The sequence below is a fragment of the Cupressus sempervirens genome, chromosome 7 (genome assembly GCF_028749045.1).
Source record: "Cupressus sempervirens isolate cs-2001-9-10 chromosome 7, ASM2874904v1, whole genome shotgun sequence".
Lineage (NCBI taxonomy): Eukaryota > Viridiplantae > Streptophyta > Pinopsida > Cupressales > Cupressaceae > Cupressus > Cupressus sempervirens.
This window is the reverse complement of record NC_143124.1, coordinates 867425965-867570143: the sequence shown is the minus strand read 5'-3', so window position 1 is coordinate 867570143 and position 144179 is coordinate 867425965.

The window sequence follows — 144179 nt, the reverse complement described above, 5'->3', positions numbered from 1 at the left end:
CAGTTGGTTGTTGTAACTATTACCTGCTCAACAGCTTCATACTTTTCATCTGGAGTAAGGAAATGTTCCAGTGAATGAAGCTTCAATGATAATATTTCTTTGCCAAGACTATATAATGTTGCAACCATGGCCAATGGATTCTGAAGATACCGACCAAGAGCCACAACACGCCTCACAATCCCTCTCTGTGTCGGCAACTAGTCTTAAGAGATGCGAGAATTCTCATATAGTGTAGGCAATAATTCATCTGCATAAACAACATTTATTGTGTCCAATCCTTCTGCCAAATCACGTGGATGAACACAAACATAGGGAGGGATAGAGAGAGGACACAAACACACATATTTAGTGGCTAAGTCACAAGGTTCAAGTTTCAATTCGAGTTCGACAATTATGAAGTTCGGATGAACTTGACAATAAATTCAATTCGATGATAAATTTGTCTTACACAATTTTTCAAAAATATATAATATATATGATCACAATTTCCAACAATGGGACAAAAAATAACTTCGTACAAATGATTGCATGTATGATTATTTTTAACTTTTCTTTGGTAATAAATAGAATTAAAATAAAAAATAATAATCATTTTATTTATTATTGACTAACAAAATAAAACTGTGAATATTCAAGAATAAATAAATAATAATAATGTAGTCTAATTATAAATAAATTAAATCATAAATATTAATACTTTACTCATTCTAATCCTTGTGTTTCACTAATTAAATAAGATTAAAAAAATTTACATCAAATTCCAATTTCAATTAGAAAATGAACAACCAAACGCAACAAAAAGATATTCCTAGTCATATTCTGTTCCAATTCCAATTTCTAAATTGGCAACCAAACGCAGAATATGGATTTGAAAATTCATCTTCCGTGTCAACCAAACGGTCCAACTATCTTCCTAAAATACATAACCAGGTTTTCGAAAACCTGGTTATCAGATAACCTGGTTATGAGGAAAATTCATCTTCCCCAACCAAACGGGGCCTAGAAGAATGTGAGTTTCTACTTAGAAACATCTTCCATATTTCGTGGAACAAATCTATTTTTCATTTTATAGCGCGGGAGAGTAAATTGTGGCATCTCAAGAAGCTCGCTGGTAATGTTTTTAAGACCATTCAACCAATTGAGAGTAACTGTGTGGGGGTTAAGCTTCATTGAACTGTTTTATTTCAGGGTGTAGACGAGCTCTTTGTTGGAATGTTTAATTTCTCCCTCAAATGAATTATAAAAGAATAATAGAGGATTTTAGATATTTCAAGAAGATTACTAAATAGGGAAGAATAATAGAGGATTCTAGAAATTTCAAGAAGATTACCGAATAGGGTTAGGTCATATTAATATTTATGATTGAAAGTTATTTATGTTTAGATAGTTCTAAGAAAGTCTATTTGTCCTATTTCCACTAATTTAGACATTTCTGAAATATATAAGTGCCGCAGCAGATTGAGTAATTTTTCATTTTATTTTATTTTGTGGATCCACATTTCACAAGGTGTATTAGAGTTGTCCTTGATTTCTGCAAGGGTTTCTACTCCCTTGTCCCTTTCCTTTCATAGTCATGAATTTCAGTTTTTGTCCATTTTTATGTCTGTCCAAATTGTAAGAGGTGGATGAAGTGGATAAAAGACAAACACAAAGATAAACATTCAATTCAATATGTAAAATACAAAGATTTATCAAAATGTGCTACAGTATTTCATGCATAACTAAAATCTACCCCAAATCTTTAGAATATTACAACATTCTATCGACTCGTGATCCACAATAATCAGATAAACATCTGATACTTTCATCCATAGACAATACTTCTATTTATAGAAGTCTAAAAACAATCTAGAAATCTACAGTCATACCATGGACTGAAAACATGCGATGGAAGTACTGCAGTCGGCAGCTTAGACAATTAAACAGTCATAAATTGAAATGACAAAAGTCGGCCATGGATGGCTATGCGGTAACATAGGTTGTAGAAATTATTACCTACCGACAGAAATATGTGGATTATAATAAACTTTTCTTTCAGTTTCACAACTCACGTGGCTTTTGTGATCTCTACGATGCTTAGTAAATGGGGACTATTTAATTTTGAAAATGGTCAATAGTTAATCAATAGTGGTAGCTGTAAATTTTTTTTCTTTTTTATAGAAACAATGGGATTACATAGATATCGGCATCTCTGCTTTTACAAGCTGATTACAACATTATGAGGTAGCATATATCTAAAATAGAAGCCGTCCTTCGGCTAAGCCATCACATGCAGGGGGATCCAGTCCGTCAAAGTCATCCAGGGGTCGAACCTGGCCCAAACGCGTCTCAGGGGGTTGAAGTAGAAATTGAAATGATTGGTAATATAGACCAAAATATTCACAGGCAATAACAGGATGTATGATATGGTGTATGAGAGAACTTGAAGTTATCTTGTTGAATAGATTGTCTATAGAGATTGTTTTATTTTGACTAGGTTATTACTGTTAAATAGGCTGACGCGGATGCTGATATGGATGGAAGACACAGGAAACATTGGAAGTAGCAGAGTTAAAATCTGATACAATTTACAAGTGACAAGTGACGAACATTATGACGTGGATGTTGGATGGTGGCTTGAGTCACCCTTCACGTTAAATGTCATTATCAGCGAAGATGTCGTACATTTGCCTGAGAAGCTTCCCTCACTGTCTGCAGTCTTTCTTTAAATCATGGAGAGTACTGCTAATGGAAGTATCTCTAATTTATGCGTATTTGACCGTTCAAAAAAATTCATTAAGCTAGTCAATAATCATTACCCAACCGAACAACCAGTGTGAAACTTTTATTAAAAAATCAACAAGTGGCTGGAAACTCGTGATATATTATATTTCAGTACACATATGAACCACAAAAAATAAATTAAAAAATATTCTTTTTAAAAAAAAATGGTGCATTGCATGTTTTAATAAAAAAAAATTGTACACTTTATCTATTCTGCTATGATACTCGGACATACAGTAACACATATAGTAATTGTTGTATGACCTATCGAAAAAAAAAAAAAGAGGTATAATGATAATGCTATCATAGAAATGAGAAACAAATGAAAAGTGCGTGCAGAAAAGATGAGTCCTCTATATATTTTAATTACTTGTTTAGGTTGGTATCTTAGAATACTATTTAAATTATATTTTTCATAAATCAAACTAACATTCAAACATATGTGATCATTTAATACATTATTTGAAAGCATACAAACTATATGAATTCTAATTGCATTTTTTTATATATTAAAAATAGTAAAAACTGAGTGACTGAACGAAGAGGTACAAGAGCAAAATGACAAAATCACTATCATCTGAATAAAAGCCCATAGATCACAACCACAGTTAGCACACTAGCCACCCATATTCAATATAACAAACAAGATACTACTAGAGTTCAACACTTGAACTTAACAATACAATATTTTTTAAAAAAATAGAATGAGGTTGAGCCCTCATTCTTTCTTCTCCTCTAGGGGGGTTCATTTTGCCAACAACACATCCAACCAATCATCATCAAGGAACTTGTAGAACTTTTAATTCAACTTCAACCTCAAAAGTGATTTTATTCAAGTTAGGATTGGGGAGGGGGGTCTGAAAGGTGGGGGGAGGGGGGGTGAACAAGGGAGGGCATCTCGGAGGAGGGTGAAGAGGGGATCATTCTTTTGCTTCCTAGAAGTGAAAGTAAAGGGAGAATTGTCATTAGTGTTTAGGGCATCCTTGTTGGTTGTGAGATCCATTGTGTCTAGACTAAAACTAGCTAACTTTAAAGACATAACTTTCTCCTATGAGGCTTTTAGGATGGGGGTCTTTGCAGTTTCCTGCTCCTCATCTTCAATGTAAAGGTACCACCCAACTTTATATTTTTGTCTTGCACTTATACTTTTTTCTTTGTTTAGCTTAGACTCAAATTATGAATCAACCTCTTCTAGACTCTCCTATTTATCCATGCCTTTTTTCTTCTCTAGTTTTTTTGTGATTCGATGAGAGCTTCTCCACCCTAGTACAATCCATAGACATCAAATCCAACTCCACAAAAAATTCCATCTTAGCATTAATTTGAGAAAATTATAGCGTGGGGGATCCTTAATCTTTAGCCCACTTAAGGAAGGGGAATCTAGAGAGACAAAAGGAATTTTGAATGTAGGTTGATAAAACCACAAGCGAGGTTAATAATAATACATGCCAAACTTTTTTTAATAATGACATTTTCATAAATACTTTATTATGAAACATTTCCAATATCTCATTCTCCACATGGAGATAAGAGTTGAGTTGTTAATGAAAAATATTTAAAAGATTTTAATGGGATTTTGAATTTTAAATATATTGAATGATTTAATGAAAGTACTTTCATAATACTAAGGAGTTAAAAAAAATAGAAATTCCATATTCAATTCAATTTATAATTAATTTTTTATGTTCTTGATAATCAAACCAAAGAAGGTTTTAATTTTCATAAATCAAAGTAGTCTTAATATGTTTTTGATATTAATAGCAATAAAAAAGGGTAATTTTCCCAATAAAAATAACTATGTTGAAAGAAACACTATCAACAAACACACAACTCACTATCCAATAGAGAAAATAACACACTAGATACACATTAACATAAAAATAAGCACATACTATAGTTTTCCAAACTATCATTGAAAACATGATAGCCAATAGTGACATACTAGTAGCCAACAAGAGCCACATAACAAAATAAACTAGTAGAATTAAAGCCCATCAAATATCTTTTTATACGGGCCACAAAGAGCCAAATATTAACCATCATAATTTTTTTTTTTAAAAATAAACATAGAGTGAGGTCAAACCATCATTCTTTCTTCTCATCAGGAGGAGTTGATTTTCCTAGTAGAACATTCAACTAACCATCCAATAAGAACTTGTAGAGTCTCTTAGCACTCTCATCATCCTCCTTTTCCTTACCTCATGTATTCTATTTCTTAAAAAGATAGAGAATGGTTTCCACATAATGCATGATCTTTACAACAAACTCCACTAGAGTGGTGAACCTTGGGTTAAAATCTATCAATAGGTTCTTTTATTTTTCTAGTTCAATCCACATATTTTTGAATTTAGCTTCGGACTATTTGAACTTTTTAAATCCAAATTCAAGGTTGGATGGAGGTCCAACACAAAGGGTTACATAGGAGGAGTAAAAGGGATCAAGGGATGAACCTAGGGTTTCTCTAGGGGAAGGAGAATAGGGGGATCCTCCTTTGGCTTCCTCAAAGGGGGAGTAGCAGTCATGGGAGAGTTATCATTTGTACCCAAAGTAACTTCCTTGGTTATGAAATCAACCGTGCCCATACTAAAGCTAGCTAAACATGGGTGTCTATTTTCTTGAAGGTCTATGAACTATTTCCTAGGGGGATCCTCCTGTTCCTCAATGTCAAGGTTCCTCCTAGCTTTCTACTTCTACCTAGCATGGGTTCTTTTTTCTCCACTACCCTTAGACTCTGAATCTAAATCTGTCTCTTCTGCGATGTCATTTTTTTCATACTTTTTTCTTTTAGGTTTATCTAGTGGACTCTTCATATATTTATATACAATTTTATTCATTATATATAGACATATAAATGTTGTTATTTTTGGTAAGTTGTGGAGAAACTTAAGAATCCAAATTTAGAAAAGATGGCATTATTATTTCTTGAAGTATATATGTATCTTTTCATCAATCAAACTACTATTTGTATGCATGTATGTAGTGTATGCATCAATTATATGTATATATTTTTTTGTGAGTGTAATAAAATATTTTAAATAGATGAAGTGAGAGAAGGCCTAAACCCAATAGTAAAAGTAACATGATGTTTAAAAAAAGGAAGAACAAAAATGGATAGCTAACTAACTAACATGAAAGGTATGGAGCTAAAAACAAAAACTAAACAAAAGACATGAGAAGAAAACATCAAACCAATAGGTTCCATGAAGAACATGTAGACCAAAAAATTGTGAATGGATGCAACAACTAATTGGGAGGAGGATGGATCCCTTTCCAATCTTTATTGACTCCTTCGTATTAAAGGAGGGAGGAATTTTTATCACCTATCAAGGACAATAAAGATGTTTTAGGTGAGGATACAATTCGGTCTACTTATCTAAAGATAATGTGAATATGGAAAAGGTTATGCCAAACACTTTCTTTTTAAAGTTTAAGGAGTTTGGGGAGAGAACTCTAAAAGTGGAGAACACTTCTACAGGCTTGGAGAGAGTTGTAGAAAGGATTTGAATAAAAAGCCATAAATTCTAAAGGCCTCAACTGACCATTTGTATATTCTCATTAGAAACCTAGAAAAATATTGCAAAGAGAAGACTAGGATAGTCTAGGGAGGTCCTACTAGACTTTGCACCATGAAGAAGGAGAAAACTTCTAACAAGGAGATCGTTGAATTGAAGAAGGCTTCTAACACCATGTAGAAACTTGAGCTTGGAGTTACACAATTTCTTAAAATCCTTCTCTAGATTGAGTTATGTGCTCTTTTTTTTCTATTTTATGTTTTTGTGCTAAAATTTTGTTGTAGTTTCTTGTAATTTCTTTCTTTGTTGGCTTTTGTTTGTGTGTTACTATTTTTTCCTTTTTGGTTGTTTTGTCTAAGTTGGGCTTCAATGATTTTTTTCTCTATTTGATAATGTATGGGGTTTTAGCTCCCCTTTAGAATCTACTTCCACTTAATAAAAAATATCACTAGAGGATATCTCCCCTTTGGGAACCATCTACAAGTTCTCCTCTCTTTCTTAATATGCTTTTCCTTTTAGTCCTCCAACTCAATGTAGATGGAATTAATAAAATGGTTGGTTTCAGCTAGATGTTAATAATAGTCAAAGTAGTCCAAATATATAAATCATATTTCACCATTTCTTTAATCCCATCATTATTTTATTTTATCTCCACTGATACATCTACATATACATATTTATATATAATTACTTATTACAAATGACATCATTTTAAAAAAAGTTGTACCTCCACTTGAATTTAACCTTTCTATTTTTCTACAAACATTTCTTCAACTCATTCATAGTTATAGTCTGATGTATTTATGCCTCATTTCTTTATATATAATTATGGCTTAATTCATTTAATTTATTTCACCATATCATATGAAATGTAATCCATATTTATTTGATGCATTTTTCATGCTTTATCTATATGTCATGGAGGGTTTGAGTTTGATGTACTATTTTAGTTAGATATTAGTAATCATCATAGTATTACAATATTAGAAATAACATTATTCCCATTTTTAAAATCTCATTACAATTGCAATAGGAAATCATAAAGTGTAATGTGTACATATTATAGTTCAAAATTTTCAATGTTTTATTCATGAAATGTAGTGAGTTTATAATAATGTACCAATTTATGGATTGTTTTTGGGACTACTCATCAAACATGCTACCCACACATCATAAATCATACACCAAAATTTTTTCCTTTCTCTCCCTAGTCAATGATGCATTAATATAAATTCCTTGTTCACTTTAAATGAGAGTTAATTTTAAAAAAACATATCTATGTGTATTCCTTTCCCCATAGAACCCCATTTTCCTTCTCACGAAGGCTTCTAGTATATAATTTTAGGCCTTTTTATATGTTATACACACACCCATACACATAGATGAATAGATGCAAAGAAGAACATATATCCATAGTTACATACATTCACACATATGTGTATATGTGAGCACGCACACATGCATACACACACGCGCGCGCGCGCGCACATGCACGCATGGACGCACACGCACCCACACATGCACACACACACACACACACACACACACACACACACACACACACACACACACACACACACACACACACACACACACACACACACACACACACACACATGCATGCCCACACACACACACACACGCACACACACACACACGCGCGCGCGCGCACACACACACACACACACACACACACACACACACACACACACACACACACACACACACACACACACACACACACACACACACACACACACACACACACACACACACACACACACACACATGCACAGACAGACACTCACATGCACACATACGCACACACACCCACACACACATGCACATGCACATGCACGCGTGCACGCACACACACACACACACACATTCGTACACATATTATCTAAATAAACTTTACTATGCAGCCTCCAATTTAAATAACTTAGACCACACTTGTGGCTTCAAGACATATATGTTAATAATAAATAAAAGTTAACTTATTATCATGAAACATGGATAAATGTCAAATAGAAAGAAGACAATCAGAGTAACTTCTAGGGTGTTCTTCACAAATACATGTATGTTGATGAGGAATTTGCTAGACTAGAAGATATTTCTAATTTATGAGATATAAAGAACTCCTTCAACTTGTTTGTTATATCAATGAATCTAAGTAATGCATACACCTAATACCTATGTATGTACCTATGGGCAGGTGTGTGCACGTGCACACACACACATGCACCCATGGACACCCACACACACAAAAACACTTGTTTTCATTGTAGAAATATTTTCATTTGAAATAACACCTTGGAAAATTCTTTCATGAAATACAATGATAGCATGACATGTGCAAAATGGATTTAGTGAAGTTTCCTTGGAAACATTTATACAAATGCAATTGACAGGGCCAATATTAGATCTAACAACCTCTACTAACATCCTTCTAGCTTTTGTGAAAGGGATATCTTTTTAACATGATTTGGCTATACATCAATATATAATGGAAAATGGGATTTTTGTTCTATGTTATTGTTGCAAATATCCTAGTACATGTCTAAAAAATATGATATCCTACATAGTTATTGATAATTAATTTTTAACATTATGAAAAGAAACAATAGAGGCAAGTTAGTTTTTATTCTTCAAGATTCTACGGTTCTCTATGAGAAGTTTGATATTCTAGTTTTTTAAGAAGAGAATTCAACTATGATGATCCAGGAAATTGAAAATATAATTACCACTTAAGCTTCTCTTGGTTCTATTTGACTAATAACATCCTTTGTATGTTGTATAACTTAGAAAGCCACATAATAATAAATGTACACTGATTTAAAATTAGTGCCATGTGAAACTATTTTTTTATGAGAACAAAAAACTTTGAAACAATTGAAGTGTACAACAACAATAATTGAAGTTTAAATTGTATCTACTAAAGTCCAACTGTAAAAGATTAAAAAATTATTTGAAGATAGGAAACCCTATGAAATGGTCACTCTAAACACTCCCTCATCACTCTTTCTATGAATGTTGAGAAGAAACAATTCTTCTTCTACTACCAACATTTCTACAAGCCATTTCCATACCCTTTTCTTCAAGATAACCTTATTTATGTTGTATTAATGGTACTATTACTATTGTATCTTTTTATTATGATTAAAGGGAGGATATAAATTATTATGTGGCTCATTGGTAACATTGGAGGAGATACCAAGCACAAAATACCTCATACTTTTTTAAGACTAAATATTCCAACAGAAAGGAATAAGTGCATTAATGGGCATGTATTAGCTAAGTGCTTTTGAACCATTCCACTCTACAATGTGGTGTATAATATTATCACTAAATGGGTCACAGAAAGGCTTAGAATCAATCTTCCTTTAGCTATATTTGGGGAACAAGGGGGTTTTGTGACTAGTAAAAGACCTTTAGATAGGGTGGTTATGGATTCTAAGGTTATGCACTCCACGACATCCTCTAAGGAGAGTTGTGTTAATTAAGATAGATATAGCTAAAGCTTATGCTAGGGTTGAATGGAGTTTTCTTCATAAATTTATCTCAACCTTTGATTTTAAAATGGATGAGTTGGGCTATGAGTTGTGTCACTTCTTCTTTCTTCTCAGTTATTGTGGATGGAGAATCTTTAGAGTATTTGTCTACTTTTCAAGGCCTTCATCAAGGGGATCCTCAATCTCCTTACTTGTTAATTATTTTGGCTAAGGATCTGATCCATTTCCTTAAATATCATGTTCCTCAAGGATTGATATTTGGTTGGCAAGGAGGTAATGGTTTTCTTGAACTCTCACATTTTCAGTTTGTGGATGTAAATTTTCTTATTGACATGGCTTGTATTGTGAAGTTGAATATTTGAGGCATGCCTTGGATATCTACCTTGCTAAATTTTTCTAGAAGATTAATGAGGACAATGAACCTATTGCAAGTATGGAAAATGTGCCTACTATTACAAAAATTATAGCTTGGCTCAAATGGAAGGCATTTCAAATGGATGTGAAATCTACTTTCCGTAATGATGTGTTGAAAGAAGAAGTCTATGTGAAACAACCATCTGGTTATGAAGTTCTAGATAAAGAAGGTAAAGTGTATAGGACAAAGAGAGATCTTCATGAATAGAAGAAAGCACAAGATCATGGTACAACTGGATTAACTCATATTTAATGAGTGATGGTTTGGGAAAAAGTGATGGTGATGCTACTCATTTGATCAAGGAAACTGATGGTAAGATTTTAATTGTTGTCTTATATGTTGATGATATGATTTTTCCTAGAGATGATGATTACCTAATCACCAATTTCCAATAAGTTATGAATAATAGTTTTAAATGACAGATTTGGGAGTCTTGAGATACTTTCTAGGCATAGAAACAAAACAAATGCATGATGGTATTTTTATTTTTCAAAAGAGGTATGTATATAAGATATTGGAAAGATTTAGAATGTTGAATAGAAAGGTAACCCCAACACCAACAACTGTAGGTCTTAAATTGAGTAAGGAAGATTGCAACAACAATGTGAATCTAACTATGCTAAAAAAGTTTGGTTGGAAGCTTAATGTATTTAATAACAACTAGGCCTAATATAATGCATGTAGTAAATTTGATTTCTAGATTTATGAAAACTCTAAAGGACACTCATTGGAAAGTAGGAAAAATATTCCTAAGGTATGTGAACAGTACCAAAGGATATGCTAGTTTATATTTTTCTAAAAATGATTCAAGGTCAGTTGGTTATAGAGATAGTGATTGCACAAAAAATCTAGATGGTACAGAGAGTACTTCTAGCTATGTTTTTCAGATGGGTTTTGGTGGAATTTCCTATGCTTCTAAGAAGAAATCAATAGTTTCCCAATCTATATCTGAGCTTGAGTATCTAGCAAAAAATATAGTAGCTTGTCAAGTTGTTTTGATGACAAGGATCTTGGTTGATTTAAAGGAAGAAAAAGTGGAAGAAACCACCATATTTTTTGATAATATTTATTTCATTTATTTAACAAAGAATCCTATTTTTCATGGTAGAAGTAAGCATATAGAAATCATAATTCATTTTATTCAAGAACGAGTTGAAAATGGTGAAATACATATGGAGTTTTAAAAGTTTCAGCAACAACTAGTAGACATTTTCACTAAGCCATTAAGTATTGGAAGTTTTCTAAAGCTAAGGATGATTTTAGGCATAGTTGATCAAGCATGATCATGTGTTTTAGTTTTTTTTAACTCAAGACAAAGGGGGAGTGTAGAAATTTACTAGTTTAATCAATCAAATTTTTTCCCAATCCCATCAGATTATTTTTTGTGCTTTCCTAAATAGGTAATTTATTCTCTAGAATCTTATAGGTGCTTCAGCTACTTAGGCATGTCAATAGGCGAATATTAAATTTTTTTTAGAAAAATTATCCCATATTCCTATGTAACTTAGTGATTAAATGCTTATTTAGATTTTGGTAAAAGTCAAATATAAACTAAGAAGAAAACGTTCTAGTTTGATATTGTAAGAATTTTCCTTAGGGAAAAATTTACCCAAGAACTAAGAACTCAAACACAAGCACAACTATAGACCAGAAAGGAGTAGGATCAGAATAACAATGTATTCAATTCAATATGCACATTAAGAGTACACTAGGAGTGTCTACATATAAAAGCCTCTAAGATGCATCTAGAATGCCTTGGAATCAACTACATGATAAGTCATATAACCAAGCACATGTCCACTAGATATGGGTTATCCTTCATTAAGCACGAAACTAATTATGATGATGAGAGGATAAGCTTACAAAGGTGTAACACACAAATCAATTTTATAGACAACATGTGCTAAAATAGAGTTGCAAACTTCTATGTTGTCAACATGACAACTCAAAAAGGTGCACAAACTCCTAAGTTTCTCAGAAAATAAAATAATAAAATAATGCATTAACCTAAGTAAACTTAAGTAAGTATAAATAGTAAATATTTATTTACACCAACAGGCCCCCTTAAGTGCAACTTAAGGGAATGCCCTTAAGCTTATAAAAACTAGGATGAAATGCATGATGGGTCCAGGCTACTAGGCCATGCTAGGTACCCATGTACATAATGAAATGCAATCTCTCATAAAGTGGGGAAAGAGGGAAAACCTCATGGGAAAAACCCTCCCCCAAAAAGAGAGATAAAAGGGATGCATGGATGGATTGAGTAATCAAGACCCCCTCAATTATGACATACATCCAGTATGTACAAAAGTGAAGAAGGAGAGAGACAAAACCTCATAAGAGGAAAAAGTCCCCCCATAAGAAAGAAGACGAAGAGAGACAAGGTAGTCCCCCCCCCCCCCCCTTCCCCCCCACAACTTGTTAGTGAAAGTTGCTCCAAGGAAGAAACTAGTCCAAGATTGCAAAATTATGTTCCTCCTCTTTGGAAGAAGCAATGGCAAAGGTGCAATCCTAAATATGTATAGTGGCCCTAAAACCTACTCAAGTGTCCTTGTGCTAATACTGATGGTCAACCCTTCCAACTATACTAAAAATAACAAATGTAGATCTAGCAAAGATGTCTGTTGAACCTATTCCAATGAGCAATCTATCTCCTCAACTAACAAAGAGACCTCCAACAACTGCTATTCATAAGGATCTACAGTCATGTCAACCTATAAAGATTAATCATGTAGAGAATGGACATGAGGGTTAGAGTGATCCCTCACAACAACTGTAGAAGGATCATCTTCATCAAAGAGAAGATGTAAATCATCAAGGTTGTCTCCCAAGTCTACAATGTGTGACTCCATGAACAAACTTACGATGTCTACCAAGAAATCATCAACTATTGCTAGAGCTGGAAGACAACATGTGCCCTGCTATGTTGGACCTATCACTATAGAAATATAAGCATGTGGACTATACTGATGATGTGACCTCTCACTACAGCTATCAATAGAACCCCATGTGTCTGAATTTGTTGAATCACTATCACTTGTGTCACTATTAGTTTCCACAATGTATGAAGTGCAGAGAGGACTAGAGGATAAGCTAGGTGAACTTTCCTCAAAGTGTACATCCTTCTCCATAAAAATCTCATGAGTCTCTAGATCCATAATATTGTAAGCTTTAGAACTGTCTTCATACCCAATGAAAGTACAAGGCCTATGTGATGGTGCCTTGCATCTCGTGGAAGATAGCTTTTCCCATGCTAGACAATCGAAGACTTTAAAGTGACTCACAACTGGTTTTCTACCACACCATGCCTCAAAGGGAGTTATCCCATCTAGGGAATAATGAGGAGACTTGTTAAGTATTTGAGTGTCACTACTAATAGATTCAACTTCAAGTGTTGGATCAAGACACTTTTCTTTTATCATGGGACTTGCCATGGTCTTGAGAGTCCTAGTCCTTAGTGCTAAAACATCTATCTTGTGTAGACGAAATGTTGGCAGGTTCTGCAGATCAATTCCCTCATGTTTGCAAAAGTCTTTGACTCTTCTATTCACATATCTGTTCTCACTATCCATCTATAGAACCTTGATGGCTTTCCTTGATTTCTATTCAACATGACTCTTAAAGGCTTGAAGCTTATCAACCACTTCATTCTTGTGAGGAAGGAAGTAGACCCATGTAAATCATAAAAAGTCATCAAAAAAAGAAAGGCTATCAAGATATTGATTGACTAAAGTTACTATAAAAGGACCTGCTAATACCAAGTGAACCAACTAGAGAACAACTAGTGCTCTAGAAGACTACCATTTATCATACTTATCCTTGAGATTCATATCCATTGAACATGATGAACACTCACCCTTAGAAAAGTTGATGTTAGGTAGACCTTTGACAATGTGTTTTGAGAAAAGTTGCTGAAGAGAGGGGAAGGAAAAATGACCAAACTGCTCATGCCATAAGTTGATTTGTGAATGTGAGTGAGTTAACAAGGCTTGAAAAGGAGGCTTAGGAACAAAGTGGGAGAAGGACTAAAGCCTCTTATCATGATTAACTTTCCCCACTACAACCAATGAATCATCTCTGAGACTATGCACCCTTACTAAATTTGGAAGGAACTCAACTTTATGACCATCTCCAAGGTGAGTGATTTGGTAAACTAAGAGGAGATTGGAGCTAAGGTTTGGAATGTAGATAATATCTCTGAATTCCCCATTTTCCATTTGGACATGTCCTTTTCCTTCAACTTCCATTTTAGTATTGTTGCTTCACTTTTCATCATGTACACATTTTGCAATGTGGAAAATTTTGTGTCTCAGTTTGGTTTGGGTATGTCTGGATCTAGTATTTGTTTCCTAGGTATGAAGTTTCTCCATCGAATTATCCATTTTTTGCTTCTCCTACATCACATGGCTGGGGGGGGTTGTCCTTGATTTCATGAGTTTGTGGGTAGTCTAGAATCTAATTCGATGGAGATTCTTGCAATTAACAAAGTTATTTTCAATGATGGACTTGTTCACGGCTTATCATGATTTACACATGAAAAAAATGAAGCTTGTGGAGAATCAAACATTGCCTTCTCCTAGGTGGGTTTTCAACCCATGAAGGTGATTTTCTGTAGAGGTTAACAAATGTGGCTTGCAGTCTAAAAAAAGAAGGGAATGAGTTGTTTTATAGATAAGCCTTATTTTCATCCTAGTATTCTGCCTTGGAAATAATTCAAGATTTCATGATGCTCAGAATTACCTTAAGTAGAAAACTCTAAAATGACTTCTCCATGGTAGGTTTTCGACCCATGAAGTCAATTTTCCACTAAAGGCATTTGTAAAAGAGAAAAACAAGTAAGTGGGCCACTCTTCGACTTTCACAATCAATTTTAGCTTTTCCAAAACTAAAACGCATACTAACGTGAAGGATAAAGTGAAAAAAAAAAGCATAGCCAGAAAAATGATAATTGGTTTCTCCTCAGTAGGTTTTCAACCCATGAAGGTGGCTTTCTGCATTCATGAAGAAATTGACTTTGTAAGAAAATTGTGAAGACAAATTGCACATAAGACACCTTAAGATGATAATGGAAACAACCTAATCACTATTAGAAAAGTGTAGTGAGAAGAATCTAGCTGTGCAAGTATTTCCTTACATAACACTCTGTTCTTAATTTTTTGAAACTAGGTGAAAAATAGGAAGGTAAGTATGAAATAAAGGAAACTTACATTAGGCCAATAGAAATAGTGAAATGACATGGAAATATGCATTAGAAACTACCCCATTTACTAATCCAATAGATTTATCTTTTAATTCATTTGCATGGCACAAATCTTGAAGGTTAACAGGTGAACTAGGATTTCAATATAGAGGGAAACATAATAGTTTTTCAAATTACTACTTTTTCTTCAACTATTATGCTGTTGAATTGCACAATGTTTTCAAACCTCTTATACTTGCAAATTTTATCCTCTACGCTTCCTTCGATTTCAAAGTTCTGATTTACTTATACCTTAGATAGAATGGAAACCATATTTGCTAGGTTTGACAAACTTAATGGGATCAAATCCACATTGTAGTGTTTCAAAGACACCTCACTCCATTTCTATGACATGCAAGATTTTCAAAGGAGGCTAAGGTCAGAGCCAATTTATCATATAATTGAGAAGCTTTGAGGAAGTGGGCGAGTTGAGGTAGCTAGGTTCCTAGTGGTAGTTCAAGCTCTTGTGTTAATTATTGAATGCACAAATCACTACAACCCAAATACCAGACAAATTCTATTGCCTAATCATACAATTCTAATATCTATTGATAGGAAAACTATAGTAAATTGCCTCCAAGTTCTAGAATGGGAAGATTTTTCTGAGTTGACAGTAGGAGGAGCAATATCTAAGTTCTCTTTGAAGAAAATGGTGTGGAGAAAAGAAATTATGGGATCCTCATTTCAAAAGCCATAGGGTGCCAAGAGTAAGGTTCCTAAAATTCTATTCAGCACTAATCTCAAGCTAGAGATCATAGACATTCTAGTTCTCTTGCACAGATTGAAAGGTGAGGTAGAAGCACTCAATTTTGTTGAACAATATTTCTTTTTGGTACACATTATCTATTCAGATACATAGTATGTTGATTGGGCCTATGAGGTAAGTGAGCATCTGTCCAAAGCCCTTAGCACTATGAAGTTTTACAACACCTTTTATATGTATTCTTTTCTAATTTATATGCTAGCTTCTCTAGAATTATGGCCAAGCCTTCCCAGAATAGAAAGCTTTCCTGACGATGTGAAAAGCTATGAGTTCTATCCATGTTTACAATTGTAGAATATTTATGTAGAATATGTCAAGGTTAATGACACTTTTATGATGAGAATTTGTAGGGAACTCTAAGGATGCACGGAGAGGAGGTTCAACCGAAAGGTAATGGCAACCATTAGTCAATTTGGTAGCTATTTTATTCAGTTCTCATCCTTCTCATATTTTTGTCTTGTAGCTTTCGATGGATTTCCTTTGAAGCTACCTAGGTATCTGATTTATATGATTGTGCTAATAGAGATCATGAGGCAGGTGATCTAGGTAAATGTGCTAAGCACAAGCCTAAAGAAGAAAGGGTATGAATTCCCTATGAAGCTTGGAGCTTATAGTTGTGAGTCTCGATTTGATGTGAAAAATATGCTCAAATTATTTGAGACTAAATATCAGTTGGAGTCATATGAGGCAATGAGACCTATGTTTGACCTAAATGGGTATGCAAGAGACATGTCACAGATTGGGAGCATGATCAAACATATACCACCATCAAAGACTATTGGGAGGACTATAGAGATGAGCTCAAAAGTAGTGATTATGCTTTCACTAGACTCACATTGGAGAAAATCAAAACATATGATATCAACTTTGATGTAGAAGGTTAGAAAGATGATGGCCAAAATATGTATAGTAATACATATTTAACTAAGTTAAGGGGGATTCCTATTAGTTCAGAACTATATGTAGATGTTGAGGAGAATTTTTATATCATGATGGCTAGGATCGTCAAGAGAATGGGGAAATGGGTTGAATGGACAACCAAGAGGAGCTGGAGTAAAGGTGCAACCATGCAAGCTTCTCCAATAGTTGCAACACCTTCCTCATCTCAGAGTGCTACACTAGGCATAACAATAGCTTCCAGTCAAGGGCCAGCTCAACCATCAGGTAGAGGTGATCAACCTCCAAATAAGAATGTCCCTATAGCCAAGACTTTTCATGATGGTTCCCTCCTAGTCATTGGAACCCAAACTGGTATTGAAGAAAAGAATATGGAGGAACCAAAGGATAGCACGACCGTCTCAATTCCCTCTCCACATGTCACACTAGTTCCATCACCTAATGTTTCTCCAATTCCTTCTCCACATACTACTCTAGTTCCCTATCCTCATCATAGTCTTGTTCCACTAGCAAGCACTACACTTGTACAACCAAGTGGCATTTTAATACAGATAGTAGACTTAGGAGATGGAAAGAGTAGTAGTAGTGAGTCTACTAGGTCTGATGAAGTAGTAAAGAATGTTAGAGTAATAAGATATTTTCTTATTAATTAGATAATTTTGATTTAATTATTTAAGTTACTTATTATCTCTAGTTTACATAAGCAAAACATTAGGCATATAATAATTAATTCTTTTATTAATTATTATCATGCAACCTAGCTTTTTTCATGTTAGGGATTTGATCTCCTTTTACAAGGATTGATCTATTTGTAATTTATTCATTTAGTTTTGATTATAGAAATCTCTTTTTTGCTTATCAAGAATGTCTCATCTATGGACCTGGCAATTTCTTCCTTGATAGTTTTTTTGCTTCTCTTTCTGTGATAGGTGTTTGCATGTAGGTGATTCTTAGGAGCTGTGGGGTTGATCTTTCATCAACTTCAACATGGTATTAGAGCTCTAGATCTTCATGCCCCTAATCAATTTATGAGATTTTTTTCTTGGCTTTCATATCTGTGCTTTTTTATTTTAAAGGGTTTTAGTTTTTAGAGTTATTTTGTATTCAGATCTGTGCTTTTTGTATTTCAAAGGGTTTTAGTTTTTAGAGTTATTCATTGTTTTTTAAAAATATTTTGAAAACATTGAAAGCAAAAATGTCCTTTTATTTTTTTTAGAAAAAATGCATACGCTTTTGGCATTTAAAGTGATGAGATCAGTAGGGTATGTCTACACAATACTAACATCAGCAAGGTATTGACATAGGCAACTATGTCTAATAGTAGTACAAGTTGTCATGTGAGCCAAAATTTGGTGGCCTTCAAACCATTGCCTTTTAAAGTTTTTTTGTCATAAAAAGTACTTGGCAGTATTTTGGTCATAACTTGAGCTTACGGACATATTTTTTTAATCCAAAAAATGTGTTGGAAAGCTAGTTCTGAGAAGGAGACATTATTGTAGGTTTTTTTTGGATTTTTATGTAGTTTATTTGCCCTTTTTGGTAGTGAAATCTAGATGTTTTGTTTTGCACTTCGGGAGGCATATCATGAGCATCTGATCTCTAATTTGGGACTTCTTTATATAATTTGAAAGCTATTTCTATGCTCTTTCCATTGATGCTAGTTGTTGTTTTAGATTTTTCTTTAGGTACATTCTATTCAGTCTTCTGCATTTTTGCATTCTGGTGGATATCCTGGCTGTTTCAAGTCTAGGGATCAATTTTGTTGCTTTTGATGATTCATTTTTGGTTGCACTATCTATTGTATTAGCTTTTTCCCTTTTCTAATCATTGTTGATATCATTTGTAAGCATCTTTATGCAAATGCATTGAGATAAAGTGCCACTCTTGCATTTTAGGTTCATGAACATTGTTTTGAGATAGTTGTACTTGCACTATTTTATAAAGTGCCATGGGGGGGGAGGGGATAGTTGTATGCCACTTTTGTGTCCTCTTCCTTTTTTTCCCCATGATCTGTCGGTGACATTTTCCTTTATAGGTGTTTGTACATCTTATTCTCTCTCACTATTCTTGATTCTTTCTGTAGAGGATTTTGGCCTATTTTCTTAGTTGCCTATCACCTCACCCTATCTGCATTAAGGGGGTGTTCTTCTATTGTTTCTAATGCTTCCTTGGTTTAATGGTTTGTTTAACTAAGCCATGTATTCAGTTTTTGATCCTATATACTAGGCGATTGTAGTGGCTAGCTACCTATGCATTTCAGTGAGATGGATCATCTACCATATAGACACTCTTGGTTTATGCCTTCTATTTCTATGGAGGTTCTACAGTTCAACAATTTCTTTTTGATAAATTTTTCAGCTTCTTCATGCTTTAGTGGTTCTCTTCATGATCACTCTTTGTTCCTATCTTTTAGAACATTATTTCCATCTCTTTTTGGAGTAGAGATTTTCCCATGTGGTTTTCTCTATTTTTCCTCTTCACAAAGATTTGGTTATGCTTAGGTACCTCATTAGACCTTGTTGCTGGGACCCAATTTTCTTTCAGTAGTAGTTTCTCTTAAGGGGGGGTGTTAGAGTAATAATATATTTCCTTATTAATTAAATGATTTTGATTTAGTTATTAAGTTACTTATTATCTCTATTTTACTTAAGCTAAAATTTAGGCATATAATAATTAATTCTTTTATTAATTATTATCATGCAACCTAGCTTTTTCATGTTAGGGATTTGATCTCCCTTTATAAGGATTAATGTATTCATAATTTATTCATTTAGTTTTGATTATAGCAATCTCTTTTTTTCTTATCAAGAATGTCTTATCTATAGACCTAGAAATTTCTTCCTCCATAGTTTTCTTGCTTCTCTTTCTATGACAGGTGTTTGCATGCAGGTGATTTTTGGGAGCTATGTGGTTGATATTTCATCAACTTCAACAAAGAAGACTCTAGAAGTAGATAAAGGTTAGATTTCTTCTAAGCCTATCTCTTGAGATCCAAAGAATATTTTTTCTTCGACTACTATGACAACTACTCTAGCTAAGAGGAAGAGGTTTAGTATAGAAGCACTTAGGATAGCCTCCAAGGTGATAGGTACTGACTCCTAGTTGGAGGATACTTTGGAGAGAGAGAAAAGAAAGAAAGATGAGAGCACCTCTGCTAAAGATATTGTGCCTCTCCTAATCCACTATGGATTTTCACTAACAAAAGTAAAGAAGTACAAAACCTTCTCCATACTTGGGTAAGATTTAGAAATAGGACACTTGACAATGGATATTGCCAAGCCCAACAAAGGAGGGAGGATTGAGGACATGACTGCCAATGATTTTACCTTACACTCTATGGATCTTGGAGAAGCTAGGCATGACACAAAAGTTGGCTTATGGAAGTCAACAAACAAGGTAATTGAGGTGCAACAAGAAAGTCTAAAGTTGTCTAAGACCAAAATGAAGGCTAAGATAGAATAATTGAATAAGTTCATCCGACACCTAGTCACTCCATTGGCAGCCACCTTTGGAGTATCAGTAACCAAAACTATTACTACTGCTAAAGTTCAAGCCCTCATCTCTCAACTCCAAGAAGATAGGCATTTTTGTCAGATTGGTAAAGAATGGATTGAGAAGCTCAAATCAGAAGGAGCCACTATAGTGGAGCAGATTGGTAATGTTATCTTAAGGTTGGAAATAGAAAAAGATAACATCATATCAAATAGCAATACTCTGGCTAGAGAAAGGATGAAGTTTGATGATTGCATCTCACTCTTGAAGATGATCATCCAAATTAAGGCTAAGGAAGTGGTTGAAGCAAAAATCTTTCCAAAGAGAGACAAACCTCTATTTGAGTGCCCTCAAAGCATGTAGTTTAAGATTGAGATGATCTAGTCTGCAGAGAAAGGGCTTAAAGAAATAGAGGATAAAGTGAAGAAGACACAAGACAAAGGATTTTAACTTATGAAGGTACTACATATAGATTCTCAAACTAGTGACCAAGGAAAAGCACTTATCAGGATCAATGCCATGAAGGAGAACTTTTCTAAATTTCTTGATAGTTTACCTGATATATCTTCCCATAGTCAAAATAGGGATGTTGAACTCCAGGAACTTAGTAGATGCATACACGAGGCCATAGAGGAACTACCAGACCAGCTAAATTCTATAAAGGAGTTAGCTAGAGAACATTCCAAATGGCTCTTAAGGTATACCAATATCCACGTGCCTAGGCATGAAGAGCTCACCCCAATCATAGTTGCTGCCAAGGCCTACAGAGAAAAAATAGAAAAGGGGAAGAAGTCAAAGTGATTCACATTCTTCATTTTCTTTTGTTTTCTTTTATAATTATTGAAATTTGACAAACCAATGCTTTGCTATTTGTTAATCTCAAAAATATGTACCGATTGAACTTCCATTGTAATGATCATCTTGAAATTTTATATGTATGAGATTGAAAGATTAATGAAAGGTCAGATTTTTTTTTTGTGTGAAGTACTTTATGTTGTAGAGACAATTGAATGGTATTTTATATCAATTATTTTCTATTCCAGTTCTGTTAGATTTAGTCATAAGTTTTCTCTTTTTTTTTGAATTGAAGAAAGGAAATAATAGAGTTTCATTCCCCTATTTCAAAACAACGAATGAATGTGATAAGTACTTTCATTGTTCATTCAAAGAGAGACCCCTTCAGCAATCTTCATTTGTTAATTGTAGTTCAAATTCATATTAACCTAGCTCTAACTTAGCTCCGTACTAGTCATTACTTAGTTAAGCTTTGTGAATTCATAAGATGTGCAGATTCATGAACTTGTTTAGATATTCAAAAATATTAATTTACTTGAGTTAGATTCTATTTAGGTCTAGCTTGGTTCTACCTCTTATATTCTCAAGTCAAGAACATACCTCAAATTAGTTTAGGAGAAAAACATAATTCATTGCGAATCAGTTCTAGGGAGTAGTACCTACCAATTCAGAGAAAATCCAATTCATCCATAAGTAGCTTTTCAACTATTTGTAACTAGATATTGTTCTAAGTTTGGGCTTTAAGAATTATAATTAAAAAGAAAAAATCTTTTTACCAATAGATTTTTGGTGACTCTGCTGGGGAGACAAATAGTCACTTGACCAAAAAGTCTATGTCATGAGGAAAAATGGTACTACCTTATGAAAACATTATTACAGTGCTCCAACCTAATCTTGGTTTTCAAAACAATCAAGAAGACATAATTTTATCCCTAAATACATTTGTTTGGAGACATAGGAGGAACACTAGCCAAGTATTGGAAGAAGAGGAAAGGAGAGCTAGAGCTTTAGAAGGAGCTATTCAAAGAAGGGACATCTGAAGAGTAGAAAGAGAATTGAGACAAGTAGCTTCGAGACAAAATTAACTCTGCACCCTAGAACAAATAAGGTTCCTCAGAAGTACCAAGGAATAGGGTGGGCACAACCCTACTTTTGATAAACTTACAGAGATTGATTTTCCCATCTTAGACATTCCAAAGTAAAAAGGTGAAAATAAAAGTCAAAGTAGACCACCTTCCCTTGTTAGGAATCAAGACACTAGTACTTTTCATTCTACCTATTAGGTATTGGCCCTGCATGGAATTACTGCTCCTCTAGTTGTTAATTTCCCATCATACACTACTAGGACAATCATGGCTGCTCCATGGGCTACAACAATAGGACCATTATCACTAACAACTTACCATCCCTTCCCAAGTGGTTCAAGGAAGAATTTCCCAAAATTCTCAATAGATGGGAAGTTTACTATAGATGAGCATATCAAAACCTTCTTTGTAGCTACTCACATCTTAGGTGTTGGGCATAAGGATGTTGCCATAAGATTATTTGTGAAAACCTTGGTAGATGGTGTAGTAGAATAGTTTTATCATCTAGATGATAGCTCAATAATTGATTGGGATATAATGAGAACAACTTTTGAGACAAGGTTCAAAACTGCAGAAGATGAACATGCCTTGTTAACACAATTAACTTTAATTAAAAAGCAATTCACCATGAGTATGAGAGATTTTTTTGCCAAGTTCAATAATATTATTCGCAAAATTCTAACTATTGATGGACCTATAGCCAATAATTTGAAAACCTTCTTTATCAATGTGACGCCTCCAGATGTCAATTATGACTTGGGAAGAGCACATCCCATGGATTTAGTAGATGCACAAAAGAAGGCAATTGAATTTTAAGATGATTTGATTTTTGTAGGAAATGGAAGCAAGAACTTCAAACTAAAGGAAGTTCTAATGCTACATCATCTGATGAGATAATTCAAAAATTGTTGAATGAATTAATAACAGTAAAAAGATAATTACCCAGATTCAATAATTCTTATCAACAAAATTATCAAAATTTATCAAGAAAGAACAATGATGGAAAATATGCACAGCTCATAGGCTCACAAGCTAGGTTATAGATTCAAGTAGCACCAAAGAAAGGAGACATGTGCATATTTCACTTGACCATAGATCATGATAGTGAGAGTTGTTTGGAGACTACTCGTATGATGTTGTTATTATGTAACAATGAATTGAGCACTACAACTCCTTGTTTAAAGTATGATTAATATTCAAATGGTGACTCTAGAAATTTATTTTTAGAATATGAATCAGATTCTAAACCAAAAGGTGAATGCTATGCAACTATTGATGGAACTTCATATATAGTGCTTACTCGGGTCCAAAGGCTGAAGAATCAATCCTCCAGTCATGCTCACAAGAATGATTGTAGTCCTTTGACAAGTAACATGCATACTGATCAAGGAATATACACTTTACAAATGGGTAAGGATAAAGTACCTTTTGATTTCATTCAATTCTGTAAAGAATAAAAAATTCAAATTTCCCCTATAGATTATTTGAAGTCTCACTGTGTTGAGTTAAAAAGACTAGTAGACTAGTGTAAAGGGAACACATCAAATTTGAATCATAGTGTGACAATTGAAAAAGGAGATGAAACCTTGATATCTAGCCTATTTAATCAAGAAGATTCTACTATTTTAGCAACATCTCTTGGGAAAGAACCCAACCCATTTTATATTTCATCGTATATTAATGGGTGCAAACTAGGCAATTGCATAATAGATTTGACTACATTAAATAATGTTATGACATATTCTATAGCTAAAGCCCTGGGTCTCAATCTAACTAAAGTGCATGGGAGGTGTTATTCTATGGATGCCAAACAAGTCCCTTTGCTTGGGAAAATCAAAGATGCTCAAGTAGCCTTGGCTTCACATCCAGAGAAGAAACTCTTATTGACTATCCTAGTAGTAGATATTCTAGTGAGCTATGGATTTCTTTTAAACAGGAGTTTCTACCAAGACATCAAACACGAAATTAGGTTGGATTGGTCCCAAGCAGTCATACCTATCAGGAATAAGAAATTTAAGTTAGAACGTAAAGAAAAGACAAAATTCATGGTTCTAAAATTAGATGATTCTAAAGCCTAGATCCTCTATTGAGAACTAGAATTTGGTAATTACATGTTATTTACTAAAGAGGCTCTAGATGAACAAAGAGCTATAGATCAAAGCAAAAGAATTTTGAATGGGGAAAAAAATAACAGGCATATGGACACTTGAATTTGATGGAAGTTATGCTTCCTTGGGGTCTAGCATAGGTGTAGTGTTGATAGCCCCTGAGGGAGAACTTGAGCCCTTAGCTTTCAAATTAGAATTCATGAATTTGAATAATACTACAAAATATGAGGCTTTTTATTGGGGATAAAATCAGTAAAAGAAAGAGTAAAGATCCTGAGAGCTTGGGTTGATGTAGAACTCATTGTTAGGAAAATTAAAGGATAATATTCTTTGGAAAATCACAAGTTAAAGAACTATAGAAATAGATTTTAGGATGAAATAATAGGTCTAGATGCCTTTTCTATTGAAGAAGTGCCAAGGGAGATGAACACTAAAGTTGATTCACTAGTAGTTTCTACTTCTTTACTTCTTCCCCACCCAGAATTTAATGATAAGAAATACTAGGTTGAAATTGTGTATCGAGCTTCTATTCCAAACAACGTAGAGTCCTGTCAAGTTTGTGAAGATGAAAAGAGCTTACAACTATTCTTAGAAAATGACAAATCCAATCCTGCACAAGAATCCAAGGATGATAATCATGAAAGCTTTGATGTTGAGAAGAATCAAAATAATAAAGTTCAATTGCAAGGTAATATTATTCCCCCATACTTTGTAGCCTTGGAAAAATTATTTAATAGACATGATGCCTACATAAATTAGAAGAGGGAAGAAAGGGGACCTACCATTGGAGAGTATGAAGGACTAAATATCGGAGATACTCATGATCCTAAAATGATCAAAATTGGAAAATGTTGTTTGCCTAAAGAAAAAGAAGCTATAAAATGACTCTTCATGGAATATAGGGATTCTTTTGCTTAGAGTTATGAGGATCTAAAAAGCTATTGAGGTGGGGAGGTAAAACATCAAGTTCCACTCAAACCTGATGCAGTTCCTTTCTGGAAAAAACAAAGGAATTATAATCCTAAAATCGTAGATGCCATTTTTTGGGAGGTAGATAAAATGTTGAAAGAAAGAATTATCTACACCATCCATCACTCTACTTGGATAGCTAACATAGTACTAGTTAGAAAATAGAATGGAGAAATAAGGATCTGCATTTATTTTTGCAATTTGAACCAAGCATCTCTGAAGGATAATTTCACTCTTCCTAATATGGATTACTCATTAAAAATAATGGCTGGATCTAAAATGATGTCTATGCTTGATGGGTTTTCAAGTTACAATCAACTAGAGGTAGAAGAGAAAGACCAGCATAAGATGACATTTACCACTTCTTGGGGTGTGTTTGTATATCATAGAATGCCCTTTAGACTCATCAATGTTGGTGCCACATTCCAGAGATTTATGAGAAAAAAATTTGCTGATCTAAAGGAGCAAATTATAGTTATATATCTAGATGACCTCACTGTATTTTCAAAAAAGAGAAAATATCACATGGAAGATTTAATGAAAGTCTTACAGATGTGCCAAGAACATGTAATCTCACTCAATCCAAAGAAATCAGTTTTTTGTGTGACAGAAGGAAAGCTCCTTGGTCATATAGTGTCTCAAGAGGGCATTAGAATTGATCCCAAATGAGTAAAGGTCATTCAAAGGCTAAGCCTTCCCTCAAACAAAACCAAGGTTAAGTCATTCTTTGGGCAGGTGAATTTCCTTAGAAGGTTTGTACTAGATTTCATAGAAACCACTAAACATATTGTGGATATGATGAAGGGAAATTCAAATTTTAAATGGAATGAGGTGGGAAAGTAGGCCTTCCAAAATATAAAAAATTTCTATTGCTAATGCCGCAATGTTAAGTCACTCAAATTACAAGAGAGACTTCTTCATCTATTGTTATGCTTCTGAACATACTTTATCATCAATACTTATGCAAGACAGTGATGAAGGTGTACAAGTTCCAATAGATTTCATGAGCATACTCCTGAAAAATCATGAATTGAAATACTATAGATAGAGAAGCATGCTTTTGTAGTAGTCAAAGCACTTAATAATTTTCATTTCTATATGTTGCATTCACATTCTATCATTTATGTCCTAGATGTAGCTATGAAAAGTGTGTTGACACAATAGGATGAAGGTTGCAATGCTAGAGGAGTGTTGATAGAAAAGAAACAAGAATATGATATAGAAATTAAGCCTACCAAGATAGTAAGGGGTAACAAATTGTGTAAAACAATTGTAGAAAACAAGATCATTGAAGAATTAGAAGGAAAGCAGCTAGTGTTGGTAGTAGGTCTTCATGATTCATGGTTTGAAAATATTACCTATCTGCTAATATATGGAGAATGTTTAGAGGGCCTAAATGCAAGACAAAGAAGAGATCTTAAGTTGAAAGTAGCTAAGTACATAATTTGGGATGGCAAATTGTTTAAGAAGGCTATTGATGGCACTTTTCTCAGATGTGTAGACAAATAACAACAAGAAAATTTGTTGAAAACATTTCATGATGAAGCTTGTTGAGGACATTTTTCATCCTCAATCACAACTTTCAAAATATTGAGAAATTGTTATTACTAGCTTGGGATGTTGAAAGATGCCTATTTCTGGGTGGCAAAGTGTGAAAAATGTAAGATGTTTGCTAGGCATCCTCAATTGGCTACTTTACCATTAAGGCAAGTCATCATTGAAGGACCCTTTCAACAATGGGGTCTTGATTTTATGGGTCCTATTAGTCCAACATCTAGTGCTAGCCACTAGTATGTAATAGCTACAACTGACTACTTCACAAAGTGGGTGGAAGCCAAAGCAACTAAGAAAACCACTTCTAAAGTAGTGTGTGAATTCATTAAGGAGAACATACTAGTTAGATTTGGTGTTCCTATAAAATTAGTGATGGATAATGCAATCTAATTTTCTTCAATTGAGATTACTAATTTTTTCTTTGAGTATGGAATTATTGTTAGTCACTCATCTGATTATTTCCCACAAGGAAATATTCAAGCCAAGTCTAGTAACAAGAATTTGGTAAATATTGTTAAGAAGCTAGTCTTGGACAATCAAAAGACTTGGCACAGGAAAATTCATGAAGCACTATGGGTAGACTAGGTGAAACTTAAAAGAGAAATTGACATATCTCCTTTTGAATTAGTATATGGGATTGAAGCTAATCTACGATTACCTTTAGAATTGGCTACAAAGAAACTCAGAACAATGATCAAAGATGATATCTATAAAGATTGTCTAGAGAAGAGAATTTTGTATCTAAGCAAGCTTGAAGAGGAAAGAAAAGAAATGGTGGATCACATCACACAAAACTAGATGCGAGTGAAGGACCTATTTGATAAGAAGACCAGACCATGAAAATTCATCATAGGAGATAGTGTGTTACTCTGGGATAAGAGAAGTGCTCCAAAAGGTATGCATAAAAAGTTTGACACTTTGTTGAAATGTCCATTCAGAATTCATTAGGCATTTGAGAATAATTCTTTGAAATGGGCTTATGAAGTTAGTGAAGTGCTACCCCTGACCTATAATGGTTAGGATCTAAAGCTTTATCAAATTATAAATTGAGAATAGGTAACCCCTGTATTGGATTATACTTAGGTTTAATTTCTTTTCATGTTTCCTAGTTATTTTCTCCTCTTGCCTTTGTTTTCTTGTTTTTCTCCTTTTTTTTTTTTCTTGTGATTGCCATCTTTTATTTTTGCAAAACCAGAGATTTTAAGTTCATTGCTTGGGTATGCTCTACCCGAGTCCCTAGTCAGAGCCAACTATTGCCTGACTTTGAAATGTGGAAAATTTTGGGTCTTAGTTTGGTCTAGGTATGTCTAGGTCTAGTCTTTCTTTCTTAGGTGTGAAGTTTCTCCATCAGATTATCCATTTTTCCGTTCTCCTTCATCACATGGCCAGGTGGATTTTACCTCGATGTCGTGAGTTTGTGGGTAGTTTAGAACCTAATTCAATGGAGATTCTTGCAATTCACAAAGTTATTTTCAATGATGGACTTGTTCATGGATTATCATGATTTACATGTGAAAACAAATGAAGCTTGCAGAGAATCAAACATTGCCTTCTCCTCGGTGGGTTTTCAACCCATGAAGGTGATTTTCCCCAGAGGTTAATAAATGTAGCTTGCAGACTAAAGCAAGAAGGGAATGAGTTTTTTTATGGATAAGCCTTATTTTCATCATATTATTCCACCTTGTAAAACATTTGGGATACATCATGGTGCTCAAAATTACCTTAAGAAGAAAACTCTAAAATGACTTCTCCACAGTGGGTTTTCAACCCATGAAGTCAATTTTCCACAAAAGGCATTTGTAAAAGAGAAAAATAAGTAAGTGGGCCCCTCTTCAACCTTTTTAGTCCTTTTTAGCTTTTCCAAAACTAAAAGGCATACTAACTTGAAGGATAAAGTGAAAAAAAAAGGTAGAAAAAACGAAAATCACCTTCTCCTCTGTGGGTTTTCAACCCATGAAGGTGGCTTTTTGAATTCATGAAGAAATTCACACTGTAAGAAAATTGGGAATACAAATTGCATGTAAGACACCATAAGATGATAATGGAAACAAGATAATAATAGTTGGAAAAGTGTAGTGAGCAGAATCTGGCTAGGCGCATATTTCCTTACAGAGTACTCTATTCTTAATTTTTTGGAACTAGATGAAAAATGGGAAGGTCAGTATGAAATAAAGGAAAGTTACAATTAGGCCAATAGAAACAATGAAAAGACATGGAAATATCTATTAGAAACACTCACATTTACTAATCCAATGGATTTATCCTTTAATTCATTCATGTGGTGTGGATCTTGAAGGTTAACGAATGAATTAGAATTTCTATATAGAGGGAAACATAATAGTTTTTCAAATTACTACTTTTTCTTGAACTGTTATGCTATTGAATTGCACAATATTTTCAAATCTCTTATACTTGCAAATTCTATCCTCTGTGCTTCTTTCGAGTTCAAAGTTTCAATTTATGTCTACCTCAGATAGAATGACAACCAAGTTTTTTGGGTTTGATGAACTTAATGGGATCAAATCCACATTGTAGAGTTTCATAGATACCTCACTCCATTTCTATGACATGCATGATTTTCAAAGGAGGCCAAGGTTAGAACCAATTCATCTTATAACTAAGAAGCTATGAGGAAGTGGGCTAGTCGAGGTAGCCAGGTTTTTGGTTGCAGTTCAAGCACCTAAGTTTATTTTCAAATGCGTAAATCATTACAACTTGGATACCTGAAAAATTTTGCTACCTAATTATGCAGTTCTAATCTCTATTGATAGCCAAACTATAGTAAATTTCCTCAAAGTTCTAGAACAAGAAGAGTTTTCTAAGTTGACAGTAGGAGGAGCATTATCTGAGTTCTCCTTGAAGAAAATGGTGTGGAGAAAAGAAATTATGAGATCTAGGTTTCAAAATCTATGGGGTGCCAAGAGTAAGGTTCCTAAAACTTTATTCAGTATTGATCTCAAGCTAGAGATCATAGACATTCTAGTTCTCTTACATAGATTGAAAGGTGAGGTAGAAACACTCAATTTTGTTGAATATTATTTCTTTTGGGTACAAATTATCAGTTTAGATACATAGTATGTTGTCGGGCCTATGAGGTAAGTGAGCATCTTTCTAGAGCCCTTAGTGCCATGAAGTATATGCTAGCTTCTCTACAATTGTGGCTAGCCCTTCCCAGAATAGAGAACTTTCCTGATGACATGAAAAGCTATGAGTTCTATCCATGTTTGCAATTGTAGAATAGTTATGTAGAATATGTCAAGGTTAATGAAACCTTTATGATGAGAATTTTTAGGGAACTCCAAGGATTCCTAGAGAGGAGGCTCAGCCTAGAGGCAATGGCAGCCATTAGTCAATTTTTTAGCTATTTTATTCAGTTCTCATCCTTCTCATATTTGCATCTTGCAACTTTTTCTGGATTTCCTTTGAAGCTGCCCAAGTATTCAATTGATATGATCATCTTGATAGAGATCATAAGGTAGGTGACCCAAGTGAATGTGGTGAGCACAAACTTGAAGAAAAAAGGGTATGAATTCCCTATGAAGGTTGGATCTTATAGTTGTGAGTCTTGCTCTGATGCAAACCATATGCTCAAAGGATTCGAGACTAAATATTAATTGGAGGCATATGATGTCATGAGACCTATGTTTGACCTAAATTGGTATGCAAGAGATGTGTTGCAAAATGGGAGCGTGATCAAACATGTTAACACCATTGAATACTATTTGGTAGACTGTAGAGATGAGTTTGAAAGAAAAGATCATGCTTATGCTAGGTTCATAGAGGGTAGAAGGCTTGGAAGATGATGGCCAAAATATGTATAGTAATACATATTTAACTAAAGTAAAGGGGATTCCTATTAGTTCAGAGCCATATGTAGATGTTGAGGAGAATTTTGATATCATGATGGCTAGGATCATCAAGAGAATGGGGAAGTGGGTTGAATGGACAACCAAGAGGAGCCAGAGTAAAGGTGTAGCCACACAAGCTTTTGTAGTAGCTACAACTACTTCCTCATCTCAAAGTGCTACACCAGGCATAAAAAAAGCTACCATTCAAGGGCCAGATCAACCATCAAGTGGAGGTGATCAACTTCTATATAAGAATGTCCCTATGGCCAAGATCTATCATGATGGTTCCCTCCTAGTCATTGTAACCCGAACTAGTATTAAAGTAAAGAAGATGGAGGAACCAAAGGATAGCACAACTACCTCAATTCCAACCCCCCATGTCACACTAGTTCCATTACCGCATGTTTCTCCATTTCCTTCTCCCCATACTACTACAATTCCCTCTCCTCATCATGGTCCCATTCCACTAGCAAGTGCTATACATTTGCAACCAAGTGGCTCTTCAATATAGATAGTAGACTTAGGGGATGGAAAGAGTAGTAATAGTGAGTCTACTAAGTTTGATGAAGCAGTAAAGAAGACTCCAAAAGTAGATAAAGGTTAGAGTTCTTCTAAGCTTATCTCTCGAGACCCAAAGAATACTTTTTCTTCGACTACTATGATAGCTACTCCAACTAAGAGGAAGATGTTTAGTATAGAATCACTCGAGATGGCCTCCAAGGTGATAGGTACTAACTCCTTGTTGGAGGATACTCTGGAGAGACAAGGAAAAAAGAAAGATGATAGCACTTTTGCTAAAGATACTGTGTCTTTCACAATCCACTTTGGATCTGCACTAACAAAAGTAAAGAAGTAGAAAATGTTGTCCATAATTGTTTAAGATCCAGAAATAGGACACCTGACAATGGAGATTGCCAAGACCAACAAAGGAGGGAGGATTAAGGACATGACTACTAATGATTTCACCTTGCACTCTATGGATCTTGGAGAAGCTATGCATGACACCAAAGTTGGCTTATCAAAGTCAACCAACTAGGTGATTGAGAGGTAGCTAGAAAGTCTAAAGTTGTCTAAGACCAAAGGCTGAGATAGAAGAATTGAATAAGTTAATCTAACAACTAGTCACTTAATAGGAAGCCATCTCTAGTTTATCAATGACCAAAAATCCTACTACTACTAAAGTTCAAGCTCTCATCTCTCAACTCCAAGAAGATAGGCATTTTGTTCAAATTTGTAAAGAATGGATTGAGAAGTTCAAATCAGAAGGAGCTGATATAGTGGAGCAAATTGGTAATGTTATCTTAAGGTTGGAAATAGAAAAAGATAACATCATATCAAATAGAAATACTATGGCTAGAGAAAAGGTGAAGTGTAGTGATTACATCTGAATCTTGAAGATGATCATCCAAATGAAGGCCAAGGAAGCGGTTAAAGCAAAAATTTTGCCAAAGGGAGATGAACCTTTATTCAAGTGGCTTCAAAGAATGCAGTTTAAGACTGAGATGATCTAGTCCATAGAGAAAGGGCTTAAAAAATTAGAGGATAAATTGAAGAAGACACAAGATAAAGGATTTGAACTTCTGAAGGGACTACATATAGATTCTTAGACTAGTGGCCAAGGAAAAGCACTTATCAGGATAAATGTCATGAAGGAGAACTTTTCCAAATTTTTGGATAGTTTATCTGATATATATCTTCCTATAGTCAAAATAAGGTTGTTGAACTCCAAGCACTTAGCAGATGCATACACTTGGCCATAGAGGAACTACCAAATCAACTAAATGTGTTAAAGGAGTTAGCTAGAGAACATTCCAAATGGCTCTTAAGGTATACCAATATCCACATGCCTAGGCATGAAGAGCTCATCCCAATCATAGTTTCCACCAAGGCCTATAGAGAAAAAACAAAAAAGAGGAATAATTCGAAGTGATTCACATTCTACCTTTTCTTTTGTTTTCTTTTGTAATTATTGAAATGTGACAAGCTGGTGCCTTTCCATTTGTCAATCTTGAGAAGATGAACTGATTGAACTTCCATTGTAATAGTCATCTCAAAATTGTATATGTAATAGATTGAAAGATTAATGAATGGTTATCAAATTTTCGGGGTGAAGTACTTTATGTTGTAGAGACAATTGAATGGTATTTTATATGAATTATTTTCTATTCCAATTCTATTAGAGTTAGTCGTATGTTTTTTCTTTTGTTTGAATTGAAGAAAGGAAAGAATGGAGTCTCATTCCCCTATTTAAAAACAATAAATGAATGTGATAAGTAGTGTCATTGTTCATTCAAAGAGAGATCCCTTTAGCAATCTTTATATGTTAATTGCAGTTCAGATTCATATTAACCTAGCTCCAACTTAGCTTCGTACTAGTCATTACTCAGTTAAGCTTTGTGAATTCATAAGATGTGTGGATTCATAAACTTTTTTAGATATTCAAAAAAATTTAGGTCAAGAACATATCCCAAATTAGTTTAGGAGAAAAATAGAATTCATTGAAAATCAATTCTAGGGAGCTATACCTACTAAATCAGAAAAAAGCCAATTCATGTGGTAGGTGGATTTTCAACTATTCATAACTAGATATTATTCCATGTTTGAGCTTTAAGATTTATAATTGAAAAGAACAAATCTATTTACCAACAAGTATCATCTCCCATGAAGATTTGTGGTACCTTTGATTTCTTCAATGAAGAAGATTCTCCATTCAAAGAACCCATATGATAGGAGGCACCTAAGTCAAGTATCTATTCTAAAGAAGAACTTGAATTTTCCACAAGTGCTTTCCCTTTTCCCTTGTTAAAGGTTGGAATTGAATCCTTGGAAGTACCTGGCACTTGAATTTTTTTCTTCTTGAGTAGGTTTTCCAGCTCATCGATTCTCTTAGTCTTGCAATGATGCTCGTCATGATTTGGCTTTTTTCAATACACACAAAAAGTTTGTCCTTCTTTTCATTATTTCCGTTCTTGTTGGAAGAATTGCCTTATTGTGAGGAGGGTTATTCTGTCTTAGATTGTGATTTTTTTTTCCACTGCTTCTTCTTGTTATTGCTAGAACTTCTCACTCCTTGAGTTGATTGGTGCTCATCACTAACCACCAAGACTTTGGTATTTGATGTCATGAGAAGTCCCAAATCTATCAAGTGAGATTGTTCAACAATCAACATCTCTACAAAAGCATCAAATGTAGAGCAGTTCCCCTGGTCAACATGTGAGTATTAAAACTCAAAAAAAATGAAGCATACTCTAAAGGTAGCCTCTTTAGGATGTGAGGAATCAACTTGTCATCCTTCATGGGATTTCCACAATCTTTAAATAGTGCCCTATACTCATTGGCTTTGTTAATGTAATCCTAAATTTTGTCAAATTTCTTTGAATCCAAGAGAAGTAGATTGTCCTCAATCTGAGATCCATTTTTCTCATCTACCTTACCATACAATGATGCAAGTTTATCCTAAGTTGGTTTGGATTTAGTACAACTAGAAATGTGAAAGAAGAGATTTATATGTACACAATTCTTGATAGCTCCTAAAGCCTATTGGTCTTTTTGTTTCCAATTAATGACTTCTTTAGCATTAGTACACATTTAGGTGAACCCATGATGCCAAAATGAAAAGAGCATCAAGGAGAGACACAAGAACATAGTACACCCCCCCACCCCCCCTTTTCAATCAATCAAAAGATCCCCCCAAAAATGATGTTTTTGGCATTTTATAAGCAATATGTGTACAATAGGCCACTTGTCAAAATATAGAAAGTGGACTTTTAATTTTTCTTTTTACAACTACCTTTTCATGCCCAAATCTATCACTAAGCATTGTAGGTAAGATGGACAACAATTCTGAAAAGAACTAAAAGGTTTACCATGCAAAAAAAGCCATAGTTCTGAAAGTGAAAATTTTGTCCACACAACCCTATAATCTAATTATAGATCTAGAAAGTAGACGAAAAATAATGGACTTTAAAAAAAAAAATGGAATACTTTTTAATGTCTAAATGAGTCCATACAAAGTGTTTGAAGTTGCAAAATGCAAGATTAAGCAATTATAGTTGCCAAAAAATGCAATTTCTAAACAATCCTTGAACCAAATCCAGAAAAGAATACCACTATTGGAATGTTAAAGAAATTCTACCCAATTTCAAAAAATATTGAACTTGAATTAGAGTCTAGATGTCCGAGTTATAGGCTCAGAAAGTCAAGCTACCAAATCAAAAAGAAATTTAGAGAGGGGTCTAAAAGGAAAACTACTTGCTTAAATTTGATGCTTAAATGACCATCATAGTAGTTATAAATTTCCTAGTTTTGATGGTCAAACAACCATCAATTTTAACCTAGTGAAATGTTGATGTCAATGAAAAAGGTTTGCTTGGGTGATGTATTAGGTTGACTAGACTATACAAACGTACATATGAAATATGTGGCAAGTATGCCAAAGTGACCCATGGTAATATAGCTATTTGAATGGTGCTAACTATGCAAAGATGTGGAGTTGGTAAAACACCACATGACGGACTATTATTCATCCACGTGTATGTTTTGGGATGCCACCTAGAGAGTGCCTATGTAGATGTGTGGTAGTGAGCAGAGGACATTAGAGGATGGAAACGAGAGTTTTCAAACATGCTAGAGAAAGTTTAGATGGCTAGGAAGATGCAGGTTGAGTTGGAAAATCATTGCACTGACAGAAAATGAACTTTGTGTCACCAACGTTAGAAAATGGAGTGCTACTGTCAGTTCTAGTTTGTGGGCCAGAAAATGAAAAAGGGGGTCAGAATGTGTTCATGACTAGAGAACCAAGTCTGTAGGTGTGAGATTGCCATGTTTTAATCCCACATGAGTCGTGCAAGAACACAACAAGAGTTTAGAAAGAAAACCACCACAAGGTTAAAAAAAGCAAGCGATATGTTGGAAGGCTGGTCTAGTTGGATACTCACCAGAGCTTAGAGTTGATCACCATTTTTTGTAGGTGGTTGTGGGAAATTTGAAGTGTTGACCTTTGATTAATAAATGCCACAAAATATTCCTCTGTGTTCTGTAATGAAGGAATATTGTGTAGTCCCTGGAAATAATCTGTATTGTTCTTGAGCTTGATTAAAACATATTCCCTACACCAATAGAATATACCACACTGCAGAGCAAGGGTGTGATTGCCCAGTTCTACAAAAATAATTTCTCTACTAGCTAGACTAGGCAAAAAAAATTCCAAAAAATTGCAATAAAATTATGATAGAAATACAAAGAAATGAAAATTAGATGTAAAAATTTAAATTGCAGATCTAAAAATGACCATACCCGAGCTTGCAAATCAGGGCCTCGGGTGCCAATTTGAATTTTTTTCCCTCATGGTTGACTTTAGCCCAATATAGGTGAATTTATAGTTGATCTTTACCGAATTAGTGTTCCAGATGCAATGGTAAGGTCAAATCTAGTTCTAGACACTCCCAATTTTTGCAGTACTATGGATTCAGGCTGAGCTGATGAAGCAACAATGGTCTTGAATAGCTATGTGAAGAGAAAATCTCTACGCTCTGATACCATGTAAGAATTTTCCTTGGGCCAAAATTTTCCCAAGAACTAAGAACTCAAACAAAAGAACAATTGTAGAACAGAAAGGATTATGATCAGAATAACAATGCATTCAATTCAATATGCACATTAAGAGTCTACTAGGAGTGCTTGTATATAAAGGCCTCTAAGATGCATCTAGAATGCCTTGGAATCAGCTACATGAGAAGTCATACAACTAGGGACATGTCCACTAGATATGGGTTATCCTCTGTTAAGCATGGAAGTAAGTGTGATTATGAGAGGAAGGGCCTACAAAGGTGTAACACACAAATTAGTGTTATAGACAACATGTGCTAAAATAGAGTTGTGTACTTCTATGTTGTCAGCATGACAACTCAAAAAGGTGCACAAATTCCCAAGTGTCTCAAAAAATAAAATAATAAAATAATGCATTAACCTAAGTAAACTTAACTAAGTGAAAATAGTAAATACTTATTTACACCAACAAATATAGCACAAAGAGTTTGTGCATGCATATTCACAAAAGTAGAGACCTTAGAATAGAGCATGTGATCAAAGATAAAAATAGTAGAATTTGCAGCAATAAATAGTTTAGTTTGTACTCTATTTCAGTAAAGAAGTTTACCTAGGTTTAATTTAGTTATTGTATTGTGTTGTAGAGTAGTGATTTCTCCAAACAAGTCTAGTTTATTAGTAGCCTTATACTTTTATAAACTTTTGTTCTGTAAAAGCAGTAGAATTTTTTAAAAGCTATTTATTTAAGATTTCTAGATATATAATTGGTTTTTTTTAAGTTTTTCATAGAAAGAAAGAATATAACTTGCATACTCTAGTCCTACTATTATTGTCTCTATTTGATTCTAATTCTACTATGTAGTTGGTTAATAGAGAAGCAATCTTTTTGCATCGATTACTCTACCCTATTTGGGAAAAACATATAATGTTGTTTGAGAGCATATATTTTGGTGTGTTTTTGTTGCTAAAATCTATACAATAATCAAGGTTATTCCAGAGTGTTGTTGAGACTCTTTTGGATTTTTTCTCATGGATTCTAAAATATCTTGGATAGACTCATTTCATATTTCAAGAAAAGGATACTTATGTGATAGTTCTTCTAGTTGTCTTATCTACCTTTGAACCCTTGCGTAGAATACAATTGGTTCAATCTCAAGAAAATATTATAATTTAATATAAAGGTTTTTAATCTTTTAAAAATAACACATTAAAAAATGTTGTCATGAAATACAACAATAGCATGATATGAACAAAATGGATTTAGTGAAGCTTCCTATTGGTAGGACAAATATTAGATTTGACAACCTCTTCCAACATCCTTCTAGCTTTTGTGAAAGTGAGATTTTTAGAACAAGATTTAGATATACATCAATATATAATGGAAATGGGATTTTAGATATTTCAAGGCAATATGATCAGTAAATAGCTAACACTCATGTGGGACCAAATAGTGCCTCTAATGTCTTAATGCTTGAACAATTTCATAAAAATCTAGATCATAGGTAGAATTATTCTTTCTTAGTTCATTCAATTTCTTAGTGAAGAAGGTTGTAGGTGTAAGAATTTGGCTTAGGCCAGAATTCACCCAAGAACTAAAATACTCAACACAAGCACGTAATAGACCAAAATAGACAGAGTAAGATCAAAATGATGATATTTATTCAATAACTAGTTGAGAGTACACTAGGAGTGCCTGAATACAAAGGCCTTAGGAGAGCTTCTAGAATGCATAGAAGTTAGCATCATGATATGTCATACAACTAGGCACATGTCCAAAAAATATGGGTTATCCTCCATTAATATTGAGATTAAGTGTGATGATGTGTGGATAAGCCTACAATGGTGTAGCATGCCAATCAGTGGTGTAGACAACATGTGCTAAATAAAGAGTACAGATAATTGTGTTGTCATCATGACAACTCACTGAATGATGCATACTCCTATGTTGTAGACACTATGTGCATAATTAGAGCTGTGTAACTCAATGAGAGTACACAAACTCCTAAGGGTCTCAACTAAAATAATAATAAAATAATACAAAATAATTAAATAATGCATTATCCTAAGTAAAACTTAAATAAGTGTAATAAGTAAATACTTATTTACACCAAAACCCCCCCTTAAGTGCAACTTAGGGGAATGCCCTTAAGCTTATGAAATCTAGGATGATATGCAAGATGGGTCTTCTCTACTAGGCCATGTTAGGTACCCATGTACATAATGATATGCAATCTCCCATAATGTCAGGAAAGAGGGAAAACCTCATGGGAAAAACCCTCCCCCAAAGAGAGAGATAAATAGGGATGCATTAATGGATCGAGTAATCAAGACACCCCCATTATGACATATATCCAGTATATACATAAGAGAATGACGAGAAGAGGAAGAGAGATAGGATGGGCTTCCCCCCCCCAAAAGAAGAATGTCGAACAGTGACTACTCCGATGAAGAAGCTGATCCAAGACTGAAGAATGGTGTTCATTCCCTTAGGAAGAAACGATGCCAAAGGTACAAATGAGATGCTTCTACTGTGTGTGGAAAGAATCCCATGGATGAGTGATGTCTTTGAAAACTACTCAACTGGCTGAAGAACCTATCCCAAAGAACTGTCTGTCCCTACAACTAATGAAGAACCCTGTTGCAACTACTGATCATAAGTATCCACAATCACTTCAACCTATGATGATTGATCATGTAGAGAATGAACAAGAGAGTTTGGAACCTTTGTGACAACTGAAGAAGGTAATTTTGCATCAAGAAGAAGAGGTAGATCATCAATATTGTCCCCAAAATCTATCACAAAACCTGTATCTGGAAGACTAGATGTACCCTACTGTTCTAGACCTATCAGTGTGGCAATATATGCATGTGAACTGTAACTATCAATAGAACCCCATGTGTCTAAATTTGTTGAAACACTATCGCTGAAATCACTATCAGTTTCCACATTGTATGATGTGCAAAGAGGAGTAGATGACAAGTTGGGTGAACTTTCCTCAAAATATACATCCTTCTCCGCAAAAATCTAATGTGTCTCAAGATCTAGAAGTCTATATGCCTTCACACTATCTTATTAACCAATGTAAGTAGAAGGTCGAGATGACTGTTCCTTGCATCCCTTGGAAGATCTCTTTGCCCATGTAAGACAACCAAAGACTCTAAAGTGTGTCTCAATAGATTTTCTACCGCACCATGCCTCAAAAGGAGTTTTTCCATCTAAGGCTGGATGAGGAGAACGATTAAGAATAAGAGTGGCATTGGAGATTGCTTCAACTTCTAATGATGGATCTAGAGACTTGGAATGAATCATGCAACTTGCCATAGATTTGAGAGTCCTAATCCTCAGTGTTGCAACATCTGTCTTATGTGGACTAAATGCTGAAGGAGTCTTAAGATCAATGCCCTCATGTTTACAAAAGTCCTTAAGTCTTCTGTTTACATCCATGTTTCCATTGTCCATGCAGAGTACTTTGATGGCCTTTCTAGATTTCTATTATACATGAGCCTTGAAGGCTAGAAACATGTCCAACACTTCATTCTTACTATGCAAAAAGTAGACCCAAGTGAACCTTGAAAAGTCATCAACTTATGTGAGTATGTAGCAACCCTGGCCAAATGCAAAAGGACTTGCTAATACCATGTGAACCATCTGTAGAACACCTATTGCTCTTGAAGAATTCCCTCTTTGTAACTTCCCCTCTTGATGCATATCCACTAAATCTATTGAACACTCACCCTTAGAAAAGTTGATTTGAGGTAGACCTTTCACCATGTGGTATGTGCAAAGTTACTAAAGGTAGCGGTTGTCAAGATGACCATACCGTTGATGCCATAATTGCATGTTTGAATTGGATTGTGATAATAAGGCCTTTGAAGGAGACTTGGGTACAAAGTGAGGAAAAGAGTACAACCTCTTGTGATCATTCACTTTCCCCACTGCAACCAAGGAATCATCTTTAAGACTGTGCACTTTTATTGAGTCTCGAAGGAACTCAACGCTATGTCCATCTTCAAGGTGAGTGATTTGGTAGATTGATAGGAGATTCAAACTTAGGTTTGGAACATAGAGAACCTCTTGAAACTCTCCATTTTCCATCTCCGCATTTCCCTTCCCTTCAACTTCCATTTTTCTATCATTCCCCATGAAGATGTGTGGTACCCTTGAGTGTTTCAATGAAGAAAAATCCTCCTTTGAAGAACCCATGTGATATGAGGCACCTGAGTCAAATATCCATTCCTTTGAAGAGTTTGCATTTTCCATGAATTCTTACCCTTTGCCCTTTGAATTTGAGGATGATCCTTTATCCTTATAAGCATTAGGCAATGGAACATTATGTTTCTGCATGATGTTGGTCAATTCATCAATCTTTTTGAGGTAGAACTCATGCTCTTCATGACCCAATTTTTTGCAATAAGCACACTTCTTCTTCTCCTTATTGTTGTTCCCTTTCTTGTTGGAATTCAAGGACTTGCCTTTTTGATTGGATTGAGGTGTTGTCTTTTCTGTGTCCTTAGATTTTTCTTTCTTCCACTTCTTCTTACCCTTTCCTTTACTTGAAGATTGTGCAGCTGAATTTTGAGAACCCTCATTGGCCACCAATGCTTTGGACTGAGGTGATTTGAGAATACCCATTGATTTCAACTTCTTTTCTTCATCATCCAACAATTTAGCATATTCATCAAAAGTGACTTTCTTGTAGGCAGACCCTAAGGTAGTCTTTGAGGTGTTAAAAAAAGATACAAATGTGGAATATTTAGATGGAAGCTTGTTATGGATGAGATAGATCAGTCTGTCATCTTTGATAGAACTCCCACAATTAGTAAGCTTCATCCTTAATTCATTCACCTTGATGATGAAGTCTTGTATGGAGTCATATGACTTAGGATCCAAAGATACAAGCTCATCTTCAATTTTGAACACATCCTCTTCAGACACTTTACCATGAAGGCTTTTGAGGGTATCCCAAGCTTCCTTGGATGTAGTACATTTCTTAATTTGATACATGATTTTATCATCTACCCCCAAACATATATCACCTAGGGCTTTCCTATCCATTGCTACCCAATTTGAAATTTTACTTCTTGATACATTATCACCTTTTGGCTTAGGAAGAGTACCATCTACATATTGTGAAACTCCATTATGCACTAAGTGATGCAACATTTTGATTGACCATGAAGCATAGTTATGAAGAGTCAATTTAGGAAACTTAAAGTTGCCCATAATGCAGAAAATGAAAGAAAATTGCAGAAAAGAGAGAACACAACACCAAGAACACCCCCCCTTTTCACTAAATTAAGAAACACCCCCCAAAATAGATGCTTTGGGCACTTTATCAGTAGTGCAATTACAATGGGCCACTTGCCAATTTTGGCCTTTGTGAACTTCTAATTTTTCTTGTTACAACTTCTTAATGGAGTAAAAATCTGGAACTTTACAATGTGGTAAAATTCTGAAGCATTACAAAGAAAATAAAGGCCCTATTGCTGAAAGTGACAATTTTGTCCACACAACTCTACAATCTGATGATAGATCTATAAAGTAGATGAAAAAAATATGCACTTTCAAAAAAAATAGAACCTATTTTCGACTCCAAATGTGCCCGTACGGAGCGTTTGAAGTTGCAAAATGCAGGATTATCTAGGTACAATCGCCAAAAAATGCAAATTCTAAAAAATCCATTAACAAAAACTAGAAAATAGCTGCACCACTAAAAAATATAATTTTTTTTACCCAATTTAAAAAAGAATTACACCTAATTTGGAGTTTGGATGTGCTAGTTATGGCCTCTTGAAGTCGAACTCCAAAAATGAAAATGAATCTGGAGAGGGGTTGCATCAGAAAAATAAGAGGTTAAATTTGATGGTCATACGACCATCATAGCAGTTCAAATTTATCCTATTTTGATGTCTCAACAAGCGTCAAATTTAGGTTCATGAAAAGGTGACATTAGCAAAAATTCTAGCCTCAGATGACATGGCAGTACGACTTGCTGGCATGGAAACCTATGTGGCATGTACGGATTGTAAAAAATTTTCCACGTGCATATATGATGTGGACTACTGACTGGTCAATACGTGGTGGCTGCTGAGTGGTACATGGCCTACTAAGGGGTGTACAGGCAAGTCGCTTAGGTGTGGATGCATGTCCTCATAGGATTGGACGTGTGGAGGCTGTGTGGTGATGTCGTGTGCCTGTGGGTCTATAGTACTTTTTCCTAGAAGATTCCTTGTTTGTTGGAATATTCTCTATGCTGTCTATAGTGAAGCCAAAATTTGATTTGCACTAGTCGAAATTGTGAAAAGCGTCACCATCGGGTATTGAGTCTGCCGTTGGCCAAAGGATGATGGACTATAGAAAGATTCTATAGAATATGTTGTTGAGCTTTGTCAAGTTAGTCCCACATTAAGCGGGATAGCACACTATGCCCATTTTAAAATAAAAAATTCCATAGAGTGCAATATGAATATGTGCTCGCCTGTGAAGGGAAGGCCTCGCCAAAAATGATGAGAGGTTCGGTCACTGATTAATACACAAATTTGTTTGGCTCAGTAGTATGGCTCTTGATTCGATATAAGGAGCATGTCGAATATAATGCCCTGCACAATAAAATATCCACCACCAAAATATAGAGCTAAGCCAGGGTGTGACTACCTGGTTCGGCCAAAAAAAATTTCGCACCTGGCTAATAGATTAAAAAATATTTTCAAAAATGCCAAATAATGCAGAGAATAAATAATTTAGATCAAAAAAATAAACAATCAGATCTATGAAATGATCATACCTGATCTGCAAATCGGGGCCTCCAGGTTCCGATTTGCAAATTTTTTTTGTCTTATGATCAACTTTCACCAAATATAGGTGAATTTATAGTTGATCTTCACTGAATCAACAGTTCAGATGCAACAGTGAGATTAGATCTGGCTCTAGACACTCCCAATTTCTATGGATCCTCCAAATTCATGTCGAGGTACTGAAGCATGAACGATCTCGAATGGCTACATGATGAGAATCCTCCTTGGCTTTGATACCATGTAAGAATCTAGCTTAGGAAAGAATTCACCCAAGAACTAAAGAACTCAACACAAGCACACAGTAGACCAAAATAGGTAGAGTATGATTAGAATGATGATATTCATTCAATAATTGGTCGAGAGTACACTAGGAGTGCCTGAATCTAAAGGCCTCAGGAGAGCTTCTAGAATGCATAGAAGTTAGCATCATGATATGTCATACAACCAGGCACATGTCCACTAGATATGGGTTATCCTTTACTAAGCACGGGATTAAGTGCGATGATATGAGGATAAGCCTACAATGGTGTAGCATGCAAATTAGTGGTGCAGACAACATGTGCTAAATAAGGAGTGCGGATAACAATGTTGTCATGATGAAAAATCAGTGAATGATGCATACTCCTGTGTTGTAGACACCATGTGCATAATTAGAGTTGTGTAACTCAATAAGAGTACACAAACTCCTAAGTGTCTCACCTAAAATAATAATAGAATAATGCAAAATAATTAAATAATGCATTATCCTAAGTAAAACTTAAGTAAGTGTAATAAGTAAATACTTATTTACACCAATAGTAGGCTTAACTTCTTGGCTAAGAACAATACCTATCCCTACATGTGAAGCATCACACTCTACTTCAAAAACTTTGTCCAAATTTGGATGTGTCAATATAGGAGCTTTAGTTACCTTTTTCTTCAAGAATTTAAAACTCTCTTCAACATCTGTTATCCATGTGAACTCCATTCCCCTGGTACAATATGTTATGGATGCTACAATACCGCTAAAATTTTGGATAAAATTTTGGTAGAAATTTGCCAACCCATGAAAACCTTATACTCCTATTATGCTAAAAGGATTGGGCCATTCTAGGATTACTCTTACCTTTTCTAGATCCATTTGAACACTAGCTTGAGAAATGACAAATCTTAAAAAGGTCAAACTAGGTTGCATGAATCTACACTTCTTTAAGTTTGCAAAGAGCTTCTCCTTCCTTAGGACACTCAAGATGATTCTTAGGTATTGTAGGTGTTCTTCCTTGCTTGTACTATAGACTAGAATATCAACAAAGTAAACTACAAAAAACTTACCAATGTAAGGTCGTAACATTGTATTCATCAAATGCATAAATGTGCTAGGTGCATTCAAAAGACCAAAATGAATAACCATCCATTTATACAAACCATCTCTTGTCTTAAATGTTGTCTTCCATTCATCTCACTCTCGAATGTGGATCTATTGGTAGCCACTTTGGAGATCAATCTTGCTGAAGTACTTAGCCCCCACTAATTTATCCATCATGTCCTCTATCCAAGGAATAGAAAACTTGTACTTAATGGTAATCTAATTGATTACTCTACTAGAAATGCATATCGTCCATGTTTCATCATTCTTTTGAGTCAACAATATGGGTACTGCACACAGGCTCATGCTTTCCTTGACCAAACCCTTTTGTATTAGTTTTGTCTCTTGTTTATTCAACTCTACATGTTGTGTTTGATTCAATTTATAGGCTTCTTTATTAAGAAAAGTTTCTCTACGAATAAGATCAAGATGATGTTTAATATCTCTTTTCGGTGGAATACTATTAGGTAGTTCATCAGGAGAAAACATCAAAAAACTCCTCCAACACCTTCATTGCCTTGGGAAGCACAAAGTTTTTTTGCTCTTCTCCTTTTTTTAGTACTAGTTCATGACAACAACTTGTTACTTTTATTTATTTGACAACTTCTCTCGCAGACAACATGGTTTTATTCTTCTTTTCATCATTAAGGAGCAACAAAACCACATTAGAGCCATCCTTCCAAAATGTATAAGTATTTTTCTCCCCATCATGCATGAGCTTCTTGTCATACTACCAGGGTCTCCCTAATAACATATGTCAAGCATGCATAGGAATAACATCACATCATATCTCATCCTTATAAAATTTTCCTATGGTAAATTTGACTAAACATCTTTTATCAACTATTACTTCATTTCTTCTCTTAAACCATGCAATACAATAAGGATGAGGTTGCTTCTAACATTGTAAATTTAATTTCTCTACCACTTCTCTAGTTACCATATTATCACAACTACCCCCATCAACAATAACTTGACATACCTTTCCACTAGAAGTACATCTAGTTCTGAAAATGTTGGTCTAGAGCCACAAATTATCATAGTTCTTTGTAGGAATATCATCTTTTTGTAGGATGATCATTGATCTCCTCATCATGATGGTTTCTCCCACATTTGGTGAAACTTCTTACTCTTCTTTTGGGTGAGCTAGGTTCACTCTAGGCTATCTTCCTTGACTTATTTCTTGCATGTTATAATTTGAGCATTTAAAGTCTCTATGTCCTTCTTCTTCACATATGAAATAGGTAAAGAGCCTCTGTTGGTTTTCTCATCCTCTTCAGCTACCATAACCATGTCCTCACTAGAATCCCCTTCTCCTTTCTTGTTTTGTGGTATCTTGTCTAGAATTTCTATTTCTTTCAAATCCTTGGGAGGATTCTCCTTGGCCATAGTTTGAACCTCTTTAAAATGGTGTTGAGGGACCCCTTCTCCCTCCTCTATTACTCTAATTCTATTATTGATTTTTCTTTTCTTCAATATTAAGAGCTAAATGGTAGGCTTCCTCCATATTGTTAACACAATGTATGCTTAGCTCATCTTGGATAGAGAATTTGAGGGCTTTCATATATCTAGTAGCCACATGCTCATCATCTTCTTGATGCTTTATTCTCATGGATAACTTATAGAAATCATTTGTCTACTCTTGCATAGAAGACAATTTTTGCTAAAAAATCTAGAACTTAGGAAACAAGGTTTGTCAGTTATGCAATGGTAAGAACTTTTCTAGAAGATTTTTCTCCATCTTGCTCCATGTTTTGATCTTTTCCTTTTATTTTCATGTTCTTTATTTTTTGAGGTGATCCCACCATATCATTGCATGTCCTTTTAATTTTGTGCATGAAAAATTCATTTTCTTTGTATTCACCATAGGCTTCCATTCAAAAAATTTACCAATCTCATTTAGCTAATTTATCAACTCTTCTGGCTTAATACTACCAACATAGTTTGAAACTTCTATCTTGATTCCTTCAGTTTTTTCCTTCTAAAGACCAAATCACTCTATCTTCATAGCTCAACTCTTCCAAGGGTTCTTCTTCATTTTCTTCATCTTGATTAGTACCTCTTCAATTTGCCTTTTCATCTAATTCATCCTCTCCTTGTATTGCTAGTATTCCTTGATTATCCATTCGCTCATTCAGCCATTCAGTCTTCCTCTACATATCCAACATAAATATTTTCATTGGAGTGACACCACATCTTCCACTTCCTCTTCATCTCCCAGCCATCTTCTTGCTTTGATACCAAATGATGTAGCCCTAAAACTTCACATTAATATGTCAAAAAATACTAACACAACATAGATTCTCAAAATACTAGAATCTTCATTAAACTTCTCTAACTCTACTATGCTTCTACAAATAAATAAAAACCTACTTATTACAAATTCAAAAATGACCATATTTGGTAGATTTTCAAAAAAAATGGATTTTTCCATTTTTGTAATTTTAAAAACCCACCCTATGAATCTTGATTTTTCTCAAGAAAGTCCCCCAACTAAGGCAAGATGAATTTTCAACATTTCTATCAAATCAAGATACGATTTCAAATTTATTACAAAAGTAAATTTCTAAAAAACTAGAAAAAATAAAAAAAACCAATTTCAGAGGTCAAGATGAAATTTTATGCTTCCGAAAAATGTCAAAATGACCACCTATCAAGAAAAGCTTGATTGAAAAACCAAGTAACTCCTTTTCACATAGCTACCTATAAAATTTCAGCCAAAATCCATATCCAAGTCAAAAGTTATGACTCCTAAAAGTTGATGCATTAGGTATTAGCTAAGCATTTTTGTCCCATTGTTCTCTACAATGTGGCGTATAAGATTATTACTAAATGGATCACATCAAGGCCTAAAATCTATATTCGTTTAGTGATATTTGAGGAAAAAGGGGTTTGTGAATAGTAAAAAGACTTTAGATGGGGTGGCTATGGCTTCTAAGGTTATGCACTCCATGGCATCCTCTAAGGAGATATATTTGTTAAATAAGATGGATATGTCTACAGCTTATGTTAGGGTTGAATGGAGTTTTCTTCATAAAGTTATCTCAACCTTAGGTTTAAAATGGGTGAATTGGGTTACGAGTTGTGTTACTTCTTCTTCCTTCTTGGTTATTGTGAATGGAAAATATTTAGAACATTTTTGTGCTTCTCAAGGCCTTCATCAAGGGGATCCTATATCTACTTGTTAATTATTTTAGTTAAGGTTCTAGTCTATTTCCATAAATATCATGTTCCTTAATGATTGATTCCTAGTTGGTAGTAGTGTAATGGTTTGTCTCCACCCTCACATCTTTAGTTTATGGATGACATATTTATTATTGACTTGGCTTATAGTTGTGAAGATAAATCTTTCAGGCATGCCTTGGATTTTACCTTGAAACATTTTACAAGAAGATTAATGAGGACAATTCTTCCATTTTCCTCTTGAATACCACTCTAGCTATTTAGAGTTATATTGTTGACATTTTAAGATTTGAAATTGGGCACATCCCCTTTTTATTATTTGGGTATTCCTCTTACTATTGGTCGACATCATAGGTCCTCCTTGCAAACATTTCTTGATAAGATGTAGCATAAATTTAATCACTAGGCCCACCATTGGTTTTTTTTTTTCTTATTTAAATCTTCTAAATTAAATTATTCAAAGTTCTTCCTAATTACATTCATGTTCTCTAGATTGCTCCTAAGTATATTCTTTAATAAATTGATGCCCTATCTCATAAATTTCTTTATAGTGGGAACTTATCCACTTGCAAAAATAATCCTTGTTAAGTAGGAAACTATGTTCAAAGGTATGAAGGAAGGTGGTCTTGGTTTACAATATCTTATTCCTAAAGGGATAGTTATTGCTTCTATGTTATAGTGGTGTTGGTGAACTCATCAACTATGGGATTGTATAATCACATCTGAGTATTGTAAAGGACTTAATGAGTTTGATGTTCCCCAAACTCCTCTTTTTAATAGAGAATCTATAATTTCCAATAATTTGAAAGTTGGAGCTCATTTGGTTTAGAATGAATTCATTTGGATTTTTCATTTTGGCTCTCAAGCTCATTTTTGGATGGATCTAAGGATGGTCATCCTTCTCTTATTTATTCTCATTCCTAGTAGCATGTCCTTTATGATGACTTTACTATGGCAGGTTGGGATTTGGTTGGTCATTGGAGGATTTCCTATAATAGTCACTCAATAGTGTCTAACCACTCAGAGCTCCCATGTGAGTGACCTTCAGACAAATATATGGTTGGTATACAAGAGCTGGTTCATATTCTAGTACCTTGCAAGTGCACTAACTTGGCCAATTCTAATGTCCTATCTTGGCGTAGCAATGATTTTTTTGGAAAGTTTTTCATTGTTGCAGGTTATGGTGTGAGTAAATTTGGTAGACTTTTAGGGACATTCAAGTTCCATGGGTGAAATATGTTTTGTATAGGTTCTCTTGGCCCAAGTGAATTTTATTCTTATGGTTGTTGATTTAAAACAAACACCTTACATAGTATAATCTTTGAATTTTTTCTTTGTAGGTCCCTTTACAATGTTTTTTGTGCTATAATAGTGCATAAATAATCTCTCATTTTTTTTCCCCAATGCTCCTTTAGTAGACATATTTGGCACCTTTAGTGAGATATTAGGGATCAATCTTTTTATCATTTTCCTTCTTTGCACAAGGTTATTGATCTATAGGGTAAGACTTCTATTTAATATTATTTCCTTCAATTTTCTTAGAGTCATGATCTTTTCTTTATTTTCTAGCAACTACGGCTAGAAAGAAATCCACATATTTCAAGCTGTGATGTTGGAGGCTCACCACCTATGGTGAAAAGTTATACACTCTTTGATGGGAACTATATTTGATAAATATGATCTTTCTGAAGCTATAGATCTAGTCATATTATTTATTATAATCATCTTCATATTTATTCTTAGAAGAACCCACTCTTGAGGAATATATGCAAGCATCCTCTCCATAAAACTAATTGGATGGGGAGACAAAGTTTTCATTAACATAGTATTCTTAAAATCAACACATATGGGTCATCTTTGGGAATCTAAGTTCCTCCTAACATTGGTGGAGTTTATAAAGATAATTTTTTGGGATTGAATAGTTTATGTTTTCTATTTTTAAAGGCCATCACTCTAACAATTTGATGAAAGGAACTACTAGTTTGTATGTTTTGGAGTGTGCAAGTATGTTATTGGATAAAAAAGGATCATCTATTAGATTGATTCACACATCCAGGTGCATTTTTTGACTCCAAAGGAGCCTAAGTATGGTTTTTGGTATTTATCTTCCATTGTTAAGCATATTCTCGATTTGTGTGCTTTTTTTTGGATTATGTTACTTTTACTCACATTCCTAGGGATTGGAGTGGTGTTTCACATTGTTATGATAAATAGGCTACTAAACACATGCAAAGTTTGAAGATTGTGTATAAGAGTCATTTTCTTTCGTATTTATGTCATCAATTTAGCCATTTGGTTGTTTTATGCCCTTTTTTTTTTAGTTTGAATAAATTTTAACCCCTATTTTATTGTGATAATTCCATGAATATTGTCTTCCACAACTACTAATTTGTGTTGTGACTATATTGATTAAACAACTCCATCTTAAAAATATAATTAGGGTTTTTTTTTATATAGAAGTCAAAATATTGGTTATTAGTGCAAAGAAAATAGACCTAGTGTTAGAGTCAGTAGCAGTAGAAATATAGCTTATATACCCATAGTCAACAAAGTATACACCCATAATTAATATAAAAAATTAGTTGTGGACAAAAAATCTATAATCAAACTAGGTCCTGTAGAAAGCAAAAATGAAAACCATCCACACTATATAATCATCTAGACTAATGATAGTATCAAGTATGTTTGATCATAACAACCATTAAAACCATATTATAAATCTTCTAAATTCAGCTACATAGGGCTTTAAATTTTAAAATAGAGAGAAATATCATAATCAAAATAAAATTTAAAGAAAAAAACCAAAAAAAAAATTGTCCTCTTGTTTGGGCTTAGACAAGAACACATCCATCCAATCATCGACCAGGAATTGGTACAACTTCACTACATCATCATCCTATTTGTGTTTCCATTTCTTATTCTCCCACTATAAGATCTAGAGGGTTATTCCTATAGCATCCATAACAATGACATTGAAATCAATAAACATCATAAAATGAGACTCTTGCTTGATTAGTCTGTCATTCTTCTTCTCTAGTTCAACTGGCAGTTTTTCAGTTCTACTTGAACCTCCAATAAAGAAGTTTTCTCTAGACTAGAGGGGGTGGGATGTTGGATAAGGGATGGGGTGGAGGAATAGATGGTGGTGGGGGATAATGAGGGAGGAAAGTTAGATATCATGACTAACAGGGGGTCTTTCTTTTTATTCCTCAAAGAGGAGGTAGCACACAAAGGAGAGTCCATAGTATCCTTCCTAGTAGTTAGGTCCTTGGTACCCATCCTGAAAGTAGTGATGAGAGGATTATTTATTATTATTAGGGGACTTAGCTAAATCATCAACATCCTTCTCAATGTAGTGAATCTACCTAGCTTATTGCTTAGGGTAGGAGTGTTTCAATTTTTCCTCACTATCTTTAGACTTAGAATCTAATTTGACCTCCTCAAGGCTTTGTTATTTTTCCACCTTTTTCTTCTTGCTAGGGCTAAAATCAAGGTGGTGGGATCTCCTTCTTCACATCTCATAGGCGCACCTTCAAATTAAGGTTTGGATTTTAAAGAAATATACCTTGGGAAGGACCTTAGCTTTCCTACTGGTAGACAAACAAGAAGCTTGAGACAAAAAAAAAAAAAAAGGGTATTAAAGTAGAGACAACCATTGGGGGAAAATTTTAGGACTAAAGGGTTGGATAAGAATAGTGTTCCTATTTAAATACATAGCTTTATAGAAGTTATGCAACATACAAATCAAGACCTTGTGTTGGATGCTAATTTTTTTCTCTTAGCCCTACATTCTTCACATCCATAATTGAGACTTCCAAATCCATTAGTAGGAAAAAAGGGAAACAAAGTTTGTCATGAAACAAAAAATAATTTAGTAGAGGTAAGTGGTAATAGTAACTTACTTTGTGTATCCCTTCCATCATGAGGTATTTTATTATCAGGTAGTAGGAATCACCCCATGGGCCCAATAATTTCTCTTTGGTAGAAAAACCATGTAAACAGACTACAGTCTCCTCACCCTCTTTTAAGAAATGATTCATGCTAGTCTCATCCATTTTAGTGGTGATCTATCTCCATTCTTTCCTACCATGGATAACTGAGTAGTTTGAGTGATAAATTCCTCGCTAATCTCAAAAGTAATAAAACTAATGGTGATGTACCAATCTTTCCAAGTGTTTACTAGTTTCATGGTCATTAGATCATCATGTCCTTTTATGGCTTTCATAAAGGGAATTAGGCTACCCTCTATAATTTACATTAACAAAATTTCCTTATCAAGCTAGTAGTGTTTGATGTTTCTTGGTTCAAGTTTGTCCAAATCACCACCCATGTCAACTAGGACGTTAGAATCTTTGAGATCTTCTAGCTTGGAGTTTTTTAAAACATCTTTATTAATGGTAGTTTTGATTTTTCAAAGTAGGATAACCTTAGGTAGTAAAGCATTGCCAAGTTTATAGAAATAATCCATAAAAATAGATTTATTATCAAAATTAGAATTCCAACCACTATGCTTAGTAGGATTATGATATGTTAGTGCATGGAATTTAATGATTGAGGAGCTTTTATAAAAAATGAAACATTTTTGTGAGTCATTTATATCATACCAAGGGAGACTTATGTGACTATCATTAAATGACTAGCCCCTATTGTACTTAGTGGTTTCACTCTAGATCTTTTTATGATAAATTTTTGGGAGTTTCCATAAAAGCCTACAAGTGAATGAAGGTTTAACATCATATTAATCAAACACATAAGTTTACCACCCTTGAACTAGTTAGAAATGATCTTACTTCCATCTATGATATTTAATTTAAATCATGGTGTGTTAGTGATGGTGTGTCCTTCACTCTCAATGAGAGTGATGATATAAGTAGGGATCAATGCTAACTATCTCAAACACCTAAGATCCATCATTTCCAATTCCAAACCTAATATCTTGTCTACCATGCATTTTCATTCCCAATATATGTGTTGAGTTGTCATTCCCTCCATTCTTTCAAGGTACAACATGACATTCAATAGAATGCCTACTAGAGACCAAACCACCTTTGACCATCAATTGATAGCTTTTGTAATTAGTTTAGAATTGCCTATAACCACTAGCTTGGTACTTCCCAAATGGATTGTGAAATATACCCCCCATAATTTAGCTAGGGCCTCTGCAATGTTAAAGTATTTATTTGAAAAATTTATCGCATACATCAAAATTATCTTTCCACTTTCATCCCTTACAATATGATCCTAGGCCATGTGAGGAACCTCACAATTTAGGCATTTTTGATAGAAGACTAGAAGTGCTCCGTCATCTCTATGGTATTTCAAAGAAAGATCTTGACTATTAAAGGAGCTTGGCATATACTTGATCTAAGCATATGCTATTTCTCAACATATACTATGTTATGTGGAAATACTTGTGGGAGCTCAACAATGCTTGTGGTCTTTGCTAACACTTGGCAGTGTGGCTTGTGGGATTGAATTCTTATAGATCGATCAATTTGGGAGTATGTGAGGACATATGTGTGATCTTATTTATCTTTGCTATGTGCATTTAATTAGTATTGTAAAATTGGGGGTTTGTTCTAATTATTTACTTATTTCATATGGGTGTATCATGGATTAACACAAGGGTTAACATGTCATATTTAATATTTGTTGTGAGCTAACTTGTTACATAAAGAGGCATTTAATGTAAGGTTTTATTTAATTTATAACTTCTTAGGATGACTTGTGGCTTAGTTGGGTATAATTAGGCTTTACGAGTGGATTCATGAGTCATTCATTTCAAGGGTGTGAGTCATAATCATCTAGCTTGGAGAAGAGAAAAGTTAGAGAATAACTAGTCATTGTGGTTGAACAAACAAGGAGATTTCTTGGTGGCTTGTGAGTGCAATTTGAGATCTTGTGGGAGGATCCTTCTAGAGCATTGTTGTGTTCCAAATCTAGATGAGCTAGGGCTTAGATTTGATCTTGGAGGATCTTGCAGAACTATTACTTGATTTGTATTGGGCCATAATTGTGAAGTCCTTACAGCTCAAAAAATTGCATGTAATTAGTTATTTTCTTTGAGAGATTGTTGGAAGCATGAAGTATAATGATATTCCTATAAGGGAGTATTTTAAAAATGTTACTATGATGATATGTCACATTCATGACTAAGTATGTCATTCATGTCAAGATAACAATTTTCTATGAAATCTAATAGAATACAGTGAAAATATAAAGTTGGTATAGATGACTAGTTGAGTATTCTAACTATTTGATGCTATGGAAGATACTTCTAAGTATCTACTATATGCAATTAATGTTAGAAGAAAAAAAGACAAGTCTCGAAGAATTTATATAAGTTTTGGTGATGTCTATTCTAAGATAGAGTTTATAGAGGCATGTTCTAGTAAACTTGATATATCTCTTAGCAGAGTTGTTATTTTGAGAATTGAGGTTGAGGATGTGAAGAAGACATGTTGATGATGACACATGGATAAGTTCTCTCTTCATGATATTGTGTTTACAGAAAGATATTCAAGTTGGAAGGTAGAAAATTAATGTTATTGCTAATTCTAACATGTTCTTAATGTGGTCCTATAATGATTAATTGAGAAGATCTAACAACAAAATCAGGAAATTATTTTATGGACTCGATATAAAGGAAGGAAATTTTTCCTTTATGATAAAAAATATACAAGATATGGAGAAGTCATTATAAGCAGCAATGAGAGCAGAATGAGAAGTTGAGTAGAGCAGAGCGATTGTGAAGGAATCTTCATTGTCGGGGTTTTGTTGAGTGATCCATGGTTTGATATTTGGATTTGAGGTTTGTGACTTGGTCTACAAGGTCTAAAAGTGATTGGTTTGGCTGATAGAAAAGAAAAAAGAAGAACATAATAGTAAATTACACGTTTCAGTAGTGATCTCTTCTTGTAGTTGAAATTGCATGTTTGGGCAGTGGGCTCTTCTTGCATACATTGTAGTACAACTCTTAAGAGGGTTGGCACAACTCCTAATAGGGCTGGAATCTCATATTAGGGATTCAAAATATCCTAATAGGGACTCATATATACTAAATGTTGGAACAGACTCATAACAGGGAACATCCTCTAACAAGGAACTTATATATCAATATATCATCTTGTGGACATCATTCCCACTAGGGTTTTCCCTCTGATTAAGGCTTTCCCTAGTTAACATATCTGGTGCAATTGTCTATATGCATCTTATTATTATTGTTTTTTACTTGGTTGAATGTTTAAATTCATTGAAAGAAGATGAATATTTTAATTGTTTGATAACTAATTCACCCTCCTCTAAGTTATCTTGGTGGACTATTGTTTCTAACAATTGGTATCAAAGCATCAGTCCTTGAAGATAAGGCTTAATAGTTTTGAGAAATTAGTGGCGAGTTATTTTAGAAAGGATAGTCCTAATTTGATGGAGGAAATTTTGACAAAAAAAAGATGGAGCTTCTTGGTAAGAGATCAGAATTGTGTACTAAATTGAGGATATGTTTTTGGATAGAGGCACAAGTAGAGACAAATCCATATCCAAAGAAGACATGAAGATCAAGGAATGTATTGATTTGGTTATGAAAAGAGAAAAAGAAGGTGAAGGAAATTTTTTCTTTTTGGACATGTAATGAGTTTGTTCATATGCATCTACATGCCCTAAGAGAGTAAGAAAAGCTAGACAAAGTTTTCTTTCTAATGAAGATAAATAATTTAAAACAAGAATGAAAAGATTCCTAAATGATTGTGAGCTTAGACTGGTTAAGAAAGAGGAAGTATTAGAAGAGATAGCTTTGGTAACTATTGTTGATCCAAAGGCTAACCATGGAAATGTGTATGTTATCATTAGCAATGATTTGTATAATGGGAATCAAATTGAAGATAGAAGATTCAATCGTAGAGTAGAAGAAAGAGTTGAGTTGAAGACCCCTAAATAGAATGGTATAGCAGAAAGAAGAAATAGGTTAATAACTAAAGTAGAAAGAGTTATTTTAGTTGAGAATGATGTATCCAAGATGTTTTGGAGAGAAGCTATGAATACATTAGTGTACACTATAAACACAATACAAGTTAGGAAAGACACAAATAAGACTCCTTATGAAGTGTGGTTGGTCACTCAACTATATTTAAGTATTTTAAAAATATTGGTAGTAAGTGTTATATCAAAAGAGATGATGATATTGGTTAGATTGGAAATCAAACAACTAAGACTGTTATGGAAAGTGTAAATGTGAGAATTGATGAGAAATTGAGGATACAAGAGAGAATAGTTGATTACAATTCAATTGATGATGTTGTTACTAAGCCAAGGAATGATGAGGTATTTCTTGAGACTAATAATGATTTGTAGAGTGAAGGAGAACCAAGGAAAGAACAAAGTTCAAAATCTTTAGTAGGGTGAAGAGTTGAGATAACAACTCCTACTTCAGGAAAGAATATGACAAAGAATCACCCATCCAAACAAATCATCAAAAGTAAAGATAAATGTGTGATGACAAGAAGCAGAGTCAATGAAGAACTATGTTTGATATTTTTAGTTTAACCTAATAATGTAGATGAAGCATGTAAAGATTATTATTGGAAATAAGATATGAAAGAGGAATTGGATCAAGCAGTAAAGAATGAGACATGGGAATTAGTGCCTAGACTAGTAGACAAGAATGTGATAAGAACTAAATAGTTATTTAGGAACAAGATGAATGAAAAAGGTAAATTTGTAAGGAACAAGGAAAGATTGGTATGTAAAGGTTACTGATATCAGGAAGGGATAGAATATGATGAGACCTATGCTCTAATAGCTAGGATAGAAGCAGTGAGATTATTCTTAGCCTATGCAGCAAAAGAGAAATTCAAAGTGTATCAGATGGATGTTAAGTCATTATTTTTGAATCAAGAACTTGAAGAAGTAGTATACATTGAACAACCAGAAGGTTGTCCTTTGATAGATGACAAGGACATAGTATAAAAACTAAAAAAAGCATTATATGGCTTTAAGCAATCACCCAAAACCTAGTATGCAAGGTTGGACAAGCATTTGACAAAGCTTGGATATATAAAAGGTATGACAGATAGTAATCTATAATTGAAAGAGATTAGTGATGATTTTGGTAGTATTTTTTGATGATATCATAAGTGGAGGAAATGATGATGAAAGTGATAGATTTACTAAAGATATGAAAAAGGAATTTGAGATGAGCCTGATAAGAGAAATGAAATATTTTCTAGGATCATAGATTGTATAGAATAAGGAAGGAATCTTTATTTCTTGTACTAAGTACTTGAAGGATTTACTAAAAAGATTTGATTTGGAAACATGAAAACCCACTAGAATACCTATGGTAACTAGAATTAAGCTATCTTCAAAGGATGAGACACCTACTATTGAGTACAAAAAGTACATATCTATTATTAGAGGATTGCAATATCAGACTCACATAAGGCTGTATATAGAAAATGTCGTTGGAATTGTTGCAAGATTCCAAGCTAATATCGAAGAATCACATTATGCAATAGTCAAAAGGATATTTAGATATCTAAAAGGTGTTGGAAATATTAAAGACTATTCTAAGTTACTGAGAGGGGAGGGGGTGAATAATTAACTTCTAAAACTTCAACAATATCAACTCTTAATCCAACAATTCTATTAACATTTAATCCATTACATATAATCTAATTTGTGCATAAGAAACTGAAAACATGAAAGCATTCATAACATAGTGACACAAGGATTTGGTGACATAGAAACCTTCTATGGTGGGGATGATACCCACAAACTTTAGTACTATAGCATAAAGTTAGCCTATTAAAGCTTACATTGATTACTTTTGATGATCTAATCTATTAGGAGCAATAAGGACTACTAGGTACACCTTGTGAAAGGATTTACAAATATATGATTAAGTATGCACTCAATAAAGAGATTTACAAAAGACTATTAGGTCTACCTTGTGAAAGGATTTGATTGATCCACCAGTTAGGATGAAATAGTAGATGATCTTTGATCTGCAACTTGGTATGCAGAAAGAGATTCCTTTAAGTAATAATCACCTTGCTGTGATAGATATGACTTTATTTCTCTTTATACTACTTTAGCCCTCGTAATTCACTTTACTTATCTTCTTTGATTAATTCCATGCATACATACATACTTGGATATGAAATAATGAATTATGTATATATCAATCCAATTATACAAATTACAAAGTCAAACACAATACAAGTTAACACAAATTTTACAAACTCATCCCAAATGAAGACACTTAGGTTCTGATGACTGACTCGATGATGTCTTGATACTCGACATCCACTATCAATGTTTAGCATCATCATACACCTTGTAGGCAGAGAAGCTTGGTCCATACTGATCATTTCCAAGCACTCTTGAACTTGGTCTGAACTAGTGACTTAGTAGATACTATGAAACTCATCATATAAACTAAATCACTTGTTGACCATAGAAAGACTTGGTAAACACTACCACCTTGAGCTCATTATAAATTGAGTTACTTGGTTAACACTAAGTAGGTTGGTTAACACTGGACTCACATCACATAATTACAAACTCATTGAACACTACACAACTTGGCTTTCATTCATAAACTTGACATAAACTAGGATGCATGGTTTACATTTTTTATCTTCACTATAACTGTGACTGCTTAGTAACCACTAAGACTTGTCCAAAGGACTTGGTAGCAATTGCAGAACTTAGTGACAACTGAAATACTTGGCAAACACTATGAACAACACAAAGAGCTTAGTAGCTATATACAATCTAAAGAAGTGTGTGTCACTAATAACAAACTTGACTAATATGTCAACAATCCCCCCCTTTGGCATTAGTGACAAAAACACTTATTAGCCAAAATTGAATTCAAAAAATTTCTTGAAGACCTTTTGTCCATAAAGTTGAGATACTAGCTTGGTAGAATATACTATTTTTGGGATTTTTCAAAATTGATTTTCTAAGGTATATATCTATACATAGTAAGGTGTTTTCATGTAGTATACTATACATCTTCTTGCTATGTACAACATATCTATCAGTACATATTTTACTCTCCCATTGAATTTTTGACTTATTACATTTTCTACCCCATAACATATGTTTTTCTCCATACCTATACCTTTCTCCCACTTTTTGCAATTAATGCCAAAGATTTATTCTATTTATTTACATAGTAATACCAAAATGAGATAAAAATTCTGAATTTACCTTGAGAATGATCACAAAGGTGTTATCCCAATTGTCCTTTACGACCATACATGTGTCAAGTGCAATTTGGACTTCTACTAACAATTCTATCATATGGTCCACTATGGACAAATTATTTTCATGGATGAGAGTTTTTGAATGTAGAATATGCTTCTATAGTGCATCCATGATGGTAAGAATAATATTTTTTATATCTATTAATGTGGATCTAATCTTTGCTTATTCTCTAAGAAATTCTACTTGAATATCTAAGAAAAATCTTATCTTTTGAAAATGTCCAGAGCTTGAACTAGTGTCAAGTTGTAGCTTTTGAGCACTAACCTTTAGATACTCATCTATTCTGGACAATTTGTTCTTTATTTCTTTAGTAACCTCAAAAACATCACATAGCTTTCCGAAAAGTGATGACACATTTGTACAAGATGCTTCTAAATTTCCCAAAATTTTAGAAAGTTCTACTTGATAAATGGCTATCTGTTTGCCAATGTGCTCCAACACTTTATTATGAAACTTCTTTTCTACTTTTTGCACTAACTTATCTTGTCCCTCAGTATCTTCATTAAATTTTTGTACTACCTCTAATAGTTGATACAAAATTGGGTTAGAAGAGTCAACCTCAATACCTATGGCCTCTGCCAAAATGTTCTTGGCACCTTCAATTGTTTTAAATTCCTTATCTCTCTCCTCTCTTAGTCTTTGTTGTTTAGCATTCTTCTGGAGGATCTCACCAAATGACTGCATTTGGTCTAGTGTAAGCTTGGAAATTTCCCAATTTGGGATTACAATTTCCTAATCTAAATCAATTTCTTCCTTCAATTCTTTTCCTTAAGTCAAAATTTTTGTGCTTGATTGAATCTTGGGCTCAACTGTCCTTACACTTATTGCTTTTGTACCCAGAATAGAAATAATATTAGACATGCTAGGACTGGCTATAAGAATTGATACTATTCTCATTGAATAAATATTTATAGAAATACCTAAAGAACTAAAATTGATGTGCTCAAAACTGAAGTACTCAAAATTGAAGTGCTCAAAATTGAAGTACTCAACTCAATTGATGAAGAAATAGTTTTCAGCTTGGTAGATGAAGTGGAGGTCAACTCTGTTAGTGATCTACTAAGTTAAGTAGGAGAAAAGAGTGATTGGACATTTGGATTGGCACTGGTGGTCACAATCAAACTTGCTTGGGATGTCCCCATGCTTGATGTTGTCACTAGTTTGCTCAGAGAGTGAGGAAGTGAGGCAATGACTATTGTAGCTATCTTAAGTGGATTAGTCTCCTCATCATCTTGCTTTGCTTCCTTGGTAGCCTCTTTTCCTTGATCCTCTTAATCTTCTTTGTTGTCAAAATGAGTTCTTCAATATTCTCTTCTTCATATTTCTCCTTATCTTCTTGATCATCATAATTTTAAACATCAACTAGAAAATCACTTGGTTTATGTAATAGATAGATATTCTTCCAAGTATTTGTTGCATTCCTTACAACATGCTCAATGTTTTTAGTCAAAACCAAAAAACTATTAAACTGTAGAGTCAATTTTTCTTCATTATTCTTCAGTGACTCTTTTACCTCTACATCTAATATGCTCAGTAATAGCTACCTCAAGGTTTTCCCATATGTGTCTTTGATAGTTTGCATGGAAAAATCCCATCTTGGCTTTATCTTTTCCAACAAATCATTGGGAATTTGAGAAGCAAGCTGGTCTGGTGAGTATTTCCATTTTTCGAGCTTATCCATCACTAGCTCTTCAATCTACTTTTGCTCCTTTGTTGTCTTGATTTCATATGTTAGTGATTTAAAAAATTTTATGCCTACTCCATCCTAAATTTCTTTTATTCTATCTTGTAAGGTGGGTGGAGGTTTTCTGAATATAATATCTCCTCCTTCCTTGTCTAATTTCTTCCTTGAGGATCTCCTAGTGAAAATTGTAGTGGATGGCTTTTCTAGCTTGGTGATAATCATCGTGCCTTTCTTCCTTAATGGTTCTTCCACATCTTCTACTACCTCATCTTCACCTTTTCCCTTAGTTAACAAAAGGGTTGAACTAGATTTTAGTTTTGTAATTTTTTTCTTCCCTTTGTTGACCTCTTGAGGGAGCTTTATTTCAAGTTCAATCCTAGTTTTTGCTTCATCATATGTTCCAAAATATGTAGCCTTAGGATGAACTAACTCACTGACAAGAGCTTCAATGATGTCATTAGTTTCATCAATATTAACCTCATAAACAAGAGGTTTTACCCACATAATTCTAGGCTTAACTACTTGAATGTACATTTTGTCACAATCCACCATGAAACATAATCCTTATAATCTTCAACTAGTTTCTTGGGGATTCAAAACATATTTTTCATTTTCTCTTTAGATGCATCAAAATAATTATCCATAATACTATTATAATTTTCACTTGTTTCAGCAATAAACTCATTTATCTGATATAACATGGTACATCTTTTCTCCAAACAATAGTGCCTTTTGATGGGAAGAATTTTTGAAAATAAAAGAATAGACAAGTTAACAAGGAATCAAACTTACATGGGTTATTCTTTGATGTTCTTATGGTTTTCATATTTTTGTTAAATTGTATCAACAATAGCTTGGAAGGGTTGAACGAAAAATTGTTCTTTACCACTTTGTATGCGAAGTCCACAGCTTTACATGACACACTGTTCAACCTACTAGAGTTTTATATCTTGTGCACAATGATGTGAGTACCAAACTTTAATTCTATATAAGAAACACTACTAATTTTCATTCGTCTACCATCCCATTTTGCTAGGGTTTTATTTTCAAGTTCAACCCGACCTAGGGTTTTTGTCATTTTGGCCTTGGCTAGCATTGGGAGGCTAGTGATTCAATAAATCATCATCTTTCTGATCAACACTAGTTTTTCCAACCACAACTACCCATTATGCATTCGATTAAGGATAAACATAATCCATTTAACTTGAAATTCATAGGGCATGTGAGGGATGTGAGTTAACCCTTTGGTTTCCAAGTGTTGGTGGTTTCTACATGTTGGTGCTCGGGTTTCAAAACTCCATTTACACACAATTGACCTAGGGCATCATCCATTTCTAATGTACCAAAATCTTGAATAACACATTTGAAGTGAGTGCAAATATCATTGATCAGAAGTACCTTTGGAGGTATTTGAGATTGAGCTCCACTTGGATCTATAGTTTTGGCCATCATAGGAGTGAGATTGAAATTATGTTCTTTCCATTCCACTCCATGAACCAACATCTTAGATCCTTGATTAACCTTGCTACTATTGGATTCGATCTTCACTTGGTAGGGTTTGAGAGAATTCAAAAACATTCATTGGAATTTTTTGCAAATTGCTTGGAAGCTCCAAAGATCGCACTTTCACAATAGCACTCAAAATTTGACGGTAAGAAATGGGTTTGATTTCATGCCATTTGTTAAAAATTTTCCATAAATACTTAGTACAAAAGGTAGATCGAACGACATCATGCTGACAGACTATCATCCACTACTTTGCATTGATCACGCAGTGAAGTCTTTGTGACTCGGTAACCATAAGTATCTTTATTACTCCCAACCTTGCTCAGTAGAGTCTATGATCCAACCTCACTCAGTAGAGAAGATAACTCAATAGACACTTGTACTTAGTGATCCCTTTGTATCTTTAATATATATCTAGATAACTTTGCTCTTTCAATCTGGAAGTATTTTTGGATGTCTTCTTTTATAGAATAGTTTTAGTTTCTCCTTTGAGAACTTAAGTAGAAATAGTAGAGTAACTCAATTCCTGATTGACTTGATCATCATTACTTGGACTTTTATCCTTAATAGACTTTGAAACCCATTGCTACCTCATATATTTTGAAATGTTATCAACTTTTTCCTTTCTCTCATCTCCAATTTTACCAATATTCATGCAATTCTTGGAAAGATGACCAAGTTCTATACAAATGAAGCATCTTTTAGTAGTTCCTCTTTTCTCAAATGATGCTTTACAAAATTTATTCCAATGTGTCCAAATTCTCCACAATAATGACATCTACAACAAGTGTTATAGTCCCAACCAAATATTGCTTTCACAATTTTCTTTGATGGATTTAATTCCTTGGTTTTGCATTTTGATAACTTGTGTTCATGTTTCTTACATTTTTGACATTTTCCTTCAAATGTTTGTTTTTCTTTGCATTCATTAGCGTTATGACCATGCTGATTGAAATTTTAGCATTTTTCATTGAATTTTTCTTTTCCATTGCTCCAATATTTATTTGATGTATGACCTATCTTACCATAGTGATTGCAAGTAGGTCTTTGGTTCTTTTGAGATCCTTGCTTGGATGATCCTCCTTATTCTATATATCCAATTCCTTTCTTTTCCCTTTTATTTATAGAGGTATTCGTCATTCAATTGATTCATGTCTGGTTGGGATTCCATCATTATTTCATTAATTTTCCTTTTAGAATTCAGATCATTTTGCAATCTTTCATTGATTTTCCTTTTAAAATTTAGATCATTTCTCATTATTTCATTTTCAAATCTTAGTTTTCCTACTTCTTCTTTTAGGGAATCATTACTTTCTAAGAGTTCTTTGATTGCTTCATTAGCTTCATTTGAATTGCTTAAATGGTCTTCAATTCTTTCTTCAATGTAAAGATGATCATTCATTTGAATTGCATGTTCTTTTCTTCTTTTTAGGGATTGAGAGATTTCCACCTTTTCTTTCTTAAGTTGGGCAATGGTCATTTCCAAATCTAGCTTCTCATTTTCAATAGATTTTTCAAGTCTAAATATCTCCATGGCTTTGATCTTTTCTCAAGCTATTAAGCTTTCTTCTAATAAACACAATGCTCTGATACCAATTGTTGAAAATATTCAAGACTATTCTATGTTACTAAGAGGGGAGGGGTGAATCAATAAGTTCTAAAGTGCCTACAAAAATATCAACTCTTAATCCAACAATCCAATTAACATTTAATCCATTACATATAATCTGATCTATGCATAAGAAACTAAAAACATGTAAGCATTCATAACACCGTGACCCAAGGATTTGGTGATCTAGAAATCTTCCAAATAGAAAGTAAAAAAATGGTGGGGATGATACCCACAAACTTTAGTACTATAATATAAAGTTATCCTATTAAAGCTTACATTGATCACTTCTGATGATTTTACCTATTAGGAGCACTAAGGACTGCTAGGTCAACCTTATGAAAGGATTAACAAACATACAATTAAGTATATACTTAGTAAAGAGATTTACAAAAGACTATTAGGTCTACCTTGTAAAAGGATTTGACTGATCCACATATGAGGATGAAATAGTAGATGATCTCTAATCTGCAACTTGGTTTATTGAATGAGATTCCTTTAAGTACTGATCACCTTGCTATGATAGATACGAATTTTCTACTCCTTATACTGCTGTAGCCTTTGTAGTTCACTCTTATTGATCTTCTCTAATTAATTCCACACATACATATATACTTGGATATGAAATAATGAATTACATATATATCAGTCCAATTATACAAATCACAAAGTTGGCCACAATAAAATTTAACAAAACTATTACAAAGCCAACCCACATGAATACACTTAGGGTCTGAAGACTAACTCAGTGAGGTTTTGATGCTCAGCATCCACTATCAATGCTTAACATCATCATGCACTTGGTAGACATAGAAGCTTGGTCCATACTGATCACTTCCAAGTAATCTTGAATTCAGTCTACATTGGTGACTCTTTAGATACTGTGAAACTTGTCACATAAACTGAATCACTTGTTTACCATGGAAAGACTTGGTAAACACTATCACCTCAAGCTTGGTATAAACTAAGTCACTTTTTTAACACTAAGTAGCTCGGTTAGCACTACACTAACATCACATACACTAAAAAACTTGGTGAACACTACACAAATTGACTTGCACGGGTAAACTTGAGATACACTAGGCTGCACAATTTACACTACTAATCTTCACTATAATTATGAATGCTCGGTAACCATTGAGATTTGTGGAAAGGACTTGATAGAAACTATAGAATTTGGTGACAACTAAAATACTTGGCAAACACTACGAACTGTACAAAGAGCTTGGTAGCTATATACAATCTAAATAAGTGTGTGCCACTAATAACAAACTTGAGTGATATTTCAACAAAAGGAACATCTGAGTTTGGATTGTGGTGTGAAAGATCTAATGATTTTACTCTAAGTGCTTATACTAATGTAGATTGGGTATAAATTATGGATGACAAAAAGAGCACTAGTGGTGGAACCTTATTTCTTAGAGGAAGATTGGTTTCTTAGCTAAGTAAGAAGTAGCATTGTACATCACAAAGTATAGTGGAAGTACAATATGTTGCAGCAATAAACAATTGCAATCAAGTTGTTTGGATGAAGTAGATGTTGAAGGATATATGGATAGAAATCAGTGAACCTATTGTCATAGATTTTTACAGCACAATAACAGTAAATATATCTAAGAATCTAGTGTTGCATTCTAAGACCAAGCACATTTCTATCAAGTATCACATGTTCAGAGAGAAATATGTAGAAAAATAACTTTGATTGGAATATGTGAGAACTAAAGAGTAGATTGTAGATATATTCACTAAGCCTCTTCCCAAAGAGAGTCTTGAGTATTTGTGAGATATGCTTGGGGTTATGCCTCTTCCTACATTAGAATAGAAGATGCTAGAGTACATCAATCCAGTGTAACAGAGCATCATATTTGTCTAGATTGAATGGTTATGCTTCTTGTATCGAGGAGTATTTGTGATGGACAAAGTCATCTAGGACTCTTGTTGGATGTTGTTTTGAATAGTGTCTTTGGACACTTGAGGTAGTAAGAATCAATTGTTGCCGAGTTTGATGGTTACTAAAACATTTGAAATCGATGTCAATGGGGGAGAAGTTCGGCATGAAAAATAGCATTTTTGAAAGATGTACATCATGACAATTGGAGAAGTTTGGCTTGAGTACAATATGTTTAGAAGAAGTAAATCATGGGATAATATTTTGGAAGCACATTGAAGTATATCAATGAGGGAGAATGATTCATGAAGAAGATTATAAAAGAAAGATGAATAGTCTTTTGGTGGTATTCTTGGAACTAGATGTTTTTCATCTATGCTACCATCAATACCAAAGGGGGAGATTATGGAGAGATTGTTGAAAGCATGAATTCTAATGATATTCCTATGGGGGAGTATTATAGAAATTTTTCTACAATGATATGTTATATTCATGACCAAGTTTGTTATTGATGTCAACATAGTAGTCTTCTATGGTATCTGATAGAAAAATAATAGAAAGATCAAGTTGGTACAGATGGCTAGTTGAGTATTCTAACTATCTAAGGTTATGGGAAGTACTTTTGAGCATTTAGTAAATGCAATTAATGTTGGAAGAAGAAATGATAAGTCTAGAAGAAGTTATGTAAGTTTTGGTGATGTTTGTTATGAGATCGAGTTTATAGAGGTATGTTCTAGTAAACTTATTATATCTCTTAGCAGATATTTTATTCTAAGAATCAAGGTTAAGGATGTGAAGAAGACATGTTGGTGATAACATGGATATGTTTTCTCATCATGATATTATGTGTATAGAAATACATTCAAGTTTCAAGGTGGAAGATTAATGTTATCGCTAAGTGTAACATGTTCTTAATGCGGTCCTATAATGATTAATTAAGCAGGTCTAACAACTGACTCAAGAAATTTTTTTATGGACTCGGTATAAAGGAAGGGAATTTTTTCTGTATGATAAGAAAGAAAAAAGATATGTATAAGTGATCATAAGTAGTAGTAAGAGAAAAATGCGAAGTTGAGTAGAGCATAGTGAAAATGAAGGAAACTTCATTGTTGAGGTTTTGTTAAGTGATTTGAGGTTTGATATTTGGATATGAGCTTTGTGACCTAGTCTGCAAGGTTTGGCAATGATTTTTTTGGTTGATAGAAAAAAGGAAAAAATAACATAATAGTAAATTACATGTTTGAGTAGTGATCTCTTCTTGTAGTTGAAATTGCATGTTTGGGTAGTGGACTCTTCTTACAAACATTGTAATACAACTCCTAATAGGCTTGGAATCTGCTAAAAGGGATTCAAAGTCTCCTAATAGGGACTCATATGTACTAAATTTTGTAACAAACTCATAATGGGGTACATCCTCTAACAAGGGACTTATATATTAGTATATCATCTTGTGAGTGTCATTCCCACTGGGGTTTTTCCATTGATCAAGGGTTTCCCTAGTTAACATATTTGGTGTAATTATCCATTTGCATCTTATGGTTGTTGTTTACTTTGGTTGAATGTTTAAGTTGATTTAAAGAAGATAAATGTTTTAATTTTTAGATAAATGATTCAATGCCCCTCTAAGTTATCATGGTTAACTATTGTTTCTAACAATTTTATGAATAAAGAGTTGGGTTTGGTATTAGATCTTATATCTTTTATTATGTTTCTATTGTATGGCTATTTGTTGGGGGCTAAGATATCTTGTTTGGGGATTCCTTTCCCTTGCTCTATGTTAGGTGGTATCATATAATAGTTGTTCCTGAGTGTCTAGATAGAACATTGAATGTGAGGTAGTTGGCATTAAGACCTTGGGTTGGGAGAAGTTTATCTAAGAAGATATTGTTTTGGAGTCCTAGGTCATGTATTGGTAGATCATGGTTTTGACTTATAGTTGCAGAGGATTTATGGATAGATCAATAGTTACAAAGATGAAAGGTTGATCTCATTGGAACATTATCATAGAGAGCTTATGTGATTTGTATTGTAGATCCTTGTTTCTAGACATGTGATTTGTTCTTGGTTGTACATGAGAGGTGAAAGGTTATGATCTAAATTGCAAAAAATTTAGGTTTGTCAAAAGGTGCATGAGAAATATTTTTTTGCAAAGGGTTTATGAAGATCTTGAAAGGTTCTTTAGAGCACATTGGACCCTAAGATGATTGCAAATATCCTTAATATAGTGGAGACAAGGGTTAATGAGATGATTTCTTAGGTGAACAATGTTGTGGATGTTTCTTGGTCTAAATAAGTTAAGAAGTGGAAGAAGAAAGTCGTATGCTACTCAACTTGGAGTTTACCAATCTAGAAGAGAGTTTTTTGGTTAGTTAGAAGATTTTCTCAAGAGAGAAGAGGGCATGGCAAGGTTGAGGTTGGTTTTGTTGATCAATTTATGGAGTCTAATGTGAAACCTATAAAGAAACTTGTGGTTTTTCTTGAAGCGGTTCCTAACCTTGTTGATTTTGGGGTGAAGATTTGTTTTCATGATCAATTGGTTGAGTTTGACATGGAAATCATAGAGCACTTGATCATGGAAAATCATATTGTCATGGATGTGGAGTTAGATTTGGCTAATGTAGTTGGGGATCTATATTATACTACAAATATGACTAAGGGTTTACATGATTCTGACAAGGAGTAAATTTTTGAGGATATTTCTATTTCTAGTTTTGATTAGTTATGAGGATTCCTAGTCAAGCACTACATGTCCAATTTATTCTTCAGAGTGGGTTTGCTAATTAGGTTGTTGAGATTTATTTGATTATGATGTTTGAGTGGATAAAGCATCAATGGTTGATTTTAAGATTGGTTTTCTTAACTATATAGTTTGGAAAGACTTGGGTGAAGATGAAGGAGAAGTCTACTTCTCATGGAGGAACAAAGTGTGGGACACACTTGTCTTTGTAACCTAGGAATCTAATGTAGGGGAATCTAAGGTTCTTGAAGGTTCTAGCATTTTTGGTAGAAGACTAGAGGTGATTTTTCATCTCTATGGTATTTATTAGTTAAAGCTTTGACCAAATGGGCTTGGTGGAGAATCTTGGTGCTTGGTTGAAGGAGAAGGGTTGATGGTCAGTCACTGAAGATATTCGACCACTAAAGGTTCTCAGTTGTCAAAGGTCAAGAAATACTCTTTATTAGAATATACTTTTCTATTTGACAAATAATTTATCACTTGAAAATTTTTGTGGGATCTTGACGAGTCTTGTGGTCTTTTTTGGTGTTGGATAGTGAGCCTTGTGAGAAGGAGTTCTTGCAGATGGATTGATCTAGGAGTGTGTAAGGAGCTATGTGTGGTTTTTGTTATATATCCTATGTGCATTTAATCAATTTTATAAAATTTGGGGCTTGTCCTAGGTATTTATTTATTTCATGTGGTTGTATCACGAGTTGCCACAAGTGTTAAAATTTCACATTTAGTGTTTTTTGTGAGCCAACTTGTTGCTTAAATATTTATTTATTGTAAGGGTTTGTTTAATTTGTAAATTTACGAGCTGACTTGTGGCTTAGTTGGGTATAAGTAGGTAGGTCTAGGTGGAGTTATGAGTCATTTTTTTCAAGGGGTTAGTCATAGTCATCTATCTTGGAGAAAATGATGTGGTAGAAGAGATAAGTTTGAGTAGAGCTAGTGGTTGTGGCTGAAACAACAAGGAGATTTCATTGTGGCTTGTGAGCACAAGTTGAGATCTTATGGGAGGTTTCTTCCAGAGTGTTGTTGTGTTACAAATATAGACTAGATAGGGTTTGGATTGTATCTTGGGGGATCTTGTAGAACTATTACCTTCTTTGTTTTTTTTCCATAACTAAGAAGCCTTTTAGCCTAGCACATTTCATGTAATCAACTATTTTATGAATAAAGAGTTGAGTTTAGTATCAAATATTATATCTTGTGTTTTTTTCCTACTATTTGGTTATTTTTTGGGGATTAGGACATCCCCTTTTGGATTCTCTTTCCTTGCACTATGTCAGGTGGTATTGGAGAATAGTTGTTCCTAAGTGTGTAGACATATCGTCAAATGTGAGATAGTTCAAACCAGGACCTTCAATTGGGAGAAGTTTATCTGAGAAGATCTTGATTTAGTGGTGGATTTTTCTTACTGGATTCCTATGTTGTGATGTGGTAGATCATAGTTTTTTCTTATAATTGCAGAGGATTTGTAGATGGATAGATGGCTATTAAAATAGAAGTTTGATCTTGTTGAAGAATGATCACAAAGTGTTTCTATGATTTCTATTGTAGATTTGTGTTCCTAGACTTATGAATTGTTCTTAGTTGTTCATGCAAGGTGGTAGGTTACCATTTGATCTACAAATAATTCAATTTTTTCACAAGGTGCATGGGAGAGATTTGTTGTTGAGGATTTTCAAAGATATTTGAAGATGCCTATGAGAAATTGGACCTTGGGATGATTGCACATATTTGTAATATAGTGGAGACAAGGATGAATAAGATTATTATTCAGTGGAATCTATTGTGAATGTTGCATCTAATAGAGTTATGAAATAGAAGAAGAAATTTTTATGCTACTAGAGTTGGAGTTTTTTGATCTAGAAGAGATTTTTCTAGTTGGTTAGAAGACTTATTCGAGAGAAAAGAGAGCATGGAAAGGTTGAGGTTGGATATGTCAATCGGTTTGTAGAGTCTAGTAAAAAACCTATAGAGAAACCTATTGTTTGTATTGAAGAGGTTCCTAACCTTTTTTATGTTGGGATGAATAGTTATTTTCATGATTAGTTAGTTAAGTATGATATGGAAATTGTAGAGCACATGGTCATGGACAATCATATTGTTGTGTACATGGAGTTGGATTTTCCTAATGTAGTTGGGGATCTACATGATAATATAGATCTATATGTTCTTGATTTCCTAATGGTTGGCATGGCTAAGGATTTACATGTTTCTAACATGGAGTACATAATTGAGGATATTTCTATTGTTGTTTGTAATCACTTACAAAGATTCAAGGTGAAGCACTATGTTCAATTTGTTCTTCGTAGTGAGTATGTTGATTGGGTTTCTAAGATTTATTTGATTATGATGTTTGAGTGAATAAAAAATCTATGGTTTAATTTCAGATTTGTTTTCTTGTCTATATGGTTGGTAAGCCTTGGGTGAACATGAAGTGGAAGTCTAGTACTCATGGAGGAAAAATGTGTGAAACACATTTTTCTTTGTACCCTAGGAGTCTAATGCAAGGGTATTTGAGGATCTTGAAGATTCTAGAATTTTTTTTAGATGACTTCAAGTGCTTATTAATCTCTATGGTATTTATTAGTTGGAGGCTTGTGTGATTGGGCTTGGTGGAGAAGCTTGGTGTTAGGTCAAAGAATAAGGGTGGATGCTCAGTCACTGAAGGTGTTGATCACTAAAGGAGCTCAATTGTTGAAGGATCTTGACATATACTATTGCTTGACATATACTAATTTACTCGAGAATTCTTGCGGGAGCTTGTCTAAGCTTGTGTTCTTTGTTGAAGCTCGATAATACAGTCTAGGTGAAGGAGTTTTTGTAGATGGATTGATTTGGGAGTGTGTGAGGACTTATGTGTGGTCTAGGTTATCTCTCCTATGTGCATTTAATCTATTTTTAAAATATCAAGGCTTTTCCTATTTAGTTGTATCGTGAGTTAATGTGAGGGTTAATATTTCAAATTAAATATTTGTTGGGAGCTGACTTGTGGCTTAAATATGCATTTAATATAAGGGTTAATTTAGTTTTTAAATTCCTATGATGACTTGTGGCTTAGTTGGGTATAAGTAGGGGGGTCTATGTGGAGTCATGAGTAATTCATTTCAAGCAAGTGAGTCATAATCATCTAGCTTGGAGAAAAGGATGTGGAAAAAGAGTGAAGTTTGAGTAGAGCTAATGGCAGTGCCTAAAGAAACTAGGAGATATATTGTTGGCTTGAGAGAACAAGTTACGATATTGTGGGAGGTTTATTCTAGAGTGTTGTTGCATTACATATCTAGACTAGTGAGGTGTTGGATTTGATCTTGGCGGATCTTACAGAACTATTAATTGCTTTGTATTTTGGCATAACTAGGAAGGCCTTATAGTGTGACACATTGCATGTAATCAATTTTTTTATGAATAAAGAGTTAAGTTTGATATCAAATATTATATCTTTTGTTGTGTTTCCATTGTGTGGTTATTTTTTGGGTGCTTGGACATCTCCTTTGGGGATTCTCATTCCTTCCACTACATCACAATACCACCCCTTATTGTGAGCCCTTACTTTGTTGAACCATCAAAGTTGAGCATGATTCAACCTAATAGATGATATCCATTTTGTATTATCTCTAGGATTTCTTTTAGAGCTATCAAATTTTTTTCCTTTATCAGGAAGTTTTTATTCATTGAGAACTTGACATACTTAAGGAGAGGGGGTCTATCCAACTTCCTCCATGTTGCTACCTCAAATTTTTCTCTAAGCTTATTAACCATTTGAGTAGTAACATATTCCACATTCAACTCAATTTCCCTAAAAATCTTATTGTTAATTTCCTTCTAGATGTTTTAATAGACATGTGGAGGAATAAAAATGTAAAGGTAGAGGATAGGGGGATGACAAGAGTAGGAGGCTACACTCCATAAATTGATGTATTCCATACCCAAAAATTCATGACAGGTTAAATATTTTCATAATAGAGGACCATATCTAAGTGGAAAATGGTCAAGAAACAAAGTGATAGTAAATATCTCCCCTCCAACTACTTGGAAAGGCAACATCTATTAGGAAATTGGTAGCCTCTTGTCATAAGATTATCAATAGTTAAGATTTTTTTATGGAGCATTTCTCACCAAAAGAAAGTTATCTTAGGTTCTATTTTTTGTACCCCAACCTTATTCCAAAAAATTCTTTGGATCTTTGAATTAGTCAATTGAATTTAAGAAGACTGGTTAGAGAAATCACCCAAATACTACCAAATCTTAAGTGTTACTTCTTTAATTTATAATGAGAGCTATCCCACTACTAAATCTGGACCTATTTTTTGACATGTAGGTGATCCAGTTTTTGACATTTAAATGTCAAAAGTCAAGGTCACTAGAATTGTGTCAAAAGTTAGACACTCTCAACAACTATCAATTTATTGATGAGCCACTTCATTGAAAATCATTCCCATCTATGTCAAATGATGACATCCGACAACTAACTCAAAATGTGAAGCTATCAACATCAACCAGAGATGATTTGATAGGTTTTTATACCATTGACGAAAAACCCTATCAAAATAGTGACACCCACCATAGATGATCAACAGACTTGTCATACTATTGATGTTAGTCTGCATCGAAATATTGAGGACATCCAAAGATAATTTTATGGGCTTGTCATACTATCAACAGTAGTTTGCATCAAAATATTGATGAAAAATATAGTTTAAAAAAAGAAAAGAAATAGTCTCACTATATATTAGGCTAATAACAGGCTAATAACTTTATTACTAGACACATTTTCTTGTTGACTCTTATTTTTGGTTTTTGATAGATTATTGTGCTAAAATTATACTAGTGCTATTATTGTACTACTATTAGATCAATAATTTATTCCATGGACCAACACTCCCTTACTATTCTTAATTATAATAAAACATGAATTGACTCCTATCAAATATTAGTAAGTTTATTGAATTCTGATCTCTATTTTTTTATTAACTTTAAAGTGATTGAAAGATAGTTTTATTAGGTGACACACAAATTTGAAGATCTCAAAACATTAATCATATGACTATACTTTGGAATCTCAAAAAAAATTGAAGAAAAAGTGACTGGTGTGATCGAGTATTCCTCTCATTGTGCTCATATGACTTTCACATCCTTTTATATAATTATTCCATCAAAAATAAGATAACCAATAAAACCAAAATAGAAAACAATGATGCAAAAATTTATTCTAGGCCAAATCTTATGTTGCAAAGCATTGTATTAACACAGAGAACAATGTAGACTTACAATTTTAAAATATAGTTTATGAGGTCTTAGAAAATTTAGGGGTAATTAATTTTTTTTCACACCACACAATATCCTTTCCTATTTTGAGGCTAGAGATTAAAATACTAATCTATGCATCAAAATGAGAAATGATAACTTTGATTTGGATAAATTTTTTATAGTGATCTAGCATAGAAATTACACAATATAGTAAAGCGAGGTCATACAATAAAAATATAAATTCTTGAATAGTAATGTAACATGCCATGTAAAAATATAAGAAATGTAACGAAACACTATTGTAGTTGTAAATACTAAATTGCTAATTGCTAATATCAATACCAAAAACAATATTACCTTAACTAAAGTAGTTGATAAATAAAAGGTTTGTAGATTAAATGCTATGATTGTAGAGGGAGAGAATAAAATGCGTTCTTATTAAACAAATTGAGAAGGAATTAGAGAAAAAATTTATGAAAATAATAATGCAGACAAAGATTACCCTTTAAGGGAAACTAGAATAACAACCTCTCAATTTTACCACTTTTTGAATCTCATATTGTGTTACACATAGGTGAGAGATGGACAATTGTAGTTAAATATAGCATGAAACTTCAATCTCTAATACAAATATCAATCCCTACAAATGAACATCCCAATAGCTTTATTGTTAAGGCCATTTTAAGGCATTCACCTAGAATAAGGTCTCTTTTAAAAGCCTAATGTGTAGAGTTCAAATCTTGGACGAAGAATAGGTTTGGGAACCTTGGTAGTTTGTATCCAAATGATTGAGAATAGGATCTTGAGGGTTTACCCATACTTGAAGTAGTAAATTCCTCTTTTACCACTTAGTGGAGAGGAGTATCCACTAAAGGGATAATGATCTTTGGATCTTGTCAGACACATAGTTAAGGGGTTGAACTTTGAGTTTTGTAGTTTGAAAGGGGGGTCTATAAAGTTGTTCGCATCTAAATTAGATTCAACAAAAGTTGGGTTTGTGTTACCATATCAAGGGGTATAAACCTAGTTGCCTATTTAAGCATGTTTGAGGGCCCATTACTCAAGTGGACATAATCTAGTTAGATTATCTCCTCATCACTATGAATAGGAGTACATGATTTTGAAATGATATATATATAAGAATATAAATAGGGTGAGGATAGGCTATGTTTAGGCATGATGTGCCTATATAGCTTGAGACAAAGCTTCTCATCGGCTATGGATAAAAATTCTACAATGAACCAAGTATGAATGTAGCCACATCAATAAAACCAAGAAATAAACATTTAGTGAAGTTTTTTATACAACTTTCGATAGATCCATTTGAAAGGAATCCATGGCCACAAATATTTAAAACATAGTGCATTAAATATTAATATAGCCTTACTAGATATAAATATTTAAAAAGTTTTAAAACGAAAAAAGTATAAATATATAATCAAATTCCTATTGTTGTGTAAGAAAAAAATACTTTTGTCATATATTGCATATGTCTAAATTGAAACAAATATGCATAATTAGATTATACCAACAATGAAGGGAAGAGAAGACAATTAACCTCTTCTATATTAATTATAATTCAACCCAAATGTCGATCAACCATAATGATGATATCTCTCCAAAATTTTCAACCTATCTTCCCAATTCAACCTTTTCGCATTGAATGCCTTAAAACTTACACTTGTTATCACATCATCATCACAATATTCTACTTGAATTTTAATAAACTCACCCACTATAGTGCCCATTAATGTTAGTATGACTAAAACAATTAAATCTCTATTTTGTTCTTAGTTTCATATCCAGTAACTAAATTTCACTCCAAAACCCTTTCTTCTTAAGATAAAGTAGGTTGAGAAATGAATATTTTGATCAAAGCACAATTTAACTAGAAAGATTATAGACACTTGTCTTCATAATTTCATTTATTAGCCTTCTCCACTAGTTTTGTAACTGTAACCTATTTGAGAAAATCAATGAAGCAATAAGCATCTCCCAAAAAATAGTTGAAGAAACACATAACTATATTACTGAATCAAGCTAATAAGAATCCTAATGGAATTTATTATCTATGTTTTGATATTAGGTCAACACTATAAACATAGGAGCTTTAAAATAGAAACAAAACTATCATGTACAATCAATAAAAGAGATATTCAGTGGAAGAGTGCACAAGAAAAAAATTATTTGAATTACAATTTTAAAAATATCCTATATCTTGAACATAGGACCTTTATTAGGATCATCAATATTTTTTACATCAAGTTATTTGACTGCTTTATCAAGGTCTTGTTCCAAAATAGATGATGCCCATTCAATAATGAACCACAAAATATGCACCATTCATACTCAACAAAGAAACCAAACATAACAACCATTATAGAATGTGAAAAATAAGTCAAAAGAATACATTAGACCTCAAATGTGTTAAAAAATGTTATAATTTTATATCAATCAAATTGTGGCATCATAAAGAACAAAGCATACTTATGAAAAATTATTGTTGTGACATCTGATTTCATAATTATAACATTATCAAGAAGTGAACAAATCCAATAGGCACATTACTCTTTGTAGATAGAGAAACTCTTTCTAACTACAACCACACACAAATATCTCAACAACCAGCTAAGAAAATTGACCATTGTCAAACTTTCATTTTATAATAAAGAATGAAGAAAAAACTATACCTTCATAATAGGTTCAAACAACTTTCTTAAAAAGTCTTCATTAGCATTGTTTAAAATATTGCTATAGTTTATATAGAATTATTTTTCAATCATGTATGAAATGAATATAAACTAATATGAGGCAAGGTCTACCTCTAGTTCACTTTCAGCCCATTCCACTATAGGACACCACTTGCCTCCAAGCTAAAAGTCTTGTTTCCTCCCAATTTGATAGGTTTAGTTTGAGATTCACTTGGTTTCGATATTCCTTTCATACTCTTTACTTAACAAGGTCAACCATGTAAAGGTGGAAGCTCATTTGGCCTTTCCCCCCTATAATCACTCTAAATTCCCTATTAACAACTAAGTAGATAGTTCATTCATTCATTTTAGAAGTATATAATTGAATCGTTATGATCACATAACATTCATTAACACAACATACAATTAATTAATATGTATAAACATTCATCAATAATATGTGAACACACATCAAATATTATTTTCACATAACATTCATTAACACGACATATAATTCATTAATACCTATAAACATTCATGAATAATTTGTGAACACATCAATCATTATAGTCACATCAAAATATTCAATAACATGACATAAAATTCATTAAATAAGCATCATTCATAAAAATTCATCAACACATTCATCATCAAACAAGATTTTTAACATTCATTTCTTCTTTTGTTTTTTCTTTTATTGAAGATAAAGGCTAATAGGCTCATTGTAACTATCTTTGACATTCTCTTGTTGCTCTTGTGGTTTTGATCCTATGACATGAGGCTTCCTCTTCTTTTTTCAAGGACAAGGCCAATGCACCCCTATAATGAGAAATAAATAAGTTTAATTCTAAACATTTTTTAATGTTATAAGTATTTCATTAATCTAAATAACATACAAGGGATATTTCTTTTCCTAATAGTGCCACATCATCTACTCTCACATTTTGTTTAGCCCCAACCTCAACATGCTCAACACTAATATCATGCTCTACATACTCAAAAATTATCACACAAAGGTTAGACCAATTGAAATTTAAGATTTTAAATTTTATTAATAATTACATGATTAATTTTTAATAGAAATCAATTATGTCTTCATCATGTGTATGATTTGTACCTTCATCATCATGAGTAATATCTATGTTGGGAGTAGTAGGTTGAAATGATATTTCATGCCCACAGTGTTATCATTGTTCAAAATTAATATCAAATAGATTATTATTCATGAATTTCTCAATTATTGTTATTATTCATTAGACCTAATTACCTATGTGTGAACCGATGCACCATAATCTTCTACATCTGTTTATCACTAGAATCTGTGCAGTGATGAGAAACCACTACTTTATAGCCTTACTTGAAGCCAATTTGTTAATCTTGTTCTATGGATGCTAGATTAAATTCAATGCCTTGCACTTTTTTCATAATTATTGAATTTATTTCTTATTTGTAATTTTATTTTTAAAAATTGATATGAAATTTTATTTACTACTACTTCCAAGGTCTAAGTGAATTTTCATATATTGCCTAGAGCCAAGATGGTGTTGACCAACCTTCTCTTTCTTAGCTTGTGTTACCTTTGATATGTCCTACAACCTATATATGTAAACTTCAAAATATGTTAGAAAAATGTTAGATTATATAAATCCACAAGTACACTTCTAAAAATACCTACCAAAATCCACAATCCAAATAAACACAACATTATTTCCATACTATGTTTATTTTAGGTTGGTACAAATATGATGCAAATTACATTTTGTAGTTTGTTCTTAATGCTTCAAGCATGTTGTTAGTGTCATAGGATATTTAATGATTGATCGAATTATACAACTTTCCAAGAAACTTGATCGGTATTGTAACTTATGTAAATATTGGATAGTTTCTAATTTATGATTCTTTCTTTACAAAAACATCACATTTTTAACTACTATAGTTGATCACTTTCCTCATTCATTTAATTCATTCAATTATTTACCAAAATAGAAAGATAAAAAAATGCCAATATTGGAGCCTTGAGTAAATAACTCTCTTAGAGCCTCAAGCATCTCCCGCTACTAGTTGATAATATCACAACTTCACCAAGGTAAATGGGATTCCATACCTTCTTAATGTTCATATTTTATCATGCTTTTTAAATGTTGTTGAAAATTGCAATGCTTACGATTGAGAAAATTTCTTAATTTTTATGGTTAGTTAAGTTAGTCTCAACAACATTCTTTTCTAAAATTTTGATATAAACTAAAATCACATAATTTTCTTGAGAAATGTTCTCTCATTTTTATAACTATGAAAATGTCATGTCTACTATTTAATGCTTTTGTAAAAAAAATTTAATTAATATTTTGACATTGTCTCATTAAAAATTTAAATCAATGTGCTGCAAATGTGGTTTGATATTAATGCTTTTTATATGCCTTAAGCCATAATAACTCATGAAGATAGGGAAGGTCTAGTTGTGACTTTTTTTTACTTGGATCATCAATTTTGTTTGAGGCAACTCCCATTTGCAAATGTTTTCTTTATAATAAATGTTTTCTTTATAATATATATACTTGTACATTTACCTTCTCCAAATTTTTTTGTAAAGGGTAAAAGTACAAAGCAAAATCTAGAACAACTTTTTTTTTATTAATGCATGAATGGAGTCAAATTTTTCTTGGTTGAAGCACTATTATGGAAAAACATGGAAAGACTACTCAAATTGGCTACATGGTAATCAAGTCCTTGTTATATAGGTTCTCATATGATTTATCATATTATTTTTTGACAAGGTACATTATTTTCTAGATAATTGCTATCATTTCATATAAATTTTCATCATATGATGGAAATAACTAACATCATTTGGTAAGATCTTTGTAAAAGTGTGTTCCAGTATCTCAAACTATGATTTTATAAATTTTCTCTTCTTTTTAACTTCTCAGCTCTACCTTTTTGTTTTAGGATTTTGGGGAGGATACATTTTGTCGAGTGGTTTTGTGCATTTTTTGATTTTTGGCACATATATGTTCTTCATTGCATTTTTAATGCTTATGGTTAATTTTGACTAACAATTTCTTAGACTTTAGTGGAAACATATAATGCAATGATCCCTATTGATGTAAGAAAGGGTTTGGAGCCATAAACTAAGAAATTTTTTGAGCTAAATAAAGAAAAAGATTTCCTAGACAATTTTTTATATAAGATTAATAGTTATTGATAAAAACATAGTTTATTGATCTTTCTACCCTCAACTGTATAGGATTTTAGATATGCTTTGTTATATGTCCATAGCATAGAAAGACCTAAAATGCTAGCAAGATTGTTCATATATCCTTATACCATAAGTTCTAGTGTTTGAGAAAATGATGTACTTCCAAATAGTTTTGTTAACATCTCATGTTTGCCATCATATTTTAATGAATTCAATTTGTGACATAATTTTTGTATTCCAAATGAATAATATTATTTTTGTTATTTTACAATCACTTGAGCATTCATTTGTCTCAATACTAGTAGAGGGCATTCTTGTAATTTGTGGTCAGAAAATTAGGGCTCTACCAAGAATCTAGGCACTCCAACCATTACTTGGACACAAAATTAGGACATAAACATAGAAAAAGTGTGGTCGCCCCATTCTCCAATGATCAAATAGAACACTAGTGTTGCTAATGGACACTGATATGTCAGACACTATGAAATACATGAAAAAAACTCTTTTAGGTGATCTCTTGATTTGATTCAAATTCCTAAAGAAGATAATCCAAATGTTGTGCATTTGAATCTTGCATAGCAATATGAAGAACACAAGGAAATAGGGTGTTTTTATGGGGACCCACTTTAGTTAGACCCTAATATGTGTATTTGGTTCTTGAAACTCAGATGTCATGCAAATATGTAATTATTAGCTAGTATGATGAGGTCGTGAAACATGATAATTAATAAAATGATTTTTAACTATTAATATATAGTAGCTTTGGTAAGATACAAGGATGATTGCTTATGTCTATGTGTGTGATTGAAATCTAAATGTTCAAATTCATTTTCGCTTCATAATAGATCAAGTAATTTAATCTAATAATCATGCATAGAATAGGATTGTTTTCCACTATTTATTTTTGTTATACTAGAGTATTTGATGGAATGGTTAATTAATGAGTGGGTGTAATGTTGGTAGGAGTAGCTTATCATGGATGAATCAAATTAATTTATTAAAGATTCATTAGGTTCCACATCAAATATGCTTGACACTCTACCTCTACCATGTCATCTAATGCTATTTGATTCTCTAAAGGTACAATTAAGATATATTTTAGCTTTACATGGTTACAAAAAGGTGGTGTATAAAATGCCACTTTGAGATTTCATGATTCACATTTGATTTATAGGAATTTCTTAGAAGTAGATTTTGAACTCAAGGGTATGAATACAAATTAATTGATACATATTCTTCCCACCATTCAAAAATTCCTATATTATACATTTTAATATAACATAGAATCATACACATGTTATATATATAATTGTTATTTTTTTATTAAAGGCATATATTGAACATAGAATATTATACATGTTAGATATATGATTAGAGTTATTGTACTCAAGTCAAACATTTTAATGAATAACTACGGATCACTAATTTTTGTATAATTATATTAATACTACCACATACCTATTTTTCCTAGGTGGTGGGTTAATTCCTTTATCTATTAATCTCATCTCTTTTGCATGTTCAATGATTTCATTCCACTCTAGATATGGCACCATAGGAGGACTCTCATACTTTGGGTTGAACATTAGAGCCCTTTTGTACTGGTCTCTCATAGTCTAACTTTAGATGTTTGCAAGCATATTTTAGAATTTTAGCTCCATTGAAAATATTTTGACTAAAGAACTCCTCCATATTTTTAATGAAATAATATTTTAATTTAGGGCCTTGCTCATTCCACCTTTTAACAAAAAACAAAATTTTTAGATAATAAAATTAGTTCAATCTATGTACATTGAATATATTACAACAAATGGATGAATGGAAAAATGTAGCAATAAATTATATCTAGCTATGTAATTTTACATAATGTAGACCCAAATATGTTCAATTTTAAATAATAAAAATTTACATAAAAAGGATTGTTTCCTGTAAAATCATCATGGGTTCATTAAAGTTGAAAATGAGTGATGAATAGGTAAACTAAAATTACACTCTAAATAATTACGACTTTAAAGTACCCAAAAGATTAGGCAATTTTAAGGGAATCATATGTTTCTTGATCATCGACAATGATGGCTCCAAGAATCTAGTAGAAGTAACATGGTTTGTTCCAGGAAAGGCTGGTAAATTATCATCAATGCTAGTATTAGTTCTATCACCATGAGAAGGTGTATCTATCCTTGCACAAAGTGAATCAATGTGATACTATACTCAATTGAACAAGAAAGAATGAATCATATCATATTTAGCACATAAAAAAATGTAGCAAAACAAGGATTTACCAGCTCTAGTTATAGCAGGTGTGGATGTTTGCAATCTCCTTGTTGCCAATCCTATAGTAAAAAACCTTGAAGTGTTGATCGACCTTGGGTAAATAGGTGCATGGAAAGAATCAACACCTCAAAAAAAAAAATACAATATATTGTATTTTTAAGACATAGATTGCAAAAACATGACAATATTAATATAAAACTATCAATACTAATCATGAAGAAAATAATGCCCTTCTAATGATTTAGAATTGAAATCACATACTTATAGGACCTACACTAGTACCCTCATTAGGTGGAACAACTTGATGTGGTCTCAAAAATTCCTCTAAAAAAATATGCATATTGTGGTTCATGATCCATAAATTAGTATAAGACATAAAGCATTATTGAACTATTGTTCTCGAAAAAGATTGATTTTTTCTTACTTCCAGATAGTGTGCTCTACGACACAATTCATTTCTTGTCACCTATTTCTCTTCTATTGGATTTGGACCCATCAAAAGCCCAAGAATTTTTAGAATGATGTTCTTGAGGGTCTTTTTACACATAGTTACAAGATCATTGCTATATGCAATGTCATCATCACATAATACTATGATCGCCATATTAGGAAGTAATTTCTCATGTAATATGTTTGTTTTCCCTTTCTCTAAGAACAAACCATGACAAAAAAATCAGTAAAACAATCAAATTGAAATAAGTCCAAAACCTTAACAAAAGTAACATAGTAATATGAAATTTTGTAAAATTATAATGGTATAAATTTTTATACATAAGGTTTTCCTTGTTGGAGAAGTAGTGGGAGAAGTATCCCTACCTCTATCATCTGATGGATCAACAATGTCACCCTACGACAAAGAATATATATAAAAATGTCAACATAATGAAAATAATAGTTGACTTAACAATTTATTTATTTATTAAAATTGTATATTGTATATTGGAGTTCTAATTGGAAGTAATTAGTTTATATATATATATATATATATATATATATATATATATATATATATATATATATATATATATATATATATATATATATATATATATATATATATATATATATATATATATATATATATATATATATGAGTACTTACAAGTCCCATGATAAAAACTTTCATTGTATCTATATGATTCAAATTCTAAAATATTAGCAACTCTTCCCTTGAACTTATTGATTTTATCACAAATACAAAAATATGATTTCCCTCATGCACCTCAAAAATGCAATTGGGTCACTCATTAGTTGACCTAGGATGTGTACTATTTATAAAACCTACAATGTTCTCTATTTATTTTGGCCTTATATCAATGCACACATCAAGTCTTTTACTTTGATCATTTTCTTTCCATTGTAGATAATTGGGTAACAATGTATACCTATGCATACTATGTCTATATAGAACTATTTCCATCATGTTATTGTTATTGTAACAAGGTCCTACATACTCCATTAATTCAAACTTTTTAATAATTGACCTTTATACCATTCATGGATAATAGGCCCAAACCATTTAATTGTAATGTAGTTATGCAATGTATCCTTTTGTTAACACAAAAATTAGTGTTAATTGGAGGTAATTCCTTGGGTACCCATTCTTTCTCAAGATTTGTGTATCTCAAGGGAACCTTGATGTCACCCTTTATCTCATCATCATAAGGAAATGATCCCCCTTGAGAAAGAAATTTTTTTATGCATTTATTTAATTTTCTTCTAATATTTTGACCTCTAGTTTGTCTCTCTTTTGTAGACCTACTACATGTGTCATTATCCTCTTCTATTCCTGCATTTCCCTCAACTGAAGGGGACAAATTTGAAAGATACCTATTTGGTGGTACATGTAGTTTATCAAATGAGAGATATAGTTGAAAGAGTGAAATATTTTGCTATAAAATGGGGCTAACATTGATGACGTTTTCCTGAAGTTAATGTTGAAGGTAAAGAAAAAGCAAAAAAGTAATAAACTTATACCTCCCGATCCATGTCACTTTGTATGATCCTCATTAAAGGGGTATAGTTTCCTACATATGTAAATCATTTTTCATAATTTAGTTATAAGTTACATAATACTTATGCAAAAAATTACATAGAACATAACATGAAAAATATGCATACATCACAAAAGTAATAACATTGTATATTTTTTAATTGTTTACCTCTACAAAAAACATATGATAAGTAATCAACACCAAGAATTGAGCATTGTAAGAAATATTTCAACATAATCAGCACCTAATGCATTTCCATTTATCATGTCATTGATCATCTCCTTCTTTTATCTCATCATCATGAACATCATCATTATCACGATCATCATCCAAATCATCAAAATGACCATCATCAACATCATGATTATGACTATGACCATCATCATCATCATCATCATTGTTGTCACCATCACCATCACCATCACCAACTCCACCACCATCATCTTTTCCACCACCACCACCACCACCATCATCATCCTCATCATCATCTATGCCATCAAAGTCATTATGAAAATCTTTGCCATCATCATCATCATCATGTACTTCATCTTCCACTTCTTCAGTATCCACTTCTTCAACCACATTATACTTTACTAGTCTTCCTCTTGGATCATGTCTAATGAAAGAAAACCAACCTAGTTTCTGTGGAATGCCAAAGTAAAATACTTAATCACATTGGATTTGAAGAACATAGGGATCATTTCAATTTTCTCAAATGACTTTGTATCAATCATTGTAAATCCTTTATCATGTTCAATAAAAATTTTATCAAGATTATTTTGATTTGGTTGTGGCCTGTACCATTTGACATCGAATAGAAATAGTTGAAGGAATTAAAGTCACACTCAATTATATTGTCCAAAATGTTATAGTATCTATTTTTGAATTCTTCAAGATGCATATCATTTCTAGAAGAAATATTGGTGACCTCAAAGACTATAGTTATCCTAGAATCACAAGTTCTCTTAGTCTCATCCACCTTTTTTATGAAAAATTTACGACCATCATAGTACATAGCTCTATGTGCTTGACTTGTTATTTTTAAAACATTTCAAAATTATGTATCCACTTGTGAGTTGATATTAAAAAAATGGGTCATGATGGATTGACATATACGTAGCTTTTCACCTATTACATCATTTGCTAGATCAATTACCACTGGCATAACATTGGGATCTCCATTACAACACCAATGAAGGAACACCTCCCCATGTTAATGAACAACCATTTTTTTGAGATTGTTCAATCCATACCATCATCCAATCAAGATTGTTTGCAATTGACAAATGAAGTGGATCCCAGTCAAGAGAAACTATATAAAATAAATAGACTAGTTAGAAACAACTTATATTGATAATTTATAATAATTAATTAACTAAAATAACATCTTATAATTACCTCTCACTTTTATCAATATATCTTTCTACATTAATTACTCTCCTTAAGATCTATTAATGAAGTTAGGATCCCAAATGTGATCTACATGGACCTTTAATCCAAATTTGGGAAGATATTCACTAATATACACCATGGTTTGGTAGATCATATATCCCTCAACCATGGCACCCTTAGGACATGCTCTCTATCAAACCAAACCCTTCAAAATTTTTAAATCTCTCTCAACCATCCACATTGACCTAGTTGGTATAGGTTTGCACAATTCGATCTCCTCAACTAGATGCATGAGGTAGTGTTCTTGTGCATTAAAATTTTTTGAAGGTTGAAACTTTTCCATCGCGCATAAAAGTTAAGGAATTTTTATCTTCCATTGCTTTATGTCTTATCAATTTATTTAGTTGACAACTACCTAGAAGATATTCATCATGCAAAAATATATTAGTGAGACTAATAAAACTTCCATACATCAAATCTAACAAATAACACTTCTAACCTCATGTATCCCCCAAGATAATATATAATGTATTTGACACTCATGCTTTCAAAGTTTTGTGTGAGAGATAAAGGTAGAACATACTACAGTAATAATAAAATAATATTTTCAATAAATTATAAAATAAAAGAATCAAAAGTACATGATATTTTACAAATTTACCATAAATAGAGAATAACATGACTTCCCTTGATGAAGGTATGCCAATCATGTGTTTTCAACTGTGACCCAAATTTACCTTTCTTTGATATGAGACTACTTATGTTTATAGAAAATCTTGTGGGAAATTATTTTTTTTATGTCTTCCTATATGGCATATATTTTTTGTTTTGTTAATAACCAAGGAATGTTGCTTGTATTAATCTCATTTCCATTGCTATTTGATTCAAAAAAAAACTTCAATACATGATTGGATTCATCAATGTCATTGTAAAGTTTGACCAATTTTTGTTTGTCATGTCTTCCATCCAATATTTTCCATAGTGTCTCTGTTAGATTGTTTCCAATATGCATAGCATCAAACAAATGCATGATTGGTATGTGCTTGTAGTACATCAACCTACTTAATTGCATAGGATAGCTTTCTAGTCCTTTTGAAAGTTTCTCATATATTCCTTGATGAACTTCATCAACATCAATTATATCATTACTAAACAAAACACAATATCCAAATTTAAATTTCATATGAAAACCTATATCAAATGGAATGATATTACCTTGATGATACATTCTATTGTATTCCAACTTCCACATGTGATGTGTCATTCTTCATGGCTTTGATGTTGTCTCTTCTTTCCCATTGAAAAGATCTTTTTTGACAATTTGATACCTTTTTTTTTTTGGAGAAAGTGTCTATGCTCTTCGAACACCTTCTTTCCTAAACTTTTTGAATGATGAGTTTTCATCTTTGGACCACAAATTAGACATACAAATTTTCCCTTTGTCTAAAGACATACAAGGTCATGTATAATTTGATGACATGTGTACCATGGGATTCATATTTACAATTATCATAGGCAACTTAAACATACAACAAAAATGTGTTAGCAATATTACATACCAAAAATATGCATTAACAATTTTACATACCACAAAACCATGATATTCGAGGGGCATCATGTATTGTACATACAAGCATTGAACTGAATTGATTTTAGATTTTACCAATTGCTTTAGAGATATCATACATAGTGATCCCATTCCATAGCTCCAATAACTCATCAATCAATGGCTCAATATATACATTCATATCTTCACTTAGTACTTACATAGTTGAATAAACATAAACAAAACATAATTATTATGACCATTTTGATATTGTGTTTATAAATTAATTTAGATGACTATTAAATGAAAAAATACCTAGTATAATTATTGCCAACATTATATATTTCCTCTTTACAGACATCCAAGGAGGAATGCTACTATTAATTCAAAACAAGGCTAGATGGAGCAAACAAATCTCATCTCTCCAAATGGATTAACACGGTCTACTACCCATGAAAGATTCAAATTATGAGGTTCTTCTTTAAATACTAGCCACCTATATTATATTTCCTTAAATATAGAACAATCTGTAGGCATTCACATAATGTCATCTTGACTTCTATTTCATGCATGGCAATCCATAAATTGTGCCAAGCTAGTACACCTAAATAATTCTTATAGACATGGAATAATGAAAATTTTCCAAAGAACCTTGCAAGGCACCTTTTTGGTTAATTGATTTGATTAATATCTACTAGTGTGAAAATAAGGGCATTCTGTTGTAAATTCATGTTGTTTATGATATATAATATGATCATTGGGATATGCATGTAATGTTTGATACTCAATTCTAACATCTTTCATAATGGTCAATAATTTTTAGTTTGAATGAGGTAAAATGTTTTATGTTGGTAAAAAGCACTTAGCTGTCAACCTATGGAGAAACATTGTTAATATAAATAAAATTAATCATACACTAACATAGAAGATGACAATAATGACACTATACTTTAACATAAGTGAGATTGCTACATTGGATATACGATCCATAACCTTGAAGTTTACCAACAACAATACAATGGAGAGAAGGTTTTTTTAGGAGCCATGGTAAAAGGTCTCATATTCATTTTCAATTATAGGTGTATCAAGGTTCTCTTCATCATCATCTTTAGATGCATGACTATCATCTTTATCATCATCACGAGTTGTGCCAATAACATCTTCTTCAATCCTATTCTCTAGCACATTATCAGTTGCACCAATACCAACATCTTCAATTGTTTTCTCTACCTTAGGATCATCTTCTTCCATAGGAGCATTGGCCTCTACTTTGATATTAACAGCTTCATGTTCCACCTGCTCAAAATCCACATTCACCAAAGGACAAAAAACCTTTTCCCCTTCAATGTGAGATTCATGTTTCCTATAATGTCTCTAAGTTTTTGTGATTAGAATTCTTTGATTCTTTATGCCTTTTATATTTTTAAAGGACAATAACATTTTTTAACACCATTTCCTTTTAAATGAGACCACAATCTAGCAATTTTCACCTTATTTTGTTTTGGGTTGATATTGTTAGATGTGGACTTTTTTCACAAGAAAATATTCAAGCTATAAAATTATATCAAATGTAAAAACACAAGCATTATTAGTATGTTGTATATAATCAATAATAATTAAATAATTAAATATTACTATCTCTTTAGTGAAGATGGCATCTAAAAAAATTAAATGAATTATAAAATATAAATATTGGCATTGATCATGACAAAAATTATTTGTTTATCTATGTTTCTACACAAAACATGTTTCTACAACAAATGTGAGTAAAGGTATGGATGGTTTTGGAAAGATCAGGTTAGGATCAAGAAACATTGGTGGGTGGGGGTGAGGCGGCATGAATAAGTGTTATACCATTTTCAAACCAATCAAGAATTTTTTAACTTAACCATAAATATCTACATAAGATTATATCAAAAAATTGATGATAGAACAATAAAGAAATAATAACAAAATGATTTATTTTTGAGGAAATCCTAGCTAAGTGAAAACCTAGTGTAGGGGCCCAAGGTCCTAAACAAGGTGGTCAAACCTCAATTTTGTATTTTTTAGGTGGTTAATAAGTGTCCAAGTTGACACAAGGCAATAAGTAAATTTCAAGCATCCCTAGAATGCATTTAGGAAAATTTCATGAATATTGTAATAAGGCCTATGGAAAAGTTATAGGTCAATCAACATTGGTCAATGCTATGAGTTGACCAAGAATATTCTTTTCTTTGTTTTTTAGAGTTCTTGCATGATTTATCAAGGTTTGGTAGGCATTGGAAGGCATTTGATTATAAATATGGAAAGGTTGCAAAAATTGACAAAAACTTGTCATGCAACAAATATTGTTGCTGAAGAACTTCTTTTGGAAATTTGGAAGGTCAATAGTCAAAGTTTTGTCTTTGTTGAAAAAGTAGGAATGAATATGTAAGGTCAAGATATATAGCCTACAAATGAATTTTCTTTAACCTAGGAAAGGTTTGGAGTTGATATGTATGGATTTGAATTAAAAAGAAAACAATTTGGTGGGAAAATATGTGCAGGAAGCAAGTACAATTTTAAGATCTCCTTGCAATTTTATAGTAGATACATCCTTATATTATGAAAAATTGTGTTTTCTCTTCCTAGAAAAGGTGATAATTAGTTTGAGGTGCATAGGTTATGCTTGAAGTACTTTTGATTTATCTCATGCCTATTGGTTACTCTAATCTGTGCTTAGGGTTTTAACTAAAATGAAGTCTCCTTCCTAATCACCGTAAAGCTGGAAAACCCTAGTTTTTTTTTGTGTAGAAGGGGTATAGGATGGAGATGAATGTTTTACTTTTTATTTTTAGAACACCCACCTTCTTGGAGTACCTAGTTCAAGGGCAAGTAAGTAGAGATAGTGCAAGGGATGAAGCCATCTAAGATGTTTTAGGATGCCAACTTGTGAAGACTTATAGTTTCCTATAGTCAAAATTCTTATGAAAGGATGAATTGAAAAACCCATTAGTTACAATGGTAGATTCCTTATATAAAAATCATAAATGAAAACATGTAAAATTGGAACCCCTATAGTATAAAAGTGGGCCGATACTTTTCAAAATGTCCAAAGTAGAGTTCAAAGAAAAACAAAAATACTTTAAATTAAACGAATATGGTTGTATAATACATGGAACTAGGTTTTCAATGCCTACACATGTGCAAAAATACAATTTTGTATATGCAAGATATGGCTTCAAAAAATAAATAGGTCCATTATGCACACAAAAATCTCACTACAAAATTGAGGTGGCTAGAGATCTGCACTATGGTGACCAATATGAGTAGATAGCATTAATCATGTGTATAGGGAAAAAACCAAGATTGGTCAGGGCTTCAACCAACCTATGCAAAAAATATCACCTACCCATAAAATCACAAACTAATGTTAAGATAGCACAATTATACCTTCTAATGGAATATGTTGATTAAAATTCCAATTGTAGGGTTCTAACATTTTGAATGTAAAGTTTACAACCTACAAAAATCTATTTAGGTTTATACATTTTGATAAGTTAACTCTCCAAATTTTCACAAATAGGTCCAAATGCATTGTCTAGCTTATTGCATCTTTCCTTGATCTCTTGTAAGTTTTCGCTAGCTTGGGCAATAAATAATTTGGCTTTCTCAATTTTTCATGACCACCCATACACATATATCTTTTGTCTTTTTGGATCTTCGATAGTGTGACTAACAAAATCATGACCTTTATACCTCAAGTCCACAATATATATCTCATGTGCACCACTATCAACTTGAGTACGAACATGTGAAGGATCAACCAATTTATTGAGTTCATGTGAAATGGATGCTACCTCATGATCAAAATTGCTTTTACAAAAATTAGAATAAATATCATACCTAGGTTACATGTTTTCAACATCTATAATGGGCTAGGCCATGATTGTAATTTGATTCATTTTGTGATCAACATGAATTTTCAATGATGTACTATGTGCCTCCTCTTGATCCAAGGTTTTTTTTCTTTTTTAGGATACCACATGATGATTTATTTTTAAATTGATTTGATGAGTTTTAGTTCACAATTTGCAAATAAGTGACCCTTCTCCTTTGCTTGTTTTTGCACAATTAATTCTTCACTTCTCCCAATAATTTATTACTATATTTAGAGTTTTTCTTACTTTATACAATTGATTTGATACTCAAAAATTGTGTGAATAAAAGTATGTATTGTATCTTGTGAGGAAAGGAGTGATACTTGGGTAAAAGTATAGAGTTGTGTCACCATTTAGGCTGACTTATTAGAATGATTGAATTTGAGTATTTCTATCTAAAATTCAATTTTGTTCAAATATATGATTTAGATAAATTAATTCTAGCAAAGTTATATATGTTCTCACACTTTTCCAATTGGAAAAGTCTCTTATATTCATGTTTTATACTAGTTTTTATCCAATTACTAAAGAAATAACAATATTTCAGAAAAGTGGAGTTTCAATAACTATTACTATTTTTAATGGTAGTTTTAAAATGACATATAAACACCATTTTATATAGCTTAGAGTCAAGAATATTCTCATATGGAGTTTATAGCATTTTAATTACATATAGTATATTGTTAGTAAAAAAATTTGTAAGTTTGTATTTAACACTAAAAAAGATGTTGGTTTTGAAAAATAGAAAAATACTTAACCATATCAAAAAAAAATTTAAAAATATATGGCATTCTAGAGGAGAGAGCCCTCTTCTAGAATGTACAATATTTCTCCTAGTTAGAGTAGATCTTTTTTTTTAAATGTGGTGGGAGATGAAAACTATCAATTTTAGATGAATTGAAATTTGAATCATTATAAAAGAGAAAATATAGGTCTAAAGCCTATTTTTATTTTTGATTGTTCTAGCTATATATCTTACCCATAACATAGTTTGAGATTAAAGGGAAATAATTTTATTTCCATATAGTTTTGTGGTGGAAACTAGACTCCTAATTTTCAACAATTTTCAGCAGCAAAAAAATTATGTATGAAAATTAGGAAAATGTATCAATTTTTAGTCCGAAAAATTATTTAAAATTATAATCCTAAACTTCATCCATTTCTACACATTTCATTAGTTTAGTTCATTTTGAAATTCAAAATAATAATACCAATTTTATGTCATTGAAGGTAAACAATTATACTTTTGGTAGCCTTTTCCTTTACAAAAAGGTGACACAACTTTGTACTTTTACCCACTTATCATAACTAGGGACAATTTCTTTATTTTTTGGTAAGACAACAAGGATTAGCTATTTTTATATATGAAGATGAAGAATTAGTGTGACTAATTTTACGTGCAAGATAATCTTCAATATGCAAAAGTTTATAAATGATATTCTATTGTGGCTAATTCTATGCTTTTTTATTGTTAAACAATCCTTCAATGGTAATCCATCTCATTTTTTAAACAAGAAACTTAATTAACTAAAGGATACAAAAGTTAAATTCACCCAATAGGATGGCTCTAAAATGACATAACTATTTTTAAAGATGACCTATAAATGAATTATTGCTTAACTAATATGAATTCCACAAGTTTGGTTTAATGTATGTGATTGCATCATATTAATGGACAATGTCTAATATTTAATTTTTAGACACAAGGGTAATTTTTAGTCTCTCCTTTGTTTCTCCTAAGCCTACTACATATTTTGTCTAAGAAATAAGACTCATTTATTACTCAACTATAGTTCAATTATGGCTTCTCATGTAATTTTATTTATTTCAAAACCCTACTTAATCACTTTTGGGAATTTAATGTATTTTAATAATATTCACATGCTAAAAAGATTCAATCTCATTCAAGGGTATTACTCTTCATTAATCAAATTACCACCTTTTAAATAAACGTTAGGCATCCTAAGCCCCCTAAGATGGTCAAAATTTTCTCTACAAGTAATTTTTCTTTGGATGATGTTGGTCCAACATTGAGTTAATTGGTCTAACATAGTGAGGCAATTATAGTGCAAGAGGGCTAGATCACTATTAAGGGTAATATATCTAAGAAGTTTTAATACCTCTTTTGGCATGTCCCTTCACTCCCAAAAGGGTAGGGTTAAATATAAATCTTGATGATTTAAGGTTGAGGGAGCTTCATTTTCCATGCTACACCTATTCTTTTGAGGTGGTCGATGGTGATTTTGAAGTGGATGAAGAGGACGGGGATGGTGTGCTCCAAAGCTAGTGAATTTGATATCCATCTACTATTATGCTATAGTATAATCAGAAAAAATTTAAGACTTAGTTTCCCTTACTCTCAAGTTACACTGAAAACTCTTACCTTGAATAGTACTAAAAAACATTTCGTCATGCCATTGGAAGCGTCATGCCTGCACTTCTCTACATGAATGAATGAATAATGTTTCAATTTTTTTGTTTATATCCTTGAAAAATAGAAAAATTTAATGCTAAACTTAACTATCATCAAAATTTTGATGTTACAAGGATCATATTTTTTCTTTAAATGAATTTGACAAGCCAAATTGGCCTACTGTCAAAAATTTAGGTTGGAAATGTAACCCAAATGTACTAGTGCCAATTTTTGAGAAGGATTAAATAATCCTTAATTCCAAATGTCCAAAGGTGTTTTGTATAACATTCTTGACATGAAAAAACTTGTTAAAGATTAGAGGCTTACCATATAACTAGTTGTCCTCATAGAACTTGAATTGGTTCCCCCTAAAAATTAACAATGGAAGACCCCCTTGGAGAGGGATATGATAAATTCTTATTATGTTGCTGCAAATCCTCAAACCACAAGGGAATAGACATAAGCTGAAGGGGAAGTAAAGATATTTTGCCTTTCTTTTTTTATATCACCCTCCCTCATCTTTGGTCAACTACCATAAAATTTTAGTTACATGAAGCCTTTGTTAACATCCCTAACCTTTTTAACTCCCAACCCTCCCATGTCCTTGGGTTTACAAACACTATCTCAATTAACAAAGAAAAGTCTTATTTTTTCTTTAAAGCCTATGAAAATGAAAATTTTATGTATTTTTCTAGCACAAGAGTTATTAAGGTAGATATTTTTAAAATGGACTGAAAGTACATCAATTTCCCTTGATGGGAGGTAGTAAGAAGCTATATTTTTCCTACACTACCGAGTGCCTTTCCTATCCACTGTGCCAGCCTCCTTTGGAGCATTTGAAGATTTGTCTTCCAAAATTTTTGGCCTAATTCTTGCACCATGAGAGGAAGATCTAGATAGTTTTTCAAGAGGGATGCTACCTAACATCCTATATTAAAGGTGACATAGTTTTGCAAAAGTACCTCTCTATTGAAGAAATACACTTTTATCTTTTAGAAATTGATATGTTGACTCAAGGCCTAGGAGTATTGGTAAAGGATATTCTTACATTGTCTAGCTTTAATGAAAAAATAAATACGAAAAAAGAATGTATCATCCAAAAATAGTTTGATGACTTCTGGAGGGAGGAATCTAGCTATTGTGGATCATTGAATAGTTTCTTCTTTCAGCTTAGAGGTGAAATTTCTACCAAGTACCTCTAAAGCCATGATGAAAAGGTAAGGCAATATAGTGTCACCTTACCTTGGGCCCTTCCCTAAGGGAAAGGAGTGCTAGGGTGCTTCATTCAGAATCAAATTGAACTAGTCTAGGTTGATTATCAGGCTAACAAGGTCAATGACCTTATCATTGAACCTAATATTTTCCATTACACTGAGGAGGAACTCCCAATTGACATGATAAAATTATTTTGAGATATCTAGGCCAAGATTCATCCCCAATTTCTTACTCTTATATAAAATTTATTATCTCATGAGTGGAGATAGCAACTAATGAGACCAAAATATGATCTATTTTATCATTTCATTTTCAGTTGAATTTGCAAACTTTCTAAAGACTTTGATACTTAAGAACATGATGTTTATGATAATTTTAGATAGATGTGTTCATAATTACTCTCCAGGACTAAAATGAATATCCTATGAAATGATATGTCATTTGATTACAAAATAGTGAGAATGATGGTTTTGTTCCTTAGGTAGGTTAGTTAGTTCTCCTGCAGCAATGTGACATAGGGTAAACTAATTTAAATGACATATTTTGAATTAGTGTTGATTTATATTATTACTTTGGAGGCACTAGTGTTTTGCAAACTTAAAGGTGAAGTCAACTCAACTAAGTGGAGTTAGCAGCTCGAGTAATGGTGATAGATTTCATTAATGACCTTTGACATCACCAACTATTTCATCCATAACAGCCAATACCTATTTTTAGGAAAGTGCAAGTCAAAGCAGAAAATCTAGGGGTTGTGAGCTCCTAAAATCCTATTCCATTTAGTGCCAAAGTTAATTCATCTATTTTAATATTCAATGCCATCCATTTTTTTGGTAGTTCATGGATTCTAAAATCTAGAAATTTTGCTCCTAGTTTGTTCTTAAATAATTGGAAGTCTATGTTCCATAGGAGATTATTATTAATTAGTGTTTTTTAGTAGAAAGAAGAAGTTCTTAAGTTTTTGGAGTACTAAATGTAATCTTGTTGTTTAACAATACGTATGTTTACTATTTCTATGAAGAAAAAGATCATTTTAGGTTTCTATCTTTGAATCATTCTACTTCTCTTCTTTGTGGGGGCACACACAAGGAGTGAACTAATTAGCTAGCATAGGATTTACCTTTAGTGTGTAGAACTAGAGTAGACTCTACTATTCCTATAGCCACCAATAGTAGAATTAATGGGATATTCTTGCAATATAGGTAGTTGAAGTAGTTCTCAGTTGTATTTTCATGCTTTGTTGAAATAGACTTGATTCTCAACTTTAGTGTAGATTTCCTATAGCACAATCATTTGAATTTTTATAGAGTAATTCTTAAGTTCAGAGATGTTTGAAGAATATACTTTGTAGACACCATTTAAAGTTTATGTCCCTGGTTGATAAATTAAATTAGTTCAAATGAGTTGGGTTATAAACATTTAGGATGTCCAATCCTAGATTAAGTAGTCCATTGCTGTAGGATTTTTATCCCCTTCCTTGGCCAAGCATTTTTGGTGCCATTTCTAGGAATGGTGTTAATTCAAACCAATTTTTATAGTTGCATTTTTATTCCTTGTAGAATAGAGTTTAGTGTTAAAGAAGCATTTTATGGATAGAAGAAGACACCACCTTGGGAGATTCCTCCTTGATGATAATCAGGAAGAACCAACCAATGATTTTCATCCTAAGGTAAATGAACCCCAAAGAGAGAAAAACAAAGATGAACCTTTTGAAAATTTATTTGCTGATATTCAACCTAAAATACCTTCTTCATCTTCAAAAGAATCACTCCATTTGAATGAATGTTTTTCTAAGCCTACATATCAAGATAATCCACTAGCCATTGTTATATATCAAGAACAAACTCTTCCTCCAAGAATGGCTATGCCTACCTTTGCTTTTCACATTCCACCTCAGAAAGGGAATCAATATTTGAAGAAAATACATATTGCTACCCTTCCAAAATTCTATGGGCCCCTTATTATAGAAGACCACAAAACCTTTCTCTTTGAGTTTGACATTCTCTGTAGGAGCTACAACTTCACAACTAATGCCCATAAGTTGAAGTCATTTCCCTCTACTCTAAAGGAGTTTTCTCTAAGATGGTTCATGGGATTGGGTGCAAATGTTGTAGTAAACTGGACTAAAATGAGTAATTTGTTTCTTCAAAAATATAAAGAATATTGCAGAGGTCAAGATATAAAGGGGATGCTATTTTTAGAATCTCACAGAAGGAGGGTGAAACCTTGGAATATTATGTTTCTAGATTATGAAGATGATGCTATGCTACTTGATTTTTTCTCTCATTGTAGAGAAAGGAAAAAGAAATGCACATGCAAGACCATTGTAGTCATAAATGCATATCCAATGCCCATTGAGTTGAAAGAAATTGATTTGGATATAGGAGAAGTGATTGATGTTGCTCAAAGATAACCATGGGCTTAGAGACAAGGTATGCCTCAAGACCCTCTAATTAATTTTGGTTATAATAATAATCAGTGGTAGGGCACTATTCCTTCAAATTTTGCCCCTCAAGGATAGAATTGGAACAATAATTGGCCTAATCAATATCCATAGTATAACCAAGCCTACCAATAACCACCTTAGTATCCCCCAAAAAATAATTAATGGGATCAACAAAATAACTAGTATCCAGAGTGGGACCCTAACTAACAATCTTTGTACTAGGGGAATTGGAAGCAACCACCTCAGTGTGGGCCTAGCCAACCACCTCAACAGGAAGCCTTGATGCCTTCACCTCTTGCAACCAATGATATCCCATAGAAGTGACCAATACTTCCTATTCAACCATCATCAAATCCCAATAATAAGAAACAAGCTTATTCTTTGTAGATAAATTATATTCATCCAAGGTTCAAAACCAAGTTGCATGCACCTAAAGGACCTATAATAACTAAGCTTGCTCATACTAAAAATATTCTAAAAGGTCAACCAACCGATTCTCCAATTTCCCCATCTATACAAGCATCTACTCCTCCATATCTACAAAGGTTAGTTCCTATAGCTCCATCCAAACCAAATCCTATAGCAACTGATCTCCTAGACAAACTTAAGCAAATGACTATCCAAATTTCCTTATTAGATGTGCTTAAGGAGATTCCCCTTTACCATAAAGCTTTAAAGGAAGCATGTGTCAAGCAATCTAGTAGAAATAAAATGGATCCTCCTACTGTCCATGTGTTGGGACACATTTTTGATTTAATGTTGAGTAAAGCCCTAATGCCTAAGTATTTTGACCTAGGAATTCCTTTGGTTGTCATACACATAAATGGCATCCAAATTTAGAATGTTTTAATTGACTTGGAAGCAACAAGTAATCTCATAACTAGAGAATTCTTGTTAAGACTTAACATAATTGGATCACGGGACACTCCTACAATAATTTAGGTAGTAGACAACTCGACCATCAAGATTGATGATATGATAGAAGATATCATTGTAACCTTGGATTCCCTAGATTTTCCTTTAGACTTTGTTGTGTTGTCACCTACAGGTGCCCTTGGAGGATATCCATTAATCTTAGGAAGATGTTGGTTGGCTACTATAGATGCATGCATTGCATGTAAATTAGGAAAAATGGCAATATAAGATGGTGCCAAGACTAAAAAGTTAACTCTCTACTCTCCTGCATAACCACAACTAGATGTTGACCAAGTTTCTTGGCCAGACCTTGATGATGATCCTTCAAAAGTTAATTCTATTTAACAACTCATGTTGCTTGAGAGAAACCCATTTTTTGTATCCCAAGAAGAAGATGATATACTGATAGCAATCCTTACTGATCAATATTATTCTAAGGAGTCCACTTCTAAAAATCCTACTGGATCCATACAAACTATATTTCCTAAATGTGAAGCACCTCAATCTCCTCTAGCACATGATTGTCTTCATACATTATTACCCCATGAAATTAAATATCCATCAATAGTAGTGGTTTTAATGATGGATAAGGTAAAGATAGCTGAGATTACTATAGGAAAAGAGTTGAATGTCAATAATGACCTTAATGCATCTTAGATGAAAAGTCACATTAAAGTATTGCAAGATAGTTAGCAAGCCTTTGCATCGGACTATACTGACATGAAGGGTTTAGATCCTATGATTTGTACACATAGGATATTTATTAACTTAGAATGTAAGCCAATGAGACAACCCTAGAGGAGAGTAAACCCAACATTAAAAGATATAGTCAAAGTAGAGTTACACAAACTTCTTAGTATTGGATTTATCTATCCTATTTCTGATAGCTAGTGGGTATCACTTCTAGTTATTGTTCCAAAGAAGGGAGGAAAATGGAGAGTATGTGTAGACTATAGGGAGCTTAATAAAGAAACTAAAAAGGATTACTTTCTTCTTCCATTTATTGATCAAGTATTGGATAACTTAGTAGGAAGGAGATATTTTTCATTTTTAGATGGTTTCAATGGATATAATCAAATCTAGATCTCTCCGAAAGATCAAGATAAGACAACATTCACCTATCCATGGGGAATGTTTGCTTAGTATATCTTACCATTTGGATTATGTAATGCACCTATAACTTTTCAATGAGTGGTACTTAGCATATTTTCTAACATAGTTGTTGATTGTACTAAGATCTATATGGATGATTTCACCACTTATGGTGACACATTACAACAATCTCCTGCCAACTTGGAGAATGTACTAAAAAGGTGTCAAGAATACAACCTTTCTCTTAATAGTGAGAAGTGTTATTTCTTGATGGAAGGAGTTTTTCTTGGACACTACCTTTCCTCTTTTGGAATTCAAGTGAACCTTGCAAAGATTGTTGTAATTACTAATCTACTAGTGCCAACCAAGAAAATAGATGGTAGAATCTTTCTTGGACATGTCATTTACTATAGAAGGTTCATCAAAGAATTTAGTAAGCTTGCTTCCATCTTGTACAACTACTCAAGAAGATAGCTAAATTTGAGTGGACAAGAGACTATGAAGCAACATTCCAACAATTGAAGGATGTTTTGACTACAACACCTATTCTTAGAGGACCTGATTGGAAGCTACCTTTCCACATTCATACTGATGCATCTGATACTACTTTAGGAGTAGTTCTAGGAAAAGAATAAGGTACTATTGAGTATGTCATTTACTATATTAGTAAGAATTTGCAAGATGGTTAGCTGAATTACACTATCATTGAAAAAGAATTTCTTATTGTTGTGTATGCACCTACTAAATTTCAGCATTATATCACACACTATGAGGTATTTCTAGTAGATTATCACATTCGATACTCCTCATGTAGGAGATAAATGTGAAGATAATATATAAACTAGGCCGAGCTAATGTAGTAGTAGATTTTCTATCATGGCTTCAAGTACTTGATGATCCTATAGCCATAGATGATAGCTTTCTTGATGAGAACCTATTTTCAATAGAAATTTATAACCCATGGTCTGCAAATAAAGAAAATTACCTCACTACAAGAAGAAAACCACCACATTTTTTAGCCAAGAAGTGTAGTCTCTTGGTGGGAAAGAGTTTCAATTTCTCATGGATAGCTGGGTTGATGTTCTACACTAGACCAGATCAAGTAACTCACCGGTGTGTGAGGGAAGATGAAACCTATGACATACTATGGGTATGTCATGATGAACCATGTGGGGATCATTTTGCAGAAAAGAGAATAGCCTACAAGATTTGAACAATTGGATACTAGTGGCCTACCCTTCACAAAGATGCATCAAAGTATACAAGGCAGTGTGATTGATGCCAACATATGGGAAGTCCCACTAAGTCTAATGAAATGCCGCTACAGCCATAGGTGATAGTCACACCTTTTGACAAGTGGAGTATTGACATTGCTAGTACAATAGAACCCTCTTCTCATGGAAAATCATACACCTTAGTATGTACTAATTATTTAACTAAATGGGTTGAACCACAAGCTATGAAACATGCCATAGATCACGAAGTAGTATATTTTCTATATGAATGCATATTTACCAGATTTGGAGTACCTAGAGAAATTGACATAGATCAAGGAGCTCAATTTATATCTAACTTGATTGTAGAACTCATGAAGAAGTACATGATCCACCATGGCGCATCTTCCCCATACCATCTTCAAGTTAATGGTTGGGTAGAAATCACAAATAGAGAGATAGAAGTAATCCTCACCAAAATAGTTGCTATTCACAAATGGAACTAGGTTACCTATCTTCCTGAAGCAATTTGGGCTTATAGGACTACATGGAAGAGCGCCACTAGATTTACCCCATTTGAATTAATTTATGGAAAACCTACTTTTATGCTTATAGAATTTGAGCACAAGACTTTAAAAAATGCTTTGTAGCTGGATGTTGATCTTTTAAAGGCTCAAGAAGATAGGTTATTATGGTTAAATACCCTTGATGAATACCACAAATTTTCCCTACATAATACTAAGATAATCTAATAGTAGTGAAAGAAATGGCATGATAAGTTCATTCATGACAAGAGGTTTTCCATTGGAGATTGCACCCTACTATATGATTCTTGTTAACAACAAACCCTAGGAAAATTCCAAATGCATTGGCTTGGACCCTATGAAATCATTTCCATATTTGACAATGGTGTAGTGCATCTCTCTGCCATTGATCATGTTTTCTTTAAACTACTTGTTAATGGGGACTGCTTAAAACTCTACCATAAGCCTTCTAGTCATGAATAATTCCTACAACAATTCCAGCCATCTATTGATCCTACAATTCTTGCGACAACTACAAATGATTTTCCTACTCATTTTTCATCCTCTATGTAAACACATTTCTCTCATCATAATAAACTACTTTCTTAGTGAAAGTATTTTCTCCATAATAATTCCACCTCACTCCACTCTTTCTCATCTTCCACCTCACTTCATCCTTCATCAACTTGCATGACGACATTATATGACAACAAGAATTACAAGGTTCATACACACAATCAAGTTAAATATTTTTCTTAATGGTTTGTTCTATTTTTAGTTGCCTTTGTCACTAGCAATTACAGGAGCTATTGCATAATTTAGTTGGGGGGAAAGGTATTAAATTTCTTTTTTTTTTTGTTATCATTAAATGTTCATGCTATTCTTTATATGACACCACATGATAAAAAGAATGATGTCATGTAATAGTTACCTTTATGTCACACATTTTTGGAAATTGCTAAGTACAAGTTCTAGATGAGGCACTTAATGTAGAATTAAGTGATCTTAAATGATAAAATGTTAGTCACTTAAAAAAGTACTATCACATGTCTTCTCATCTTGTTCCAAACTTTTCCATTTTTGAAATTACTCTTGTAATCACTCTAGAAGAACAATGGGGGGTGATTTGAAAAGAAGAAAACCAGGTAACAATGCAACATTGTTGGGAGACCCAATTTGCCTACCTATATTTCAAGCCAGGGGGTGGACAAGATACATGTTCAAACTGTCTGCATGGGATGACGAGCTTACCTTAGAATTTTTGTAAACACTGAAGGACATTTTTTCCATAGTTAAAGGAATAAGGGTTCTGTTTTCACCCACAATTACAACTAGAAGATAATGGAATTACCTCTAGTAGGAGAGAAGTTTTTAAACACATTGGACCCAACTTTAGCTAGAGCCTAATTTACAATGCACATAGACACATACATAGACCCATAGCTTTCTAAATACACTAGAAATAATGTAAAATTTGCACATATTTATCAAAATTGTTTAACCAATGTATCGTCTATATTGTGAGATATTTTACTTGTGAACGGACACATTCATATTTTCATGCCATGCATTTCAAATTTTTGAGTTGTTTAAGACATGGTGACTACCCTTTGAATGTTCCTCATTTTATGTATCACATTTTATTAAAAAGTGTTTTTGTAGTGCAAAAAGGAACCCCGAAAGATGTTTCACACCACTATTTTATAAAGATCATCATAGAGAAAGTCCTCAGGGAACAACTTGGGATCTCTTGAGATGATTTTATTTTAGACAATGTGCAAAACCCTAGTAGGCAGCCTATAGAGAAAATTGAGGAAAAAGAACTTTAGGAAAACCTTATAAACCCACCACCAGGGTCTTCCTTGATCTAACCCAGGAGGTCATAGAGAACCCCAATTTGTACTCCTATAGCCTCTATGTCTAGGTTAGGTCCAACATCTAATAAGGGTAAAAGGAAAATTAAATTTTCCCCAACTGTTGGCTCTTTTGTAGTTCCTAGGGTTTATAAGAAGAAGAAAGGGAATGTGGAGGAAACATCTTGAAAGGTAGCAGAAGTACCCTTTAGGTGCTAGACTGGAAGGAGCTAGCTATATGTTAAACTCAATTTAAATCCACTATATCTAAAAATGTAACTATTGAAAAAGAGAAATCCTCTTCTGGTGAGGATAAGATCATCACTGAAGATGGTTCAAATGAAAGAAGTGTAGAAAATATGCTTGCAGTAGAAAGAATATCCTCTACTACCCACCCATCATTTCCATAGATTCAAACAATGACAACAATGTATCTATTAGAGTTTTAGACTCTCCTCCTATTCTTCAAAGGGGAAATTTTTATGAAATAGATATTGGAATAAATTTAGATGTAGCTAACACTGTTGCTAAATAGATTCTTTTGCAAGGACTTGATGTTTTAGCATCTACAACCCAACAAGTTGTTCCTCTTGGTCCTTCACTTGTGTCACATGTTACTTACCATCCTAGTTCCATATTTTATTGTTAACTATTATTTCATAGTTATCTAATCAGTTAATTTAGGAGAGGGAAGAATGGAAAATAGAGAGAGAGAGGGAACCTTGACAAAACCATCTTTAATCAAACTCAAGAATTTATTGAAACAGATGTGGAGATTGAACAATTAAGTGGTAAGCTTACAAAAATAACTACTATGATTCCTGATGTGATGTCTTGTTGCTCTCCTTCTCCTATTTATGCTCTCATTTTTAAAGAACAATTTGTCAATTGGCAGATGTCTTTTGTAATGCAAGGTAAAAGTTTAATATTGAATATTACTCAAGAATTCTTCCATGCTTTTCATAATACCCCTATAGCCATCAAAAATTTACTTTCTAAACTCTTTTTACATAATTTAGTAGTCCCTAACAATAGAGATTGGAACACTCTACCTTATGTGTTGGAATTACAAGTAGGAAAGGAGTAAACTTCTAAGGGGTGGTGGGGATGTGGGGGGGGATGAATTAGGATTTTAAACCTAGACCCATAAAAATTTCACCATTTATTAGCTACATTCATTATATAATCTAAAATAATGTGTAAAGTAAATCCATCTAAAATATATAAGTAATCAAATATACATAGCATTAGATATGGTTACCAGAAACCCTCCAAATGAGAAGGTAAAACTAGGGTGGGTTTGACACCCATAAATCTTCACTACTACAGTTGTATACTGTAGCCAATTAAGGTTACAATGGTTTGGTCATGAATCATGATCTATCCCATGAAAGGCCTACCCTATTAAGGGTTTCAAAGACTATTAAGTCCCACCTTGTTACAAAATTTCAACACCTTGTTAGAATTGTGCCTTGTTAAAGGACTTTAGGTCATTTACTTGGAATGCCACATTGTTAAAGGATTTGGTAAAGCATATTAGGACTACTCTACCTAGGAGATTTGACTGAAATCACCTGCCAAAATGTCTTAGCATAGATATTGCGGTTGGAATTTTCTTGCTAGATAACATATTACCTATATCCAATTTCTAATTAATCTTGCAAGATTTGATGTATTAATGTTGTATCCTCTATCCTATGTTCTTCACTTAAGTGATTCTGCAATTCACTCTTACTGCTAAGTCACCTTGAATGCTCTAGAAAATGTCTTGTTTGATCCTCCAATTTGATCATTCACCTCTTGTTACCTTCTTTTATATTGATAATAAATTTATGGATTTTTCTTCCTTATAAAGACTTTCGTGTCTTAGGGTTAGGTATGAATCAACAGTTGAGATTCATCCATTTTTATACTTAAACCTTCCAATTTTTTGATTGGCTACATGTAATTTGCATAGAAAACTTTATATAGATTCATCATTATCTGTATATGATCTAAAACTATTCTTAGGTCATCTTGAAAATGGTTTACATAATTGTTTGTGCCTTTACAAAATAAATATGTCCAATCTATGTTACTCAGCATATGTAGTCTCTGATGCTCATTATACATTGTTTTGTCTCGACACCTAAACTTTTTGGCATCTATTATTAACTTAGCACTTGATTCACTTGACATGGTCTATCTTCTAGGCACTTGAGTGACTCAACACTCATTTCAACTTGGCATGGTCTAATATTTACATGTTGTACTTGACACGTATTACTAGTTCAGCATGAACTAAGTAAATTGCTTGAGTGTGTTGACACTCAATTACCAAAACCAATCTGAGATCAACAATCTCCCCATTTGACATGAGTGTCAAAAACACTTGAATATTCATAATCAATCTAATCTTCTAAAGAATAACATATCCATGACTCAACTTATATACAAAACTTCAAAATTTCAAAATTTTGCAATAATCTATGTACCTTAAAATTTGCAATAAGCTATGTACCTCAAAATATATAGCTACCCTTGACTTAATATTTTTGTTCGATATCTAAAATCTATTGTCCATTCTAAGTAGATTTGTCTCTACTAACTGGTACTCTTTGACATCAACACACTTATACTCTTTATAGTCTTTGACTTTAATGTACTTATACTCTTTATGCTACTCTATTGTTATCTCTGCATTTTGTTGCTCTCCCTTTTTGTCGTCTCCCCCTTTCTCCATAATTTTCCTTTTGTATCTCTCCCCCTTGTTTTCTTACTCCCCCTTTTTGATAGTTATGTCAAATGGGCTATACACTTATAGTGTATTTGTTCAAAAATGATTTATGGACTTCCATGATGATTTTAAGAGCTGGATCCTAGTTGTCACATGCAAAATCCAATGACTTTATTTGGATAACTAGCTCTGCTACAAGGCATATGAGGCCATCTAGAGTAGAAAGATTAGGATCTTTCTTTATTAGAGTTTCTACATAACCTAGTTCTTTATGGACAATTTCCATGCATGGGGTGTGGGAGGCCTGAATATTTTTCAATTTAGCTCTTATGTTAGCCTCTTCTACTATTAATACAGCTAATTGACTCTATGATCAAAGCAATGTATGAAAATGCTTCCAACTTTGAGCTAGCTTCTTAGGTAGTTGTGTGCCTAATATGTATAGATTCCTCTCCAAGCTTAGGATTCTATGTCTGGTGTCTTGGGTGAAGAGTGTGGGATCACACAATTTGGTGTAGAATGAGAATATATTCTCAAGTACCTTCTTCACATCCTTAACCTTAGTTGCCAATGCAACTTGAGTAGGTGTTATGTCACCAGATATCTTCTTATTTACTTTCCATTGAAACTTTCTTTCATACTATTCTAAAAATTTAGCATTTGTATCCAAGTCTTCATTATTAACCTTTCTCACAATCTCTAACAGTTTTTCTAGTAGTGGCTTGGTTTCTTTAGGAGGTGGCAAGCTAAATGTATCTAAAAAGATGTCTTTAATTTCTTGTAGTTCTTTCTTTTTCCTATATTCTTTCCTAAGTATTTCTTGATGCTGCTTTTTTCTCTAGTGTCATTATTGCATAGTCAAATTTAGGAATCACTATCTCTTCATCTTGAATTACATCTCCATAGTGAATTACCTTTTTAACCTTAGAAGAGCTCAAGCCTAGCATTGAGATCTACAATGGCATATCTTCTGTGCTTAGCTTCTAAAGAGCTTTTGTAGGTGAAAAGCTAGATTTTGGTAAAGTTACCAATGCTTGGATGGCTTCTTTTTCCTTTACATTTAGTAATTGCTTCCACTTTTCTAGCTTATCTTGATATGTGGAAATGACTTTTCTTGAACCTTGTATTTGTGCTTCAGGTACAGATGAATCTATCTATCTTTTTTTCTCTTTTGTTGTCTCTTTTTCTTCTTTGGTAGTTTGCCTCTACTCAACTATGTCTACTTTAATACTTGTGTCAACCTTAATAGATGTGCCTACAATTGTTTGAATCAAAGGTTGATCACTAGTAACTAAAGGGATGGTAGAAGGTGGTTATTGTGGATTCACCTTATCCCTTGTAACTTCAATCACTTTCTTTTGAAGTTCTTCTACACTGACCAAAATAAGATTTGCACATAATTGTGCTTGTACTGTAGATTGATTTAGAATCTTTTTCAAATCTTCTATAGTCAATGGATTGATGTTCTAAGCTAATGCATTAGAGACATCCTTGATAACAATAGGTTCTATAGTTTTACTAATGTAATCAAGAGGATTGGTACTCAGCATTTGTGTGTCTTACACACTCTATTCCTCTTGTTGTTGTTTAGTTGTTGCCATGTTAGTATCCATCTTCTTAGTCTCCTACTCAATTGTATTTCTTTCTTCCTTGTTCTCTTCTTTTTCATCTTCTTCTTTATCATCTTTTTTACCCTCAAAGGGGTCCTTCTCTCCTTATTTTATAGTAGCTAATCCATAGATTAATTTCCACATTTGAGTGGATTACTTGACAACATCTTCAATGTTATTTTGAAGAATGTTGAATGCTCTATACGTTGGTGTGAACCTTCTTCCATATTTCTTGTTTGCCTTAGCAATTTTCCCTTTTGTTAGTTTTGGCATTACTTGGGCCAAATTAGTTTTTCTTATTTTCTTTTCCAAATTTAAATAATAATGACATTTTTTCTAAACTAAATCATATAATTTCTTGGGTACTAAATTAGAAAATTCTAATGGTCTAGATAGTCTTGATTTTAGACATCATTACATATAGGGTTTCTTCTACTAACTTTTTCTCCCCTTTTTCCAAATCGTCAAAATTTACATTTTTAAGGCCATATAGATCTACATGGTTTCTGACATTTTCACACAAATTTTCAAGATCAGAAAGTGGTCTATGACTTACCACTATGAATTGGCTTAGATCATCTAATTTAGTTCTCTCTTCATCTAAGTTAGGTTGTGCAATATATTTCCTTCTCTACTTCTTTTGCATTTGGTCTCCTTGTTCTATCTTCTTCTTCTTTTTCTTGGCCTTTTGTGTGGTAACTCATGTGCTTGCTCTAGTGATAGGTGCTATTGGCTTTTTTGGACTTGGTTTAGCAACTTTCTTTTCTTTAGCCATAGGTTGTGCCTTACCCTTTCTCATCTTTGGTTTGGCATGTGTTGGTGCTTCCTCAGCTTCCTCTTCCTCAATACCCTCTATTTCCTCTTCTTCTTTATCCTCAACCATGCCTTGGGTTAATGCAAGAGGTTCTTAGGTTTGTTCTTATTCTTCCTCTTCATCTGCTTCCTCTTCTTGCTCTTTAGCACCTTCACCAAATTTAGCCTAATGTTTCTTCACTAGCTTGTCCTTCTTCTTTAGTATAGAGGCTATCTTCAATTACATTTCTACCTTTGACTTCATTGCATCATAGTTTCCAAAGATTTTTTTCTTTTTATCCACTTCCTTAACTAGAAGTGTAATGATTGTTGCTAAGGCTTCATCGACATTGATCTCATAACCTAAGGGTCTCATACATATTACCCTAGGTGTGGTAGCCTATACATATGTGTAATCAATGACTACAAGAAAAAATATACCATTGTAATATTGTTCAACCAAAGAAACAGGTATCCTCATCCTTTACTTCATAGGCTTCTTAAAGTCTTTAAAGTAACTTGCCATGATAGTTTCAAAATTTTCTCCTATCTATTCAATGTACTTATTTATCTGAATAACAATTGACCTATTTTTCTTCCATCCTATAGTGCCAAAATATGGGAATGTATTCCATACATAGAAAATTATGCAAAATAGAATTGATCCAAATTTTCACTGTGCATTCTTAGTCTTCCTTACTGCTCCAACGTTTTCCATTAATTGTTGTAGTTGAAGCTTAGTTAGATCATAAGTATGATCTTTCTTCACAATTTTGTATTCAACATTTACTATAATACAAGATACACTATTTAATCTTCTAGATTGATAAAACTTGTGAGAGATAACCCTTAGTGTAAAGTTTATCAGTGGATCTATTATAGTGTCTATTATCATTCCTAATTTTTTACACTTTGCTCTTGTATTCTTTTCTATTACTTCTTTGGAATCACTCCATAGAGTCTTTATTTGATCTAGGGTTGAGAAACTTGTACCCCTATGGATTATTCATTTGATAATCTTTATTACTCAACCTTCTAACCATAAGGATCCATCATGTATTCATCTCAATATTATTCTTATCCATTCCATCTTGAATACACTAGAAAATTCTAGGGAACATGTTAAACCCTTCCTTTCAACAATTTTGAATTCTTCTTTCAAGACATTTTTTTCATATTATCTATCATAAGCTTCCCTTATTTTCATGTCACCTATTCCTCCTATCTAATAGTTGTAACATTTTTTGACATCTTGAACCATAATGACATTTGGGCAAATCATGGACACCATGCCTAAAGGATCTTGTTTCTAAGCTACATATGGAATTTATTTGAAATTTTTCTATTTCACTTCATTGCTAACTAATTGGAGATTCAATACCTCTCTCCCTTCTACATTTCTTGAGCTAGACACCATCGTGACAAACTAGGGTTTTCATAAATGCAAACTACATAGCTCAGGTTGTGATAAATACCGTGAAAAATCCAAAGAGTTGGAGTGAAATCATCACTAAAATCTTTGTAGTTTCTTTGAACAAATTTCTAAATTTCCTTCTACTCTATTTGCTCTTGCTCAAATTCAAAATGATGAGAAATGAGTGAAAAATGACCATATACCATTCAAAAACCCTTGCAATTAATGCTTAGTTCCTATATAGCTATAAAGTTGACATTAATTTGATTTCACAATCATTCAACATCCATTGATATTACCATCATTCAATAGCTACTATAGAATTGACGTCAACTAGCTAATCTGGCAGCTTGGCATCAACTAGCATTCTAGTCGACATCCATTGAAAAATTTTCATGCTTGGTAACAACATGAAAAATTAAAAAATTTAATCTTGAATTTTCAACATCTTGCATCTTCATTCATGCTAATGTAGTCCTTTCAGTACTAAGTTCTTTTTGGAATTGATGTATGATATAATACTTTATATATCAGTCCCTCATACCTCTTGATTGTTCAATTTGATGAGGTGTGATCACTTGACCCATCAGGTGAAGTGATCACTTCTCCATTTGATCTAATGAAACCATATTTCTTCTTCCATGTCTTATTCATCTCATTCTTGATTTTTTCAACATCTATCTTGGCTTTGCTTTTATCAAATTCACCACTTGGTGCCTTTGACCTAGTTGGACAATACTTAATAATATGACTAGTCTTTAAACAACTAAATCATGTGGTTTGACTCAACCGCCTTTTTTAGTTACCACTAAGGTGAGTCCTAATACAATTCTTAGGGATATATTTCCATTTTCTTGATAATAGTGGTAGCTATATCTTATATTGTAATCACAATTATAATAGTTTCCATAGCTTTTTACCTTTGCTAGCTTGTTTGATGACCATATGGACTTGGATTTGCATTCAAAGGCTCTATATCCATACTTCTAATAGTTGTAGCAATATCCTTCAATTTTTTGTTTATGATAGTGAATCATGTTCTTAGGCTTGATATTCTAATTTGTATTGTTGCTCCTACACACATTAGTAGTACGTTCTTTCTTTCCACAACTATGACAAGTAGGTTTGGAATTCTTACCTCTGTTGTTCCTTTCTTCAGCAACTTTGGATGATTCTCCTTCTTCAGTGCTTGTGTAGCCCAATCCTGATGTATCTTTGTTAGATCTAGAGGATCTCAATAATTTCTCAAAGTATTTAATTTGTTCATTTGGCTTGTTGAAACTTTTAGAAAAATCCTTTTCTCTTTTAAGGTCATTTTGTAATTGTTCATCCTGCAACTTCAATGTAGTTATCTCGATGTCCTTGACATTTAACTTATGATGAGCATTCATCATTTTGCTTAACATATCCAATTGTATGTTTGAGATCCTAGTTAGCTCTATTGACTTCTCTTATAGTTTGTTTGCGAGAATTCTTTTGTCTTCTTCAATCATGGCTTTAGCTTCCATGGCTTTCTTCTTTTGTTTAGTCACCTCACATAGTAGTATAGCTTGTGATTCTTGCTCCAAGTTGAGATTTCTAATTTCTTCAGCTTGTGCTCTATTTTTTTCCATTAGATCTACAACTACTACATCAAATTAGCTAGAATTAGCATTTCCAAACAGCTTTGTCGTGTCAATCTCTTTATATTGTGTGTCAATTTTTGCTATAGCAATTTCTTTCCTTCTCTTCAAGGAACTCTTCAAAGAATCTATATCTTCATTTGGTTGATCTAGTATAAGATGTATTTCAAACTCTTGATTCTTAATAGTCTTCCCCAACTTGTAGATTTCGATTTTAAGATCTTTCCTCTAAGCTACAAAGCTTTTCCTTTTGAAAACTAGGCTCTAAAACCAATTGTTAGAATTACAGGTAGAAAAAGAGTAAACTTCTAGGGGAGGCATGTGAATCAAGAGTTTAAACCTTCCTGGACCCAGAAAACTTTCACCATTCATTAGCTACATTCAATATATAAACTAAAATAACATGTAAAGTAAATGCATCTAAAACATGTAAGTAATCAAATATACATGACACTAGATATGGTTACCCTAAAACCCTCCAAATGAGAAGGGACAACTAGGGTGGGGTTGAAACACACAAATCTTCACTACTATAGTTGTAAAGTGTAGCCAATTAGGGTTACAATGGTTTGACCATGAATCATGATCTGCCCTATGAAAGGCATGCCTTGTTAAAGGCTTATAAATACTATTAAGACCTAACTTGTTAGAGCATTTCAACACCCTATTAGAAGTGTGACTTGTTAAAGGACTTTAGGTCATTTACTTGAAATGCCGCCCTATTAAAGGATTTGGTAAAGCTTGTATAGACTACTTTTCCTAGGAGATTTAACTAAAATCACCTATCAAAATGTCTTAGCATAGATCTTTTGATTGGTACTTGCTTGCCTGATAATAGATCACTTCTATCCAATCTTTGATTAATCCTTCACGATCTAATGTATCAATGTTGTATCCTCTATCCTTTGTTCTTCACTTAATTGATTTTGTAATTCACTCTTACTGCTAAGTCACCTTGAATGCTCCGCAAACTATCTTGCTTGCTCTTCTCATTTTACCATTCACCCCTTGTTACCTTCCTAAAACTCAATAATAAATTATGGCTTCATATTCCTTGTAATGACTTTGGTGGCTTATGGTTACATATGAATCTATGGCTGAGATTAATCTAATTTTTTGCTTATACCTTCCCATTTTTTGATTCGCTACATGTAATTTGCATAGGGAATTTGCATATAGATTTTCCCTTCTCTCTAAAGGGTCGAAAACTATTCTTAGGTCAGCTTGAAAATGATTTACATAGTTGTTTATGCCTTTACAAACAAATATATCCAATCTGTGTTACTCAACATATGTAGTCTCTAATGCTTGACATACACTATTTTGACTCGACACCTGAATTACTCAATATCTACTATTAACTTGGCACTTCAACCACTTAGCATGGTCTATCTACTCAACACTTGAGTGACTTAGAAAATGAGTGACTGGGCACTCATTGCAACTTGGCATGGTCTAATATTTACATGTTGTACTTGACATGTATTACGAGTTCGACATGAACTAAGTAAATGACTTAAGTGTGTTGACACTCAATTTTCAAAACTAGTCTAAGATCAACATTATGTGGGTAATATTAAACTTAGGGCATTGATGTCTTATATCCAAAATGAAGTTAGTAGAGAAAATTCAGGCTCGCCAGTATAGAGAATTAGAGTATGAGATTCCAATTTTTCTTGGGTCTGAAGCCAAGGATGCTAGAACAAAGTACTATGATTGGTTGAAAGTTTCTCAATCAAAAGTTGAAAACTATATAATTCCTCCTTTAAGGGAGGTAGCCTATCAAGAATATATAGCTATGGCAGAAACAAATCTTCCTGCAACAAAACAAGGAAATCAATGGCACTGGATAGGATTGAGTGAAGACCTACAAAAGAAGGAACCTTATTCTCTATTGAATCTTATCATGGATAATTGGTGAGCACCTTAGTACATTAAGCTAGGGGAAGAAAGAAAAGGTGATTGGATCCCTTTAACATTTCAGCCTCTACTTCTATTGTCCTCGTTGCTTGCTAATAAGCAAGATTTAGAGAAATTTCATATGACAGAAGAGATCCACAAATGTGAAGGGTGCATGAAGAGTAAAGGTTTTTTTGTAACTATGATAGAAGAGGTAATCAATAGACTATTCCCTCAAATTTTAGGATGCCTATGAGGGAGAAAAATTTCATGTTTCCTTGAGGACAAGTCAAAGTTCAATTGGGAGGAATGATGAGACTAGAATATGGTCTATTTTATCATTTAATTTTTATTTGAATTTTGAAGCTTTCTAAAGAATTTGATGTTTAAGAATGTGATGTTTATGATAATTTTAAATATATTTGTTCATAATTAATTTCAAGGACTAAAATGAATATGCTATGAAATGATATGTCATTTGATTACAAAATAGTGTGAATGATGTTTTTCTTCCTTAGCTAGGTTGGGTAGTTCTCATACAGCAATGTGACATAGGGTAAACTAATTTAGATGACATATTTTTAATAAATCTTGATGTATGTTATTACTTTGGATGTACTAATATTTTTTAGACTTAAAGGTGAAGTCAACTTAGCCAAGAAAAGTAAGAATCCCAAGCAATAGTGGCAGACTTCATTACTGACCTTCCACATCACCAATCATTTTGTCCATAATAGCTAGTACCTATTTTTAGGAAAGAGAGAGTCAAAGAGGGAAATCTAGGGGTCATGAGCTCCTAAAATCATATTCTATTTAGTGCCAAATTTTATTCATCTATTGTAATATTCAATCCCATCCATTGTTTCAATAGTTAATCGAGTCTAAAATCTAGGAATTATGTTCCTAGTTTGTGCTTAAATAACTAGAAGTCAATATTCTAGAGGAGATTATTATTAATTAGTGGTTTTTAGTAGAAAGAAGAAGTTTTTGAGTTTTTGGAGTACAAAATGTAATCTTTTTGTTTATCAATATTTACATTTACTATTGTTATGAATAAAAAGATCATTTCAAGTTTTCACCTCTAAATCATTCTACTTCACTTCTCTATGGGGGACCACATAGGGAGTGAAATAATTAGTTATCATGGGATTTACCTTCAATACATAGAGCTAGGGTAGACTCTATAGTTCCTAAAACCACTAATAGCAGAATTAGTGTGTTGTTCCTACAACATAGGCAGTTGAAGTAGTTCTCAGCTATATTTCCATGCTTTGTTGAAATAGATTTGATTCTAAGCTTTAGCATAGATTTCCTATAGCATAATAATTTGAACTTATGTAGAGTAATTCTTTAGTTGAGAGAAGTTTGAAGCATATACTTTGTAGGCACCATTTCAAGTTTACATCCCTAGTTGATAAATTAAATGAGTCCAAATGAGTTAGGTTAGAAACATTCAGGATGTCCAATCCAAGATTAAGAAGTCCATTGTTGTAGGATTTTGATCCCTTTGTTTGACCAAGCAGTAAAATCCAAAAAAAATCATCTTAGAAACAAACATTTTTTGGAAGGGCCTATAAATCTATCCAGTAGAGGTTTGAAACAGTTGGTTAAAACTTAAGAGAAAATTTTGTAGACCATGTCGTACAAGCTGCATATTAGTTAGAAGTTCACAAGAGTCTTAGGTTCTTGTATTTTAGAAAGAATAATAATGAATTTTTTGTTTAATACTTTTTAGGAATCTATTCATTCTAATAAAGTCCTTAATACACAACTTTTGTGAGGTCTTATTTCACGATTTTCAATAAGAAGATGAAGAAGGTTGTGGGAAAGCCATCAAATCCAAAAGCTTTGTAATATTTCATGGAGAACATTGTCACCTTTACCTCCTCTTAAACTATTATGATGAGATGAAGCTCATTATCAATATTATTTAACATTAGAGGCAAGGTATTGATTAGGTTCTCCTTGACCTCACCATTAATATCGATACTATGGGAAGACAAAGTGTCATAAAAAAATTTGGTAAAGTATGTTCCCAATTCTTTAGGTTTGGAGAGTAAGGTATTGTTACCATCCAATAGAGAGGTAATAGTATTTATCTTATGGTTGATTTATGCTCATCTATGAAATGATGAGGTGTTTTTTTTCCCCTCCATCAGACACTGAATTATGTAGCATTGCTTCCACAAGATTTTCTCCCACATAATGTTTTCTTTCCATTTTTTCCTCTATTTTTATTCCTCCATGTGGCCTTCTATAGTAGCACCCCCCACATTCACACTAACTTATGTCCTTTTTAGGTTCTCTTTGTTGACCAACCTTTCTTGAAGATTTTTCCTCGAAACACATTTTTACTTTATGACATAACCTCTCTTTTAACGTTCTCTAGTTTCTTAGTTAATCTGAACATAGTCATTCCTTCCACTTTGACATTCCACCACTCATCCACATTGTCCCACAAATTTAGGGTGGGAGTGCCACATTATTTCACATCGAAAGGAACTTTTTCCTTTTCAAGTGTTTTCTTTATATACTAGAAGGATAGGGGACTAGTTTGAGGGAATATAGGGGAGGCCATAAAGAGAAGAGGCAAAGACAATATCCCATCTAGTAGAGCACAATAGTTTAACCAGATAAGGTCTTGTCATTTCCTATTAGTTAACCAAGTAAACTTAGTTCACATGACTTCCAAATCCATAAAGTCATTCCTATTGATAACACTAGTCAGGTTCATCATACTATTAGTGAAGTCCAAAGACCCTCCCAACTTCTTAGATGGGGAAGAGTTGGGTGTTGAATCTCCCATACAAAGATATTTAAAATCATTAAAAGGAACCTTAGAATTGGTTATTTCCTCCCATGTTAGAATTCTCTTTCAGGGGCTATTCAATCCCTATATACTAAAGGAGATGACTTTCACTCATTCCTTCTCCTTTGGAATCTTTACAAAGTGAAATAATTTCCACCAAAAAAATTCATATTTTCTATTTTTTAGTTCTCATTGTTCTTCCATCAGGTATTCGATTTTTCAAAAATAGACTAAAACAAGTATGATAATGTGTTTCAATCATTGTTTTTCCACTGATGTCAAACCTATTATTTTCTGGTAAGACAACTACTTATTTTTTTTAAGTACTATCACTTGTTCAATTGATAAAGCAGATTTGATCAAAATGATGTAACAATAGCACCTAGAGGAGAGGTTGAGTTATGATATGAAAATGAGTACATGAATCATCTAAGATAGTGATATCATAATGCATTGATAATCTACTTAATGTTGCAAAGTTTGGCTACACTGAGTGAAGTTTAGAAGAATGAGTTAAATAAAGTTTGCATGCCAAGCTTGACCAAGTAGATAGTAGGTGCTAAGAAAAGTTAGTGCAAGCTAAGAAAAACATTAGTTGGAGCCAATAAAATTAAATTTTAGTGTAGGTTAAGTAAAATAGTTGATTTCTAGTAAATTTTAGTTGATTCTGAGAATTGGTAAAAATTTAGTTCATGTGGAGTGATTTTAGAGTGGATTCCAAGCAATGCAGTATGTGTTGAGCATCACAAGCTAGATAATGTTGAGTGTCAACATTATTAGAAAGATTATGAATTGAATGGATTTGAGCCAACAAGTTTGGTTTCTTGGATTGTGTGAACCATGTGTAAGATAACATTAATGAGTTCATGGCACACAATTCATGATAAACAATTTTGAGGTAAATTAAAAAAGGATTGAAGGAGACGTTACTAGAAGGGAATGAAATAAAATAAGGGGTAGGTTCATTAAATCCTACCTAATCTATCCTAACCCTGAATTGGACAATAGAGAATGAATGACAAAATATCTTAATTCTCCATTTATAGAGATTGCTAGTCAAAATTAAAGGTTTTTATGTGTGATAATCTAAGAATGACAAGGATTCTAGTGTATTGCTTCATTAAGTGACCTAAGTGAAGAGTCTGCATTGGCAAGTTAAGCAAGAAGGCTTAAGGGTATAGATTCTTGAAGGGTGAAAAAGCTATCAAAGTTGAAGCTTGTGAAAGCCAAGAAGAATGGAGGACTAAAATAGGGATCAATAATCTACAAATGAAGTTTTATGTTGTTGTCAAATCAAGCTTTACTATTATACTCTCTAATATTTGTATCAATCTAAGGTAAATCCTTTGGATTAAGGTTGAACTAACACTCATCTATAAATCCTTTAACTTGGTGGCATTTGAAGAGAATGATCTAAAGTCCTCTAATAGGGCTCACTCCGAACATGGTGATTGAAATCATTTAACATGGTTAAATTTAACAATGCACATTTTAATGTTTAATAGGGTTGGCATTTCATAGGGCATCACTTCAGAAGAGTGAGAATGAGTAGCATGTTACAGGTGGTTTTCCCCAAATTAGGTTTCCATGTTAAATCATTGTGTCAAATTTTTTATTAAATCTATTATGTTTCATGTTTATTTTTTTATCAATTCATTTGATAGTAACCTATAAGTTTTAAGTAATTGCATAATCTTATGAATGCATTATTCTAAAGAATATCAACATGAACCTTAAACTCAATTCCCACATTTGCCTTTGCGTTCCCTCGTGTATTTCTTTTTTTCTTCCTCCTAACCAGAGTTATCCTCCCTATTAAGCATATCTTCCTTGGCCTTCATTAGTGAGATAGGATAGGTAGAAGATAAATCTCCCCATATTTTATGTTGATGCATTTTTTATGACTCTCCAAAAAGTAGAACAAAATACCAAAATTTGTTATCCTCTCTTGAACAAAGTCTCATGTATGCTAAGATTGCAAGAAGATCATATGATGACTCAAAGGTTCCATTAGTATCATGTCTTGACTATGGATAATCTTGGTGATTGATGTGATATTTTAATGATCACAAGGGTCGTTACATATGTCTACTTAAATCTATTTCAAGCCATACTAGATGTGGGAGCTATCTAAAGGTTTTACAATGAAGTACATTTTATTGGATTTTTGTAAAATATGTAGAAATGAAATGGGATAGGGTTTAGAGATCTTAATCTATTCCTAAGGAAAATGATGAAAATAGATGATATTCTAGAGGATAAATTCCTCATTTTACTGATCTTTTCTTCACCAAGTTATACTACGACCACACATGAACTTGTCCAATTTTCAAGGGTTATATGAAAGATTCTCAAACCATCACATACATCATCATAAAGAGCAATGTATATGAATGATAAAAGTTAAAAAATTGCAAGGAAGGGGTCTAGGGTAACTTTGTAATGTGATTTAGAATCACTAAAATGTCACAAGTATGAACCTAATTAATTCATCAATAAACCATCACATTCTCCACTGCAATAATAAAACTTTAAGTAATCTAAACTTTATCTAAGGGAATTTATGAGAAAAATAAAGCACCAAGACACATCAAGTATTCACCAAGTTTCATTTAAAACTCTATCATCTTAGTAGCTCATAGTAACAACCTCTAAAAATCCTCCCATTAAAAGTGAGAAGTGAGGCCTTATATAGAACATCCATTACAATGGGTGGCCTAGATGAAGACAATAACCAATGACCCAAAGCATTCCACATCAGTCATATTTAGGGTTAGGTCAAAGAAAATGAATTGACATTAATAGAATAAGGAATTGAGTACCATAGTGAGTAATTAATACCCACTATGCATGCTTGTACAAAAAATTAGTGGGGTGCAATAAATATCCACTGTGCATGTCCCTTACTCAATAAATGTTGTCATCCTTGGATCTAGATTATTCTTGATTATATTATTTGAATGTAGAGAAATTTTACTTAGAGACCTTAGATTCATTAGAAAAGATAACTAGATGCCATGAAATCATGATAAAGGCCATGTAAGCTTGATTCATTTCCAACCACATCATTTTATAAGTAATATCCAACATTGGTTGACTTATTTTAAGATCTCTCCTCAAACATACCCATATTCCATTTAACTTCTTCAAAATTTATCTCCTTAAAATGGATTAGAATATCATTGATGATTATGCTGCTTTAGAATTTCCTCACATAGAACCCCATTGGTTATGTTCCTAGATTTTTAGATTTGAACTTTAATCTTTGAAGTTTGAATGCTTGCAACTAAACTGATCAATAATTCGATGTCTTTGATGCTAGGACTAGAATATTGGACTTGAGCATCTTTCTTGAATTTCTAAAACTAGAGCTTTCTCCTCTTTTATCATATAATGCTTTGAATTTACTTTGTTATGCCTTTTTTTATTGTTGGTGTAAATGAGTATTTACTTATTACACTTACTTAAGTTTACTTAGGTTTATGCATTATTTTATTTGTTAGACACTTAGGAGTTTGTGCACTCTTGTGAGTTGTCTTGATGACATCACAAGGGGTCCACACCTCTTTTAAGCACATGTTGTCTACAACACAAGAATCTTCTACACACATGTGACACACTGTCATTCTTATCCATTCATCTAGAATGTTGGATAAGGTGCTTCATTGTCTTATCTTCTGGTTATTTCTAGAGACATTCTAGGTGCATGTTGAGAGGCCTTTATATATAGGCACTCCTAGTGTACTTTGAATTATGTCATATTGAATACATTGTCATTCTGATCATACCCTCTCTCTCTTTGGTCTATTGTGTGCTTGTGTTTGAGTTCTTAGTTCCTGGGTGAATTTTTCCCTTAGGAAAATTCTTAGACTTATGTTTTTGAGGAATTTACCTTTTCTTTTCTTATCATCATCAATCATTTATCTAACCTTGGGCCCACTCTTGAAAAGGGTGAAATTTGAGATATGGAGGAGAAATTTTCCAACACGTAACCATTGTTTTTTCCATGAAGGAGATAATTTGCAACACTTAGTCATTTTTTCTTCCATAAAGAAGAAACTTTCAACACTTTGTCATTTTTTCTTTCATGAAGGAGAAATTTCAAACACAGTGTCATTTTTCCTTCCATGAAGGAGAATTTTTTAACACTTGATCATTTTTTCTTCCATGAAGGAGAAATTTCCATCACTTAGTTATTTGTTCCTTCCATAAAGGATAAATTTTCAAATAGTTGACCATTTTTTCTTCTGTGGAGTAGAAATTTCCAACACTTAGTCATTTTTCCTTCAATGAAGGAGAAATTTCAAACACATAGCCATTTTGAGTGAGCATGGATTTTTTCCATGATGGAAGAATTTCACAACAACCATTTTTCTTCAAGGTGACATTTTTTGAGTGGTCATATATTTTGTCCATGATGGTAGAATTCCACAACAACCATATTTCTCCAAGGAAAGATTTTTTGAGTGATTATGGATTTTGTCCATGATGGAAGAATTTCACAACAATCATTTTTCTTGATGTTTTCATGCCTTACCACTTTTGGAAATATCAAGGGTGATTCCAAACTAACCATTTTGTGATTGATTGTCTTGCTTTCTCATTCTTTTGGATATAGAAATAGATAACCTTTTGTCTCTTTATCAACTAGAGATCACTTGTTGCCAAAGCAAACTTACCAAGACTAAACTTTTTAATAACTAGTAAATTGTCTTGAAGCCAAAATAAGGTCAATTTGAGATGCAGAAAAAATTACTAAAAAAATATTTGGTAAAAATGCACTTGGTAAAACCAGACTTACTAAAAATTAAATTTCTAGAAATAGTAATTTTTCCAAAGTTACACTAAGGTCAATCCAAGAGATAGTGAAATTTGCTAAAAATATACTTACTAAAAATAAACAAGCTCAAAATAGTAAGTATGTCAAGAAATTCAATCATCAAATAGATAATTAGTTTTGAGTTTTGGAGCCACATGGACACCACTTTTCAGAATTGACCAATTTTACAAATTCTCATTTGAAGGAGGGTAACCTCAAAGGACCAAGCCCAAAATTACCAAGAACTAAAGCCAAAAGGACAAGGCAAGGAGAAAAATAGGGGGTCCCCATTTGCAATGGGGCATAGTGTGAAAACACCACAATAGATTCATTATGCTTATATTCCCACTTGGGGTGTCTATTATTGTAAGAATATCATTCTCCTTATCAATACTATCGATAACCATGATAAGGGTTTATTTCAAAATTTCCCATTCATCCATGGCTATCTCTCCTTATCTCTAAGTGGTTTCTGTGGATTATAGAATATCATTGATATATTTGGTAAATGGGTATCCCTTACCTTCTCCCATAAAAGTTATCTTAACTTTTTCCACCTCTAGTGGGGCGACTTGAGTGGGCACTACTCCTATCTTAGGTAAAGATGAGTAGGTACCCATATCGATAGATCCAACCTTGGATATCCCTAGGGAAGAGATTTTTGCCTCATCCTTCTAGGCATAAGATTTTTGGTCTGGGTCTAGGCACCCAAACTTTAAATAGTTTAAAAAAAATGAGGTTGCATTCTCGTAAAAAAACTTCTAGGTTCTCTAAACCAAAATTACTTTGAGGGAGATGGACATGGGTAGTGGTTAGTTAATAACAATTTTGATAGAAAGAAAGGAAAACACTAGTTTAGAATGTACCTTGGTGACCTCATCTAGAGTAAAGAAATGGCCAAAGGATTTTCCTATTCCCTCTAGAATCCTTTCATCGCAAAAATCTAGGGGAAGCCCTAGGAGCGTAACTCAAAGTAGAGCCAAATAGTGTAAGTCTATCACTAGGTCAAAGGTAGGTTTCAATCTAACGAAGAAGAGGTCATGCTTACCATAGCTCCATGACTTCGCTAGCAAAATATTGATGTCACCTTCACTAGTAAAAATTAAATAGGAAGATTCCTCCTATAAGTAAAAACCTTTGAGTTTACAAAGGGTACTTTATTTCCTTACCATCTCAATTGATGGTCTAAAATACTAGAACCTTCCTATCAAGAAAAGTTTGTATGAGGAAGTGATTCTTTCAGCTAGAGATTCTAGGAGAATATTTTAGGTCCCTCTAAACACATAAAAACCTTTGGTAGGTATCCTTTTTTCTTAGTACTCTCAACCAAAATGTTCTCATTCCATCATTTTCCACTATGATTTACACCCTGGGGAACTACCCTGAGTGGGGAAGATCCTAGAAAATCCAAATCATTTCTTAGACTCTGACATAAGGTCAGGGGTGAGATAGATGTCAAGTAGTCCATCGAAACTAGGGATTCAACCTGCACTAACCAGTTATTAAACAAGATGAACAAATCAAGAAATCCAAGGTCTAGATGGGAAGAACCCTCATTGGCTACCAAAGAAAATAATGAGCGCCATCATGAGTAGGTCTTCATTGTAGAGCTTGTTGATTATTTGTGATTTTAATTTCTATGAATTCAAGTTATCTTTTACAATCAATGAACTACCATGCTCTTAAGTCCTAAATTATAACATAGGAAACCAAATTTGTTACTTTCCTTTGTGAAGTTTCTATTTAAAGAAATTTTTGTAGAATACTCTTAAGTTATTGAACTCTTTTAGATCATTAAATTTTTAATTGATAATCTCATATATGCTATATTTGATTTGACAATAATTTACCTCTTTACTATGGAAATAAAGTATCATAATGCATTTATTTGTGCCTCTCCAATTCAGGTGGTGATTGAATGTTTTTGTTTAAGTTGCACAAATATCAAAGGGAAAACTTTTTCCTTTAGTACATATGAAGATGATAATACAAACCAAAGTTCTCCATATATTGATATGATACTGTCATAGTATATTAGTATTACTTCATTTTTCAATTTTGTCTTATATATCTTATATGTTATGTTAAAATAATGAAAGTAAAAATATGAGTCAGAAAGAAATAGCTAAGCAAGTAATGGATTAAAATGTTGAGAATTTTTTACTGAAATAAAGAAATTGGATCTAAAAGAAAATCTCAAACATATACTGATTTCCCATGCTTTCTCCTCTCTCCCATCTTAGACAAAAACTCTAGATGTATACAACTCTTATATATATTTTTACATTTACGTATATTACTTTATCTAATTTTAATACAAATCACAACAATAATAAAAAAAATAATAAAATTTCCCTTTTCAATTTACAACACACATCTTTTTATATACAATTAGATATTAATATGCAAACATGTTCATACTTAAGTGCATATATTTAGAACAAACATAATACACACATCTAAGCCCACACACTCATATGTACCACACATTATTTGAATTTTTAGAAATGCAAAACCATTTTCAAATTGAAATCATATTCAAAATCCTCTAACCAATCATTTATGTATGTTTGAGGGAGCTAGCAATTTCTTGGCGCATATCAAAATTCATCAAGGTAATAAAATATATAAATCAAATGAGATAAGCCTATTATAGTGTACAATGATATATTCATTTTTTGCAGATGAACTATTTTCTGTGTTTGAAATATATCTCCACTATTCTTCATCATCATTTACATTCATGAAATCCCTTGATGGTGTATGTTTCGTTGCTTCTGTGGGTTACTAGAAAGCTATATTAAATCAACCCATTTCTCCTATAAAATTGGTCCTACAATAGACATCAACATTTGTTACGAGGAAGATGGGATAGTTAATTGATGGTTGACTTTTGCACTAGTTTATAAGTGCCTACAAGTTTTGAGAGTTGGCTTGTGATAGCAATGAAAATAAATATTATACTTTGCAATAGACACATGATGCATATGCGGTGTAAGAATTTTTGATGAGATTCTTGGAATAACTTAGTATGATATTTAGGTAGAACAAAGACTGTTTTTACATGTTACATGTTGCATTTTATATTTAAGAATACATGTGAATGAAAAGAAAGAAAATTATATAAATATCAAGATTTATTGCATGTGATTCTTGTTTATTGAATTTTGGTCATGTTTTTTAATGCTTCTTGGATACAATGTTTCATGAAGAATCTACTCCCTCATGATAACTAGTGAGACTTGTGCTGTTTTAAGTGAATTGTATTCCAATTGGTTATGTTTTCTTTTTTTGTTTCCATGAATTTTGGAGTGATCAAGGGCTAGCTTGGAAAATGTTCTATGTTTCTTGTAACCACCTAGCCACTAATTTTTCTATGATCTATCTAGTGCGAGCCTTGTTCACTTTTATTTATATTGATTTTCTTCTCCAATTTTGGACTTGTTGAATCATGGTTTTGAGATTTTTTTGATCTTGAGGTGGCCACAATATATTTTTATGTTACTAGTCCTATGAGGTGATATGTGAATCTCTACCATTTTTAATGTGGAATAGTGATAGAATGTATAAGGGAGTAAATTTGGCGGAACATCTAATTCTTCCTCTTTCATTAAATTTTTCATTTTACTTCTTGTGTATGAGAATTGGATATCTCACCTTTTGATGAGGGGTGCTAAATGTGGACAAGACAAGCAAGGGTAGAAGTGATGCTTTCTTTCCTACTCTATATGCTAGTATAAATTTGGTGCTAAAACACTTTGGCCATTTGAAGCTAAGCATATGTCACAATATATTTTTTGAATATGCTTTCATGTGTCCCATCTCCCTACCACATTTTTAATTAGTTCTACTTAGACATATGTGTCCTTCCTTTTGTATCATGTTAAGACTCATAGGTATTGTAGGGTTGGGAATCTTATCAGTTAGGTGGGATCCCAAGGATGTGTAAGGATTAATGGTTGGAAAGGTAAGAACCTCAATCATATTTTATTAAATGATTGAATGACAAGGTGACCATTATTGGATATAATTAATTTTTTATGTATTGTCTTTGACGTTACACAAATGTCATATCATTATCAATCAATGTATGTTGAGCAAACTTGGGCAGTGAAGATAGTTTTCTGTGTCTACCGAGCATTCCTATGGTTGCCTTGTTCAGAAGACAATGTCTACCGAGTTCATTTGGGTGTTGAAGGGAAGTATACTAAAGATGAGTGTTAATTGAGCTCACTTAGTTAATGAAAACAAGTTGGATGGAACCAATGTTAACTGAGCTCACTTAGTTGCCAAAGGATCTTTGCAAGTACACAGTTTTAATCAAGCTTCTATTCAGTAACAAAAGATTTTTTGTTTTTGAGTTAGTGTCTACCAAGTTAGGTTGGATAATGAAGGATTTTCTTATTTTGGCATATTAAGCATAATTGATTTATCTATTGGTTCTACCTAATCAGGTGATTAATATCAGTTATTCTAAGATGTATATGAGCTAACTTGACAATATGAAGGATATAAGTATATCGTCAAGTTGTGAATCCAAAGCAAGAAAGATGTGATGAATGAATTGAATATTTAATGATGAAGAAAGAAAAAAAATTTGAAGGATGAGAAGAATATCCTTGTGGAGTAGAAAAGCTATATTCTATCAAGAAGGATCAAGTACAAGCTAGAACAGAGATTTATAATTAGTATATCACTTGCATTCAAATTAGGTCATCTTATTGCTACTCTCTAACCATTTTAGTAGTGATCTAAATCTTTGAAAATTTTCTTAACAACTATTTATAAATCCTCAAACAAGGTGGCAATTCTATTGAACTTTCTTGATACTTTTAACAAGGTAACTCATAATAGGATGATTAAATCCATTTATAGGGTCACACCTAATGGTGTGTTTTGTAACCTTTAATAAGGTTGGATCCTAACAAGGCTCACTTCAAAAGAGTGAAAACAATAACTAGTTGTAATTGGTGGTTTTTCCCAAATTGGGTTTCCACATCAAACCCTGGTGTCAAATATGTTCATGCTATTTTTTTTATGTGTTTAGAACTAAGTTAAAGTAAGGGTAATCAAAAATAACATTTAAAAATTTACATAATCAATACTTACCAAGTTACAACATCTTATATGTGTTTACTGAGCATCAACAGTATTCAGTTTTTAGAATTTTTTTGTACTAACATCTAAGGGATTTGGGATTTATTCTAGTAGTAACTAATTCACCGCTCCCCTCTTAGTTACTCCTCTTATATTTCTAATGGGTCATTTATTACAATGTGTTCTTTTTTGTTAGATAAGCACACCTAACACTTCTTTTACTCAAATTTCTTTTGAAATATTGTGGTGACAAGATGGGCATGAGGGCCTAAGTCACATGAATGGAAATGATTATTAACTAATCCTATAGGTGATTGAGGAGCATACAAGGATTATTTACTTAATTATGTAGAAACATGTAATGTACAAGTGTATGATGTACCTTGAAGGTCAACATTTTCTATGATGCCCATTCATGTATTACACATTGAATTTATGTTTGATATAATCATATGATAGAATGGAGTTCCAATGTTTTGGTCAAATTCTTAAGTGTATTCTTGTGTTTATTACTTTGGTCGATGATTGACATATCAGATGTAATTATTATTGTATCTGTCATTTTGACATGTAGGTCAAAAAATAAAATGAAGTTGCAAAAGTAATTGGAAGATATTTTATTTCCTTGTTGAGTTGACTCTCTATGGTCAACTTTTAAATTTTGACTTGAATTGATTTTTTTGCTGATGTGGCAGGTTTGTGAAAATGTAGTCTTCTACTAAGAATGCAAAAGGTTATGTATGGATCCTCTGTTTATCTATTGTCAAGAATATTTTGTATTGATTCCATCTAAATGTGATAATCAAGCTTGTGTGACTCCTATTTTATAAGAAGTTGTTGACACAATTGACTCAGTCAACCTAGTCAATGAATATTGATTGAAGATTGTTTTGTCTTGAGTTGTCTATTTTGTCTCCTAGTTGATTTTTTTTTGAAATAGACTTGGTTATTATGACTTCAACTTGGACCTTTGGTCAATGTGTGCAGTGGAAATTAGTTTTATTGTCTAATTAGATGTAGAACTTTGGGTCAATGTTTCTTGATTCACTTAATTATGTTTCCTTTTATAGTTCATCTTCTTATCATATGGGTTGGATATATACCACTAAAATTTAGCTAATTGATGCATTGCGATGCATTTGGATGTCAACTTCTATCAACACTTTTTTGCATAATGATGATTAGTTGTTAATGTGTATATTGATGATGTTATATATGGATGTCATTTTATTTCATGATTATGATAAAATAGATGTAATGTGGTTGCATTACCTAATTATATTCATGGACATTAACCTATTGATGTGGACAATTACTCACTTAGCAAGAACCACATGTTAGATGTGAGAATAAAAGTATTTTGAGCATATGCATATAAGTATGCCAGGAAGTAGATATAAAGTATCTAATAGCAAGGTCAAATCCTTGCAAGGGAAAGATATGGTGAGTAAGCACAGGTATGTGTGTGCTATCATGTGGTTTTAACAAAGTATGCAACTTAATTGTCATTATGATAAGGGAGAATTTGATTTGATATTTTGTTTAGTTTTTGATTGATTATATATAACATTGATTGATATTTTGGTGTTGTTCGCATAAATGCAAAAGAGTAAATGAGTCATCATAAGAAAGGGGAAATGTTGTTGGAGAGAGGAAGTCTAACCTTGTAAAACTATAAAGTGGTAATGGAATTCACACACTCACATAATAATATTCTTGAAATAGTTGATTTCATACTTCAAGTGTGTGTTTGTTTTTGCTTTAACTATGCGTACTTTAACATATGTTATTTTTCTTTTGAGAAGTTATGTGTTAGTTTTATTTGAATTCATTCAAATGAAATATAGGTTTCATTTCAGGAAATGGAAAATTTTCCTTATCAAGTTGATGAAAGTTAATATTGTTGATATCATTGATTATTGTGAATAATGAAAGTTAGATTATTAATCTTAACATTGTGGGATTCTTGGGTATGTTTTCTATATACCACTACATTAGGATGATGCATTGTCTAAGTGGTGGAATGATATCAAAACCCATTTTAAAACAAACTAAATAAACCAGTGTATCATTTACTACGTAGATTATTCAACCCCACTCTTATTTTTTTCAAGTTTATATATAAATTGATGAGACAAGGAAAACTAAGACAATTTATAGTAAGCTACAAATTAACGAAAAGAAATTGTTAAAAAAAAGGTTTTGAAATGGAAAAATCACTATTCTTTTCTTCATGCATTGGTTGACCATAAATAAAATGTTTTTGGGGATTAATAGGAGGGGAATAAAATTGCACACACACACAACCACATAACTGAGGAAAATAGTAAAATTGGAGAGCATTCAATATTTTTTAGGTCGCATTTCTTTCATATCTTGATTAGTTGTTTATATTCTGACACTAAAATTATTGTCTACATTCTCCTAGTTTGTTGGTACTTAGTTATATCATTTTCATCCTTGCACTTGTTCTTGAAGCATTGTTTACATTTTGGGTTTATTTTGTGGGGAATGAGTTGTTTTATTTTCAGCCATGTTCATCAATACTAACACATTCGAAATAGGTAGTTGATTTTCGAAGGCTATGCTTCTTCTTCCTATCATGGGTGATATTTTTTTCCCCCTCCTTCCATTCTAAGATTGAGCACCTACCATTCTCATAGTTTAGAGCTATGATTTTTGGGATACTTTTATTTATTTATGAAGAAATACATTCATGTAATACTTCTTTCTATCTATCTACCATATGATTTTACCTATTCAACAAGTCGTTTATGCTCACTTATATGTATGAGTGCCTTGTTAGATTTATTTAAGTCATAGTGGCCAATTAGTTGTATTTGTTTTATCATATAGATAAGAAATGTTATTTCATTCATCAAATGATTAACTTAGTCCTATTTGAATACTCATTTTATTTAATCAAATTATTATATTAGTTATGAAATATGATAATGAATAAATATTTCAATAATAAAAAAGAAGGTTATTCTATTTCAATTCAATGATTAAATTGGTTCTACCTTATGTAATTAGATAGTGAATTAATTCACCTTATTTAAATAATAATAAGAGGGTTATCATGTCTTCATAAAATTTAAATAGTGAAGAAAAATGATTAGTAAAATTAGTCTTTTGTTGGATTGATCATTTAGTGTTAATTCATCAAGCAGTGAACTTTTTAACATCAATGGGAAATTTAAAAATATTAATCCTTGCAAAATAAATATATTTTTAAAATTGTCTTCTTCCTATTTATTTAGAAAGAATATTCTTTTAAAGATTTATCTCATGAGCTAGGATGTTTTTGCGAATTATTAGTATTATCATGGTTCTACTTACTACTTGAATCTATTTTAAGATATGGGTATGTACACGATCAATGTGTGCCAAAAAGTCACTATCTGAAAAATATGTAGTTCTAAAATGCATCAAAAAAATTCAAAGTCTATTCCAAATTTTTTTCCCACCCACCTTGATACCAAACAACAAATTAATACCTTTATAAGACCTAGTATATCTTTAGATACCAACCCTACATGGTCAACTTTAAAAATGTCCCAAAAATGTGTTATTTTGCATGTCCTTATGTCTTTCTTACATCAAACATGTATCTGACAACTTTTTTTCATCCAAATTTGATGAAACAAAAGGGTTTCGTAAGAATTTTCTTAGCTTTCCATAAAAGTAATGTTTGTCAACTTACGATTTCAATAAATAATTATTACTTATTTTCTAATTGAGTTACATGTAAAGTGTTGATTGACACACTGATTGAAAAACAAGTATAACTTTCGAATGGTACAACATTTTGAAATCCAAAAGATATATCACAGTCTATGCTTCCTCTACTATAAGGAAAAATAAATAAAAATTATATTTTGTAGAGTTTTGAATTACTTTAAAAGGTGATCAATACGAGAGATTTTTTATTCCAAAAATAGAATAGTATAAAATTAATAATTAATTATTTATTTAGAATAAAAATATAAAAAATATGTGTCACATCTAGGAATGACTCTACTTCTTATATTCAGAATCTTATTAAAAAAATTTATCAGTTGATTTTGATTAAGGTGGTCAGATATACATCTACATCTTATTTTTAACCTAAAATTTTCGTACTATTGCATTTAAATTCAAAATTTTGATCAATCAATTTTTATTTTTTTCAATTAAGGCCTAGTAGTTTAGAAACTAAATTCAATTTCCTAGAAATTCTTTTCTCTCAACATTTCTGTATAATGTTCATAACAGGTTGAAAATTGCATGTCAAGTTGACATAACCCTAATTTGTTAATTTCTTATTGTCATTTAAGGGTATAGTTTGGTTGACCATGATCCTGCACTACCTCATATAGATTTCATAAACTAAGTAGACTAAAGTTGAGTTTCAAATTGCTTGTATCTTAAATATTTAAAATTAGGTATAGCATTAATGAATATTATATGTAGTTAGGGCTATCTTTGGTTAAGAGTTTGTGAGGTGTATTCCATAAGAAAATGGTTGGGTGTTGTAAGTTTTACTAGATGATTGTTGTGATGAAATTCTTAAGTTATTATAGATTCAAATCTTTGGAAATGTTTAGGCATTATAATACCAATTTCTTTTATAAATAACCTAATGTAAATTTATTTGGGAGTGAGTATCTTGAGGTGCATAAAATGGGGAAAACTCTTACCATGTTTTGAGTTTTTTTTATTTTTTGAAAAGTGTTTATCTTCATTAACTAAGAATGTGCTTTATATTTAGATTCTTGTGATTAAGTTTCTACAAGAGTGGTACAATATATTACATGATATATCTTATAGCTAAGGGCTCTGCTTTATTTGAAATCATAATTGACTAAATTAATATTATGAAGCACTTCTTTACTCTATTTATTATCTTTGTTCAAATATGGTTGTGAATAATGTCCTAATTGAAAATAGTGATGGCAATATTCCTATTGTGGTTACCCATGGTAATGCATTTCTATTATTTATCCCTTGTGAATATACCTCGTGGTTATCCATTTTTTTCTTCATGTGTATGAAATTAAATTAAATGGTGAAATGTAGGGTGGAAATGTCCTAACAATGTTAAATTGGAAAATTTGGACTCGGATGTATTAAGTAGCAATATTCCATTACTTCCATTAGTTTTGTTTGGTTATAATTTCTCATTGTCATTGGTTAGCCAACTAATAGTAATAGAAACCTACAACAATGGACTTATTATTCAAGACTAGACAACATAATTGGTTTATAAATTAATTTTTTTGTCTCGTTTAATTGTCAATTAGAGACATAAACTTGGAATGAAATTTGCAAAGTACATGCTCTAAACCTTCTCAATCTTAAGACTAACCTATGGAATTCAAATTCTTTACCTTTAGGAAAACTAAACTAGACCTAGTAAAAAAATTACTCTAAAAAAACATACAATCATAGACAGAAGCTACCCCGACCGCCTATGCTCCAGGAAAAATTCAATAATTCTATTATCAATCACTGTAGGAGCAATAGAGCTCTACCTTACTTTGAAACAAACAAGGAAATGGAATCTAGTGTAATAGAATAGTTCACTCACCAATTGGGCCCCTTGGATTAGTAAAAAAAAATAGAATCAAGCTAAGAGATATAAACTTGAATTGTGCATTGTATTCATTCATAGTGAAAGATTACAGTTGATTGAAAAATAATATCACACTTTGCTATTATGAAAGTCAAGTCTTCTATTTCTTAGTTATACCAATCATTACTTAAAGGAAACTATGTAACTACTTAATAAATCTAAGATCACTCCATTAATGAGGATCAATTACAAAACCATAAAGTTTGAAACAAGAATGATATTAACCACAAATAAATGCTCTAGGAATATAGAAAGTTGTGGAAGCTACATCCATTCGCTACAACGATGGAAAGTAGTAAATCATTTTCCCTTCCTATGAAGGTATATCAATCCATGATTGGCTTTGACTACTCCAGCACTAAAATGTTGATTCTTGAATACCCATGACAAACACCCGCAAAATAATCAATGCATACACAACCTCTACATACATACATACATATGTATATATATATATATATATATATATATATATATATATATATATATATATATATATATATATATATATATATATATATATATATATATATATATATATATATATATATATATATATATATATATATATATATATATATATATATATATATACACACACACATACATATTTGTATGTATGTATAACATCAGTAATATTAAAGAAAAGATGTAAAGTTATAATTACCACTCTTGCAAATCATATGGCTTTAGGAAAAACACTAGCCAAAGCATACCATAGACTAGGAAACATTTATCAACATGTATAACTACTTTATTATACCATTTTTCACCATGAATTCAAGCAAACATAGTATCTATAAAACATCCATATTTCTACTTCATGTCTTCACACACACACACACATGTACATACATACATACATACATATATATATATATATATATATATATATATATATATATCTATGTGTGTGTGTGTAATCTATATTTGTTTATATATCTATATAAACAAATATATATATATATATATATATATATATATATAATCATACACAACACACACACACACACACATTGTTGGAAATAATCAGGACTAACAAGGTTACTAAGAGGGGGGGGTGAATTAGTAACTCTAAAACTTTAAATCAATTCAGCATAATAACATATTCACCATTCATTCATCTAATCTACTGTATGCATGAAAAGATAAACATTCATAACACATGAACACACTAATTTGGTGACCTAGAAACCCTCCAACTAGAAAGTAAAACTGGGGTGGGGATGATGCCCACAAAATGTCAATACTGTAGTATAAAGTTGGCTTGTTAAGGCTTACAACAATCACTACTGGTGATCTGCCCTGTTAGGAGCAAGTAGGATTGCTAGATCCACCTTGTTCAAGCATTTACAAACATACAATGAAGTATGCACTCTGTTAGGAGATTTACAAAAGACCATTAAGTCTACCTTGCTAAAGGATTTACAAACTGATTCACCTATTAGGATGAAGTAATGGATCTGGTTACAACTGATTGCTAATAAGATCCTTTATGCACTGATCACCTAATGTGATAGATATAATTTTTTTGCATCTATGTTGACCTTGCTGTTTTCCTCTGTTCTGCTACTGATTTGCTTTCACTCTTCTCAAAATATTGTAATACAACACCATACAATGATATAAAACATTTTATCATATTTTACAAATGATATAATACATTACATATATACCATTCCAATATTTACATTGGCAAGGTCAGCCAAACACAAGTGAACAAAATATTACTGAGTCGACTAGATAGTAGAAAACTCGGGTTCCTCAAACTGACTCGGTGACCTTCTAATACTCAACATCCACTACAATATACTGCATCATCATTGACTCGATAGGAGTAGAGGCACGGTCCATACTAATCGCTCTAAGTAGCTTGGAACTTGGTAACCATTGGTGACTTGGTGAATATTGTGTCACTTGGTAAAAACTGAATCCATTGATAACCTTCTTCACTTGGTAAACACTGATTCTTTCATTTACCTTGTTCACTCGGTCAACAATAAGTCCTTTTTTTACCTTGATCACTTGGCAAACACTAAGTCCTTCATTTACCTTGATCACTCGGTAAACACTGATTTCAACTGATGACTTGGTGAACACGAAGAACTTGGTAAACATTGCTGAACTTCCCATTTGCTCGGTGACCACTATTCAACATGGTATGAACTATTTTGCTCAGTAACCACTACTAAACACTCAGTATGAACTGTAGACTAAGTGATGAGCTTGGTTAGCATTCAAAATTGAATAAGTGTTGTAACTAATGACAAATATATCATAATTCCAATAATCTCCCCCTTTGGCATTAGTGACAAAAACACTTATGAGCCAAAACTTATATACAACATCTGACATACTGATGTCTGATTCTGCTGAATATACATGGCTTCCTTACATATAACTCCCCCATACAATATACACAAGGTATTTACATGATTTATATGACTTTTATTCACAATATCTCTTTTTCCCTTTTGTACATTTATCTCACCGATATCTCTTTCTGAGTATCTCTTTCTCCCCCTTTTTGACAATAATGCCAAAGAATAAAATAATGTATTTACATAAAGACACCAAAATGTGAGATAAACTCATAATGTACCTTGAGAATGAGTTGCAGAGTCTTATCCCAATTCTCTTGCAAGATTTTTCATGTGGATAGAGCTACTTGAACTTCTGTAGAAAGTCCAATGACATGGTCTACAATAGAGAAATTTTTGTCATGGATCAATGTTTTGGAGTATGAAATATGTTTCTACATTGTGTCCATGATAGGAAGAATCATTTTATGGATATCTAGCAGTGTAGACCGAATCATTCCTTCTTCTCTAAGAAACTCTGCCTGCTTTTCTAACAAAAATTTGATCCTGAGGTGATGAGATGAGCTTGAATTGGGGCCAAGCTTCAGCTTTTGTGCATTTGCCTTTAGATCCTCATCTATCTTATTCAATTTCTCTCTTATCTCCTTAGTATACCCGGTAACATCACAAAGCTTAGCAAAAAGAGATGTTACATTATTAAAAGAATTTTTAATGTTGGCCAAAACTGTGGTTAATTCAACCTTTTTTATTGCTATATGATGAGCAATGTACTCAAGCACCTTATTATCAAACTTCTTTTCTACCTTCTCCATCAACTTTTCTTGACTAGAGATATCCTCATTGAATTTAATAACTACCTCTTCTAATTGTAACAAAATGTGTTGAGATGTATCAACACCAACACCTATAGCCTCAATAATAATATTCTTCGCTCCTTCAATAATATTAAACTCTCTATTTCTCTCATTCCTTAGTTGTTTCTTCTTTGCCTATAGATCTATACGCTGATTGAGCACTCTTAGTTCATCAACTGAAGCAGTATCCAGATCTATCTTGGGAATGACAATTTCATTATCCAAGTCTACATCCTCATCCACTGTCTTGCTTGTAAGCAAAAATTTTAATGGAATCTTTGGAATAGGACCAACTAAAGGAAGACTGAGAGAAGTGCTAACTATGGGAAAAATTGATGTTCCCATATCCAAAATTGATGCCCAAATTGGAATATTTGCAGTAGAAGAGCTGACTGGAGCAAAAATTGGACCCAATGTGGTTGGGGATGACAAAATTGAAGTGAAAACTAGAAAACTTACTGTACATACTGCAGGAGGTATTGATACACCTGAGGTAGTGACTACTGCAGTGGATGACTCAGTGACTGAAGATATTGCCTGATGCTTGGTAGATGAAGTACTTGATACTTCCATTATAGATACCTGGAGCTGAGAGGTGACTAGAGGAGTTTGATCTAATGATGTCTCTATGGTGCTCACAATCTTGCTCGAAGAACCTATCTCCATAGATTTAACAATTTTAGGTGGAGAGTGAGGAAGGGAGGCAATGATAGTTGTTGCAATTTTAACTGGATCATCCTCCTCCTCAACTGCTTCTTCCTTCTCCTTCATTAATTGTTGGAGATCTTCATCAGTTACATCCATGGTGATAGAGTTATCACCATCCACATCCTCTTCATCATTACTGTCATCATCCTTGATTCCCATAGGTTCATCACTTGGCTTATGTAGTTGATAAGTATCATTCCAAACATTAGTTGCATTCTTAACAACTAGTTCAATATTTTTTAACAATATGAGACATGTATTGAATCTCATATTCATTTTTCCTTCCTGATCCTTCATTGCCTTTTTTATTTCTGCATCTATCAGGCTACGTACCAATTCTCTCAAATTCTGTTCAAAAATGTATCTAACAGTTTGCTTGGTGTTCTCCCATCTTACCTTTATTTTATCAAACAATATTGTAGGAATTTGGGAGAAAAATTGGTCTAGGGAGAATTTCCAAGTTCTCAACTTCTCCATTACTAGATCTTCAATTTCCTTTTGCTCAGCAAGAGTCCTGGATTCATACTTTAAGGCTTTAAAGTTGTTGATTCCTTTCTTCTTCATAGCCTCTACCTCCTTTTCTGGCTCCTCTTCTTCAGATTCTTCTTCTTCTTCATCCTCACCTTTTCCTTCGATAAGCGTTAGAGGTCCAGTGCCATTTTTCAATTTTTCTATCTTCCTCTTTCCCTTGGAGATATCCTAGGGAAGCTTGATCTCAATTTCTATTCTTACCTTTGCCTCATCAAATGTTCTAAATGCAGGCAATTTGGGATCCACTGGTTCATTTACTAGTGCCTCAATGATGTCTCTAGTTTCATCAATGTTCACTTCATAGGGAAATGATTTTACCCATGCAACACGGGGTTTGACTGCCTATATATATACTTTGTCACAGTCAACCATGAAACATACATCTTCCTTATAGTCTTCAACAAGTTTAGGAGGAATCCTGAACCTGTTGTTCATTCTCTCCTTGAAATATTCAAAGTAGTTATCCATAACCTTATCAAAATTTACACCCATTTCTGCAATAAACTCATTTATCTGTTACAAAACTGGAACATCTTTTCTCCATACAACTGTACCTTTAGAAGGGAAAAACTTTTGTACATAGAAAAATAAACAAACTAACAAAGAACCAAATTTACAGGGGTTGGTCTTTGAGGTCCTTATACTGTCCATGTTCTTATTTAGTTGTTTCAACAACACATCTGCTAGGTCAAACTCCATGTTCTTCTTCACAATCTTATTGGCTAAATCAATAGCCTCACAGAGCACACTATTCAATATGCTGGAACTATACAGCTTGTATGCAATTACACTAATTCCAAATCTTAGCTCTATATCTAATACATTGTTAAGTTTTAGTCCTCTACCATCCCTTTTAGCTAGGGTTAACTTATGAATTTCATCTCGACTTAGGGTTTTAGTGGTTTTGGATTTGCTCAACATAGGTAAACCCGTGATTCTGTGAATCATCTTTTTTGTAATTAGAGCGGGTTGCTCTAACCACAACTAACCATTATGAACATGGCTCAAAATGTATCTTATCCATTTCACTTGGAAATTTCTTGGAAAATGCTAGATATGGGTTAAACCTTTGGTTTCCAGATGTTTGAACTTGGGTTTAAGGGTTCCATCCACGCATAACTTAGCTAGGGCATTATCCATATCTAGTGTCCCTATCTCTTGAACATTGCATTTGAAATGAGTATGAATGTCATTTATAAGTAGTACCTTGGGTGGAGTCTGTGATTGAGCTCCATGCAGGTCAAGAGATTCAGCTATGGCGGGAATGAGCTTGAAGCTAGGTGCTTTCCATTTGACTCCCTTTACAACCATTTTAGAGCCCCTCTTCACCTTGCTACTAATGGTGCTTATGGATGCCATTTCTACTCAGTGAGTGAATGATTTCGTAGAAAAAAATTTTCGCTGGAAAATCACTTCAAATCACTTGAACTCACTTGCGTGCTCTTGGAAATCTCTTCGCTCTATATATTCTAAATTTACGGTGAAAAATGAGATCAAATTTTTCCTTTTTGATAAAAAATTTGCCATTAATGCTTACATACAAAGGTAGCTGAGATGACCTAGGGTTTGTCAAATAGTCACTGACTTACTCGATAAACCTTGAAACTCAATGAACAAACAAAACCTTTCATATTGTCGACCTAGCTCAGTTAAGTCTGAGACCAACCTTGCTTGGTAGATGCATCATAGTGAACTATGTCTTGTATCTAAAATATTGATTTGTCATTTACACTACTTCATTCTGGAACTACTTAGGATATGGCGTAAAGATGCAATCCTTGATCCTCCTTGATGAGTCTAATTAAAAATGGTGGAGTCACCCACTTCTTGAGTGACATTGCCATCATTTGAACTTTTTGGTTTGGTAGATTTAGGAATCCACTATTGTCTCATCTATTTTCAAATGTTGTCAGCTCTAGCTTTCTTTTCATCTTCAACTCTTCTTATATTCATGCAATTCTTGGATATATGACCAAGTTCGGTACATGTATAACATCTTATGGTAGTATCTTTCTTCCTTAGGTGATGTCTTGTATAGTTTACTCCAATGTGTCCATATTCTCCACAATAGTGACATCTGCACCAAGTATTGTAGTCCTAACCAAATAATTCTTTTAAAATTTGTTCTACTGGATTGAATGATTTAGATCTACACTCAGATGCCTTGTGACCTTGTTTCTTGCATTTGTGACATTTGCCTTCAAATTTTGGTTTCTCTTTGCATTCATTGGCTTTGTGACCATGTTGATTGCAATTGTAGCATTTACTATTGAATTTTCATTTACCATTGCTCCAACATCTGTTAGATGTATGACCTATCTTGCCACAGTGATCACAAGTAGGTCTTTGATTATTTTGAGCATCTTGTTTGGTAGATTCACCTTCTTCATTGTATCCAAGGCCTGCTTTACCTTTTTGTCTATGAAGATTCTGCTCATTTTTCTAATTCAATTGATCCACATCTGTTTGAGATTTTATCATCCTTTCATTGACTTGCTTTTCAACATTTAAGTCATTTTCCAAACTTTCGTTGATTTTTCTTTCAGATCTTAGGTCACTTTGTAAGCTTTCAATGATTTTTCTTTCAACATTCAGATCATTCCTTATTCTTTCATTTTGTGCTTTGAGAAATTTGATTTCTTCATTTGCATTGGAAAGTTGATCTGTAAGATCCTCATACTAAAGGGATTGATTTTGAATTTTATTGTTCTTTCCTTCTATCTCATCTTGCATCATGTTCCTTTGTTCCAAAATTTCACATAACCTTGTTGACTGAATCTCTTGTTCTCTTCTTAGCATTCTTACTTCTTCTTGCAGAGATCCATTCTTCTCTAAGATTTCTTTGATTGCATTGTTTGCCTCATTAGCTTCATTTGAACTGCTTGATGGTAAAAGGTCTTTAATTTTTTCTTCAACATACTGATGATCGTTCATTTTTCTTGCAAGTTCCTTCCTTCTTTTTAGAGATTGAGAAAGATGCTCATTTTCTTCTTTGAGTTGAGCCATGGCCATTTCTAGATCTAGCTTTTCATCCTCAATAGATTTGTCAAGTCTGAATATCTCCATTGTCCTTGATCTTTGCTCAAGCTGTCAAACTTTATCCTAAGAACCACAATGCTTTGATACCAATTGTTGGAAATAATTAGGACTAACAAGGTTACTGAGAGGGGAGGGGTGAATTAGTAACTCTAAAACTTTAAATCAATTCAGCATAATAACATATTCACCATTCATTCATCTAATCTACTGTATGCATGAAAAGATAAACATTCATAACACATGAATACACTAATTTGGTGACCCAAAAACCTTCCAATTAGAAAGTAAAACTGGGGTGGGGATGATGTCCACAAAATTTCAATACTGTAGTATAAAGTTGGCATGTTAAGGCTTACAATGTTCACTTATGGTGATCTTCCCTATTAGGAGCAAGTAGGATTGCTAGATCCACCTTGTTAGAGGATTTACAAACATACAATGAAGTATGCACTCTATTAGGAGATTTACAAAAGACTATTAAGTCTACCTTGTTAAAGGATTTACAAACTGATTCACCTATTAGGATGAAGTAGTGGATCTAGTTACAACTGATTGTTGATAAGATCCTTGATGCACTGATCACCCGATGTGATAGATATAACTTTTTTGCATCTATGTTGAGCTTGTTGTATTCCTCTATTCTGCTACTGATTCGCTTTCACTCTTCTCAAAATATTGCAATACAACACCATACAACGATATACAACACTTTATCATATTTGACAAATGATATAATACATTACATATATACCATTCCAATATTTACACTGGTAAGGTCGACCAAACACAAGTGAAAAAAACATTATTGAGTCAGCCAGATAGTAGAAAACTCAGGTTCCTCAAACTGACTCGGTGACCTTCTGATACTCGGGGTCCACTACAATACACTACATCATGATGGACTCGGTAGGAGTAGAGGAATGGTCCATACTAATCACTCTAAGTAGCTTGGAACTTGGTAACCATTGGTGACTTAGTGAATATTGTGTCACTGTAAAAGCACAAACCTGTGTCACCTTTTATAAAGAAACGTGATATCAGAATGTGATAGTTAAACATTAGTGACAAAAACAATGGTATTTGTGTTTAAAATATGAAGATGATATAAACTAATGAAATGTGTAGAATTGGATGAATTTTATGCCTATAATTTTTATAATTTTTTTGAGTAGGAATTTATTCATTTTATTTTATTTTGAAGTCCCTTTTTTAACTATAAAAAATATAGGGTTTAGTTCCCATCAAACAAGTATATGCAAATCATCTTTTTTTGTTCTGATTTCAAAATATCTTATAGATGACATGTATAGCTAGTGCACAAAAAAAATAAAATTATTTTTTATGTATATTTTCTTTGTTATAAGTACTCAAGTTTTACCTTATCAAAATCCAACAGTTTTTTCCTCCCGTCAAAACTTTCCTATCAAATCTATACCTTCTTGAAAAAAAATTACATATTCATGAACAGGATTCTCTCCTCTAGAGATAAATATTTTATTTTTATTTTCTGATATGATTTACTATTTTTTTTTGCCTTTTTTGAAGGAGCGTCTTCTAAAATGTTGAAATATCAACTTAAAATACTTTGAGATTATAACATATTATAACTAATCAAAATACTCAAAATTTTATATAATGATGATATTGAATGTGAGATCTATAAAAGGGTATTTTTAGTTTTTGAAAAAAATTGAGTTTTGATAGAGAAATGAGATTTGACCAAAATAGGTTTTGGTGTCACAAATGGTGACACAGATCTGTGCTTTTACCCATCACTCAGTAAAAACTAAATCCATTGATAACCTTCTTCACTTGGTAAACACTGATTTCTTCATTTACCTTGTTCACTCAGGAAACACTAAGTCCTTTGTTTACCTTGATCACTTGGTAAACATTAAGTCCTTAGTTTACCTTGATCACTCCGTAAACACTGATTTCAACTGATGACTTAGTGAACACTGAGAACTTCCTAAACACTGTTGAACTTCCCGTTTTCTTGGTGACCACTGTTCAGCATGGTATGAACTGTTGTGCTTGGTAACCACTACTGAATGCTCAGTATGAACTGTAGACTGAGTGATGAGCTTGGTAAGCATTCAGAATCGAATAAGTGTTGTAACTAATGACAAATATATCATAATTCCAACATATATATATATATATATATATATATATATATATATATATATATATATATGATAATTTCATATGCTCAAAACCATAAAGTCATGATTATTTGCAAGATAATTGTTTGAAAGTAAGATGAAAAGAATTGAGAAAGATGTCCTTTTAGAGGCCCCTTAGTCAAGCTGGATATCTTTCTCATTAGGAAAGATTCTAGAGGAGCTTAATAGCTTCATGGTAGGTTGGTAAAATACTCCTACAATATTCTCACCCTTATGTTCTTGGATAGGTTATGGAGCCTCTCTCAACTTGGAAGATAGGTTTAGATCATGTTGGTATACTAATAACGGGTTATGAACCTTTTATTTTATCTCCTATCTTCATACTAGTACATATTTATGTATTTCTTTAAATTTAATGGTAATTAAAATAATTGTTTACTGGTGTATATTGACCTTAGCTTCTTGACTTTTCCATTCATTTTTTGAGATTACTCACATGGTTCCTATTTTGTAGGTGGTAGTCTTTATTCTAATTTATAATGTTGTGATTAGCTAAAGTGGGAATGACCTGACTATATTACAACAAAAGTAAGATCAAGTCTAAAGATAGCAAAATAAGGTTAGAAGAAGTGATGCTTACTAAAACAAATTGTAACTATGAAGCTAAAATAAAAAACTTAAAAACCCCTAAATAGACTATGAGGCAAACATAACCTGCCACCATATAAAAACACCAAGCAAACACTAGTAAAAAACAAAGACTTCAAAAAGTAGTGTTTAAAATTATTTATTTACATTTATATTTATATTTAAATTATATTTTATATAATTTTATATTTTCATTATAGATCTAATATATATATATATATATATTCTAAATCAAGTAGCATGAAAAATAAATTAAAAGCTGGTGGTATAATTTTGTTTATTAGAATTCTTTATTTTATTAAAAATAATATTATATATAATTTAGTTAATTATACAGGTAGTTACAAATAATATTTTTAATCTTCTATAATTCACTTTACATAGGTCTTGTTGGGATCTAATAGATTTTTAAATTTTTTTTTAATCACATAATTTTTATTGTGTTATGGTATCATAATCATATAAATTTATACCTAATTTTATCCCTTACACATACCTTATATTATCTCTAGCCTAATTAATACAAAAAAAAATGGTCACACCAAGGGAAACCAAACTCAATACGATCTTAATAAGACTTTTAAAAGTTTATTGTTTCATAACATTTTTCTAAATTACTAAAAAAATCACCCCCACTATTAAAAGCTAATAATCTAGAATAATTTATGTGTATTGTAATTAAAACATTTTTTTCTAAAAATTATTTACTATGAGCCTTGGTGTGGAAAGGAATTGAAAGTTGAGATGTTTATGTATTTTCACATTAAGATATTTTATAAAATGATCTATTTGTAGTAGTTCATTTAATTTATGTTTTTGAAATAAAAGCTACCAAAACAAGGGGGTTGGCCCATTACAAACAAGTTGGATGACTACCAATAGATAACCATCAGAACATAACTAACTCATAATGCTTTTTAAAATAAAAATAGAAGTTTATACTATAATTATAAAAGTAACTATAGGCTTAAAACAAAATTCTTGTTAACAAGCTGAACTCACTTAACAAAAACAAAGGTGTGACAACCATAAAATTGAAAAAGTCTATAAACTAGTAGATTAATAGCATGTAAAAGGTTAAAGAAGGGTGGAGCCCTCATGATTTCTTGACCTCCTACTTCCCCATAAGGACATTCGCCTAGTCTTATCCTAGGAAGTGAAAAAGAAGCTTGGAGTCCTCCTTGGGCAGGTCCCATTCGACATCCTTCAACATGTATAGAGTGATAGCCGCTGCATGAGTGACTTTAATGGTAAACTTGGTTAATAGTACCATTCTTTCCTATAGCATCTAGATTCTCTCCTACAGCTCATTACTAATCTTATTTGAATTGCCCAAATGTTCATCCCTGCCAGCCTAAGTATCTTGCACAACAAGGTAGTTAGTGGCCTTTATGGAACCTGGCTTAATAGGGGAGGAAATTTTAATAGAGGAAGACATCCTGTCCACTACTTTGGGGAATTGATATTTTTCTATGTACACACACCCAAGTACATGTGACACCTCCTTATTCTCCTTTCCATTACCTAAGTTTGACCTAGAGGAATCAAAAATCTCCTCTTCAACCTCCTTTGTACTTCCCACTCCAAAGTCAACAATTTTCTCCTTTATTCTTCTTTTGTGGCAACCCAAATCCTTAAAATTTGACTCCTCCTATGAGGTTCCCTCCCTTAACTTCCTCTTAGCCTGAGACTTATCCAACCTCCCTGAACTTCTCCTTCCCCCCTCTCCCCTCATCCTCTAACTCCATTTCATTTTTCTCCTTACCTTTTCCTTTTTTCCCCCTGGGTGAGGGATTCACTAGGGACCCAATGGGAGAGGGATGAGGGGTAGAGGCTCTAGGACCCATAATCCTATGGGGGACCATTTGGGGCTTTAGGTGAATAGAAATGTCAACTTCTACAATCCTTTGGGGACCAGGGCAAGGTGAAATTGGTACAACCTAAAAATGAAATCTTGGTGCAAACTTGTGAAATTAACCCCCTTCTCATTTTATCTTTCACGTCAATAACAATATCCTCAAGATCATGTAGCAAGAAGAAGAGAAGTAAAAGAAAATTATAGTGTCAGAAATGATTAAGAAGAGGAAAATGGTAATAGTAGCAAACTCCATACCATCCTTCTAGGGTAAGATATTTCATCAGAATCAGACAAACCTCATTCCACGGGTCATGCAATTTCTCCCTCATGAAACTTCCTCTGTGCCAAATTGGTTCCTCAACCTTCGTAAAGAAACATTGCAGTCACCGGCATCACCTTTTGCCATTTTCTTTCACTCATCATCAAGCCTATCACCATAGCAATTACCTCCTCCAAAATGTGAAACAATATACCATTAATTGACACTTTGTGATTCTCCCATGAGTTAAGAAATTGCATAGAATAATTTTCATCATTACCATTGAGAGCCTCAATGAACAAGACAAAATCGCCCTCCTTTGGTTGGTACCAGACCAAGGGCTTCCTCACACTATCATCGATCATAGCTAGTTCAATGCACATCAGGTCAGCTCCCATCTCTATAATTTTTTCCTCTCCTCTCTCTCTATCCAAAGCCCAGTCCCTAAAAAATACTTCACTCTTAGAAAGATAAACTCAAAAATGGAGATGATAATTACAATTAATTTTCATAATAAAACCTGCCAAATTAGTTAGAAAAATCATGTGTCGACCTCCATGATCTTTCCCTCAATCATTTCCATCATTCCCAACATGCCACAAATTGTTAAAAAATAATTCTTTTTTTTGCATGATATACAATGATCTGTAAAGGGAAATAAATAAAAAATCCCCCATTTCAAACTTCTAATTTTTTGGCCATGAGTTATAATTACTGCTCGTACACAAGCTCTTTTTCCTTACCACATAAGCATTGAGTACATTTCATCCCTGCCAGCTCAACAACACTACACAAAGTAACCAGCTAGGATTCATCATTTTTTATTTCTTTATTCACTAGCTCCCTCACCAAATTTGGTAGAGCATTCAAATTCCTCCAACCTCTTAGCCCTTCCAGCTTCAAGCCAATCACTACCATACCATTAGCCACGCTATTTCCCTCCCAAAAAATGTGATTCAAATAAAACCTATTGAGGGTGGCTAATAGGTACTTGATATCATCAATAAGACTTTTGATACCCCATC